At 38.5% G+C, this 144,179-nt stretch overlaps 1 long non-coding RNA gene across 1 annotated transcript; it reads left to right on the top strand.

The window, feature by feature from the left end:
* Positions 1-65,289: 65,289 nt before the first annotated feature.
* Positions 65,290-136,192, top strand: LOC134165146 (uncharacterized). Its single transcript, XR_009965397.1, has 3 exons — positions 65,290-65,388; positions 68,918-69,011; positions 135,421-136,192. It is a non-coding gene; the product is annotated as an uncharacterized LOC134165146 (long non-coding RNA).
* Positions 136,193-144,179: the final 7,987 nt, after the last annotated feature.

Raw genomic sequence — 144,179 nt, 5'->3', positions numbered from 1 at the left:
GATAATATGGTACAGTTTATTTTCTGTGAGAAGAGCTTCTTATCCCATGCAGTTTGGTATTGCTTGGCTGACCAAATTAGGTGCAGTTGTCCTTCAAATGCCCTTTGGATATGCTGATCTAAAGGTGGTCAGTGGACAGGGATCTAAATCTGTTCTGCAGTATGGAGACAAAAAAGAGAAGCGAATATTGCAAAGGAAGCAGGAAGTATGAGAAAGTCCTGATTTAATTTCCATGAATGTTTGTTCTAAAGATATAGCAACTTCCAATATGAAAAAGCTATTAAAATAATCCCATTTCTCCCCTTTTTCTGGAATTTTGCTGATTACAACTCCTTCTATAAGAGTTTGTTTTTTTCCTTCTTCTGTTTTTCCTTTGAGTGCTATTATTCTGTGTAGTTGTACGAGCCTGTATTTAAAATGAATGCAAAGGGGAAAAGAAAATCCTGTGCTCGGGAGCACATATCTAGAGGGCCACAGTTTCTGTTGAAATGAGGTTGTTAATGGAATTAGAATCACAGTGACATACTGTGAAAGGCTTCTCTTTATTACACCCCTAAGATTTATGAAGGAAACGTTCCAGACTCCTACAATTCTTGCAAATAGTGGGGAATATATACGTTAGTGTGCCAGATGACATATATTTGTTATATATGCCAGAGTAAAGCAAATGAAGTTTTAGTGTAGATTTCAGCTGAGGTGGCCTTCTGGAGAAGTTAGCTGTTTTTCTTACATTTTTAAAACCTGTATTATTGATCAGATGCTTGACAGCAAGAGATTGCACTAGTCTGAATTAGTTTTATCTGGATTCTCAACAGACTTTAAGAGTAATCATTGCCTAAAGCTAATTACAGACATGAATTTACTCAATCGTCTGAACTTCTCCTTTCTGTTGTTCATTTCAGATGCTTGTACTTAAGCTAGTATGATTTAGAAAAATTGTGAAATGTGATAGATATTTATCATTTCTGCTTTTTATCAGAACTTTGGCAAAATTATGAGGCCCAAAACTGTCAGGTACTGTCAGATTATTAGGGGCCATGTAGGTGTTAGTGTGGTAATGATTTGGCTGAACACCAGTTAAAAGGAACTTTCTCTATGGAATTTGCTTAAATTGACTGACTAACATATAGGAAAATAAGCTATTTTATTGCAGTTATTTCAGCATAGCTTCCTATGTAGGGATTCTGTTATGGTATAACATTTTTCAGTTTATGAACAGATGTGACTTTGCAATGCAGTCTTTGTGTGTTTTTTCAGGATACTGTGTTTGACAGGGAGGTATTCTGAAACAGAGATGATAAAATACGTTGTTCTGAATCTTCATGTGGTCAAGATGCTAAGGTTTAAAGGGATTAGTTCATCCCTGTTTTGCCTTTATACAGAGATTCCCTATTTAAGTGCCAGTACTGATGGAGTGTCAGTGACAGAGCCAAATGTCAATTAGGATGTGGAAGAGAATGATTCCTCACTGGCTGTAGCTGGGACTATACTTTTGGGAAAGGTATTTTTTTGTGTTTCTTTCTTTTTAGTAAAAAGAGAGAATAAACATAAGGAATCCAAGTGTTCAAAAATTCGGTCCTGAGCATAGATCATTATTTTGTGTTTCTGAGTTTTTCTGAAAATGAAGTTTGCATCAAATTTAAGCATTTTCATTTTCATATATGGCCATTAAAATTAGATTCCCAATTTAGGTATTGTATTGCTGATTGAAACTGACATTTTTCCATTGTTCAGGATAAAGTGTATTGAAGCGTCCTCTTTTTGTTCTAACTTGTAGCAAAAGCTGGTGTTTTTCCTGGGATAGGAATTCTGAGAAATTTCATTTTAAAACATCGAATCGTTATAACCTGATACTTAAGTGAGTTTGCTTTGTTAGTATTGAAGCAATCTAGATGTCAGTATTTTAGGACAAAGTCATAAAATAAATGAAGAGATAAAGTAGAAATTAAATGCAAATTAAAAAAATACACCAAAAATTCTTCATTAGAAACTACCACCTCTAAGATTTCATCAAAATCAATAAAATCTTTGGGCTTTGTTAAAACTTCTTTTTCCAGGAAAAAAAAAGTACCTGATCAAATTTTGTTTGATCTCAAATGTTCTTAGATCGGTATGGTAGGTATTTCCTACATGAAATGAACATGTTGTTGCCTTCTATTAAGTGCCTCATTTTGAAAAGTGGGCCTCCACTAATATCAATGAGGGTTAAAGGGGAAACAATACATAGCCATCATTAGTCATCATTATCTGATGATCCATGTAGCCTGAAGATCAAGCATTTGCTTTAAAAAGAAGTCACTTCTTCACATGAAGGAACACCAGCTGCAAACTGTATCAATTCCAGGTGTAATGTGTTTGATTAAAAAAAAATATTGCCTATACGGTTGTGCAAGTACGTAGCTGAATATTTGTATACAGTGTAAAGAATAGATATTGGCATATCTTTACAGTGGGGTTGGGGGATGGACGTTCTAGTTCATCCAATCCTGAAGAAATGCCTGTGAATATGAAAAAAGAACTCGGCCCACCAGATACAGGATTTAAATCTTGCTATTGCAATATATCACTACTTCTCTTCCTGAGATATGATATCTGAAACAGCCAGAGGACGGATATATCTGCAGTTAAAAGAAGAAAAAAAGGCTTTGGTGGGTTTACACATGATATTTTAAAAACAGTGAGAACAACTGTATGAGCAGTAGTAAATTGTGAAGAGGCTGTGGAGGAAGAGATCAAAACTGGAGGGAAGGGGAAGAAAGGAAGCTTCAGGGATTAGATAAGCCCATAATTCTCAGGGCATACTTAGTCCAAACCTCAGAAGACATTGTGGTTAATATATCACTAGATTTTGACCTGTGCTGGAAATTTCTTTTAGCAGAAATAATGTCATGAATTGGCAAAAACCATATACATTTTCTGTGAAACCTTTTGTCTTTGTGCCAATGTAAGCAAGAGAAATGCTTTTACCATAAGCCTTTCACTTTCCTATAACCCATGATCTTTATTTCACTCTTAACACATTTAAGCAGTGTGCTAAGATTTTTTTCTTGGCTTTCTTTTTATACAGTTTTAGGAGTTTGTCTTGTAATGGGTGGGGGGGTGGGGGGGGTGGGGGGGTGGGTGTGGTGGGATGGGGAGAATGTCCCACTGGCCAGTTACTTCCTGCACATCTTCAGGTCTCTCATATTCAATGGTCATAGCATATCAATGGGCAGCATTGAACATTAAAATGCATGATGTTGAATTAGACTCTTCAGCCCCCCAAATGGTCCCATAGGCAGAAAGTTCCTTGAAAGAACTGTCATTTAGCATGCAGCTAGCAAAGAATATGTATTTTAGGCTGAAAGCATGAAGGCATTTAAAGTTTGAATCATAATCATAAATGAACAAGTATCAAAAACAGTGGTGGAATGAAGCCAAGAATTTATCAGTTTTTCAAAATGCCATTTACAAGAGGCATTTTTGATTTTTCTTTGGTTACACATCCATAGATATTATGCAGGCTGATTACTGAATCATGACAGTAATATCTTTGGTGTATGAGGTGGTGTGTTTTGTTTCTGTGAGTTTTTCTTTTGCTACTGTTTAATCTGAAATTGGTCCCTATTCCTGTTTGAAAATGCATACAATTTTTCATTGGCATACTTCCATTTTATCCTTCCTTGCCATGCTGGAAGTGGGCTCCAGATCAGACACTGAAGTACATGCATTTACAATCATTCTTTGAAAATGGGCCTATCCCCAGAAGCACACATCTGCTTCTTGATGCTGCCTCACAACTCAGAGTGGTTGTCATAGGTGCAATCTTTCAGTGTCTAATAATAGTGGAAGAACTAGTACAGTCAAAAACTCTCTAGATGTTTTCAGGCTATTTGGGAAGGCCAAGGGATTGAAAACTTTGATTCTGGATCATGCAGAATCTTTGCCTGATTGCCTCCATCCAACATCAGGAGCATTTGAGTATTGCCAAAGAAAAACGGCTCTCTCTTTTTGAGACCTTTCTGGTTAATTGAAGTGTATGCCTTGTTTGTGTATTGACTAACATAATTTTTCTTCACAAATCAAGTACAGCACATCTGGAGAAACCTGCCAGACTTGCTGCAATGTGTTTTTCTTGCAGTGAATCAATGACGAGTTGCTTCACTTCAGAAGACTGTTCTTCCATTACACTTTCTTGATTTTGGTTGATCCCAGTAGCACAGAGGAATACCCTGCTTTGTGACACAGGGCTAGTGTTTTCCGTAACGCTTCTACAGGTGTGTGGCTGCTCTAGCATGATATATTCCAGTCTGTGCATTTCGTTATTCTGGGGGAGTAGTGACATAACATGACCTTTCCTATTTTGTGTTTTTAAAGTCATGGCAGCAATTATATTGTCTCTAATGCAAAGGGTCATTCTAAATTTTCATAGAGAAGACTGGTCTTCAGACTCCACGTCATATATTAGGAACAGAAAATACTCTAATGAAGGGTTTGAAAATGCATGCAATTTTTCATGTGTGATGTCCTGGCCTCACATTTACAATGTGATTATAAATAATCACCAACATTCAGAAATAAGGCAATAAACTATTTTCCTACCACTTTGGTATACCTCACAAGCATGACCTGATTCTATTAATGTACATCCTCCTGAATCCCATTGCACTTTTCTGCCTGAAAAGTGGCCCTCGAAGAGGCAGAAAATATATCTGCAAAGTCTCTCAATTCCTGCCGTGTGACCACATGAAAGTGAAACAGAATTCGGCTTGCTGTGAGAATTTTCCTAGTAATACTGTAGAGCACATTTAGAGGAAACCAAAATTTTCTACTTGAATAAATTTTGTTTTGCTGATGAAATCTGTGGTGCTTAAAGTGGAAACCCTCTTTGGTAACTGAACAAAGTCATCAGGTATGTTATCTGACTTGACAGTCTGGTGTTTGATTAATCAAACTGTTAATTTGATTTTAAATGACTGATGCTCTTTTAGTATGTCTGACTTAAGTGCCTGTTTATAATTACGGTACTGAATCAAAGGCTTTTCCCAGCCATTGTACAGATTAGTTTGGAACGATGTGTTTTGATTTCAGTAGTCGTAAAAAACCTAGCATTGGTGTTTACTTTAAAGCACAAATATGTTCAAAGAAACACATAGTTAAAGTGATAAAGCAGTGCCCTCACACTTTTTATCTGAAAAAGGAATGCAAGGGTGCAATTTTTAATAAGTTATATAAACAGCACACTTTATCTTCTAAAGAGATAACCAGTTTGGGGGCATTCATAGCAGTTTGATTGGTGCACACTTAGCTTTGTGTAATGAACATATATCACACAAAACTTTGGTAAAACTGCTGGAGGAAGGGATTTAATCTTGCATGCAGCTGTTTGTGTTTTGTAATTTGCTGTGAATTTGTAAATTCCTGTGAACTTGGAAACTAAGTAATGGTATCCTGTAGCATAGCTCTCTGTGATATGGTGTTTTTTCAAGTGGATTGTAGTAAATGTTCAGATATTAGGATATCTGATCTAGTGGAAGGTGTCCCTGCCCATGGCAGGGGGTTTGGAACTAGGTGATCTTTATGGTTCCTTCCAACCCAAAGCATTCTATGATTCTATAATACCTGAATGTTTGAATATAAATGAAGTTCATACAACATGGGTAAGGTCCTAATCCTATAAAAACAGCCAAGCACATGCTTCACTGAAGTCATCCTTGTTGTTCCATTTGGCCTGATGGTTACAAGAACTCTTAAATGCAAATCAGATGTTTCCACAGGCTTTATGTTGTTATTTCAAAGTGTGTACCTATAACTGCAGGAGAGTGTCTGTATTTGGAAAAAATATACCAAAACACTAACTTCTGCAAAAAAACTCTTCTGAAATAGTTTATATTATGGGTAATCACTAATGTGGTAAATTCAATGACTAGTAAATGTACCAAACACTTTAAAAGTATTGGTCTTGGTATAGCAAAGAAAAAATTCTGGAGGCATTATTTCTGCCTATTTTTAAATTCTACATGTCTCAGATAATACATTATCATCCCTAGTTTTCCTCATGAGCTGCTTGAATATCTCAGGGGTGTATATTGCAATACTGCAACTATATAGCAGATAATCCAATCCCTTAACAATGACATTATTTTTTCCAAGTGTATTTTTGGGCATTGTAGTTAAGTGGGTGTTTAAAAAAGTATTCTAAATTTAAAGAAAGTTTTCCATGCCTCTTCCCCCCCCCCCCCCCCCCCCAGCTATATACATTTTTAAAAGGCTTGATTTTCAGAGGAAAGATACTCGGCACTTTCTGGAAATGAATCCCTACAAAGGCAAAACCATTAGTCATTCTTGAAAATCTTGGCTGAAAGACACTAGACAACACAACCTCTATTTCTGTAGGGTTTTCTGCTTCTTTTTTCTCACATCTCAATTTCATAAATTTTTCAGTCACTGCAGCCTTTCCAGAGTACACATACATGAATTTTGACTGTAAAACCAAGCTAAACCACCTTCTTGATTCTTCTCTTTTAGTTTTTTATATATCATATAGATCAGTATGAAATAATAAGAAATCCTTGTTTTTTCCTTAGCAAGGCATCTTTCTATTTTGGGAAAAAAAAGAGTCTCTCAAGGAAAGCAGCATGAAGAAATATAGTTTTGTCTCTCCCCTACCCCTACGCAGCTGAATATTCTCATTTAGAATAACCCTTGCTTTGTTGGTACATCACTAGCCTGGATTTTTTTTTTTTTACCTGGTTTACTGAAAGAATACTGTGTCCCTTGTCTCTGGTGAAGTGTATCCTGAGAGGTAGTTATACAAATACATGGATCTGATAATAAACATCCTGTTTCATTCTCCCTGTGTCAAATTCACAGCAGGTTACTTACAGAGCAGTGTACATTTGTGAGAGCTGCGTGGCCTGGATATCCTCAGGACTCCAAGGGGGACTGATTCCTGGGTCGTGGATGCAGAGTTATTCTGGGCTGGTTTACTTTTTCCATCTGTGCTCAAAACCACTGCAGGTTTGCAGTGAGGAGCCACATCATTGTTCATTTTATTCTAATTTAGACTGTTGAAGATCCTTCCTGGGGGTTGCAGATTGCAGTGATTTAGAAATGGAACGAATTTCAAGTTCAAGCTAGCTAACTGTAAGTGTCTACCAGGAACACTGAGCACAGTCTAAGGCAGTGGCAATGATTATGACTCTACAAAGCCACTGCACCAGTGAGAATGGTATTTTTCATAGGTTACCAGAAGCCTGCAGGGCCAAGTGAAAGACAGCATCATCTGTCCTATGTGTTTCTCAGGTTTGTGAGTAGAAACGTTTTCTGAGAGTGAAGAGAAAAAAGGAAAACTCTTTTACTGAAAGGACCCTAGCAACTGGGGCCAGAATTAATTTCAACTAATTGTAATACCCAGCTGAGATTAGGAGCCCTGTTCTATAGCCCATGAGAAGAGGCAATTTTAGAGTGGCAACACTGAATTATCCTTTAAAGCTGTCTCTCAGCATTGACTTATATAGGCAACCTTTGTTGATGGGGCTCCTAATTAGGCACCCTGGAGAAAGTCCTGCAGTTAGTGAGATGAATTTGGATCTCAGTGAAATAAAACTCCCTCAATTTTTTCTTCTGTACATAGCAAAAAAATTATATAGAAGAACATAAGAGCATTTAAATTTAACAGAAATGTGTGTTTTTAATCTGAAGAGTTGATCACTAAAACTTACTTTAATAAGCACCTTGCCTTGCTTGGCTAAGGAGATGAGTCAAAGCACAGAATTATTTTTTTTCCCTTAGCTGATTTTCATTTGTACCACTTTTATTTTGTTTAAGCATATTTTTACAGTCTGAAGTTAGAAATTTCTAGTTATATATCATAGTTGATGAGTATATCGTAGTTGACGAGTATATCATATTTGATTATGCTCTACAGAAGTATTGTTTGATTTGGATGACTCTTCAGGAGAAATAGAAGTAATGGTACTATTTACCTGCAGTGTAGCTGTAAAGTCTATATATAGACTTTGTATTCAATTGACAATAATAATGCATGTGAATAAACATTCTTTAATAAAAAGAAAAGAATGGGCTCTTTTCAGCAGCCGAACATTTGACAGTAAGTTTTGGATATACTTCACTCACTCTCAATCTAGTTCTTTCTAAACTTAAAATTTAGACTGTGAAGAGCAATTATACTTTTTCAGTTTCATTTGCATGTTTTATATGGATCTCGCTAGGTCTGCACAAAGGCAAGAATTAGGTTATTTTCAAATCAGATAAACCACTGCAACGTGGCAGAAGAGCTCTGTATAGAGGATTTAATATCTTAAAAAAATGTTACTGCCATTCATTTAAAGTAGTCGTGCAAGTTATCCATATTAATTCTCGGAGCCTGGAATAGGCATTTGCTTGCAGATAGTGCTGTCCACTGTCTTCTGTAGCAGTGACCTCCCAAAGAAATTCCTTCATGAAGAAGACATTTCTGTGGGGAAAAGGAGGAATGTGAACTAGTATATCCTAATGGGTTGCTTCTACTAAATCATTAACTGGATCTCTAAGCCTCTGTTCTGGCAGTTCCAGCTCGTGTTCTCCCTCAGAGCAGCTTTGGCTTTAAGTGGAATAATTGTTAACTGCAGCAGGAAGACTGAAAGTGAAGGGAACTGGAGTTTATACTTAACAAAAAATTCTGCTGCAAACCTCACTTGTTCTGGTGTCCTGACTTCATTATAAATAAATGTCTATGTGTTATTATGGCTGTACTTAGCTCATTATTACCTTTTTTCTTCGGGTGAGGGGAAACAGATTTTTATATATGTAATTAGGAAATTGATCCTGTACTGCCTATGGATTGAAGTCAAAAGCTATTAACTTCAAGTATTCACAGCTTTAAATACACTGAGGCAGAGTATTTATAAGAAAAAATCCCAACCAGCTGTACGGATTTACTCTCATGTGCAGAGAGCGAGTTACTGGTGTTAAGTTGCACTACTGGAATTTGTGTGGATACGCACGGCATTTAGTAGTGAGGTTGAAGGAGTACCCGCTGCTGGGCGGGTTCCTAAACACAGTTTTATCCACACACCAGTTTTGGCTGGGAGTTCACACTGGTTTTAGTACAACGCATTGTTGGCTCCGATTTGCCACATCCTGGGCTTGCCAAAGTGCTGATGCTCAGCTCTGGACTGGTCACTGCAAAGAAGCTCGGCTGAACTGGAAGAAATATTTGCATTGGTATAGAAAGGGAAGGAGTTTTCTGAACAAATTATGGGAGGTCTTGGACAATATGTCCAAGCTACTCACATCAATTGCTGAGGTGAGCAGCTCGAGAGAGGACGCCTTCAACACCTGACCGGGCGGAAGCTCAGCGCCTCAACTCAGAGCGGCGAGAGACACCCAGGGAGCCTCAAGTCCTCGACAGGACCTGCCCGGGAGCCGGCAGCTCAGCTGACGAGAGCGAGCAGCTGACTCACAGGGGGCGGAGCCAGGAGCGGCGGCACCAGCCCTCACTGGGTAAAAGCCCGCAACAGGGAGCGCGGGCGGTCAGGAGGGAGGTGGGCATCGCGAGGGCGGGGTGGTGAGCGGGGTGGTGAGCGCTCGTCCTATGACCAGGGCCCGGTCCGGGAACTCTGCTCTGGCTGCCCCGGCGGTGGCAGCGTCGGCACCAGACAGAGCCGACGAGAGGGGAGGCTGCAGCGCAGAGCTTGGAGTGCAGGGAGTGCCTGCACTGGTCTGGTGAGGGGAGGGTGCACAATGGGCAGGGCTGCACTCGGTGCTCCCTGGTGGAGGTGCTCCTGCAGCAGGGGCTGAGCTGCGGGATGCTGTCAGTAGGCTGCAGGATGTCGGGGAAGCTGAGAGGAAGCAGGAATGCTTGCTCCCGGCCCAAACTGTGCAGGGGCCTCAAGCGTCCCCTGTGGCTCACAGAGGAAAGAAGGACGCCGTTAACCTGGGAAGCTGGGAAATAGTAACAAAAAACCAAAACAAAACAACCCCCCCAAAAGCCCGAACCAACAAAAAAAAGGAGGAAGAGGACAATTAAAAGCAAGGGGCTTTCTCCTAAATCTGTTGTCCCCACCCAGAACCGCTTTGCTGTCCTGCAGGGGGCTGATGAGGAAACACGCTCACGCCAGAAACAGCTGGCTGATGCACTGGTAAAGAAGATCTCTACTGGTGCTGCCAGGAAAAAGTGGCGTGTCGTAGTAGTAGGGGACTCTACTTTGAAAGGGGCAGAAGCACTCGTCTGTTGGCGTGACCCATTCTCAAGGGAGGTGTGTTGCCTACCAGGGACATGGATCAGGGATGTTGCAGAGAGGCTGCCTGCTCTAGTAAGTCCCACAGACTATTACCCACTTCTAGTGATCCATGTGGGTGCTAGGGATATAGATAGCAGCAGCCCAGAGAACATAAAGACTACAGAGCCCTGGGAGAGGTGGTTAGGGGCACTGCAGCTCAGATTGTCTTTTTGTCAGTTCTCCAGGATACAGGAGAGGACCCTAAAAAGGTTAGGAGGATTGGCCAGGTTAACAAATGGTTAAAAGGGTGGTGTCATAGTCAGGGGTTTGGGTATCTTGAACACAGGACCCAAGTTTGTAGGCCAGGTTTAGTGGGGGCTGGTGGAGCTGGTCTGATAAAGAAGGGATCGAGCAGTTTTGGTAGGAGGCTTGCCAGACTGGTCAAGGAGGCTTTAAACTAGATGTGTTGGGGGAGGGGGCATCATTCCATTCCAACACACCCAGTCATTTGCCAGAACCTATAATAAATGCTTGGAGCAATGTAGAGAGATTCCAGCCGCTCTAGCCAATCAGCCGGATTCATTTGGAGCTTGGCTCAGATGCCTCTATACAAATGCCCGTAACATGGGGAGCAAACAAGAGGAATTAGAGATGTGTGCACGTCTATGGGGGTATGATATAATAGGCATTACAGAAACATGGTGGGATGGCTCCTATGACTGGAGTGTTGGAATGGAAGGTTACTGGCTCTTTAGAATAAAGACAGGCCTGGCAGGTGGGGAGGGGGAGTTGCCCTTTATGTTAGGGATAGGCTGGAGAGTATGGAACTCTGTCTGGGGAGAGGTGATGAGTCAACAGAGAGTTTGTGGGTCAGGGTTAAAAGGAAAACAACTATGGGGGACATTATTGTGGGGAACTGTTACAGACCGCCTGATCAAGAGGACTCTGTGAATGAAGCACTCTACAGACAGATAGGAACAGCCTCACGCTCACACCCTTACTCTTATGGGGGACTTCAACCACCCTGACATCTGTTGGAGGGACGGTATGGCCTGGCACAAGCAATCCAGGAGGTTCCTTGATTGTGTGGAAGACAACTTCCTTCAAGTAATAGAGGAACCGACAGGGAGAGGTGCCATGCTTGACCTCATGCTCACCAACAGGGAAGGGCTCATTGGAAATGTGATGCCCCAGGGCAGCCTTTGTTGCAGGTAGAATTCAAGATCCTCAGGACAGTGAGAAGAGCATGCAGCAAGCTCACTGCCCTGGACTTCAAGAGAGCAGACTTTGGCCTCTTCAGGAACCTGCTTAGTAAGGTTCCATGGGATATAGCCCTAGAGGGCAGAGGGGCCCAAGACTGTTGGTTGATATTCAAGGATCACCTGCTACAAGCTCAGGAGTGTTGCATCCCAGCTAGAAGGAAGTGCAGCAGGAGGTCCAGGAGACCTCCTTGGAGGTGCTGCTGAGGAGCTGAGGTGCTGCTGGGCAGCTCCTAAGGAGTTGCTGAGGAAAATTCAAAGGAAAAATGAGGCTTATAAAAGGTGGAAGTAAGGACAGGCAGGCTGGGAAGAATACAGGGATGTTGTTTGGGAAGCTAGAGACCAGGTTAGGAAAGCTAAGGCCCAGTTAGAATAAAACTTGACTAAGGATGCTAAGGATTACAGGAAGGGACTCTATAGGTACGTAACAAATAAAAGACAGACTAGGGACAACATAGTCCCCCTCCAGAAGCTATGAGGAGAACTGACTACCCTGGATTTGGAGAAGGCTGAGGTTCTTAATGACTTCTTTGCCTTGGTCTTCACTGGCAAAGGCTCTGACCACACCACCCAAGTCTTGGAAGGCGGATGTAGGGACTGTGAGAAGGAAGACCCTAGGCCTACTGTAGGAGAGGATCTGGTTCAAGACCATCTTAAGAACCTGAACGTACACAAGTCCATGGGACCTGATGAAATCCATCCACGGGTCCTGAAGCAGCTGGTGAATGAAGTTGCTAAGCCACTGTCCATCATACTTGAAAAATCATGGCAGTCAGGTGAAGTTCCTGATGACTGGAAAAAGGGAAATATAACGCCCATTTTCAACAAGGGGATAATGGATGACCCAGGGAATTACAGAGCAGTCAGTCTCACCTCTGTGCCTGGCAAAATATTGGAGCAGATTCTCCCGGAAGGCATGCTAAGGCACATGAAAATCAACAAGGTGCTTGGTGACAGCCAGCATGGCTTCACTAAGGGGCGATCCTGCCTGACCGATTTGGTGGCCTTCTATGATGGGGCTGTAAGGGACACGGTAGAGCAGTTGATGTCATCTACCTGGACTTGTGCAATGCGTTTGACACTGTCGCACACGACATCCTTGTCTCTAAATTGGAGAGACATCAATTTGATGGATGGACCACTCGGTGGATAAAGAACAGGCTGGATGGCTGCACGCAAAGAGTTGTGGTTAGTGGCTCAGTGTCCAGCTGGAGACCAGTAACAAGTGGTGTCCCTCAGGGATCAGTGTTGGGACCGATCTTGTTCAGTGTCTTTGTCGCTGACATGGACAGTGGGATTGAGTGTGCCCTCAGCAAGTTTGCTTGACACCAAGCTGTGTGGTTTGGTTGATACGCTGGAGGGAAGGAATGCCATGCAGAGGGACCTTGACACTCTTGTAAGGTGGGCTGATGCCAACCTCATGAAGTTTAACCATACCAAGTGCAAGGTCCTACACTTGGGTCGGAGCAATCCCAGGCACAGCTACAGGTTGGGCAGAGAAGAGATTCAGAGCAGCCCTGTGGGGAAGGACTTGGGGGTGTTGGTTGATGAGAATATGAGCATGAGCCGGCTTCAGTGTGCGCTCGCAGCCCAGAAAGGCAACTGTACCCTGGGCCGCATCAAAAGGAGCATGATCAGCAGGTTGAAGGAGGTGATCCTGCCCCTCTGCTCTGCTTTGACTATCACTGCTTTGACATAAACATATTAACTCTGCTTGGGAAACCTCTCCATATTGTAACTATTCTGGACAGAACGCTTAGCTCCTCCTCTGCTGGGTGAAACTTTTAGGGTCTTCTTCACGGTAGATGGACTGTAGGAGAGTGTTGATGTATCTAAACTGGTTTTAATTGACCTAATTTCTATGCAAGGGTTAATCCATTTTAGAGCTTTGTGCAGTTTAATGTTCTCATCACCCAGGTTAGCCTGCTGAGTTCTGGGCTCTGGAGCCAGACTGTTCTTGGTACTCGTACTAGGTTTGTTAAAGCTGCTTTGTATATTTTCAGACTGCAGGTAGGTTAAACATACATTTGTGATCCTCCCATGTCCCCTTTATGTGTTTAAATCCTAAAGAGGATTTTTAAGGATGCCCAACAATATTGCTGCCTCATGTCTAACAATGAGAGGCATCTGGGTTTTTCACATCCTTGAGCCTGCCAGGAGTGGATTCCTCCCTTGTGCCTTTGTATCTAATAGTTACTTGCTGCAATGCTCTGGGTTAGGGCACAATCCCCCTTTTTTTTTAATGCCTTAATGAAGACTTTGGAAGGTGTCCTGTTGTCTTGGTGATTCTTTGAGAATCTGGGGAGTGGGGAGACCAAAAGAAAGTGATGTGTATGTTTCTCTCAGACCTTCATACATTTTCCCTGCAGATAATTCCAGTTCAGTTCATTTTGTGGATTTCCACATTTCCCTTGCAAAAATCCAATTGTTGCGTCTCCAGCTCCCTAGCCTGAATACAGTCAGTGCAAAGGATTCAGAGCTATCACATTCAGGTTATCTTGCACTTTACTGTGTTCTCCTCCTGTCTTCCAGTATGTCCTGATTTTTTCAACTATTACCTGAATTATACAAATACTTCTTTTACAAACATGCTTTAATCTGTGGCTTATTCACAAGTTATTTTGTATGTTTACTTGCTGTTAATTACTTGAGAACAAATTAATTCTTCTCCCTGACAGAATAACTGACTCATCTGTTAATCGAGGAATTAAATCCAAGTCCTTTCAAAATGGCTGTGTGGATGTGGTTTTGATTAGCATTCCCAAGACTCAGCCATGTTAACTTGCTTGCAAATGAAAATATATCAATAACTATAAAGGAATTGCAGTCCAGCCAGAGTGTACACAATTTTGCCAGGGAACCACCATGGTACTGCTGTGGTATTGTCATATACCATGCTAGTGGGAGCTTGAGGTGTTGAATGGGCTGGCATCCTGCAGAGCCAGTTGTATCGCACTGTCATTTCATTGTACTGTGATTCCTTCATATCTCTGACATCCTTTTGGCTCTCTGTAGTAAGAGAAATCTTTCATTTAGGATGCAGGTATCACTGAGCAAGCTATGTTCCTAATTGTAATTAGACAGAAGAAAATATGTGTGAAATTAGTGTTGAGTAATTACTTTACAGTTCAGACCAGGGCCTGTTTAGGTGAACTGGAATTTTTTTATTGTCCACTACATGAGTTGGGAATTGAATCCTCAAGGTAGGCTTTATGAATACTATTTTCAACCTAATGTTTTAAACCTTTTTTGTTGTCTGATAAAGTTTCTAAACTCTCTCAGTGTGGGAGGGAGGATACTGCGTTGAACACAGCTATATTTAATATGTTTTCTTAATAGATTTGTAAATGACTGTAAGGGATTCTTATAATTGTCTGGCCTGATGTGATTGAGATGACAAAATTTTACTTGATAATATTTTTAGGAAGTCTGTTAATTCTCTTTAAGCAGTGGTGTACAGCACAGGATGTATCCTATATATATATATATATATATATATATATACATACAGAAATATATGTACATTCAGCCTAAATTTGATGAATGAGAATTTGATTGTGGTCAAATTGAAGATGTGGATTTCCAGAGGGATCACAATTGCTAAAGTATAGCACTAGGTAGAAAAGACTGATGTAATTTAAACCAGACTATTGCAGATACATGGATAATACTTCTACTCCAAAATCAGTTAGCATGTTTTCATCTGTATCTTTTATTAAACCCCCTCCTTTTTGATTTGATTCTCTTGTGCTGTGCTTACAGCTCTTATTTGATGGGGAATTAAACATTCACGTTTGCTTCCTGAGTCTTTTCTTAAGCTTGTTTCAGACAAACAAAAGAAAAACAAAGATTGTCTGGAAATTCTGAGTAATTTAGTTTTATAAATCCTTTCAGGAGATCCTGTGTTTACTAAGTGAACTACATGGGGTTAATTTACTAAAGTATTCTGAAGGACTTAGCCAAATGAGAAAAGAAACAGTACCTAGAGCTGCTGTTCTTTGCCAGGAACAAAAGTAAAACAAATCAGTGGCAGGATGAGTGGATCCGGTTAAATAATAATGTCTCTCCAGCAGGAAGTCTGTCTATCACTGAAAGGTGAGACAGCAACATAATGACAATGCCCTATGCATCAACTCTGAGGGTAAAAAAAATCCATTCCACACCACAACCCACCCCCCAAAAACCCGTCAATGAAAATATAAGATGACAGAATTCACAACAGCAGGTTTTTTTGGTCTTTAAGCTCAAGTGTCTGGAAACACATTTCTTCTCTAGGTTATTCACATGCGGATTCCTTCTTGTGGTGGAATGCCCCAGGGTAACTGAGAGCAGAATTTGGCCCTTTCTGTTTGCTCAGTGAGGCTAAGTGCTGCTTTCTCAGTGAAATACCTGCCTTAAAGCTGTACAGCTGCGATATGCAAGAGTAGCTTTGGCATTTCCTTTTTTCGGTAGAGGAGGTGAGTCCTGCAAAAGCTGCAGACTTTTGCATGGAAATGAAGCATGCAGTGGTTAGTGTCACACAGGAGTTTTGGCTGGAGAACTTGGGGTGTGGGGATGCATTTGTGACAGCAAAGGTAGAAATAAGGCCTGCCAGAATTAATATCAATTTATTAAAGCATCTGCAAAAGGTTTTCAGTCTTTGGCTCTCAGTTACCTGCATTTCAGTTCCAGATGAGTGCAATGCTCCTAGGGCACGTGAAAATTCCCTGAAATTCGGCAGTGGTTGTAAATGCTCATTGTCTCCAAGAGCAAATCTAGTCTTAAATATGGATTTAACAGCTGACAGAAGTTTGAAAACTTTGGTCTCCACTTCTAGGACTTTCAGAATATAATTTTTCAAAATCAGTGTACTCATTCTTTTCTAATGTATGAAGTCTTCTCACACTGCTGTCAAGAAATCCCAAATTGCCATTTGTGTGCTTAAAACATCTGCAGGAAACAAAGGTGTTGGGTTGTTTTTCAATGATCAGTTCTCATTTCCATTTGGTAATTGCTGTGAAAGATTTACCTGCTGTAATGTAGTTTATTTTGTCTGGAAATGCCTTTGTTTCTGTGTATGGCTGCTAAGCAACAGGCCAGATATTTACTGTCAAACAAATAAAACAAAAGCCTCATCTGCCACTTGTAGGCCCAATGTCACTGTTACTGAACCACTCAACTGGGTCATCATATTTGAGAGTCAGCTCTAAACTTAGTTTTCCACCACACAGTAATTTAACTGTAGGAATCCTTTCAGCTCTCACATTATCTAGAGAGATTATAACTATATGGGAGTATTCTAATGCCTCATATATTATTTATTTTAAATGATTTTTTCACCCCCCATCAAAGAAGAAAAGGAAAACTTACTCATAGGACAGTTATTTTCAAAAGTAGAGTTACCTTCTCGGTTACCCTGGTGCAATAAGGGATTTCTTTAATAAGTTCCTGCTGTGATTAGAGCCGAGTCCTTGCCTTCTATTACCTCCCTTGCTCTGTCCAAAATCAAAATATATTTCTTGGAACCAGCTGGAAAAAAAATAAAGAAAGAAAAAGAGCAGAAAACCCAAGTCCCAGAAGGAGCAGCCAGGCAGAATTGTTACCGTCAAAGGGAAATTACCGTTGAGGCAAGTAGATAATCAATAGTAATCAAGCTGGTGCCTCTAAAATACATCAGTTTCCCTCAAAACTTGCATTATGTTAGTCTGCAACGGGTCAGAGGCCAAGTCAGACTGACTGCAATTGAGGAAAGCTTTACAGAAAAGTCCAGTTGAGATGACATATTTGCAGTTTTTAATTTCTGGAGCTTGACACCTTCTCCAAGGCTGCTTGAAAATTGCAGCCTCTCTCACTATGAATGCTAGCAAGTGAGTTTGCTCCTTCCTGTTTCAGCATGTCTGTGTTAGTGTTCTAGTTAGTTTGGGAACCTCAGATGACATCTGCCAGGTATCTGTACACACACAATTGTTAGGGGGCTAAACAGGAGAGTCTATGAATCATTCTGAAAAATGTACTGAGAAGTTTACTGGCGTTGCTAAAGCCTGTTGCCAAAAGTAGGCATCTAGTACCTCTAGCTCCCATGCACTGGACTCCTCATTGTACAATATGAATATGCAGATATTTACATGTAAGCTAGATGAATGAATTTTGTTTTTTTCACCAGGTGTGCAGTGGAAATTAGTGCTCCTGGCACTATGAAAGAAATAGTCAATGAAGCCGTGGCATCCAAATTCTGAGCTATTCCAGAATTACTTTTTGCTGTTGCAGGATTCAGCATTTGTAGAGAATATAATAAGCAAGGCCTGAAATATAAAATCCGCTAAAATGTCTTCATGGATTTTGAAGCAGTCAGTACCCATACAAAGTCCTGCTGCGTATGGGTTGGAATATTAATTTTACAAGATAATCCGTCTGGCCATCTGCTCATCTGAAATTCAAACAGGGCTGTGTATTGCAAGTTAATACCCTATAACAACCGATAGCTATAAATGATCAGCAGAAAATGTCATTCTGTCTTGCTCCTCCATCAGTGAATGAGTATGACATGTTATTTAATACTTCAGCTACTGATTATTCCTGATGGCTGGGGGGCGGGGAAAGGTGAGAAAGGAAATGATTGAGCCGGTAGTGATGTTTGGCATGCATCTTGTGGATCCACTTTTTTGTTGCTCTCTCCTATGGTCCAATTATTATGGGTTGTGCCAAAGGCTAGAGGAAAGACTGTGTTTAGATCTTCAGATTGGAAGTAGCGTGACAAATAATTTCCTCTGAGAATTACTTTTCTGTGGATACAATTGGTCTTGACTGGATAGTCAAGACCAATATTTCAAGCTCCTGACTAGTCTGTGGAAACCATGAATATATGCAGGTTGTTTTAAACCTAGTGAAAATTTGATTTGACATGGTTCCAACAACCAAACTGACGATTTCTATGCAGAATTCAGAAACACATACTGAGCTTTCTGATTTTTACCTGACTTTATTAAACATTGAGTAAATAGCTAATACTCTCTGAACCAATATCTTTAAATCACTAATATTTGTTTGATTTTTTTTAAAAACTCAAACTCAGGGATATCAGAACCAGTATTTTCCTTTTTTTTTTTTTAAACTTTGAACCCAAATTTTAATTGTTTTATTTGACAAGAAAATTGCCTTTGCAATCTGTGTGATTTGAGTAGCTGCTGAAGTCTTTGTTATGTCAGTGGTACACTCAAAATGCTTAAGCTTTTTGGATATTATGTTCATACTCTTTTATATATCTTCTTGATATGATTGTGGTATTAGTTATGTAATAAACATGAAAATCTAAGCAATAGTTAGTTATTCATCCTTTATATTCTTATGTGCAGTAAAAAAAACAAGGGGAGTATTTACAGAAATAAAATGTGAGGTAGGATGCAACTCTGAGGCTTTCGATAACAGTTATGTGGCTGACCACCTTTTGTGCCTTTGGAACTCTTCACCTCTGTGAGATATGTAGAGTTAAAGAAAGAAACCTTGTCTTTATACCATTTTGCTTAATGTCTGTTTTTCCAGTTCTGCAAAATGCATACAGTCAAAATTGTTTCATTGAATTGTTAGTGAAAAAATACTGAATCAGAATCCGAATTTTCCCAGAACCTAAATATAATTTACTTTGGGAGTAGTTCCATTTATTTCCCTAGTCTGTGTGAGGAATGGTGGCAGGATCTGAATCATAATGTTTGGAAAGAACTTTAAAGTCTTCGGAAAACTGTAAAATATTATTAAGTGTGTAATTAATTGCTCAAACTCGTAGTCTTCCTAATGGGTTTACTTTGTTGTTGTAGTAAAAGGGGAAGTTAGATTGCTCTAGGAAATACCATTTTGTAAATTTTGAAACCACAGCAATTTAAGTAACACATTTTAGCCTAGGTTATGGTTATGAGTTGCTGCATTACAAAGATTCCATGTAAAACCACTTCATACCATAAGAGGTAACGCCTTTATGTAGGTGAATAATAACCAGGGGAAATCAAGTGGAGACTCAGAAGAAAGTAAAAAAAAAAGAGGAAGATGAATGTATGTAAATCGTCACGTAAAGGAGATGATATTTTTATTTTCTCTGCTGTTAGTTAATACTGAGAGTCAAAAAAAAAGGCTTGTGTTCTCTTTATTTGGTACTGGGGAGGAGTTAGAGAAATCCTTTCCCTGAGAGCTCTGAATTACCTTAGTTTTGTTTGGCACTATTCAGGTGCTATAGACCAGGATAACAAAGAAAGCTTTCAGTTTGCCTTGTTGAGGTTCACTGAAAGCGGAGAGTGTGACTGAAGGAAGAGTTTAGTATAGCCTTGGGAGGCAATTAAGTGATTTAAATATTTCTGTTTGCTTTTCATTGGAAGGCACCACAAAGTTTGGAAAAGACACAGTCAAAAATATTGTGTATCATCTCCCAAGCAAGCTGATCTTTGCTATTTCCTACTCCGTCATCACCTGAAAGGAAGAAGCAAATTTGGATACAATTAAAGCCAATACTAAAAAAATACGTGCAATTAGGGATTTAATACTGATGAAGAAAGAATGATAAATGGAGGAACTTATGATAATATGGGTTAAAAAAAAGATTCCTGATAACTTCAACCTTTTCTGAAACTATTTTCACAAATAAATGACTTGAAAATATGCTAGTGGAGAATTTAGTGAGAAATTTGCTAATCTCGTAAACTGATTGTACTGAAGACACATTATTTTCTCTCAAAAAAATTACCTAACTTGGTTTCTCCTTCTGTGATTATTTTAATTGATTTTTTTCTACATGTTACTATGACCACAATAATTTTAAAATTATATATTAAATACTTTCTCGAATTGTTGAAGTCTAGGTTCAGGTTTGGGGCAAAGGAACAATTAATGTGTTATTTGCAATGCATTGATAGTGGGCATGTCCTTAAGTCTGTGTCCCAAAGAAAAATGTACGAACTCTTGTTACAGACTTATGTTCCATTTTTCTGCTGTTGCTCTGTCTAATGTTTTTTCTGACAACTCAAAATGTTGAACAAACAAAGTAAATAAGCGCTATGGAAACCACAGATCATAAAATATTCATATGCTTAGAAAAAATACATATTTAAGTTTCTTTTGGTCTCTTCAGGATGACTTTTGTTTCACTGTTTCAGTTTCAATAAAAGAGACAGCATGCACTAAAAAGATAAAATATCCATTTATGTTTGAGGGTATTGAGCCAAGTTTTGCTATCAGCTGTACTACTGTGTGTTGTAACTTTACTGGGGTTACTGTGGTATTATCTTGACAGAAGTAGACAGTGATTAATGAGGAATGTAGTTAATATATATTCTAGGAAATCTTGAATAGTGGTATCTAACCATAGGCCAGATTTCTCCATCTCCAAATAGGAAACTAAAATCAGACTCAGGTTCTAGGTGCATTCTGTAGATGTTCATGTATTGTTGTGTGATGCAGTGCAATGCCATACTAGAACACTTTGATCAAGCTTTAATTTAGTGGTTAGAGCACTTTCTTTGAAAACAGGCAATCATAGAATCACAGAACAGTTCGGGTTGGAAGGGACCTAAAAGATCATCTAGTTCCAGCCGTCCTGCTATGGACAGGGATACCTTCTACTATACCAGGTTGCTGAAAGCCCCATTTCAGGAGAACGTATTACCCAAGTTTTCCAGGATCTGATTATATGCTTTTGTTGCTCCACTATTATTCAAAGCAATGGCACTGACAATTTTTACCAGAGTCATTTACCCAGTTAATCTGTATGTGCTGGGTATGTGTGTGCAGGTATTATAGGCTGCAGGAAACAAGGAAACAAAAGACTAAAAAATTGAGTGGTTTTCTGAGGCTCCATAATATGGGCATCCCAATAATAAGAAAAAAGAAGAGAGCAAAGGCACTCTAGAGAGTGAGATTTCTTGGGCATAGACCTTGCTGTATTCCAACTGGAGAATACAGGGAATTTGTACGTGCAATATAGTCAAACACTGAGATGGGAGGATTTACATCAGAGGAGCTTATGCTGCTGAAAAGTCATCATATGTTCTACATAAGAGTCTGCATTATAAAAAGCAAATGGTCCTAGAACTTCATGATTTGGGATAACTAACCCAAATCATCTGATGAAACGTCAAAGCTGAAGCAGGGAAGATACGGAGAGGAAAGAGCAGCTGGTTGGTAATGTGCCAGCTCCTGGTGGACAGGAAAGTTGCATTTTTAGTGATGAGTTTGTGCAGTGTTTTGGCAAAGGATTTTTCACTTTAGTATTTACATGGGAGAAACACTGATCCATTAATTCCTGTTGATTTCGTACAACATGAATATCTGCTTTCTGATTTCTGATGAATAATCTGAATATTATTTGCAAATTCATCACCCATCATCTTTTTTTCCTAAGGAAGCAGAAATCCTTGTGGATTCTTGTGTTACTCTTCACCTTCTTTCTTCTTGAAGGACTGTAACAAGTGTATGGAGAAAGTCTATGAGAGCATGTGAAGTGAGAAGTTTCTTGGATGAATGGTGGGTTCTGGCAGTGGTCACACAGTAATGTTTAAAAGGATGTACACATTTGTAGCTGGCAGATTGGCCTCACCATATTTGAGAGGTGTCTTCACTGTTGTGTATGCTGTGTGTGCATGTGAAGAGAATAAATTTCACTTGGAGTGAACAAGCCTCAGGGATCATTTTTTCCCAACACTTTTGTGTAATCACCAGAGCGTGCCACCTCCTTTAGCTAATATTTGCAGTAACTTTATATGTTAAAACAAGGCTATGCAGTAGTTGTTTGTAGCTTAACCATGTGGCTGCAAAATTAACCTTTGACCTTTCTTAGCCTAATCAGGAAATTGACTTCAGGAGCTATTCCTTAACCCAGGATATGTGGTTAAAGTTAAACATCACTAATAGGAAGTCTAGTAACAGGAAATGTGTGAATGCTAATCCATACAAACATAAACAAACCTTTGGCTTACATACAGTTTTATTGGAATTTTCCTCTTGACTTTCCTTCCTTCAGTAAGTCAGAAAAAATTCCAAGCAGCTTGTAAAGTCTTTTCAGCTTTTTGTGGCTATAAGTTTATTAGATTTCTACTTAAGGAAGCTTTTGTCAAGAATCATCTTTGGGTAGGCACGTGCAATTCACTTTCACTGCAGTTCTGATTCAAGATGTTATTCACCAAAATAACCACAATTTTCAGGCAAAGGATTAACTAGGAGTTTTTGTGTAACTTAAAATTGAGTAATTTGGAGGAAAAAAAAAGATTTACAAACATATCTATTTCTATAAGCTCATTTTGAAATCTTTTTAGAAACAAAATTGTCAGAAAGCCACTGAAATGAATATAAATCCAGATTTTAAAACATTTTTATTGTTTTTTTTGGATTCCTGTTATATTGTATTATGAAAGTAGGCTAGCATAACTAGAAGCTAAACACTAACTAGTTAATCACTGTAGATATAAGTATAGACCTTACCTTGGAAAACCTTTGAATTTTGCTTTGCTCTTCATAGTAAGTCCACAAAACCTTCATATTGAGCTCCACTTAATTCAATGGGATATTGTGTATGTCCATTGACACAGATCAGCTTCGAGGATTAGAGCCAAAGTAATTTTTCTGGGAGGAGTTTCCTTGAAGCCAGGAGAAGGATCTTAGGGGACCAGAAAAAAAGTCTAGTCTGAAAAATTCTTTCTTTCTCAAAATAGGAAAGAATAAGGTAACTGTAAAAGAGTAGCCTGCAGTGTCTGTATTTCCTCTCTTGACCTCTCCAGAATGAGTAAATCAGTGATACTGGAAAAAAATACTCAGGCAAAGTATTTACTATGCATATTAAAGCAAGGGTTATGTATGGCATCAGAATAATGTCATAATGATATGTGTTCACTTAATTAATGTGTGTTTACAAAATTGCTTTAACTCAGGAGGCACACAACTTCTGGCGTTACTTTGTAGATAATTTTGTTCCTAAGGGAACATTTTCAACAAAGTTCTTAAGATGTACAATTATGTTAACTTCAATAAAAAATGTTATTGCATGTTAAACGAATATCAGATGATTATCTAAAATGTGTTTAATGATTAGCAGCTGTTAAAACCATAGAAAATTCATATCAGTTCAACCTTATAAAACTTTTGGATGAATTCAGTTTGCCTTGATAGGGTGTCTTCTCATAAAAACTTCTCTTTGGAGCCCTGTAAAGTTCCACCCCCTTTTGGGTATTTGGTTGTCTTCCTATTTTCAGAGCCATTTGCAGACTGATGTGTTATAGTCATTTACACCAGTGTAGTCCAAAAGGTCTTTGCCTACGATACCCAGGCAAACATGAAAAACTGATTTTGATCACAGCCTCATTAGACAAATGGTTTTAAAAGTAGCGGTTATGAGTGAGGAACATGCAGCCTGCAAGAGCCCTGCTGCTTACATGTAATAATGTTAAAAAAAGCCCAGAAAAAGTTGCTATGTAAAGGTGTGACAGTATTTATACAAGCGACTCTTAGGGCCTGATTCTCTCATTAGTCTGGTGCTATTGGAATCATTCCTGAAGTCAGTAAGTTTAAATATACTTCAGGATTTGATCATAAGTTAATGGAATTTAATGAAAACCTGTAAAGAAAGAGGTGGAATGAGCCTTAGTGTTAGGCCACTTTTTTTTTTTTTGGTTGCTAGCAAAATCTAAGCTTTCATTTTTTATATTACTGTTTGGCAAGAGTTTTTATCAGTTCCCTTAAATAACATTGTTTTTATAATGAATTTCAGGCGGACTATAAATTTAATATTTAAAAATATTTAAACCTGTGACACTCATCTTTTTCCACAGGAAAAGCTCCTTGCTTTTCGTATAAATTTACCTCTTTTTTTCCTGTTCAAATATTTTTTATTTTCTCTTAAAAACTGCTGGCACATTTGAGAAAGAATCTGTCTTTTTGAGGCTTGTTCTCATAGAACAGAAATTGTTGTCAAAGAGTTAGTTTTGAGGAAAAATCCTTTTTTTATTTTACTTCAGTGCCTTGAAGATGACATTCTAATGAGGAATGTAATTTGCCTAATTTAAAGGTTATCTGTAAAATGCAGCTACCCCTTGTGCTGTTGGAGTGAACATAGAACTGGGTGGGTGTACCTAGTGAACCTGTGTATCTCATACTTCCCCAGAGAAGGAGAGGGCTGGTAGTTTCGCCTGAAGACCAGTCCTGAGGCCTTGTATTTGTAGATCCTGGAAGAAATGATGAAGAAGCTGTCCCAAGTTTTATATTTCAGGCACAAGTTTATCTTCTGATACATCAAAGGGTGGTGCTGCCATCCAGAGGGACCTTGACAGGCTGGAGAAATGGTCAACAGGAACCTTATATTGTTCGAAAAGAAGTGCCAGACCCTGTATCTGCAGAGGAACAACCCAAGCACTAGTACACGCTGGGGGCTAACTGGCAGGAAGGACACTTTGCAGAAAAGAACCTGGGGCTCTGGTGGATGCCAAGTTGATCATGAACCAGCAATGTCTTAAAGTAAAACCAGAATATCTTAAAGTAAAAATATTTTAAACCCATAAATTCAGAGTGGAAGCTAAAATTCCCTATTAGTTTTCATTCTGCCTCAGTCTCTGGAATTGTTTTTTTATGAACTGACAGTAGTTTAAATTCTGGGGCATGGTATTTAGTCAAGCCAAAATATTTTGCCACAGCTCCCACCTTTGTGGCTGAACTCAGAATCTCTGTGTTTAGCTTACATGTTTTTTGTGGTTTAATGTTTTCTTCTCTTCCTGATATAGCTGAGGCATCTCTGTATTGAGCTGTCTCATCTGAAAAAGGCTGACAGCATATGAACGCAGAGGAGTATCCTTTGATGAGAAAATGCAGATCCCAAACAAAATATTTGCAAGAACCACTAATCACCATTTCCATCCAATTGAACAATGATGTGGCATTTATTATAGAATGACTCAAAGGTAAGGCTGACTCCTTGTAAGAAATGCAATAAATAACTTCATATACACCCTGTCCATTTATTTCTGCACCAGAAGCTAATTTTCACCTCATTGCGATTAGTGTCAGAACTCCCTCTGCATTCAGTGGAACCAAGGTTTAATCTTTTGGTCCAAGGACTGCTTTGTTAGTAGCCTGGGGAATTGTACAGTATACCTGGAAACTGCTTTGGCAAATATTGTCAAATTTGGAAGAAGTGGCATTCTGGATGTAACGTTCAGAGATGCTGGGTAACCCCAGCTGTTGTTAACTTTCATGGTCGTGAATTCAGCTCACTGAAGTAAGGGAACTGGCTTTTCACACCTGGCAATGCAGAAGTAGAGGTAGTCAAAATTTTGGATGGTTTGGAGAACATCAGTGGTGTTTTAAATGAATTCTTTTGACTTTAGTAATTAAGGCTACTTCCTTAATTACTGTTTACATTGGATTAAGAAAAGTGTATATATATCTGCGAGTTTGTTTGGTAATTTTAAATACTTCCCTTATTTAGTTCAACTTTTACCATGCCACCAACAGGGGAAAAAATAATTTAATTTAGCAGAAGCTGTTTTCATTTTGGGAAAACTTTGATTTAAAGCTGTGGGGATTGTCATTACATTTAATTGTAATGAGTTTGGGGTTTGGAAAAAAAACTTGTTAGTCACGTTTGGCTTTAAAAAACCCCACCCACATCAGTTCATGGTGGGTCTAAAGACTGATACTGTACTGCATTAGATCCCATTTTATTTCTACTAGTAGAGCTTGGCTAGGAAAATTAATTCAAAACAAGGTTCATAATTTGGCACTTTTTGGTATCAAGTAGAAACTGGGGCATCCAGATATTCAGCAGAGAATGCCTTAGACACAATCCCTTTTCTAATTTGGATTTACAAAGGTTGCGGAAAATCATAAAACAAAATACATTTTTACTCCTCTGCATTATGAAAACCCATATGGAAGCTAAGATGGAGAAATCTAATGGTCCTGTTTCTGTCTCATCTCCATTGTCAGCAGAAGGTTGCATTTTATGTTCAAAATATCTGAGCCAGTAGTTATGCTCCATTACCAGGTGAGACAGAGACTGAGTCATTCAACTTCATAAAATTTAAGGTGTGATCAATCTCATTGTAATGTAGATCAACTAAAATAGGTCAGATGAATCATCTTGAAACATTTTTTTTTTTTTTAATTTAACTGAAGGAACCCCTAAATTAACTAGCTCAGATACAGACATCTAGACTAAGTGATTAAATTAAAGTGAGATTAAGCCTACCCAAAATATTCACAGTTTAGAGCCAGTTGCTCCCAGGTTGATAAAATAGACCAGCATGTTTGGTATGGTTCAGCGTTAGTCTTGTAGGACATATTCTGGACTGAAAAGCTAGTTGTCATCTATGAAAGCTTAAGGTTTTAGGATACATTTCTGTCTAGGTGCATACGTGTAGGTAAACAGTGTGTTTGTTTGTAGTTGGGTTTACACATTGGCATATATCTACTCTAAGAACTTAGTCCAGTAGAAACACTATCATCTCCCTCCAGGTTTTGCTTCCCTTCTGACCATCACTGAGCAATGGGTTGACTTGCTCAAAGGCTTTGCAGGCAGCAAAAGCGGAAAGTGTTTGTTAGAGACTAAACCTGATGAAAGAAACATATGGGGTATTGAGCTGTCACAAGTTAAAACATCCCAAGAGAAGGCTGTTTGATTCAGGAAGCTTTGGGTTTACTTTTACAGTGTAGGCAAGTAACTCAGAAAGGGTTAGTATCATACTGGATGAGTGGCAGAAGGGGTACACTAATTGTCACTCCTGTTAAAGAAATGCTGCATCTGTTACCATGCCAGTTATATAAGGAGCTCTTTCTGTAGGTCAAGTAGCTCAATGTTATTAATCCCAGAGTGCATGTAACTGAAAAAAGCCAAATGCTGAGAACATTAACAAAGTTTAGGTGTACACATTTTACTAGGAACAGAAAAGGCTGAAGGAGTCTCTGAGTGTTCTGAAAGGATTATTTTCTTATGCTTTATATTAGATTGGTTCATTCCTTTTCATTTTGAATAATTTTTTATTTCTTCCCTTGAATTCTAGACCAATTCTTTAACTTATATCTATTATCTTGTACTGTCTGAGGGAAAAGAGCTGAAACTTCTTCAGTTTTCTAGCTTCTTCCTCTTTATAACTTTATTTTCAGAATTCAGCTCAGGATTTGCCAATAATTGACTGAGTTCAATATTTTTGATCAAACTCCCTTTTTTTAATCACTTTCTGCCTTTTCCTAAGCTTGTTATTGTTGCCTTGACTATGTATTATGCAAGGAATTGGATCTCTGGGAACTAAATTGATTCTGATTTCATCAACAGTGTCTAACAAGAGATTAAATGTATACAATCCCTGAGGTTATGAATGTTCTTTTAATTTGCTTCCAAAGTTGCCTACTGTTCCTTCAGTATTTTCAGTGAGACACTGCTGTCAAGGATCTGGCAGGGGAGATGGATCTCGCTTCTTAGAATTGCTGTAATCAAGCTGTAGCCATTTCTTACATCCCTTGTAGCTTGTTGGCTCACTACTTGGCTCTCCAGTGTCTGCTGCACTGTTAAAATCAGATGTTGGTGGGACTTCAGTCACCTCTGATATAAATTTTTTTTGTGGTTGTTTATCAGAAACTATTGCCTCTTTCTCTTCTGAAGATCCCCAGATTTCCCCATCCACACTTTAATGTGAGGGTACTTAACAAGGTGAATAGCACATTCTCCAGGCATTTGGGGATTTCTCACCCGAACACCCTCAGGTACTTCTCTGATCAGCTGTTCTCTGAATCCTTTGCTGAAGATGCTCTTCTGTGTTTCTTCTTGACTCCATATCACTGATCCATTTAGCCTTCCTGCCTTCAAGCACTCTGCTGTTCAGTAATACCTCATTCAGTTCTCTGGTTCTTCCTGTTAATATTTTGATTTGTAGGTGGGGGAGAGAGGAATTATAAAATTATTTATACTGGTATTTATAAGTCTTATCCCTCTTCTACTTGAATTTGTGTTATAACTGAATCAGGCAGCATGTTTTACATGAGGATGAAGCTAAAAGCAAGGTTCCATGACCTAACTGGGTTATCCATAGTTTGAAGTTGTCTAAGAGGAACCAGATTTCTTTTAATTCTTTCAGTGATGGAAGGAGCAATTTTATGACAAATGCTAATATACTTCAAAGGTGGAGGGAACAGGTGAAAGTCAAGCCAGTGCTTGTGCTAAAAATCGAGTCACCCTATCAGTGCTTTTTACTCTCAGAGTAAAACTGACATGTCTCCTGAAATATTTAGTTCAAGCGTGTTGTCATTCACTAGCAGGCATTTGTTTCCAAAGCTGGTAAAAGCAGTTTTCATTCTTCATGCCTTCTTAGTGATTGATTTGTTTCTTTTTGCTTTTCTTTCAGAGAACTTAATTGCACTATGTTTTTTCAAAAACAAGAACATCAAATGTCACAATATTAGCATAATCATAAAAATGTCAAGCATTCAGTGCATTTGCAATATGTCACAGCTTATTACAGAATGTATTTTTCATATGATTAATGTGAGCCTCTGGAACATACCTCTGAGTGGACAGCTCTTCAAAAGGTGACAAATGGTTGCTACAAATTATTCCCATTAGGGAGAAGAATAGTTTGTCCCTTCAGTAGAATAATGTTGGTCCTTAAAAGCCATAGATGCTAAAGGAATAGACAAATTTAAGAAGTCAAATAAGAAGAGGAAATGTTACTGATCATGTGGTTGTATTCTGTGCAAAATCTGGCTGTGTCTGGCTGACCTCAGTGATTTCTACCTTCAAGAACCCGGAAACCTGGATCATAAGTTTCAGTGCCTGCCGTAATCCAGATATTACCATTTGTGTCATGGGTACTGTTTTTTAAATATAGGTAGTTGACTAATGCTGAATATTTAAGATGACTCGGTAAGTTAAAAAGCATTGGGTACACATTAATAAATGTACTTTTTTTTTTTTTATTGTATCTAAACTCGTATAGACTTTGCTGCACTGATTGTACTAATTGCAATAGCATTATTTTCATCAGTAATTTCACGGAAGGATTTAGGTCTGTGAATCTCAATGGTAAGGATGCAAGTGTGCAAAACGGGAGTTTCTGATACACTCTGTAAAGCAACTATCATAAATTTCTATCCAGAGTTCCCTTCATCTTTCTTGCCTGTTGCAGAGGTAAATAGCCACAAATTCAATGCAGTTACTTTAAAATTTGGACATAGGAACCCAATTTATTGTCAGCACAGTAAGTTGCTTCCCAGCATCCATTTTTGGATTGTGTCCAGAGCAATTCCCTCGATTTGTGAAAGCTATCTTCATGGAGCTCATGACTGCAATGATAACTGAGGCTGGTACCCTAAAAGATTCCTTGGCATTGCTTTTTCCGTGCATGGAAAGACATCATCATAGACACAATTTGCAGTGTTCTGGTAGGACCGCAAGAGAGGAAAGCAAACATGGGTGTCCTCCTTACTGCCTCTGAACCTCCTACTATAGGTTTTGCTGTGGAGTATCCTGTGGTATATCATGGGACAGCTCTGTCTTTGGATGGACAGCAGTTTGCCTTTTGCACATTTGCACTTTTGGAAAACACAATGGAATATAAATAGGTCACGCAGCTGGTAAAATGTGCCAAACAGGTAACTTCCTCCCTCTAAATGTGTTTATGGAAAGCGATAGCCTTGTAAGCTTTTATGCTAAGGCGAGTCATTACAGGTAGTATTTCCTTTCTGTCCTCCTAATGTATCTTAGTCGTTTACCTTTAAGGAAGGGAAATTAAGTCTTCTTTCCAGCTGGTAATAGGGCACCACTGGATGCTCCCTGGGTATGTACTACAACACAGTTTACTTCAAATTAAGCTGTCAAAGGGCCCTTAGGTAGTAAATACTGCACTGGGTAAGAACTGACAATGGATGGCTGTATCTGAATCCCATGGCTACTCTTCTGACCTGTTCTGTCCCTATATGCTGCTTTTTCTTTTTTTTTTGCCTTTTTCTACAACTACCTGTCTGAGCCTCACAGCATGTCCATTGACAGAGGTCATGTGCAGCAGCATGTGTCTCTGCATGAGCAGAAAGGAGATAGTGGCTACAGTCTGAAAAGTAAACATGAGTGCAGGGGAGAGATGTACATGTGCAGACCCACTGAACTGAGTGAAGACATTTTGCTCTTTCCTTCTCCACCTCTCTCTACGTTCTTTTCTGGCTGAGGAAATTTGACTTCCTCTCCTGCAGTTTTTGAACACCTCTATCCTTTCTTAGTCTGTTTGGTATCAGTTTGCATTCCCAGAAGTGATGATGGGATTATATCAGAGATACCAAAGGAAATGTCTTTGGCAGCAGTAAGCAGTGATAATAAAATGGTTGCAAGTCAGATTTTGTAATCCATCTGCTGTACATCCAAGGGCCAAAGGATGGATTCAAACATACATATTTCAGAAAACATTTCACATAAACTGTGCTATAGAAATAACCTCCTTCAAAATCCTAAGTACTGAACTGTTTGCAATTGCCTATATAATGTGTACCTTTCTGATCATTAAATTCTGCTATGTGCTCTGAGACAACAGATCCATTTTCAACAAGTAAGAACAGGTCCGGCCCCAACCTTGAGGATGTGAGTATCTAGCAGCAGAGGAGCAGTGTGTTCTTGTAGAGCAGTGAAACTGGTGTAAATAATCAGGATTGAAGTATTGAAAAACATAAGCAGAAAACAATTTCTATGTATTAAAAAACAGGGAGCTTTCTACATTATTTGCAGGTGACTTTTTCTTTTTTTTTTTTTTTAATCCAGCTGTAAAGGTGAAAACAATGTCAGATTTTTCCAAAGTCTCTCTTTAGAGTGAGTTTTGAAGGCAGTTTCCAGGTAATGTGTATTTTCCATTGAGCGACTCATTTGATGTGGTGCAAAATCCCTGCCCTGCCTCTGCTAAAGGCAGTGTAAAAGTTGACATTGATGTCATGAAGACAGTAGCCAAATATTTCAGTCATTGCACACTCAGCCCTCAGTATGAGGGTTCCATCCCTGTCACATGGATCTGTGTACAGCTGCAGGAGCATGAAGTGTTTTTAGGTCTCTACTGCCAGAGTGCCTTCTGGCCTGATGTGGAGATGCCCCATGGGAAGTGCTGCCTCTGCAGTTGACAGAAAGGGATTTGGGTTGTACTGGCATGTAACCAGGGGACAGCCACTGCTGTGCAGGTTGAGGCAGCGAAGCTCAAGAGTTGCTCTTTCATACTCCTTCTCTCCTGTGAACCAGAGTTGCAAAGGGTGTGTGTCATGATGCACTGCCAGCAACATAGTCACATTCTCCAGCTGAATTTGTAGACTTACTTCAAATTTATTTGCAACCTAAATATCCCCAATCTACTCCCTGATCTGTTAGCCAAAATGGATTTTTTCACACCAATGTCTGCAGATGATTCATGCTGCCCTTCTTTTCTTCCCTGTAGGAGACCACTGGATTTTATTCCTCGGTTCACAGTATGTACCCTCAGAAAGCACAGATGTCTTTGCATTATGGCATCATAGGAAGTCAGTCACTTTTGCATGTCAAAAATAAAAAGGAAACATGTAAACAAAATGGGAAGCAGGGTAAGACGTCAAGGAAAGGAGAACAAGAGTGTGATCCAGAACGTTACATCTGTTTGTGGGTGACTTCTCTGAGATACAGATTGAAGGGAGAGACTTTTTTACTATTACTCCTCAGAACTGAAAGATAAAAAACTGCTTTGCTGGAGGCCCCTTCTTCCTGTCTGCATTCTTATACAAGTGATTTGTTTCGGTTCATAGAGACATATCCTGGCAGTCAATAGGAATTTTGCTGCTAAATACAAGGAAAAAGCATTTTACCTATATCTCTTATGAATGGTGTCACCAAGGCTTCGGAGAGGTTTCACTGTTCTCATCTTGCGTTTTGTTCCTGGTGCCTAATACCTGCATCATAAGTGGCATTTCACTGTGCCTCTTACCCAGGATGCTGTCCCTCGTGAATTCAGGGTGAAGACTGTACACTGGAAAGGCATATGAAGCCAGTGCTTACAGGGAAATAAGTAATTAAGACAGCTGAATAGAGTAGGATACATCAAAAAATAACAATTTTAAAAATCTGAGAACAAGAAATAGAATCTGGGGAGGTGAGGTTTGAGGTGAACTCATAGCACAGAACAGTCATAGTTATACCGGATCCTTGTCTTTTTGCACTCTCAGCTGCTCCTTCCTCTCTGGAGTCTTTCCAGGGCAGATGGTGCAGCTGAGGCTGCATGGCCTGAGGCAGAGTATTGAAGCAGCATGCTGTTAGCTGGCTTAGCAAAAGTGATTTCTCTCTTTTTTTTTCTCTTCCATATAGTATAAGCTAAAATCTAACTCTGGATTTATTGTTTTCCTGTGGTTGAATCCATAGAGATTTGGACTATAATAATGGTAACAGATATTAACTTTTTGGATATTTGGATGGTCTGACAACATGTAGTGTTAGCAGTGGTTCTCAGAGCAGTAAGGATTACCTGTCTGTCATAGTTTCTTTTTCCCCTTTATGCTCCTCCCAAAAGTGAATTATGCACCCAGCCAGCCTGAACAGAGAAATCCAAGAAAAACTTTATTATTTTTTTAAAAAACAGTCAGGATTTCTTGTGTTAGTTAACTTGCTGGAGCCTGTGTGAACCTGGATTCTTGTTGATCCAGTGGAGTACTGTAAAGGCCATGGACAGCCACAGTTTTGTAGTGGTGTTAGCATTTTCTGTCCCAAAATCTGACTCCAAGCAGGCTGAATCTGTATTTTGGGAAGACCAATATTTCCCCTAGATATATTTCTGCACACCATCAGTTAATGGATCATTTGAAGACCATCTCACTCAATAACTCTCATTCAATAGGCAGTGGTTGCAAGTTCCTGAAGTGGGGAAGAGTGTTCTGGGAACTTTATCCAAGAGCTGGACTTTTCTCTCGATTTTTTTTTTTTTCATAGTTCTGTTATAGTTACATGTCAGTCTGAGGCCTTCACATCTTTTACAGGTGTTTTTGTTTAGGTCTTCTGTAGAGGGTCTAATTTTAGACATGTAATTATGCTCTTTTCTCTCAAGAACCTACTAAATAGAAAATAAATTTCTCCAGGATTGTTTTATAATTTGGATTAACCCCCCCCTTTTTTTTTAATTATTTTAAGAGTGTTAAAACGATGTCACTGAATTTGAACAGTAGCAAAGCTGAGCCCCAAACAGAGAAATATGCAGTCTTTCTCAAAACACGTTGAGACATACCCCTGCAGCTGTGATGGGCTATCAGCACATCTCCACCCTTTCACCAGAGGCAACTTCTTAGAGGCAACTTTGTCTTCAGACTTCAGCTGTATATCGTCTGTTCTCAGCTAGTGTCAAAAGACCCAGGAGCTTTCTGCCTGTCTTCTGGGAACATTGATCTACTCACCACAACTACGTACAAGATGTGAAGTCTTCCCTTCACTTGCACTCTCTCTCTTTTTCTCTTAAAAAAAAAAAAAAAAAAAGAAAAAAGCTGTCAGTATTTCAGAAAGTGTGAGCAGCAGATCTTTGTGTACTTTAATCCATAAATAAACATCTCTTCTTTTGAACTTCATTAAAATTGGATGTGTTTTCACAGTAAAACACTCCAGCATCCCTATCATTTAGACATATATGGTGATGAATATTGCAATTAAGTTTTGTCTGTAGAAATACTTGTGGTCTTGAAATAATTTATACCAAAAAGGTAAATAAGAGTCAGACAAGAAAATATGTTGCTTATAACAGCAATTTTAGAGCAAGATATTAAGCTCTGCTCCTGCTGTTTTAACAGGCTGGGCCCAATGCATCTTTGCTGTTATGACCTAGCATGCAGGGAAGTGGTAGAGGGGTGCATTTGGTTTGCCTTCTGCACAATAATATCAGACTTTCTTTGGTAATACTTGTTGATGTATCATATTCAAATCTTCAGCTTTTCCTTTTATGTCTTTGACCTGAAGAAAGGAATTCCTGTTTTTAAATGCTCATCAATCAGTGCTGTGTAGCTAATCTGGTAAAAAAGGTAAAGCTAAGCCAGTGTTAATTTAGTCAACTGTGACATTACTGACAATATTCGTCAGCAGATGATTTTAATTAGACCAGCATAATGCAATCAGTAGCTTAAGACTAAGCAAATGACTTAAACTAAAGAGGGATTCTGATGACAAACAAGTCCCAGTGAGAGTAAGGATGAATTTTTTGCCACGAGTGTTTGAGCAGCATGTGGAACAGAGAGACAGTCCTAATCACATGAGAAATCACTTAAAAATGATACCAGTGTGCTGGAACGCTGTGTTGGTGTTGGGAATGCTTGCAGAGTGTAAGCAAGTGCTGTGCAAACTTGCTGCACAGCCTTGTGTGTCGGTGACACTCTCCCTCCGCACAGGCAGCTCTTACAGGTCTTCCTGTAAGTACCTTACAGTACTTGCCTTATGTGCCATGCATGAAACCAGGACCAGGAAGGCTGGTGAAAAGTTAAACTGAAGAGGCAGCAGGTACTTGTGCTTGGAGGAGGCACAGTGGAAGGGCAGGTGGAATAGGACCTATTGAAGTTTGTCGCAGTAATTAAGAACATACGGGAACATTAAGAAACAAATGGGAAGAGGTGGCAGGGGATATGGCAGTATTTTTTAAAGAAAGAATAAGACTAGAGAGAGGCAAAATGAAAATTGTCATTTGGTGTTTGAAGATGGAAATGTCTGGGCTGAAAAATCTGCTGCTGTATTTGTCTCTCTTTCTCTCCCTACATAGCTTCTTTGTTCTGATTTCTTGTGAAGCATTCTGGCCTCTGTTTCATTTCTCCCTGCCTGCCCATGGTCTTCCTGAGACCTGCTGGCAGAGGGAAGCTTTCACAGCCTGCAGTGTTGATTCTGAGAAGTGTGAAGGAAACAAAACCATGCTGAATGATGTGACTCATCTTGGAGAAATTGGTGTTTTCCAGCTGAGTGGAAGTGGAAAGTTTCAGCCTTGCAAGTTAGATGTTTTAATGGACATGCTGCAGTAGAGAAACCCCTGTTTGCACATCTTACTCAGCCCAGAATAGAATAACAAATCACATACTAACATAAATGTTTAATGATTTATGATAAAAAAAATAAAAATAGATGGTGAGCAAAATACTAGGTTGACTATGGAGTCCTAAATTCCACAAAATGTAGCATTTCAGCCAAATATGGCTGAAATATCAGCTGTCATATGATGAATATTTTAAAGAAGAGTCTATTATACACCTAGGGGTTCATTCGCTTCAGTAATGAGGACAGTTACCTCTAGGGAAAGGAAGCTATATTATGCTTTCCACTTAACCAGAGGCTGGTTTGACAGGCATCAGCTCAGAATATATGTGTATGTATAGGGAATCGTAGCAGCTTGTCTCTAGCTTACAGAGCAGGAAATGTTGTGCTGTACAATACTTCGGGTTTCTATCTATGGATTTGTGCATGGCACTGAGTGGGATTCAGACTATTTTTATTCCTGAGTCTGATTGTTGAGGTGGAATCCATCACCTACTAAATATTAAATCAGCAGTTTTTTTAAAGAGCAACACTGTCTCTGCTGACTTGAACATCTTTATGTGGCCCAGAAGAAAAGAGAAACAAAGACAAGATGAGAAAACTATCATCTTTTGCATTCTTCTTAATATTAATGATTTCTCTAAAGTTTTCAAACTGTTGAAGGCAAAAAGTAAGATAGAACTTTCACATGGGTAAAAAATGACCCAGGTGAAAAAAAAAAAAGCATCCATTACAAAAATAGCAATGAAACTTCTGGAGTTAAATGCTTGGTTGGAAGAAATGGAGCAAATGCATCAACAGATTATTTTTTTGTACCAGTTTTGTTTAATTATTTCCAAACAAACATGGCTAGGAATTGTTAGGAATGTGTCAGCTCAAAATTATTTGAGCACTTTCCTGAAATGTAATTTAAGTCAGATTTTACACTGAGTATTACTTCTGAAACCTGATACTTGCAATTGGTGAAATTTTGAGATATCTGACAACTTAAGTGGTATTGTCTATCTTTTCAGACTGTCTGGAATTAGGTTTTTTTGTTTGATTATTTGTTTATTTGGGATTTTTTTTTTTTGAGTTAATGGTTGCCCTTTATAGTGCAACCTATGTGTGATTTCTGAATGGATATTTCTAATATACCTTAGTTTCCCATATGAATACTCATCATGCACCACTGCACAAATAAAAACCTGTCTGCACAAAAATCCCTTTTATGATAATGAACAGATAAGTGAAATAACAAAGGTATGAGAAATGATGGCATTTTTTTTTTTTTTTACATTCTACAAATTAGTCACATTATCCCTTCAATTCCAGAAATCAAAATTGATATTGTTATTTCAATCTATCAAATATCAAATAACTGATATTGTTATTGTTACAAAAATCTTCTAAAGGCAGTGAACATTCTTAGAAAGTTTCTGGTTGCTGACTGCTAAGGTGGAAGCTCCCTTCTCCTGTCACATCTTTTAGACCTCTGATGGCATACCAAAATGTCCTGGATACCACGATGTTTTAAGCAAAACATCCAATCCTGTTCTACTGTAGGAGAATTTCAGTCACTTGATCAATTTCAAGTAACTCACCTTATTTAGCTAGATGAATTAGCTAGGTTTCAGAATCCAAGTGATTTATAGTGTTGCTCTTTGTTAGATAAACTGACCTCTCAATGCAATAAAAGGACAAAATGAATGTATTCATTAAGTTGATGCCTTTGCATAATTCACATGCATTTTTTAAGATCATGTTACATATTCATCAGTTTGTCTTAGTCATTGCTGTTTATGCTGCCATGAATGCTGTGTAAATATGTGGATATCTGACCTGCTTTGTAGAGGCAAGGAAAGGCAAGGGAAAAGGAAAAAATCTAATATGAGAAATGAAGAGAGTGAAACTAGGAGTTGGGAGGGAGTCTTAGCTATATAGTTCCCTGTCTATACATCTTAATCTTTAGAGGTTCTAGGATTTCATTTCTCAATATAACTCTTGATGTGTACTGAGAGTTTTGATCAAATTTTGAGTTTATTAAAACTCCAGCAGTGAAAAAGAGCATATTTAAATAAAACCATGTTTTCTGTTTTGATGAAAAGTTGTATATCTGGAGTTTGTTTTAGATTTGTGTCCTGCTTGATGTGATGTACTGTTATGCTAAGAATGTAAGGCAGCAGCATAAAGCTTTATCAAGACTTGGAAAGTTTTAGAAAGTTAAATGATGGTGGTTGTGCAGTTATTTCTTTTTTTTTTTTTCCATTTTCAGTAAAGTATGGGCTTATTTCTTCAGATTGTGAACCAAGATAGACAGATTAATATTTCCAGCATCATGTAGCTTAGGAAATTTTTTTTTCACAGTGGTAGCATTGAATGAGGAGAATGGGTATTTGGAATCATAAGCAAATGTCTGCTCAAAGCAAGTGATTTCATCCCACAAATCTGTAAAAATTATGCTGCATGATACTTCACTTTAAACAAAAGCTAAATACACTGTGTCGGTGCACTGAAAATCCCAGTCCAAAGAACTACTCCCTTCATTTCTGTTATCCATACTTCCTATTCTGTCAGATTTCTTAGCCCTTTGGCATGTCTTAGATTTGGTTGGCTTTAGAGAGGTAAGGGAATACTTTTACTTGGCATATAGCAGTCAGGCACAAGTTCTACAACTTCCAGGAGGCCTGAAGGTCATGTGCTGTCTCTAGGTAGGGTTCAGCTGTCACAGCTGCCTGCAGTGTCTGAGATGGAAATGTGGAATTTCTACAGCAGACATGACCCAGCCCTGCTGTTGGTTAATGCCATTCTAAAAGCTGTTATATATGAACTTTATGTGGGCATAATTAAGCATGCTACCAAACTTCAAGTGAGTTGTTTTGACTTATGGTGCTGTGGGTAAGAATAGGTGATCATTAATAATCTTATCTAATCTCTAAGAGATCCTGTGAAAGGAAGCAAGCAAATGTTTCGAACATGCTTCTACAAGTCATAACGAAGGTTTCTTGAAACAATGGGAGGTTTGGGGAAATAAGTTGTTGACATGGCAATCTGTACTTGACAAAGCTCTGAGGTCAAAAGAAAGATGGCTGGGCATATAAATTCATAAGTTTTCCTTCCCCAAAGGCCTCAGCATGAACCTTGCACTGCCAGGGTTTTTTTTTAGGAGCTGTATGGCTATTTATCTACCTCCTCTGCCCGAGATATGTAGAAGGCTGATTTAATTGCCACATGTACCTATCCCCCTTTTGCTCTTTACAGTCTGCTCATTCGTCTTTCCAACTCACTGTTATAACCAGTAATTTTAGCCAGGAGCAGCTAAAATGACAAAAATCTATAAAAGGGGTTCATGGTTGGAAGTAGAGCACTACATGCTGAGTGTTGCCTGCCAGCATTTTACTTGGTGAGGGGAAAGGAAAGTAAGAATCCTCATCTTTGTTTTTAATTAATGCAGACACCTTTATTATTCTAAAGTGTCACACACTGAAAATCAAAGGAGCTGTGCGTAAAAATAATAATAATAATAATAATAATAATAATAATAATATTGAAAACCCCAACTGATTCTCCCCATTAGTAATGGAAAACATTTTCAAACAATATCTACAGAATTATGATAGGGCTGGCACTTCCTCAAGGTGAAAGTCTCTCAAAACCATAACATAAATTATTGATTTGTCCAAGTCTCTTCTCCACAGGAGATTTACAATCTCATTTTCATAGTTTTCTTAAGGAGGGAGGGGAAAGAGATTCTTATCTAGGTCAGAATGAAAGCATCTTATTTTTACAAGTTAAGAATAAAGCCCTATTTTAGCTAAAGTGAGTTGCTATGCAATGAAATTATGGGGCTTACTGCTCTGACATTTGTGTAATGTCAGGACTAAACTTAAGCAAATAAATTTACAGCTGTGAAAGTGTAATCAGAGCCATATTATATCACATATTAGATACAAAGAAAGATGATTTTTGTGAACAGCAAGCAAGATATGTAAGGAAGATGCCTGGCCTAGCTGTGTCTAGCAGATAAGAGCAATAAGGGGAATTAAATGAAAGGGTAAGTAAGGTAGTGTGGCATATCAGAGAAGGTTAAGCGTTCTTGGAAAGCTTACTATGAGTGGCAGCACTTCTCCAGATCTATGAAGAAGGGATCTGGCTGCTGAGGAACCAAAGAAAGTGAAAACCACGATGAAAGTGGTCTGCTATTAATCACCCCAGGCAGGAGAAGCAGGAGATCATACACATCAGGAGACAGAAGGTGATGTACTGAACAAGCAGGAGGGAGGGTTTGTGCAATGTGTTCCACCTTCTGTGGTGAGAAGTAGCAGACTTCAGATGTTTTCTATCTCATTATACACATGAGATGGAAATAAGCATGATGGATAGGGTTAAAATTTATTATTAAAACCTAAGTGACCTTAGGAGCTTGCTGATCAGGGTCTTACAAGAGAAAAACATGACAACTAATTTAAATTGTCATCTACTGTGGTAGCAACAAAAAAACAAAGTAGTGTCCCTAATGAGGACTTTTTTAATATAATAAAGGAAAATATTGTGTTGTCCTGGCAGAATTTACTGTGAGCAATGTGTTGGTGTTTTTTACAATATAAAAGTGCTAAACCTGGATTTTAAAATAAAGTTTTAATTAACACTTCAAAATCAAATATATATTGTACCCACAATAGAGAAATGTTATATTAGACCTTATTCTAAAAATTGAACAGGGAATGATAACATCTCAAAATCAGTGGTTTTGTTTTTTTTTAAGTTGATGTGTTTGAGACAGCTACACTTATTGTACGAGAAAAGAATAAAATTTTATTACTGTATTTAGATAAGTATGTTAAATAAGTGGAAATGTACACATTGTGACATGCACTTATGCATACTCAATGTGTAAAAGGGGCCACTAATCAGCTAATGAAGAGACTGTCACTGCTCATGAGAGGGGGGTTGGACTGGATTGATCTTTGAAGGTCCTTTCCAGTCCAAACCATTCTATGAGCCTATGAGAACTGAGGGATTTAAAATATTTCTACAGCTTAGAAAGGTGATAGTATCTTAAAAACAAATGAAAATCCCACATGGCGTAAAGAAGAGAGTGAAAGTAGCTATACTGCTTTAAAAAGAATAATGTTTACTAAGGAAGGAACTGGTATGAATGAATACAGTTAATATCAAGTTATAGAAAACTGAAAAGGGAGGCAAAATTCAGAAAATGAATCAGTGGCTGGTACATTTAAGGACTGTGAGAAAATTGTCCACTTATATAACAAAAAAATCCTGAAAAATATTGCCAGTCTATTACTAGGTGGGATGGTACAGTTACCAATGACAGAAAAGTGGCACAGGAGAGAAAAGATATAATTGTCCATATTGGTGAAAAAGAGGGTTAGTGAATTCATATGTCACAATAAGAAACACTTCCAATTTTCTCAGTATTCTGGAAGATGGTGAAGGAGAGTAGTTACTGAGTTTGTTTTTTATGAACTCTTGTTATATGTCGGAGATTTGTAAAAGATGAGGCTGAGGAGGTTTTACAGTCCTTCACAGTGATGTGTTTTAGTCTACAGGGAAAGTTTCAAAGGACTTCAAGATTTGAAATATTTTAAAATGATATTTAAGTACCATTTCTTGGTGTTTAGAAATCTGGGTTACTTAGTGCCTGTATTCAATACCACATGAATTTGTTAGAGTGCATCAGTTAACAAATAAGCTGGGGCAATAATGCAATTAATGCAGCCAGCATGGATTGGTGGCCTGGAAATCCTCTCAAAATAATTTTTCTTTTTAATAGGATTACAGTTTGGGTTGATAGATTTCTGAAATGAGTGTTGCTTAGTATATGATGATATTTTGTTGAAGAAAGGGGAAAGGTGCAAAATTATTAGTCTTAAATACTGTGTTTCAAATTATGAGAAATCCTTACTAGACAGAGATGCTTGTATTGGTCTCCTGCGGGGATTAATTAGTGCCCCATTCTGTTTATGTGTTTTGTTATATTCTGAAAGAATAAATTATATTATCACAAATAAAGTTTGCAGATAACTCAAAGACTGGGAAAATGCCAAGTATGGAACAGAAACAATACAAAGAGATCTTGGAGTTGGAAACAGGCAACTTTATCTTGGAAGAAAGAATAGAGGCCAAAGGTACTAGAGGAGAGAATGTCCCAGAAACAGGCCCTTATGATAACTAAGGGAGATTCTGCTGATGATAAGCTAGATATTAACTCCCAGGATGATTCCTTGGCACACAGGACTAACATGGCCTTTATCTAAGCAGGAGAATAATTCTTATATCTGGTATTTGTATTTTCAACTCAAGAATATTATATTCAGTTGTATTCACAGTTCAGCGAGGCCAATGACAAACTGGGGAATTTTTATGAAAAATTAAACAAAAATATCCAAATGCTGAAAGAATTGGAAACCTTAATTTGTAACCCAAGGGAAATAATCTGGAGATCCTGTCTGTAGATACTCAGTTTTGGGGCTGCTTGTTGATAGTTCCATCTCTGTTTCAGTGGTTTTTAGGTGTCTAATGCACCACATTTTAAACTACTGCATTAGAAAATTTAAAAAAAAAAAAGATAAGGGAAAATTTTCTTTTGACACAGAGGAAATAAAACTATGCCAAGTGGGGGATCCTACCTTGGTCTTAGTCTGGTCACTTGGTCTTTGGTCCTGGCACTCCCTTGTTCAAGAATTCCTCCTGGCTGGTAACTGCTGGCAGAGTAATCAGTGTTGCAGGTGCAATGAGCAGAATTAGTAAATACTTTTCTCTGCCACGTAGAGATATAGAGGGAACAAATGTATTGCAGAGAGCGTATTATATCTCGTACAACAAGCCTCATTTTTTTGGCAATCTTTGAAGGAGAATAATGGCCCTGTAAGATAGATACTTGAGCAGATCTCTGCAGAACCGACTTTAATACTTGGCTTTTCCCCAGACTTCTAGTGCACTTTTTGGACAAGTCATTGTGGATATGTTTCTAGTATGTAATGTTGTCTCAGCCCTAAAATGGAAATCTGGAGTATAAGGCAAGCGTAACTGAACATGGCCTCAGTCTTTATTCAGTGTTGTAATATGAAGCAGGAAGTTGCTACAGGTGATAAGAAATAAGTGAATACTCACTTGAAGATTGCAGATTAAATGCTGAGATCTGTGAGAACCAGCTGGACCTGTGTGGGCTGTAAGCATGCATTCTCTATTTGGGCTTGCTCTTCTCCACAGCTCCTCAACAGCTTCTGTCCTGCATGACACTGAATATACTTTGCAGTAACCCTAGAAACTATGTTGCTGGCATACGTGTCTACATCTGAGTGATAGTTCCATTACGCATGTGCTGAGTGAGTTCTTATGCAAGAGCTGCAAATGCACCTTAAAGAGCAATCATGATCTTAACATCCAGCTATGCTGTAATTCCATCACAACTCCTGCAGCTGCTGTGTGGGCTGCAAGTGAAGCCCCAGCAAGAGCTTTTCTGGGGATGTAAGAAAAGATTCACCTTGCACTTCAGATTTGGCTCAAGAAAACAACCAGCTTGCAAGTAACTAATGAAAGCAGCCTCTTTTGTGAGTAAAATGAGTAGAATTGTTTCAGGCATACAGGAAAAGTATCTGATGAGGAAGGAGGAATTGTTTTATCAGGTAATTTTTTTTGACCACAACTAGTCATTGCCCCTCCTGAAATACTTGACTTTGTATATCCTCTGTGGAAAAAAAATGTTCATCTTCATGACTGCAAAAAATCGTACATACTAACAAACAGTTTTGCCAGAGGACTGGCAATTGTCAAATAGCAACTAGCTCAAACTAGGAATCCCCCTGGGCTGGTGGGTTTGTCTACTGCAGAGCTCTTTCCTTTTCTTCTTGTTCTTAAGCATACCCCTAGGGCTCTTGCATGGCTTGATTCTGGTCTTGTTTATGTTGGTGTAAATCAGGAGTAACTCGGCTCCCATTAGTGCAGTTCAGGTAAATGAGATCAGGCTTCAGCACATGGTATTCAGTCACTCTAATTCTGTTAAAGGAGCTACAGATGGGTGTTCATCTAGCTAAGATTTGCATAGATCCTCTGTTTTGTAGTTTTCCTATACATCATTTCATCAGATGTTCTTCCAAGTTCTACTCCTAATAACTATTTCTTACTTAAACTGAAGCAGCTTTCATTTAAGATTCTGAAAAGCTTTTACAAACTTCAATTAACTAAGTTTCATAATATCTCTGTAACAGTGAGCACCAGTTATGATTGCGCAACTGCTGCATCCTATCAAGTATATCTTCCAGACCAAAAGAAAACAAATACGCCAAAAAACATGTGAAGACAAGACTAAGTATGCAGTATTAATTTACAATGCCTTCAAGAACAAGATGCAATATGTCATTTACAGGAAGCTTTTGAGAGAAAAGAAAAACAAACAAACAAGCAAGCAAGTGTATTTCTTTCATATGGAACATACAGAAGAAATTTCAGATGGAAGGCAGACTTTGTGGAGATTGGATTGAGATTCAAAACTCGGTCTGTCTCATTACAGTCCACTTGTAGAGTTCCTGCATTTTACAGTTCTCTCTGAGGCAGTTTCTAAGATATTTAGGAATCTATCAGGAAATCACAGGACTTAGCTCCCTTATTAGTATTGTGAAACTGTGTTTAAAGCATACAACAATTCAGTTGCAAAGTGTGTAACATCTCTGAATCTTCTGCTTTCTCCTCTGCCACCTTCTCTTCTGACAAGTAGTGACCCTTAGCATGCTAAATACTTTGTGTGCAATGTGTGGGCTGTTGTGAGGTGCTCATTCTCTATGGAAATACCTGTGTCTTCCATGAGACAATTCCCACATTCAGGCAGAGACTCTTGCTTGCAGCATGTTAGTCCCTAGGCATAAAGTATAGTGCAGGTAACTCTGTCTAGAGATTATGGCCCAGCAAAGCAAATGAGATCATGACATGACCACAAGATAGTGCTCAAGTGCATTGAAATGAAAATAACTTAATTTTTCAGATACAAAAGTTGAGCTTTCAGACAAGTAGCTCGTGATGAAATCTGTTTTTTCTTCTTTTTTTTCTGATGGGAAGCTGACTCTGTTTATCATATCAATATATTATTTTTCCACTGTTAACTAAATTTTATGTTGCAAAAGCTAAAAGGGAAACATTTTCAGGAATCTCATTGCAAGTCAATATGTACCATTAATACATTCTCTACTGCAGCAATAAGGAGACCTTGGGACCAATTATTGATTCTTGTGAGTTCAAGTGGTGCTCCTTTTCTTTTTTTTGGACTCATACCTGTCAGCTATAGCTTAACTGTGTACCTTCTGTCACTACTTGTCAATTCTTAATAAAATTTGGTGAACAATAAGGTTCAAGGTTGGCTCATCCCTAAGATTAAGTCTTTTCAGCTTTTAGCACAGTCAGTCATGTCACACTTAGCTTGATTTGCTTTGCTTAAGGCATTCTGAACAATTGGTTTGCATGGTGCTGTTGCTAACCTCAGTTCTAACCGTGTGATGACCTTTCTCCAGCCCTGATTATTTATGTGCATCCTGAAGTTCACTGGGGAAGTGTGTGTTGGCTTCCAAACAAAGATTGCTGTCTATTATATATAATCTAAAAATACAACTGTGAACATGTGTAGGACTTAGGAGCATGATTTTTTTCCTGGAGTTTATTAACATCCTGTTGTGTTTATTTCAAACTGTAAAAGATGGATATTTCTAGAGGTTTATTGCTCAAAGTTGCTGTAATTGTAACAACTGACAGATTGATAGGTGCAAATTAGAGTTGACTACATTCATGGGCTGTATAAAGCAGTTTAAATTATTGCGTTTATATGCCATGTTCACTGGAAACCTGGAGTTAAAATGGGAAATGCCTGAGCTTTGGTAGCTGCCTACATATGCTGTAGAGAAGTAGAAAAACATGAGTAAAGGTATGTATGTCAAAAATAACCTGCTGCCAAAAACAGGTAGAATGAAATGTACTAAATCTATTTGTTCATTAAAAAAAAACCCAACCCAGACACCAGGTTTGGCTCCTAAAATACCTCTCTGCTCTATCTCTTTGTTTTCATTTGTTTATCCAGACTTCCTAACAAGATGAGGCTTAAGTATTCATCCACAGTGTGTGTATATATGTATGCATGTATATATGTATGTATGTGTGTGCACCACGTGCATTTATGTCTGGGTGGGCTACAGTGGTGGCTGAATTTCACCTGAGTTTGGCCAGAGAATAATATTGTCAAAACCAAATAAATTTCTACCAGTTTTCTGAAACGAAGTGGATCTGGAGAGGGAAGGGACAGATTGTAGCTGTGCCTTGGCATATCACAAGAAAACCACACTCCTCATGGAACACCAGGAAAATCAAAAAAGAAAATTTTTTAATGTCTCTGTCATACAGAAAGCTGCAGCTGCAACTCATGCTTAGCTCAGCACACAATGTCAGTCACAGCTGTGGTGCTTGAGTCATAGAATCATAGGGTGGTTTCGGTTGGAAAGGACAGTAAGCTCATCTAGTTCCAACAGCTCTGCCACAGGCAGGGACACCTTCCACTAGACCAGGTTACTCCAGCCTGGCCTTGAACACTGCCAGGGATGAAACATTCACAACTTTTTTGGGCAATCCATTCCAGCCTCACCACCCTCACAGTAAAGGACTTCCTTACATCTAATCTGAACTTCCCCTGTTTAAGTTTGAACCTGTTACCCCTTGTCCTATCACTACAGCCCCTAATGAAGAATCCCTCCCCAGCATCCTTATAGGCGCCCTTCAGATACTGGAAGGCTGCTATGAGGTCTCCACGCAGCCTTCTCTTTTCCAGGTTGAGTAGCCCCAGTTTTCTCTGTCTTCGTATGGGAAGTGCTTGAGCCCCCTTATCATACTTGTGGCCCTCCTCTGGACTTGTTCCAACAGTTCCAACAATCCACCAGCCTGAATTAATCTGGAAACTCACAGAACTGCTTGATTCATCTTTTGGCTAATAAAGAGGCAATTCCACAAATTTGGTGTTAAGTAACCAGTTACATTTTTTTTTCTTTTTCCTTAAAAAACACAACAAAGTCCTCAAATATGGTAATGCTTGACTGCATATTAGAGGAGCTTACAATATGGGGAAGATGAGAAAACCCTTATGTGTCAGTGCCTGTCCTGCTGCAGCTTGCAGAAGGTAGAGCTTCATTTCTCTGTGAGCCACTGCTATTTGGTGCTGCCCAACTGCAGGGAGTCAGACTCAGGGAAAGTATAGCTTGTTTGTAAACACAAGTATATCTATCTCCCTACTTTTACTTCTTCATGGATTGTTGCCTGGTGCTGTGAATTCCTGCTGAGCTTGTACTCATTTAACCCCAGATATTCAAAGTGCTGTTACGAAGTTCCCATTACCATAAGCTATACATTTTATTCACCACACCCATTCCCATGACTATCCAAGCACCTGACACAACATCCAAACAGACAAAGCAAAACAACGCAGAAAAAGGTAGCAGGAATGACAGGAATGACGGGCAATGTGAAATCCATGAAAACAGAGAGTGTTCTCCCAGGCTGGCCACCCTGAGAAGGGAGTGGATAAAGTAGCAGCTGAATGGAAAAGTGAACTGAGATTAGAGTCTAATGCCAGTTGCACAGGAAGGATGGAGAGAGGTGAGGGGGAGTTCAAAGGGCAGTCAGGCAATGTGAAGGAAAGAACAGCTTCCAGCTGTAGAAAATTGCAGGGAGGAGACCAAAAGGAAGCAATTCTCACAGACAGTAAACACTTATGCTATTATAGTAACTCAGATTAATAAACATTTATCTTATAAAGCTGTCCAAAGGACTTGGACCTCAGTGGGCTGTGCTCTGAGTAAATGTGAAGATTGTCTCATTTTGGCTTCCTAGAGAGATTCAGTGAGTTTATTGAAAGAAGCTTGTGACAGCTGGGCAGGATACAAGAGTACAGGTCTCCTGGGCAAACTACTTTGCTATCCTGTCTCTCTTCTCCTCCGTGCATAGTAGATTCTTTGGGACTCTACACAAACTCCAACAATGTTCAGTGCTTTTCAGATACTGCCTCTGGGAGTGAATGTATGGAAGTGGACTAGCCCAGCTGATCCTCCAAGTGTTGCTGCATGCTGCCACTGTACCCTGTCTCCTGAAGGCAAGCAGGTCTTGAGCTTTAATTCGACATGACAGAGGGACCACAGTCCAGCTCTATCCTTTTGGTATGGTTGCACCCATAAGTATAAGTTTGGTCAAAGAGACAAGTTGAAAGAAGCCTCCAGAGGTGATCCAGTCCAACCCAAAGTGAGAATAAGTTCAGACGTAAATCCAGTTAGTCAGGACCTTGTCCAGTCACATTTTGAAAACCTCCCAGGACAGAGATTTCACCATGTCCCTGGTGAACCCTTTTCAGTGCTTAATCACTCTCAGACTGATTTTTTTTCCTATTATGTCCAGTTAGAGCTTGTCTTGCTGCAACTTGTTGTGACTGTTGCCTCTTGCTGAGCACCTCAGGGAAGGGTTTGACTCCACCCTCATGAGAACTTCTCTTTTATTGAAGCAGGCTGCAAATAGGTTCCCCCATACTCTTCTCCAGGCTGAATAAACATGTTCACCAACCTCTCCATGGATTTCAAATGCTCCAGCCCCCATCTAAATGGCCTTTCTCTGGACTCTTTCCACTTTGCAAATACACCTCATCTATCAGTAGGCCCCAAACTGGACACAGATGCAGCCTCACAAGGGCTGAGTAGGAGCAATATTCCCCTTGCCTTCCTGGCTATGACCTTTTGTTAATGAAGCACTGTATGCTGTTGTCCTGCACCCCTTGCCCAAGTCCATCTTGCAGAGCTACAAGCCAGACAGTCCATCCCCAACTGTACGACCTCAAGTGGCATTTCCATCTTCAGGGCATTTGCCTTTGCTGAACTTGGTGTGTTTCCTGCCTGTCCATCCCTCCAGCTTGTTGAAGTTCCTCTGCATGGCAGAGCTGCTCCCCAAGGTACTCTTCCATTTAGCTTCGCATCAGCCATGAGTCCTTCCATTCCTTCATCCCTGCTCACTGATGAAGATATTAGGTAGAGTCATACCCTGTACTGGCTCCTCAGGAACACCACCCCTAACTAGCCCCACTTAGACTTTCAGCTGTTGGCCAGTACCCTTTTAGTCTAGCCAAATTTTTGTCTACCATGTTGTAGGTCACCCGCTTGCTAATCCTTTGAGGAAGCTCTACAGTCAGCTAGAAGAAAAAAGGGCTGAATTTGAGATTATTTTAACCAAAGTTTTTCCTTTATCATTGTGGAAAATTCCTGGAGAGTTGATTATGGATCAGGTGAATATTGTCTCACCAAAATCAGTCTGATTAGAATAATAATAATGAAAAGTTTAGAATAAAAATTTCCCTTAAAAATAGTATTTTAGGAAAACATGTGTATCCTTAGTGCTTGAATGAACAGGAACCTTTCACGTGTCTATATTTCTGTCTTTCAATTCATAAAATGCTTCAGGATAACTAGAGGTCAGTATACAGTTAATAAGACATTTCCTAGACTTTGTCATAAGCAATAACTTCTTTATGTGTATATATTTTTTTCTAAATGGAGGAAAATTAGCAAAGCACAAGTCAGTTTTCACTGTTTTTGCCCTTCACCCCCTGAAATCTCAAACCTGTTGTCTTTATGCAGCCCCTGGGGTACAGAGGGCATCAAACAGTTCATACTCTGAAAGTTTACCAAATGTGTTTCAAAATTCAGCCCAGTGTTTTCCCTACTGGGCAAATGAGCAGTTGAATACAGTGGTCAGCATGTAATTCAGGTCCTTTCTATCTGTGGAAAATGAATATTTCATAGTCCCAACAGAGGCTGAGGGCTTGGAGGGCCCTTGTCCAAGTGCAGCACAGGAGAAGGAAGTGCATCCTGATTCTGCCCACTGTGAAATATACCTCAGACTTCCATTTCCAGCATTTGTCTCTCATGTGCATGTGGAAGTAAATGAGATAAGACTGATACTTATTTATGGAGGTGCAGTGCTCTCTGTGTAGCTGCAGGAATGTTTGGTTTATCAAAACCGGACGATGTATTAAGATTCTCTTTGAAAAATTTCCATTGACAACAACTAAGTTCTTGGTTGACTCTTTTTTTTTTTTTTAATAGAAATAAAATAAATGCATGAATTTCAGTAGCCGCATAACAGGGAAATTTTTAACAGAAAAGTTCTGGAAGGGCTCAAGGAAAATCAACTTACATAACCAGCTAAAGGTTTGAGGAATGGGCTGATGGAATGCAGTGCAGAAATGGTCAGCATTACCAGCCTGGGTTATCAACTGAAGTTTTGTACCACAGCTGACGTGGTCTTCTGGTCTTGTAAACTCTCTCACACAAACAGCTTTGCTAATCTGAAGACTTGCAGAACCTTCTGGAAAATGTGGGAAAATGAAGACTACATGCTAGGATTTGCAGTTAGCAGCAAGTAAAGCAGACCCATAAATTTTATGTTGAACCAAGTTCCGTTTTCAAATATACTTTGCAGGCTGATGAAGCAGATGACATTCTTATCTTGTTATTGTTCATTAACCCAAGGATGTGAAATCATTCTGCATATCTGGTCTCCTTTCTCTAGCCAGACATCCCCCTCATTCCTGTGTGAATAGTGCAAGTTTATCCATCACCAGGTAATCAGAAGACTGTCAGGATGTACATGCTGCAAAATTTGGGAGTTTATATAATTTAATTTTAAATATGGAAAGACACATTTGAGAAACATTTGAAAGAGAAATTTAAAGAGATATATTTCATCGGATAATTAGTTCTTGTTTTGCACTAGATTTCCCATTAATTTTTTCTTAATGATATGGACTGTTTCTTGTCTGTGTTGTTGTTCACATTTGGCCTGCTTTCAGTGAAGCTTATGGACAGTGTGATTGCTGTAAATGAAGTCTGGAAAATATATACAAATACATACAGGAAGAAAAAATAATCTTGCTACTATTAATCTCATGAAAAGTGGTATAACAGAAGTGGGCCTTAAGTCACAGAGATTTCAAACGCAGGGGATTTATTTAATTCAGTTTCCAAGACGAGTTTTGATAACTTTAGGTAATAAACATTTTGTTTAAAAGACATCCCAAGAAAGCCCTCTGTCCATTTGAATGTGTTAACATTCCTGGACTTGAGACCTCCCCGAACTCTCTCATTCTGTGACTTTTATGCTGTTGACTTTGCCTTTTTGGCTGGTAATGTCAGGTTTACTTGTCCAATCTCAGCTGTGTGACTGAGGCACTCATCATTATCCATTGTTTGAATAAGGTCTTGTTGTGTGCTCCGACTGATTGATTACTTATTCTCAATAAACAAAGGCTTGCACTCAAGGTCTTTGAAACATTTTTTGATCCACTAGTCAACTTACATGCACAGAAGACCAACTGTCTTTCTCCTATATTCATTTATCCAATTTTTTTTTTTTTTCCTCAGGCAGAATCACTATCTTAGAAAGGAAGAAAGAGCAGTCAGAGGATGTCTAATTTTTTCTAGTCCTACTTTCTGTTTAAGCTATAACATTTTTCTGGGTGCTCATTTAATCTGAAGTCACAGCACAAGTTATTACATTAATGAACTCCATTTATTCTGAAAAAGGGTAAAGTGAGATCCCAGTGATGTTAGAATAGGATGAGCCCTGAAAACCATTGTTTCCCTATGAAAAGAGAGGGAGCCCAGAGTTATGTTGTGAATATCAGTAAGGGGTGATGCTCAGCTCAAAAATTCAGTTGGGAACAATGTATCCTGTGAATATAAACCCTTCACAGGTGAGTTTGCTTAATAGTCCTTTGCATGTTTTTCCTCCTTCATTGACGTGTCTGATTAACATAAGCAGCTTTTAAAATATCCTAGTACTGCAATGTCATAATGACAGTTCAGTCTGCCCTACTGTCATTAAGAAAGTCCTATGGCGTTAACCTTTTTCCTGTCAGCCTTGCCATTTAATATCTTTCCTGCATTAAAGACAATAACTGAGTAAAACTTTTAATGCCTTGGCCAGTGGAAAGATGTAATCTGGTGGTGCAAATCTATCATTTTACTGTGAGGGGGAAAGAGAAATCTCTTTTACCTTGCTGACATTTTGCAAAGTGGTAATGACTCCAGTGTGCTGTGCAGACAGAAAATAACACAAGCATTTCTGTCTTCTCCTGTATGCGCCATGCACTTCTACCTATTCCTATGCAAGAAGGAAAATTTTCATACAAAGGTGAGGTCAGCAAAATTCTTCCAAATAAATAGAATGATGTCACTATAAATGGGAAAATTTTGTAGCTAGTGTACATGGAGCTGACATGTTTTATGGCAATTTTATAGTAAGAGTTAACAATATTAAAAGTGAGTATGTATTCTAACCTATTTGAATAAGGTTCTTTACCCATCCCCTCTTACTCTCTTTGCTGGGATTGGATTGGGCTGGGGAGGGAGGAAAAATATTTTGTTGACCTTTTTTTTTTCTTTCTTTTCTGTGTTCAAAAGAAAAGTTTTATTATTTACAGTAATGCTATATACATAAAAATCATAGAATCATAGAATAGTTAGTGTTGGAAAGTACCTTAAGATCATCTAGTTCCAACTCCCCTGCATGGGCAGGGACACCTCACACTTAACCATGTCACCTAAGGCTCTGTCCAACCTGGCCTTGAACACTGCCAGGGATGGAGCATTCACAACTTCCCTGGGCAACCCATTCCAGTGCCTCACCACCCTTACAGTAAAGAACTTCTTCCTTATATCCAATCTAAACTTCCCCTGTTTAAGTTTTAACCTGTTACCCCTTGTCCTATCACTACAGTCTCTAATGAAGAGTCCCTCCCCAGCATCCTTATAGGCCCGCTTCAGATACTAGAAGGCTGCTATGAGGTCTCCAAGCAGCCTTCTCTTCTCCAGGCTGAACAGCCCCAACTTCCTCAGCCTATCTTCATAAGGGAAGTGCTTCAGTCCCCTGATCATCCTCATGGCCCTTCTCTGCACTTGTTCCAGCAGTTCCATGTCCTTTTTATGTTGAGGACACCAGAACTGTACACAATACTCCAGGTGAGGTCTCACAAGAGCAGAGTAGAGGAAAGTTTCTTCATACTCCTGCATTATGTTAAATAGGCAAATTTTATTCTTATGCTTACATTAGTTAAATCATTCATTCTTTTGAAATATGGCATTGTAAATTACACTTAGTAGTTTTTTTTTGCTCTGCATATCACTAATATTTGGAGGAAAAGATGTACCCTGAATAGTTAATTGAAACAGCAGATTGGAGTCTTCTCCCACTTGCAAAGGTAGATCACATGTAGATGCAGTGAGGTTCAAGACTTACATCAATTCACAATCGGTGTAAACATGGGAGAAGAGTTAAGCTCCATTTTTCCTGTATGAAAAGAGTGACTAATACACAAGAGGCTAATTCAGTAAGAACATTTAGTAATGGTTCCTGTAACTGGGCCACTTTGTGAAACATGTAATTGCACACCCATAGTTGTAGATAACAGTGTACTGGAAAACTTGCGACAGGAATGGAGCCCCAACTTTCTAATTTTAAGAAACAAACATCAATTCTTATGTAATCGCCTTTCATTTTAAAGGCTCTAGCCCCAGTCCCTAGTTGTTAACCCTCAATTTAAGAAGGGGCTCTGATCAATGCTGTACCATTCATGCTGCCTATAAGTCTGGAAACAGCAGTTACAGCTCCATCCCTGTCATCATTTTCCTGAGTTTCCTGCATGTGACTGTCTTCCTGACTTCTTGTGCCCTATTCATTCCTAGCAGATTTTCACCGTGGTAATTTTCAGCATCTAGTAAATAGGTAATTTCAGTTGCTGTGACTCATACCTTAGGGTCTACCACATTCCGTGCTGCTTGTTGTGCAAACTGTCTCCAAATGACCCTCATTTTATCTTTTTCCCCTTGTCAGAGACTGTTCTTTCTGAATAATCATTTTGACTGAATAATCACTTTGTCTCTAGAGACAGACTCTGCTAATCTCATTTCCATTTAGTCTTTGCATCCTGTGGTTTCTTATACCACACAGCATCCTGCCTTGCAGAGCTACATTAACCAACATAGCTGGTTTCCTGAACTGGATTCATTTTTTTTTCCAAAGTGGGGTAAGCTTATGTGATAAGGTGCTTTGTAATTCTTTTTTTGGGAGTATATGGGCATCCCTACACATAAACACATACATCGCTACCTGTGTGAAAAGACAAGGTAGCAGGAGGAAGTCAGGCTTGTGAGAATTCTTTCTTGTGTTAGCCCTCAAAATTTGCCCTTATGGTGGAAGTCCCAGTGTGCCAGATGAGTGATAATTTTGGCCATCATCTTTATCAAGAAGTTTTAATCAGTCTTCTAGATACAGAATCATAGGATAGAATCACAGAATAGTTAGGGTTGGAAAGGACCTTAAGATCACAAAGTTCCAACCCCCCTGCCATGGGCAGGGACACCTCACACTAAACCATCTCACCCAAGGCTTTGTCCAGCCTATCCTTAAACACTGCCAGGAATGGAACATTCACAACTTCCCTGGGCAACCCATTCCTGTGCCTCACCACCCTTACAGTAAAGAACTTCTTCCTTATATCCAATCTAAACTTCCCCTGTTTAAGTTTTAACTTGTTACTCCATGTCCTGTCACTACAGTCCCTAATGAAGAGTCCCTCCCCAGCATCCTTATAGGCCCCCTTCAGATACTAGAAGGCTGCTATGAGGTCTTCACACAGTCTTCTCTTCTCCAGGCTGAATGGCCCCAACTTTCTCAACCTATCTTCATACGGGAGGTGCTCCAGTCCCCTGATCATCCTCGTGGCCCTCCTCTGCACTTGTTCCAACAGTTCCATGTCCTTTTTATGTTGAGGACACCAGAACTGCACACAATACTCCAGGTGAGGTCTCACAAGAGCAGAGTAGAGGGGCAGGATCACCTCCTTCGACCTGCTGGTCACAATCCTTTTGATGCGGCCCAGGGTACAGTTGCCTTTCTGGGCTGCAAGCGCACACTGCCAGGTCATGTTCATTTTCTCATCAAACACCATACCTCCAAGTCCTTCTCTGCAGGGCTGCTCTTAATCTCTTCTCTGCCCAACCTGTAGCTGTGCCTGGGATTGCTCCCACCCAGGTGTAGGACCTTGCACTTGGCATGGTTAAACTTCATTAGGTTGGCATCAACCCACCTCACAAGGGGTCCTTCTGGATGGCATTCCTTCCCTCCAGCGTATCAACCAAATCACACAGCTTGGTGTCATCGGCAAACTTGCTGAGGGTGCACTCAATCCCACTGTCCATGTCAGTGACAAAGATGTTAAACAAGACCGGTCCCAACACTGATCCCTGAGGGACGCCACTCGTTACTGGTCTCCAGCTGGACACTGAGCCACTGACTACAACTCTTTGTGTGTGGCCATCCAGCCTGTTCTTCATCCACCGAGTGGTCCATCCATCAAATTGATGTCTCTCCAATTTAGAGACAAGGATGTCGTGTGGGACAGTGTCAAACGCGTTACACAAGTCCAGGTAGATGACATCAACTGCTCTACCCTTGTCCCCTATAGCTCCCTCATAGAAGGCCACCAGATTGGTCAGGCAGGATTTCCCCTTAGTGAAACCATGCTGGCTGTCCCCAGGCACCTTGTTGTTTTTCATGTGCCTTAGCATGTCTTCCAGGAGAACCTGCTCCAAGATTTTGCCAGGCACAGAGGTGAGACTGACTGCTTTGTAATTCCCTGGGTCATCCATTTTCCCCTTCTTGAAAATGGGGGTTATATTTCCCTTTTTCTAGTCGTCAGGAACTTCACCTGACTGCCATGATTTTTCAAATATGATGGACAGTGGCTTAGCAACTTCAGTTGTCAGCTCCTTCTGGACCCATGGATGGATTTCAGCAGGTCCCATGGACTTGTGCACATTCAGGTTCTTAAGATGGTCTTGAACCAGATCCTTTCCTGCAGTGGGCCCATCATCTTCATTCTCACAGTCCCTGCATCTGCCTTCCAAGACTTGGGTGGTGTGGTCAGAGCCTTTGCCAGTGAAGACTGAGGCAAAGAAGTCATTCAGAACCTCAGCCTTCTCCAAATCCTGTGTAGCCAGTTCTCCTGAGAGCTTCCAGAGGCGACCTACGTTGTCCCTAGTCTGTTTTTTATTTGCTACGTACCTATAGTATCCCTTCCTGTTATCCTTAACATCCCTAGCCAAGTTTAATTCTAACTGGGCCTTAGCTTTCTTAACCTGGTCCCTAGCTTCCCGGACAACATCCCTGTACTCTTCCCATGCCACCTGTCCTTGCTTCCACTTTTTGTAAGCCTCTTTTTCCATTTGAATTTTCCTCAGCAGCTCCTTATCCATCCAAGGAGGTCTCCTGGCCTATCAGCCATAACTTACCTCAAACATAGCATTTTATATTTTCACTTGTATTCAGTATTCCCTGGCATGCTAGTGTAGAATCTGGCTAAGAAATCTGGTAGATGTGTAGCATTTCTTGTTACACATTGCAAAATATAGTGCAAGATTTTTAGATTCTGTGGATATTTCTGATGCTGCAAGACAATACTGATACTTGAGCTTGTACACAACTTGCAGCTGATCAGGTTTAAGTAGTTATATTGAAGATGAGAGTTAAATGAGAAGCTGGATGTTAAATGAGAGTTTATTGACACTAATGAATTCAGGACATAGTAATTCAGCAGAAGTATAGGTCCTAAGAAGAATGCACTAGGGCTAAAAGTGCTTCAGGGTGTATTGCTTCTTCTTGGCACCAGAACTTCATCTGGTTGGTCTTTAAATACAAGTTATTGAGAGTGAGATAACTCAGGTAAGAAGGAACCAGCCACTGACTGGGAAAGAAATGGGTCAGTCTATATCAGATTTTAGGGAGTATAAATCAAAGTGATTAAGAATCAACTTTCATATCAAATCCTTCTTAATTTTATAATTTCAGTTACAAGCAGTGAAGTTAATTAAGAGAGGTATCATTCTGCAAGATTTTTAACCTTGAGGATCAGTGAGTCTGAACAGGTGTGAGAGATTAGATATAGCTGAGAATAGCAAGCTGGTGGAAGAAAATACCAATGTTTATTACATTCAGTGTTTGCTTGAGGGATGAGGAAAGAGAAGAAATCACCTTGCCCAGGAGAGAAGTAAAAAATTATAGGTTGTTTTTTTTTTCAGTATAATCTATTCTTTTCCTAATTAGCAGTTCTTGGGTGATTACCTGAGGAGGCTGATAGTGCTAGATGATTAAATGAAGATCCGTGTATCATATGACTAACTTGGGCATCCTCTGCTCTTTCTAGTGTCAGAGAAGGTTAAGAACCAGTCTTTTTGATCTATGGTAAAAGCTAATTGACATCATATTTTACTGGAAGGGCTTGTCCCCAGTCAAAACAGAAAATTACATGTTTGTAATCAGCAGCTGTGGCTGTCCTTACTTGGCAGCTCATAGCTGTGTCCAGGCAAGCTTCTCTCTGTCCTGTAAATTTTTGTTGTCTTTTGTTTTTTATTTATTCAGGGGATATTAAAATGGCTGTAGTATTTTGTCAGTGGCTAGAAGTGGTGCATTTCCTTAACCTGTGGAAAATATATGCCTGGTAATTTGAGTAGTGAAAATCAATTCCAACCCAGTCTGGAACTGTTCAGGTGTTCTGAACTGGCAGACCAGCATGATCAAGGATAAAAATAGATATGAATTCAAGTGAATAATTATTTAACATGAGAAAAAAAAACTTGAAAGAGGACATCTTTCTAGACTGCAGAGCATTTAAAATACAAGTTTTCTGTGTTACATCTTTGTAGATTTGCTGGGAAAAGAGAAATGTGATAAAAATCAAAATTTCTCTCAAATTGATAAGAATTTTGTTTACACTGACAAGGTTGTTCAAGTCTCAGTTGAATGGTCTCTCTTTGACCTCACAAAGCCCTTGATATGTGCACAAATAACTTTGCCAACTGGTACCAGAGTGACCAGGCCCAGCCCAGGTGTAAGTGAGTACATAGTTTTGCAAGTAAGCACATAGAATTACAATCATATCTCTCAACGTTAATTACCTCATAGAAAATAAACACTCCCAGTTATGTGATCTCCCCTATTGCTAGGACAATACAAATCATGGAGGTCTGTGATAAGACCCTGCTTTTAATGAAAGGAGATTGTATTTCTCCTCAAATCCCTCTAAATCTTTGACTTGAGAAAGAAGGACAACAAAATTAAATTGAGTTTGAGAAGTATGAAAGTTAAAAAGTCTCCTAGGCCCTCTGTTAGGATCAGGGTTTGAAAAGCTTTGAGAGCACCATGTGAAAAATCTTCACTCAGACTGTCAGGGTGGGCTGGGATTGCTAAATTTTGCTCATACTCTGGGATACTGAGCACCCGCTAATGCTCTGCATTTTAGGGTTGCTAAGGCTGAGCCTCCTCCAGTTTCATCTGGGAAGGCAGACTTGGGCACAGTATCAAGACAGTATACTTCTGTCCTGCTAGCAGGATGTTATATTTAGTGTTACTGTATACATTTCTGCAGTACTCCTCTGAAGAACCACTTGTTATTATCACAGACAGGTAAAGCACAGGAAAAGTTGCAGTAATGAAGTGGCACAGTGAAGAAAACTGTAATCCGTGCCTAAGTATTGTGAAAGAATCTCTTATTCAACCACAGCAAGGTGCTAACACTTACTGTGGTTTTATACGCTTCATGCTGGTTGCCATTTGCAAATGTTCAAAACTGGTTAGACCTCTTTTCATCCCTATGAAAGATGAGGTTATTTTAAAAATATGAAGGCTTAAAATAAATGTATTGGTTTTGGGGTGACCGTTTGCTTTTAGCAAGTAGTGAGGAGAGAGTTCCCTGCTCCCAGTCATGATGGGGCTGTCTACTGATGGATGTTTTGCTATAAAGGCTGCAATCACCCACTCCACCACATGGAGAAGACACCTGCTGTGTGGCTTCCTGGCTGTTCCTTCCTTTGGCTGATCATTGGGATGGGTAGAAAGGCCTGACAGGATTTCTGATACTTTTATCATGGGCACTCAGTGAGATGAGAAAACTTTTAACTTCCCTGTTGCCTGAGTGAGCAGCCTCAGAGAGAAGGAGAAGAGTGATGGCGACCTGCCCTCTCTGGGATGGGTCTCGTGGTGGGTGGAGGATTGTTGAGGTGTGGGGAGCTTTTGTGCAAAGAATCTGTCCTCATTTAGTGTAAGAAAGTGAAGCACAATTAAAGATTAAGAACAAAAGGAACAAAATAACCTGGTCTTTGCCTGCATACCTTCTCATGGGGTGCTACAACAGGATGCTGAGAGTTGCTGAGAGGTGTTCTGATGAGATCCCTGATAAGCAGGATCTAATTTAGAAAATTGCTTTTCTAAATCCACTTTTATTAATTGGTGATATATGGGCTTGTTATGGCTGTGGTCTTTGAGAGAACTTCCACCTGCTAATAATGTGTCTGCAATTCAAATAAGGCCATTGATGTGGAATTCTTAAGTGATGGTTAAAATACTTTGCAGAGGGCCTGAACTTCAAACATAAAAGTAGGTATCTGCTGTGTTTGCAAAAATGAACATTGAAATGCGCTGTCCGGTAGGTATTTCCTTTCTTTGAGAGTTATTTTCAAAGACTAATTTCAAGTTACAGATTAATTTACATCTTCATAACCATTAAATGCACATATCCATGTACAGGAGTATTCAAGCCTAACTTCCAGAGCTTGATATAATTTAAAAGATACATTCTGAAGTAAACCATATTTAGAATATGGCAAAAAAAAAAAAAAAGACCTTGCCTCCTGGAGATGCTACAGCCAGCTTTTCCTTATAAATAATATATGTATATAACTGTACAATCAGACACCTCTTTCAATATGTGCTTTCTAGTCATTTCTCTGTACCTTTTTGTTTGTTTCTTGAAAACTCCGTGAACCTTCTGATGGGGCAACACTGCTTTCCCTGCGGGTGCCTGGGAGATGTACAATGTTTCTTGCTGCTGCCTTTCAGTGGCTGTCAGCAGGCCGCTGACCAGAGAACCTTTATTTAGCAAATGTACACAACTGGAAAATTTTTGTTTGCAAAACTGATGGGACCTGCCTCAATTTGCTGAGAACAACAGCAATGTTTCTCCCCCACTGAATAGATCTAGCCTGAAGCTCCCTGATGTTAATAAATGACTAGATCAACCTTTCTCACCTCCTTATCTTTTTCCAGATACAAGTGTGAATTACAGAAACTGAGACATGAGTAATATTTGTTGTAATCTGATTTAAAAGTTGGAGAAGAGTGGGGGAAAAGAGAAATTCTTCTATAAAAGCTAAGGGTTAAAATGTAGTGAAAGACTTACTCATTAGCCAGATATCACTAGATTGTGCTGTCTGCTCTGGAGGGAAACCATTAGCAATCCAGCTGTTCATTTGCATTCAAGATGTTTGTAAGATAAAAATGTAATGAAATATTTGATCTGAAAACAACATTGAGTAAAACTTTTTTTCAGTGTGAGAATGGAGATTAGGAGCAAAAGTAGCTGGAAAGAACTTTCCAAAATAGGTGGAGTCAATTTTATTTCAGCAAATTTACTAATAATTTGTGACAATCTCAGAGCAGAAATAGGATTCTAGCTGAGGCAGTGCTGATCTAAGCTCAGACTGCCAGCTGTTTGAGGAAGTCTTTATCTCAATCAGTTTAGGACATTTCTCTTTCTTCATTTTAGCTATTTGGTATTAAATATCAGTGCTGGAAAAAAGAGTTACTGCATTTTTGTAGTTTATTTATAATGACTTTAGCATTTTGTTATTCATTTGGGAATGGTTGGGTTCTTGCTAGTCTACTGGCTGATGAATCATACTTTCCTTCTTTGCTCCTTCTAGTTCTGCTGGGGTTAGATGCACAGTCTCAGTGCAAGGCATAGGTATACCCAACAGCTGTGAGATGTTTTTGGGTTTTTGGTTCAGAGGTTCACAAACCTCTGAATGGTTTAATCTAATTTCTTGAGAAACTGCATCTTTTCCTGCCATAGTAACGGAGCTGCACAGACTGGGGGCTGCAACCAGGTACCTTTGGGATTCCTGGTAGGAAGGATGTTATCCTTGAGCAAATCACCTTCTTGGTTTTGATACCAACCACCCTTGGGCTGACATTCAGAAAGCTGATTTTTGGACCAAATGGCAGTCTCCATCTACCTGGTGGGTTGTGGGGAATCCCTGACAGACTGACATGTGTGAGGAAATAAAAGTGCTGTTTAAATGTAATTTCATTTGATTTGTAAGTAAGTCTGTGAGTGCAGAGTTCCTGAATTCAGCTCTTATTGACATGCTTTTTTTTTAAGGTTTAGCACAAGAATGATCAAGTTTGAAATAGGACAGATGCAAAGAACCTGTACTAAAAATGGATTACTAAAATATTTCAGAATTGTGAAAGAATTTAACCTCAGTCTTTGAAGAAAGGGAAATCTAGTTGTCCTCTTGTAAATGTAGGAAACTTTAAGTTCAGCTTTTTCAGAGGTGGTTGTTGGTTACCTTAGTATTTAATAGAGATATTTCAAATGTTTCAAACTGTTTCAACAACTAAGCATGTCCTTGATTAGGTAATTACAAACTGGTGTACGGCCTTAGTTACTTCTGAAACATTTGTATAGCCATGAAGCAATTTTGAGACAGATTTGGAATGCAAATATGGATTTCAGAGGTCCCAGATACCGCCTTGAACAAGGTTATTGCTGTTAAATCTTAATTGCTTGTATATATACAGTACAAGAATGGATTATCATCTGAGATTTTTCATTTGTATGTGATGTTCATATACAGATTGTTGAAATTTTCTGTTAACTAGACCTGATGGGGAGGAAGAGGTCCAGCTGTAATTGTTTTCCAAATTTTACTATGCATGATTAGTCTATTAAGTTTCTAAACTGCATGTGTTTTGGTTGTGTTTTTGAGCTGCATTCAGTGTGAGCAGAAGCAAAGTTTTCATTTATATGTTGATTTTCACTCTGTGATACTTTTGCTTCAAATAGTGCCTTCATTATTTACAAATATAAACATTCTTTTTCTCTAGTGAGTGAGTATGTCACTTCCTGGTTATATACATTCTAAACCAGGCTTGCTGGCATTTTCACTTCATATGAAGAGGGTTAATTATGAACTAGACTACGGGTCTCAAATACATCAGCAAGCTAAGTAGCTGGTGACTGCTGCAAGGAAATGAAACAGGACTTATTTACATTTAGAGTGATGCCTGAGTTCTTAATCACCTCAAAGCATTTAAAAATTAACTTTACTACCAACAGCTCAAGAGGCATAATGAACCCCAGGAGGGAGTTTTCTTCTCTTTCATTTTCATTGAAGCTGTCTATTCATTTACATCAGACTACTCTCACTCCAGTCTGTTTTCCTGCTAAACCCTCAAAACTTTCCTTATTTCATTTTCTTAAATAACTTGTGGTTTATTTGGTATGCTTCATCATAAATTAGTATTAAAACTGTGCAAGAACTGTTGGCAACTACTGAAGTACACGCACCCACAAATTCTTTACGGAATAGAGGCAAACAGCTTGGTATTTCTGTGTTTTGTTGTAGATGTATCTATGTATTAAAAAAGGCAACAAACTATCTTTAATTATCGCCTTCATGCTTTCCTGAGCTTCTGCACCTGCACAAGCACATTTTGTGATTTTACACATGGACATGCTCACGCTCCAGAAAGGGGATGCACTGTAATCAAATAAGCAGCTAACAGCCTGACCAGTAATGACATTTGACGATTGGCAATTTAGAAGATGGAAGCAAAGATATTGAAACTAGTGCAAATTCTCTAAGCTTTACACCATAACTTTGTTTTATCTTGACTCTTATTTGCCCTGAATCCCCTAATAGGAGCAATCCTTTCATAATATACTCTGCCAACCCATTATTTCTATATACTTTTTTTCCCATTGCTACAAACATGAAGCACTAACACCTCCAAAAGTCACCTGTTCCCTTGGGAAAGGTCTCAGCTATGAGGGGAAAAAAAACACTTTTCTTTGGAAGTTTTCCTTTAAGGTTTGAACTATTTTCCCTGCCTATTTACAGCTGAAGTGAAGGTGATATTTTGAGAGACAACAGTAATGAAGAGTACAGAAATCCGTCAAAACTTAATAGGGGTAAAGTTTAATAGCAGAAGCTTTTTTTCTTTTTGATCAGTGATTTAATGGACAAATTGAACTTAGGTGTTTATACATCTATTAAGATAAGAAAAAGTGCTAGAAATGCAGAATATATAAATATATTTTATATTAAAAGACAACGTAATAATACCATGGCAGTTTTAGTGAACAGCAGATACATAGTTACAGTAGATACATACATATTTATTTAGCAAAGCTATAGACATACTTCTTTCAACACTTTTCCCATTATCTGCTCTTTCACCGAAATTTTAGTCATAAATTGAATAAACTTAGAAATGAATTGTTGTGACAGCTTTTGTTACCTGTATTTTTGCAAGGCAATTAGTGTATGCAACTGTGAATCTCAGGGCTCTGAGTATTTAAGCCTCTTACAGGATAGTGTCATAAAACTGATCTGAGGTGTTATGGTGAACAGCCATAGTTTGTGAGGCATTAGAAGCATCGTGGCTGACAAAGAGAGTAAACCTGCCCTGACTACCTCCTGCTCCCTCTTGCCAGCCCCATTAGCTCCGCACCCTCTGACTTTCTGCAGCTACTTGGTAAATTGGATTGAAGAGCTGATACTTTGGGAAAATGAGTCGTGGCAGCATTTGTACAGCCTGGGGTAGTATAGAGCCTGGAATAAGGAGCAAGAAAGGGAAGAAGAAAACAGGGTCTCTTTTTTCTGATGACCATGTCACCTCAATACTGTCAGTCTGCATCCTCAGCAGAGAAAAAAAAATGGACTGGTTGTTGATAAGGGGAAATATGATGGGGGTAACAGTGTTGGTGGATAAAGAAAGAGCAACTGACATCATCTACCTGGATCTGTGTGAAGCCTTTGACTCTGTCCTACATGACATCCTTGTCTGTAAATTGAAGAGACATGGATTTGATGGATGGATCGCTCAGTGTTCATGGAATTGGCTGGATGGTCACACTCAGAGTTGCAGTCAATGGCTCAATGTCCAAGTGGAGATCAGTGATGAGTGGTGTTTCTCAGGGGTCACACTGGGACCAGCGCTTTTCAACATCTTTGTTGGTGACATGGATAGTGGGATTGAGTGTGCCCTCACAGCAAGCTTGCTGATGACACCAAGCTGTGTGTTGCAGTTGACACGCTGGAGGGAAGGGATGCCATGTAGAGGGACCTAGAGATGCTTGAGACGTGGGCCAGTGCAAACCTCATGTAGTTCAACGAGGCCAAGTGCAAGGTCCTGCATCTGGGTTGGGGTAATCCCAAACACAAACACAGGCTGGGCGTAGAGTGAATTGAGAGCATCCCTGAGAAGGACTTGGGGTGCTGGCTGGAGAGAAGCTCAACATGAGCTGGCAATGTGCACTTGGAAGCTCAGAAAGTCAACTGTATCCTGGGCTGCATCAAAAGAAGCATGACCAGCAAGTCGAGGGAAGTGATTCTCCTCTACTTCACCCTCTTGAGACCCTACCAGGAGTACTGCGTTCAGCTTTGGGGCCCTGAACATAAGAAGCACGTGGAACTGCTGGAGCAAGTCCAGAGGAAGGCTGGAACACCTCTCCTATGAAAACAGGCTGAGAGCTGGGCTTGTTCATCCTGGAGAAGGCTCTGGGTAGACCTCATAGCAATCTTCCATTACCTAAAGATGGCCTACAAGAAATCTGGGGAGGGACTTTTTGCAAGGGCATGTAGTGACAGGACAAGGGCAATGGCTTTAAACTAAAAGTGGATATATTTAGATTAGATATTAGGTAGAAATTCTTTACTATGTGTGCAGTGAGACACTGGGACAGGTTGCCCAGAGAAACTGTGGCTGCCCCTGGCAGTGTTCAAAGCCAGGTTGAATGGGGTTTGAGCAACCTGGTCTAGCGGAAGGTGTTCCTGACTATGGAAGAGGGTATGAACTAAATGATCTTGGAGTTCTATTCCAACACAAAGAATTGCATGATTCTTTGAAGAGTTTTCATTTAAGTGAGCACAACACTGGTACTACAATTATAAGGAATGTGTGTCTATATGGAACAACTACAGTTCAGTCTTCTAAAATCTTGGAAGGGTAACAATTCTGCTAACAACATATCTTCATCATTTTACTGAAGTGGTAAATACTCTGATTGGGAGACAGACGGATTTTTCTGTGTGCTGTCCTGGGGAAAGATGTGACTGCTGATAGCTGTCACTTTGGGTGAGGCTGGTATGGTATCTACTCACCTGCTGTTGAAGCTTGAGGGATTGTTTCCTTTCTGAGCCTAAAGTTGCATAGTTAATATTGCTGTTTATCTCTGTAGCAAATGGAATATGACATGTGGCGAGGCCAGGGGCTAGTACCGCTTCAGCTATCTGTTTGTAGAAGCACCAGGGAAGTTTCTAACAATTATTTAAAACAAAAGGGTGCTGTTGTGCATATCAGTGTTCAACATTTCAAATCTGTAAAATGATTCTTATGTAACTTTTTCATGATGGACCATGTTGCCTGTTGGATCTTGTGTTTTCTTTCAAAACTAATAGTTCATTTCCTGTTTATGTCCGTTTTTTCTGAACTCTAGGGTTTCTGTAAATAACTTATTTAGACTTGAAAGAGTCAGTTTGTAATTAAAAATAAAAAAAATGCTTACAGTTGAGAGATTTAAGCCATTTTCCTTCTTCCCTGTTTTTCTATTCTACTTCTTTCATACCCCTTTAGATTTATATTTATTTTTAGTATTTTCCTTGTAATGAGACCTGACTAATTGTAGAAAAGTCTAAAAGTATGCCATGTTTTCTTATCCTATATTTCAGTGCTATGCAGCAGATCTGGCAGGGCTGAAGGATTGAGAAGGACCTGATCCTGAATTTAATAATATGTGAGCAGCTCACTTTCCATTTTCTTTGTAGTGAGTACCACTCACCTCTGCTATTAGTTTTACATAAAAGCTTTGAGCAGAGTTTCTCACCTTTTATATTCTCCAGCTCTTTGTTTTCTTAACTTTTTTTCTTCGAAGTTAGATATCTTTGTTTCCTTACTACAAACCATAGCTGCCTCTGGAGTTTACCTCACTTCTCCCCTATAAAACCATCTAAAGTTTCATCTCAATTTATATTTGCTGAGTGAAAGGAACAGATTTGTCTGTCACATCTGTCAAACTCTTTCCAGACATTTATTCTGGGAAAGGTTTTGATGCAAACCAGTACATTTTAAAAGTTTTTTTTAAGTATCATTTCATAAAGGTTACTTTTCTGGCTGGTATTACTTGTAGTCAATTGTGCCTGAATCCCTTTTGATTTAGTTTTAAATGACTCCTGATATAAATTTCTCTAGGTCTCCTGCCAAGAACTATGCTACTATTTCTTTGTCCTTTATTTTAGCCAAAACTTTGTAATGCAGTTTTATTGTTTTGACTGGCTATGACATTGATTTTGAAGGATTTGTAATATACAGTAAAACATTATACTCATTCAAAACATGACAAACTGCTCCAGTAAATGTTTATTTGTGAACATATCCTTTCATTGGTATGCAGATATTATTTGACTATGTCTAACTATGGAGATGATAGTCTATGTGACTTGTATTTAATGTGATATATAGCATTGTCTTTTGGTTGAATTCACTGGTAGTTTGTTACAGACTTTATGCACTTTTTATTTTCTTAGCTCCATTTTTTTTTCTTCTTTCCTCGTACTTTCAAAATGTGAGACAGAATTTAATACAGATTTCCAGCTGGGAGAATTAATATCTCCATTGCCTAATACAAAAGCAGCTAAAACTGCTCTGGGAGTAGCAGAAGTTTGGGATGCGAAAATACTGAAAACATAACTATGGAACTTTTACTTAGGCATTCATTTCCTATTAACCCCTGACCTTCCTGAAAAAAAGATTTCATATGGAGCACATTCAGATATTAAGGCTATGTAGGAAATTAATGTCAGGTAACAAATTGCTGGGAATGAATTATCCAGTATGCTAACAGAATTGTTCAGATCCAGGTACTCCTCAGGCACTGTCAGCAGAAACTGAGCTGAAACTCTAATTCCTGCGTGTTGCCTGCTATTGCAGATTTAGTGTCCTGCTTTACATGGTTTGTACTGAAGGACCTAGAAAAATGCTGCCTGGCAGCTGACTCCTTTGGGAATCCATGCTAAAATGAAATGTATATTTCATAAGGCCATCGCAGGGAGCAAAATTTTAAGTAAACATACATTTTAAATGAGTAAGCAATTGTCTACTGGGAAACTATGTATGGAGCTTTATTTTTAGATATATATAAACTGATCTTTGAGTTTGGGGAATTACATACATAGTTCACAAATACAGAACATGCTAGTTAATTCTTAACTGCCTTCCTCTAAAAGCAGCCATGCAATCTAAATTAGTCAACACTATAGTAGAATATTCTCTGCGTAAGGCCCAGTTTCACTAAAGTCAAAGCCCTGTTGCCATAGGAGAGTATTTTACTGACATATAAACTCTTCAATGGATCTGGTTTGGTATTCCTGGAGAGCAGATTTTAGCTGGATTTCCCTGCAGTGACTTGAAGATAACAGTATATTTGGAATATTTTTATATATTGATATGAATTGTGTGACACAGTTCCTGTGGTCATAATTCAGCTTGCATAGGCTGGTTTGTTTAAGGTTTGTCAGACAGTGGACACAATGAATGTTTAATGTCTCATGACTTTCAACATCCGGGGTAGATGTCTATACCTGAGCTAGTTATTCTGGGCTCCCCTTATTAACAGTGGGAGAAGAGGATATTTCTGTAACTAATTCAGATGGTTTATTTTAGATCTCTGCTGAGGATGAGATGTCTTAATCCCTGGCCTCTGTCATCTACACTGACTGTGCACAGAGATGAGGATGGCTGCTCCAGATCTAGATGCCTGTCTGCAGCTGAAGTCATAGAAACCCTACCAGTGCTTCAGTGCTGACTAGGAAGACTTTTTTTACTTTTTTTTTTTTGGAAATGGATATAATCCAGCAGTTGTATCTGTAATATCTGTAATTTGATAGAATCCAGTTTGGGTTTATGTTTATGTGGGCGAATTGGACCTGAGTGATAAAGGAAGAAAATTTTATGAGTTATTCAATGCTTTTCCCTTTTTTCACTTCTATAGTTTAACAGAACTATAAATAGACATTTATGTATGTGTGTATATATACATACACACACACATATATACGAGTACATATAGACACACACATACATATCTATCTTGAAAAAAATCTTTAAAACAAGATGAACAGAGTGATTTCTTTGTTGCTTTTTACACTGAAATTCAAGCTTGCTGCTATGATACCTATTCTGAACTGACTACATCAGTCTAAAGAATAGATTGTTGAATATTCCAAAGAACAGAAATAAAAATAATATCCTTTTAAATCTCCTTGAAACTTCAGAAAGCAGTCAGCTCTTACCTGCTGCCTGCAAAAAATAGCCACATTAAAATTAGCAGCACTCAAAGGCAAGTTAGAGGATCATTGCAAAGATTTCAAGGTACACAGCACATCCTGTACCCACAGGTACATAACCGATTAGCAAGTCACAGGGTGGGGTAGTCTGATTCTTTGTTAATAAGACTTAGCAGTTGTACATCTTCTTTATATATAAGTGGGCTCTTATTAATGAGAAGCATATATATACATTTCAAATGTATGAATTTGCCTTTGTCCTTGCCTTGCACTAGGAAAGGAAAACAGGTGAGTAGGGAAACAGGTCACTTAGAAAATTAGATGCAGTCAACAGCATGCTCTGACAGGGCTGTGTTTAGTCCATCTTCAACCTCGGAAGAGTCACTTCTAAGGGGTTTCTTTTCTATGTGCTGTGTGCATGTTTCATGCCCACACCGCTGCCTTCTCTGCAAGTTCAGTTTGGTGAGGGACTGGAACTGAAGGGGAGAACTACAAGAAAAACACACAGAAAAGGTAAAGGCTTCAAGGTGCCTTGGTCTTACAAGCTTTTCTTCCCATGTCCCCTGTACTTTCTACATTGCTTATATCAATACCCAAGATTACATCAATATCCAGGAAAGGATTAATCCCAAATTTAACAACTCAGTATGAAACTAGAATGTTCAGTATCATTGATATTGTATTACAAATGATAGACTACATTGTAACTTAACAAAGGCATGTCTCCTCACTTCCAGCTGATAGTGTCAAAAATAACTCAGTGGTAGCATTTTGAATTGTTAATTGTAATGTTGTTCTGTGCTGAAATCCTTGATCTAAATATTTATGAGGGAATCGGTTCTACAGTACACTACATTAGCACCTTTCAGTATGGCCATGTAAGCAAGAGTAACCTTGATTATTCACCTGCTCCCAGATAGAGTGGCAGTGCTGGGGAGTGGGAAGTCTGAGCCCTGGAATCCTGGGGGTATATCTCTTAGTCATTTTCTGAGTCTCATTCTCTTTCTGCAGATCAAACATTCCCTGAAGTGTAGTAGAAGGCAGGAAGAAAGACACTTGCTAATTTGAATTTCAGAAAGCACCTAAACCACATTCTGATCTCCAGGTAAGTGTCTGTGAGCCACTTGCCTTTGACATTTGTTAAAACTTAATCACTTATCTTTTTGGTGCCAAGCTACTGTACACAGACCAAAGAGAGGAGTATGTGTGTGCTTGTGCTTGTGTTTGTTGGGGAGGGAATATTTTATTTGTTTGTACAGATGATGTGAGGTGAAAACAACATCACTCTGGATGAGATCAGCTTATGAAAAAGGAATAAAGATTTAGTGACAACTGAAAAGCTCAGACTACAGCTGTACTGGTGCAGTTGCTCTATACGAGATCTCAAGAAGCAAACATCTGGGAACATGTAACTTACTAATTTAGATCAGGCTTTATTTTCATGTATTCATTCTCTTCCTTTTCACCCAACCTGCTTTTTAAAAAATACCCTCAGGCATATCATGGGCTATATCAAAGTCCTTTCTTAAGCAGTAACTGTCAAATGTAAGGAGAAAGGAAACAAATAGCATATTCTAAATGTCAGTGGTAACTAAACAGGTTCTGTCTCTGAAGTTCTGGATATCTCCAAAGAAGTTTGGAATATGCTATCTATACTGTGAAACTCAGTATTAACTGTGTAAAGGGTGTATATGCTGACCATTGACTCAAAATGAAGTCTTTTGCTTTAGATGCCTCATCATAACTATTAGACTGAAGACCACAAAATAGTTCCTGTATTTTCACTTACATTTTAGTCAGGACTGGGCTGCTTATTTTGGAAGTATTTGAGCTATTGAGATTTGCTAGCCTGAACGCTTATGGAAGGTTGGTTGTGCATGATCTTGTTCAAACATTGGATACACTAAAAGTGCTATGCTGAGATAAGCACCTATGTTGGTGCTGTTGCAAGAGTGACTCACTGCCTACTTTAGATATCAGAGGTACAATCAGATGAACCAAAATTGAGGACCCTGTGTTCCTTATAGAGTTGATGGAAAGTGCTGGGCATCTCTGAAGGGTGACTTGTGCAAACTCTCAAGGGGGATGGTATGAATATGCCCCAGTGTGTTTGCTTGCAGCAAAGAATGTTTCTATCAACTTCATGATATATTTAGTAAAAGCAAAGTCAGCTGGCATACCTTATGCTCATGCAAATATGGCTTACTGAATGAAATGCAAAGAATTCCCAGGCTCCCTGGCAGGGATACTTAATGGGACTTCTGGCACGGCTGCAGTTAGCACTGTGCATGTGATTGGTGAAGAGGGAAAATAGACCATTAAATGCTGTGTGATTCAGGTACTGGAGATGCTGTGTGACACAGCTGAACAGAGAAGAGGTTTGTGATCCCTTATGTGTACTTTCCATCTGGTGACTAAAGGCAGCAGTACTGCTTCATCCCATTCACTTTCTGGAACAGGATGATATACAAACACTTAACAGTCTTTATATATGAAAAAATATTGTTAGCAGTTATAGTAACCTTGTCTAGGATGTTCAGAAGTAATCCAAGAAGTATGCAAAAGGGGATAGTTTGTTCTCCATGTTCTTGGTGAACAGCAAAACCCATGCTTAAGCTGTAGCACAGAAGACTCAGTCAGATATTCGAAAAACCCATCTAAGGAGTGCTGAAAGAGGCTGCATGGAGGCTGTGAAATTCTCATCCACAGGAATCTTTGACCTGGCAAAACACGTCTGTTGTGTCTGCCTTGTGGGGCTGAGGCACCTCCGAGCCTGTGGTGAGAGCTGGCAGGGAGACTGTGGTATCAACAGCTGAGATGGGAGCCGAGACCTGAGCCATACCCAGGAGATGGTTTGCTAAAGAGTGCTGTTTTGTCTGGATTTTTCTAATGCTGGCATCAGACTCCTCAGTTTCCATATTAGTGGTCTCGGCCTTCCCTTCCTTGACACACAGCATTGCTTTAGCAGCAGGGAGGAGTGAGGCAGTTTTTGTCAGCAGAGCGATCCAGGAGTTGTGCTCACTGCCAATTATTCAGAGAGCAGTCAGGAAGGGCTTGTTTACCAGAACAGCTTTCTTCAGCGATTTCCCACCTCAGAATGGAGCGTGATCCTTTTCACATGTGTTGTGAGCACTGTTTATAGCTGAGAAGCAAGAAATGGGCTTGCAGGAGAACTGTCACAATCATTCAATGCAATGTATGATTTCTCCACAACCCCAAATGTAATAAACACAATCTGTGATATCTGTTTTATCTATAAACACAATTAACAACAGTAGTTAATTCTCATGATCTCTTGGCCTGTTAAAGTGAAGAAATATTGCTTAAGAGGCATTGTAATGGGTTGAGGAAGGACATTTCTGAATCACTGTTTTCCCTACTCTGGACTTTGTGTCTTTGTGCTCACTGAAGTCCCCAGAGACTACTCCATCTTCATGAAAGTACTGAATAAAGATAGATTCAGGTCAGGATGTTCTGGACATAAGAATGTCATCTGTGTTGTGTGATATTAGTGTCTTTTCATAATGGTTCCTAATATGCATTTTAAATATTTTTAGGAAGGCAATTTGTTACTATTTTTTCAATCTGTCAATGCATGCTTAGTATTTTCTGCCATACCTAAAAAGGCAAAGGCAGTTTTGTTCTTAGTGCAAAAACTGGGCCTTAAGGAGCTGATGAGATAAACGTTTCTTGTCACTGGAGAAAGCCTGCGCTTGTGAAATACAAGCTGGCAATGGGTAGTGTGGAGCTACTGGAGTGGAGCTTGGAAAAGCAGTAGTATCTCCCCTTTGATCCTCTTGATGTGTGTACAAATAAAGGAGAATGCGGGCTGGTTCTTCCATGGATCAACAATCACATCACGTTGTGATCCACGGATCAAAACTGAGGCCAAAAGGGTAGGAAGCTGTGTTAGATCTCCTTCCTCCTTCCCGCCTACCTGAGGGCTCTTTCTCGCCTTTGTTACAGAGCATCTGTATTCCCAGTGGGGCACCAATGTCCATTTTGAGAAAGCACTACGCAAGGACAGCAAGAGAGGAAGGCCCAGAACCTTGCTTTGCAGCACACTATGCAAGGCTAGCTGCAGCTTTGCCCTAAAGGATCTAATTTTTTGCTGACAAGCCCTTAATTGTGCAGGATGTTGTAATGCTGGTTTACAAATGGGGTGATTGAGATAGTTGTTACGATAGCTGGACTTCAAAGCCCAGTGCTTTGTAGCCATGTTGAAGGTGTCATCAAGGCTAACTGCCCTGACTGTCCACCTTCCCACATCTCAAAACACCCTCTGAAGGGTGCTGAAACCCCCTGTGAGGGGGGGTTACATCCCTGACTGTGTCTCCAAGGCATGCTCTGTATCTGCAAGGGATGTATCACTGCTGTTCTGGGAACGCTCATGCTGCACTCAGGGCTGGCTCACCATCAGGCCTGTGGACATTCTGTGGCTGGGCTGGTAGTGATGGCATCTCCACAGCTGGCCTAGTTGGTCCCTGCATCAATGAGCATCTCTGTGCTGCCTTGTCCTTCCTCCATGCAAAAGTGCAGCCTCTATTTGCAAATTCAGACAGCATCAGCATTTGGGAACCTGTGGGGAGGGCTGACAACCGTGGGGCCTGCACCTGGCTGTGACCCTGTTTTTTCTGCTCCTCCTCTGCCATTTTCTATGGGACCCTCTGTCTGATGTAGGGTTGCATGGTGTGATCATAACATCTGCAGAGTGTGAAAAAAAAAAAGGGAGGCTAAGTAGTAGATGGCTTAGTGCATACCACAAAACCTGTAGCCCAGGTTTTAATTTGTGCATACCCACAGGAGGTGTGCTAGGAATGACCCAAACACCTTTGGTGTAGAGACACACAGAATATTCTGGACACCCTCAGGAGCTTTCTGTCAGAGCAGTGTAGACACAGGCACCCCCTAAAATATCACAGTTCCATTTTTATCTCAGTGGCAGAATACAAAATTTAAACTGAATCCAACTCTGGGTATCCTTAAGTTGCTTCCAGACAGCAGACTAAACTTTCCTGAGTTGAACAGGGTGTGTGAAATCTGAAGCCAAGTCTGAGTTTTCCAGATTGGGCGAGGATCTAGTTAGAGAAAAAAGGAATGTGTTCATTAAAATAGGAAATGGGTACTTCACTAACAGGGTGTGGTATGTATTTGTGAAGACATAAGACTGAAACCCGAGCATGCTCTTTGTGTGCAGAATCCATTCCAGCAGAAAGGCTCCAGGTACGCATTTCTGTGGCCAGCAGGCATGAGCTTCTTAAATCCATCTGCCCAGCTGAGCAAAACCTGCACTCACAGTTTGGAGGTCTGCTATATGCACCTTATGTATAGCAGAATGTATACAGGGTTTGGTGAATGTTATTTGTGAATGGGTAAAATAGAGACAAATTATAGGAAAAAACTTTGAAAGGCAAGGAAATGGCATTCGGTAGGATGAGGAAGACAAGCAGCACATGGACAGTCTAACAATGTGGCAGACCCAGAGGCAGCTCTAAAGCTCCAGCACAATTATTCCCGGACCCTGTCATCTTAGCTGTTTTGGCATGTAGTCCAGTAACTGAGGGCAGGGAATAATGATCAGAGCATCAGTAGGTTGTGGTTTTGTACATCTCAGCACAAGCTTTCTCTTTCCTGTCAGAAAGTATGTGTATTTGTTTTTTAAAATAACTTTAAAACCTCTCTCAAATATTACTTTTGATGTCACTGATTTTAGAGAAAACCTGTCAATGAAGTAAAGAAATTTTATCAAAATCTCCTTTTCTCATAGTGCTACATTTTATGAAGAGAAAGTAAGTCCCTAGTAGCTCAAGGTGTATATACATAAATTTGTTCTAAGAACAGGATTCCGTACTAACAAGTGTGATTTTGTGAATGCTTTTCTTTTTAGTACACATCTACCAATATAATTAAAGTTGTGTTAATGACTTGTGAGTTTTGTGAGTTTACAGCAACAGGGACAGGTAAAACGTCGGCTGCTTTCACCGGCAGTTATGTTTTGCTATTTCCCATTATTTTCAAGAATAGGAAAAGTGTTTTAAGAAAGAAAAGGACTTTCAGATGTACTTCTGAGTAGTGAGGGTAAACTCAGCACATTGCCTTGTCACTGTTATTGGACTTGGTCCTCCCCAGCTTTATGTGCAGAATTTCAATTGTCCTTGAGTGTACTTCTCCACCTAGATGGAGAGGACTGTTTGACAATGCACGTGTGCTACTAAGGCACTATAAAGAGTTGTAAGGTGGAGGACATCACAAACTTAATTAAACATCCTTGTTATTCCTCTCACAAACATTAAGGTATGAAGCGATAAAGACTTGGAGTCTACAGCAAAGAAGAGAATGTTTGGATCCAGCTGTGTCAGTGAGTCTTGGGACCACATTGCCTCTAAATGGCCCAAGATGCAACTTTCATTATTTCAGCTCTCTGAGAAACTTAGTGGAGTATCATCTAGAATGCTTAAAGGATTTGCCTCCAGATGGTATGCTGATACATATATTAGGACTACATGTTTATCCATAGTCATGCTGGTATGATATAACCATCACTATTACATAAATAATGACCTACTGAAAAATTCAGAGTGCAAAAGAAAGTGATAAGAATTGATATTTCTGAAATAATGGGCATTTCAGAAATAAACTCTGCAGGATACAGGAATTGATTTTATATTATTTACTTTTTAATGTGGAGAAACAGAAAAGCATTCAGTAACCTTAGAAGCCAATGCAATATGGACTGTTCACAAAGGCATTCACATTTTCTGGGCATAATTAATAATTAAACTCTGATCTTTTTAGAACAATGAAATATTTGGACACAAAGTAGAGGTCTACTGTGAAAAGTCTGTGAAAAGTATATATATATATATATAAAAGTATATATATATAATAAATATATATATATCCAGTTTCCATTCTCCTGCTGTAGTCACAAGCATGCTGCCTAATTAAAAGAATTTTAAACCCTTGTTTATGGCAATAATTTTATTTTCAGTTTTCATATTCAACTTAAATTATAATGCCCTTAATAGAGAGATATGTTTAGCATCACAGTCTGTGCAATAGAGCAAGGATAGAAAGTTACATACTGTTTGATAATGATACTTTCTGTGCAATATTTATGAGATCCACTAATTCAAAAGTGCGCTCCAAAGTAGGATCGATACAGAAAACCAATTGTCGCTGTAGTTTGTCTTTCCTACTTCTTAACATTTCTAACCAGCAGCAAAAATCTTCATAGGTCTGTTACTCATTGCTTAGTTGGCCTTTCACATGGAAATGTTTCTCTTATCTCTAAGCTAATTCTCCCTTATTGCAATCTTTTGTCTTTTTCAGAGGTTATGGAAAACAATTCATTATCTTCTTTCACAAAGAATCTTTCTGAAAAGTTGAACACTGTTATCAGATCCCAGTAGTCTTCCCCCTCCTGGATTAAGCAAGCCCAGTTCTGGCAAAGTCTTAGGCTAGATCCCTTTATTTAGAAGTTTACTCTTATTTCTGTTTTTGGGACTTTCTCCAGCTGGTTGATGTATTCCTTAACGTGTGATAACCTGCAGTGGTCATAGAAATCCAGGTAAAGAATTACCAACTCTGAGTGGAAGAAATCTTTTGTGTGTTTAAGATAAAACTGTACTCACTTTCCCTAACTCAGCATGGTTGCTTCTTATGCAATGGTATGAGTTTATTGCTTCCTTACATCCATTCTATTAGTTAAATTCTTTTCTATACTGCTTGCCTTGCTGCTCATTCTCCAGCTTATATTTATGCAGATAATTTTGCTTGTGCACATGCATAGGAATTCATTTAATTGTTTAGTCGAATTCAGGTTTCTGCTGTTCACCAAGATAATTTAAAATGTACATACTGCACTGTGAAGGGTTTGAAGCCTTTTAAGCTTAGTGCAATTTTCAAATGCAAAAAATATCTTAATCTACCAGTTCACTAATGACTATGTCATACAGACAGATTCTTGCAGAACCTGACCTGATACATCTTGCTCATTTGAAAATGAATCATTGGTAACTATTCGTTGAATGGGATTTCCCAAGGAGCTAACTACATTAAATACATTTGTCTGTGGGAATGTCCTATGGGATGTCAAAAGCAAAAATCCAAATGCAAGACAATATTTATTCTCTCTATCCTTAAAGCTTGTTATCTGCTGTAGAGAGAAAGAAATTTGTCCTGAAATGATGTATTAATTAAAAATTTGTCTCTGCTTTTGCTTACATCCTGGTTGTATTCCAGATACTTACAAATAAACCTTTTCATTATTTGTTCTGATATTTTTCTGGTGATTGAAGTTAGGTTCTCTTCTCCTTTTTGATGTTTTAAAAGTAAGTAAACTTTTGCTCTTCCTAGTTTCTGGAGTCTGTATTTCTCAAGTTTCTAAAGATAATTGCTGTTGGCTCTGAAAACTGTTTTCTGTGTGCTCAGTGCATCAGGCCTAGCCAACTACATTATCTGTGTAGACTTTACCATTATTTACTTTTTCTAGCCTGATTTCACCCTTCTATTTATGATTTAAATGGGGCTGCTATGACATTAAACCTGATCTTTTAAGCAAAGGCTCAAGCAAAAAGATCATTGAATGAAATTAGGGATCGTGGCAAAGAAAAAAGTGTGTTATAGCAATGGATGATTTGGTAGCTATGTGTCATAAAATTCTTCTCTGTGTACAAATTAAAAAACTTTTGGCTAAAAGCTCCATAAGGGCAATGTTACTGAGGGTATCATAACCAAGTAAAGAGAATAACGTGTAGAGTCATAATATGCTTCTGAGCAGTTGTCATGCTTCATTGCTGCAGTGGCAGTTTTTCATTTGTGTGTAAGAGATACAGAGCTGTATTTCAAAGATGACATTTTATTACACACTTGTTTTCCCAAGGGTAACTGGACACTTAAATACATCAGGCTAGTTTTGAACACCCCTTTCATTTTTATCAGGGCTAACTGCAATGATTTTCTAAATAACTCATGTATACTGCTGTAGCCTCCACAATCCAAAAAATAGTTTGTAAAAAAGATGTCCCTGCATATCTGTACATATGAATGTGAAATTTTACATGTATATATAAATGAGGAATCCTCAGAAATTTTCTTAAAGGTAGCAAAATATTTCACAAAGGAGCCAAAGCGTAAAGTATGTGTCAACAGTTATGAGACTTAGAGACTTGCTACCCTTGATCTCTGTTCATTGTGTTGGTTATCTCCTGCTACTGCTCCAAGCCTGGCCATCTCTCCTTACTTTTATAGGTGAATGAAGAAAAAGAAAGGGGGTTGTATTTTCATTGATTTATGTGTCTGGTTCTTCTTTTCCTCTTCTACTTTCCAAATTTAACTTCAAATTTTCATCTTGTGCTGAGTGATGATTTCTCGGTGAAGCACTGGGGATCAAGATTGCACATTATGCATGTAAGGGATTATATAACGTGTAATGTATTTGAATGTTTATTGTAACACATTAAAACACTGTATTCCTTGTGCTGGGGCTCAGAGTAGAATCAGCTGTAACACCCTGGAAAACGTTAACATGCTCACTGGGCTTTACAAAGTTATGCCTGATGAAATTGGCTCTAAAGAAGCATCATACTTTGCCCAGAACTTAAACTTATTCATCTTTGACTTCACACTTGATAAACAGGGTATAAAATATATATTAGGAACAAGAGCACATTTCAATCCACTGCAAACATAGATCACTAGAGAGAATAAATCATAACCCAGCCAACTATGTTTTTCTCCTACTGCTTCCTCTCCAAGCTCAATTAAGACTCAACATGTTTTTCCTTCTCCCTAGTTCCTTTTTATCTGCTCTCCTTCTCATGTTTCCATGTCTTTCCCCCCATCCTCTATCTGATGAGGCTAGTGCTGTAGGATAATGAGGTAATTCCTGGTAGTGTTGGAAGTCTCAGGCACCTGGATGATGTATTTTTTTTTCTCTCCCAGCCTGGGTCAGATAAGACCTGATTACCCTTGGGCATTTCAGTGGTATATGTTCAGGTTAAGTTAGCTCTTCTGGGACCCAATAAGGTTTCTGTGCACTGCAAAAAATGCAAATGTCCATCTTTATATAGCGGTTTTGGTCTGGAAATTCAGGTCTAGATAAATGGCTAGGAAATAGCCTAGATGTGTAGTGAACAGAAGTGTTTTAGATTTGTCTTCTATTCCATCCAATACTTTACAGATGTCTAACCCCCGGCTCTCTTTCCTGGCATGAATCCAGTTCTGATTTGGCACTGACTCACTCTCCATGTGCAGTGGATACTCTCAATCTAGTGAATTTTTAAATACAACTGCTTTGCATATGCTGTGTAAATAAAATATTACCCTCCCTTCCCCCCAGCTTCCAAACTCAACCCTCATGCAACAAAATTCTGCAAAAAAATACCATTCCCAAGACTAATTGTTTCAGCAGTCTAATCTAAATTAGGTCTCAAACAAAGTAGCTTCCATATTTCTTTTATTTTATGTAGCCATTAGAATGGAATGATTATTTCTTAAAACACTGGCTTAATTTAGATTCAATAAACCAATTATAACCAGAAAAGGGATTAACAGTTTGAGACCTCCAAAAAGGCTAATTACAGGGCCAGCAATTTAGCTGACTGTGTGATGACTCAACTCAGATTCCCATTTCTTAAGCTTTTGTAGACTGTCTGTACTCCCTGGTGCTTTAATAGCAAGCTTGCATGCAAATACTTGCTTCTTGGTGATTGAGGCCTATGCTGCTTTGGGCCAGAATTGATTGCTGAAGTTACATGACTGAAATGCCTCAGGTAAGAAAAAAAATCACTAAAAGAAAAACATTCAGTAGAAGCTATGTAAAATGTGCTGCCTGACAGTCACTAATGCTCCCATGATGGAAGAGATTCTGCAAATAGGGTCAATAGAATTAACACTCAATTACCCTTAAATATCAAAGAGGGTGCCAGGCATAGCTCTGACAACATTTAGGGTAATCATAATTGCAAGCCACCTGCTACATGAACATATGTAGCTAGATGCTTTTTCTTCCTCAGATTAACTGCTCATCAGTTAATATTATAAGCTCAGTCATATTTCATACTGTTTGAGAGCATGGATGGCCATATACTGTGTAAAGTCCCTTATTCTTTATGGTCCAGATTTCCCTGCTGACATAAACTGTCACTGTCCCACTGGAATTGGTGGAGTCCTAAGGTTTTACACCAGCTGAGGTCACATTTGTTTATGGAGTCAGTCCATAAACATGAAGACAATGTAAATCTACTGATTAAATAGGTAGTTTAAATTTGTGTAATATATGTCAAGACAGGTACTGCTAATCTCATTTCTGTAAAATGCTGTGGTTTAGGTTCTGACATGAAGCCTCTTGAAATCAAGGAGGTTTTCACTTAAGCTCAGAGGGCTTTCTCTCAGAACCATAGTCCAACTGTTGTAAAATACACAATTTATTTCTAGCCTTTTATAAAATCTATTCCAGAGGTATTTTCCCTTATTTAGCCCCTAAATGTGTTTGGTATCTCATATTTTCTCTTTGAACAAAAAAAAAATCAAACAAGCAGGATCGCAGAGTGTCTCTAAAGGAGATGTCACACAGTCAGTCCATTCTACTTCATTCACATTCATCCATTTACTAGCTCAGCAGTACAAAACCTGACTCATATGTTTCCCTTTTTCAATTTTCATTGTCCTTTCCCCACCCTCAGACCTTGCTATCAGCCCCAGCAAGTAACTGGTATTAAAGACCTCCTCTTGCCTTTCAAAAGGGAAAGAAAAAATTAGCTTTTTTTTTTTTTTCTTTGTGATTGTCCCAGTTTAGTCCCTAAGTCTCAATGGGGTTGTGCAATCTGAAATCTGACCTTTTCAAATTGGGTTTGAAGAAAGAAATCATAGCAGAAAACCCTTTCTTCACATTTTGGTTTGTATGCTTTGTGGCTTGCAATCCTACAGTGTCTGAGAGTTCAATTAGACAGCATGTGATTGACAGGTTCCTGAGTTAAATAGCTGGGATGGGATCATACACTTAAAATAGCTTTAAAAGAAAACCTGTAGACAGACAATCAGTCAGACAATCTTTTCAGGCGCTTGGAAAGTCCCTATTTTCCTAAGCACTTGCCCTGTAAATGATCTGGAAGTCTTGTACGTAAAGTAGTTTAATATAAAAGATTGCTTGGAGGCAGTTAACATGCAAACATACTCCTTGATTTAATATCTAGAAGGCATTTTTGAAGTGAGGGTTTTTTTTTTGTTTTGTTTTTTTTTAGAAGCATTGTTGTTACTCATTATGAGTGTGACATCACTTCCCCTCACCTAGTGATGTGTACTCTCTGTGCTCTGATTTTTACCTCCTTTAAGATCAAAGCCTCATGTCTTTCTCTGCTCATTTCCATCTAGAGGAAAAATTTACCAACATATCAAAGGAAAAAAAAAAAATTCCTGTCTTTCCCTGTTGCTAGACTTTACAATTTGTCAGATTGGACAAAACTCCCCTATTTTCTTTCTTCTGTACTGTGATAAAAATCTCAGTTCTGAAGCCCATGTATGCCAGGAAAAATAAGAAAGAATGTCTTACTTTTCTTTTCTTGAAGGTGTCACTGCATAGTGTACACTTGCCCATTTTTTATTCCCACATTTACAAAAATTAAGTTTTTAATTTTCAAATTTCAGGAGTGAAGAATAACTTTTAAGTACTGCAACATTTCAGTTTAAGATGTTGTATAGAGACCCGATTATCACAAATAGCCTAATAGAACAAGTGCTGTAAAAACAGAGCAACTGTTTTTACTTTGGCTTTTTCCCCCCCCACTTTTAGCAAAGCTGGAAAATATGAGCACTCTTTTCCCTTTATATAGCATCTCACTAGTTTGAGGTTTTGACCAGCATGTGGAAAAACATGGATTTAAATCCATGTTTCTTAACTTTGAAAAAAGCCCTCTTAGTGCTTTAGTCTGAAGAGAAGACACTCTCTAACCCTTCTTTTAATGCTGTTCTACTTACAAAAACCCCTCCAGGACCCACTGAACCAGAGGAGGGTTGGATGCTTCCCCCAGCAGTCAAGGTCTCAACTGGGAGAAGACCTACCTGTAAGTTCATCTTTAGGAGTGCTCCTCTGGAGCTGAGAAGGGTGACTTTGAGTCATCCCCAGCAGAACGGTGTAAATTGGATCAGAGGTCTCCCAGATCTAGCGAGTGTTCTGTACACAATGCAATATACTGTTTATGATGCCAGGGAGTGCTCCTCATGAGAAGGTTTTGTGGATTTTAAACCTGAACTAGAGCTTGTAAAATCCCAGAGAAGGGTGGGATTTGGTCATAACTCTCCTTGCTCTGAGCATTTCCTATCAGCTAGCTCTGAGCAGATCCTCCTCAGTGTGATGATTTCACACTGTCAGGGAAGTAGCAGAGATCAGAAGATCAGAACATAGCCGTATGTGGTGTTTTTTTTGTAAATCACTGGTGAACCCGCATCTTAAAAACTGCTAATGGTTTTGATATCCACTCTGAAAAAGCATATGCAACAGCAAGAATGTTTAGGCAGAAGAGCAAGAGGTATGGCAGTAAATATGAAACAGATCTCTGTGAAGATATGCTAAATAGACTAAGAGCTTTTATTTCGGAGAAGAAACATTCAATAGAGGCAGTAGGGATACAAGAGAGGACTAGAAAGTTATGAACAGAGAAGGTGATAGGAAATTATCTTCCACCATTTTTTACAATACAAGAACAAATAAAAGTGCTGAAATTATCATGTAACAAGAAGCAGGCAAAACAATACATGGAACTCTTTGGCACAAAGTGTTACAGAGACCAAAAATATATTTATGTGTGTGTGTGTATATATATATGTGCACACATACTCATCCACATATATCTATAGCTATTAGGTGTGATTGTTCTGATTCAATGTTCAATAGAGGGAGTTTCTAAACCTCTAGTTGCCAGATGCTGAGAGGACATATCAAAGGATTACTCTTGATCTGTTTCTTATACTCTTTCCCTAAGCAGCTCATTTGCTCTTTGCGACCCTCCGTTCTTCCCTACATGCTGTGAAGAAAACCGAGTCATGTAACAGCAGGTTCCAGGTGCAGACAGTGGGACACCATGAGAAGAAGCTAGCACAGACAGCACCTACCAATATTGTGAAGAACTATCTTTAGAAAAGACACAGGAAATCTACAAATTCAGCAGACATTAAGGAGAACTGAGTTTGCAGGGATTGGGGCTGATCTGAAGAGCCATTCAAGCAGTTAAGTTCTAATAGCTGAAGAGAAATGCTGCTTTCAGCGAAACAACCATGGGTAGCTTTTTCTAGGGCAAAGGACTAGGTTTCTAGCCCTCTGTGGTAACTGACCCAACATACAAGCCATGAAGGATGCTTAATGTTACTTTTTGCTCTATTTTTCCAATATTGTAAGGATTTGCTTTAATATTTTATCTTGATATTATGAGTAAGAGTAATTCTTTTTTTTTTTTTTTTCTGTCTTATCCAGTAGTCAGGGCAGTCTTCGAATGAGCTGATAGCTGCAGGGAGTTACGTTCCTTGGGAGAAATGAGCAGACAACTTGATCAGTGTGACTTACCCCTGAGCTGCCTGCTCTCAGGCATTGTTGCAGAGTCCTGAGGGCTGGTGTGAATGCTTTCCTCCCAGTTGTCAGAGATGACTTGGGGATAAATCACATCTAGTGCCAAGTATGGACAGCATGGCCTCTTTTGACACTTCGACCATTTACTACTCTGGAGTATTCCTACGTGTTAAAAGATTTTGGAAACACAGCTTCTTTTAGAGCCACAGAGGTACTGTCCTACTTGCAAGCTGATCGTATTCTCCAAACAACTGGTGGGTTAATGAAGTAACATTTGTCTCTAACATGTTTGGCTAAAGAGCTGGTTAGGTGTAAGTCTGACTTGCCTAATCAACATGGCAAAGCGCATGCTTGAGACTTTTTCTGAAGTAAGATTTTTGAAACTGATACTTTTGAGACAAGAGGAGGAGGAATATAGAGTATCTATATCTCCTTGTATATCTATATCTCCTTGTATTTCTCTCTTTGCAGCTTAATATGATAGTATGATAGCAGTTTAAAGTGATACTGTGATAGCATCAGACTTATGACAGCTTTCTGTGTAGTACAGAGTTAGGAAGATCCTAGTATTACATTACAAGATCTACTAAGAATTAAAACTATATGAGGCAAAACTTCCAAGAAATTCAATACAAATGTTCCTCTACTCTTCCTTATTCATTAAATCCACCTATGAGATAGATGATATTAATTTCCAACAGACTTGCAGGAAAATACACATGTGGCTTCTTCTGTAACATGAGGACTGGCATAATCTTGGTGAGAAATTATTCCATTTTCTGTAGAGGATTACTTACATTAAGCTGCAGAGCCCTTAGTGAGTAGGAAATTCCCAGCTGTCCAACACAATGGCTTGCAGTTTCAGGAAGACTGAAGAAAAAGAGCTGGGTAGGCAATTTTTAGTTGGCTTTATTTGGATTTTTTGCTTGTTCTGATTAGATGATAAGATTATCCTAATGAAGAAAAACATGAGGCATATAAAGATTATGAGTAGTTTGCTTCCCATAACTGGCAGGGTGTAAACTATGCCCTAAAATGTTTTTCTCATTCTCTTAATGTGTTTCCTTGTGCATTCTTCACTTAATGATGGTATTTTTCATCACATGGTGTTTCTTTAGGGCACAATCCTGCCATGATCAAGAGGAGGAACTAAACCCCCAACTTTTTAAGTCTTCCAGAAATGAATGTCTGCCATTTATTTTCCAATTTTGATCCACTTATGCCTGGCTTGCTTTGGAAAAAAAGTCAATGTAGTGCTCCCAAACAACCTTCCAATTCCCCAAAACCTCAGTCCCCGAAAGGTAAGATTGTACTCATCTCAGCCTAAAACAAGTATGTAAAATTTGTTAAATGAATTTTACCCTAAGATGCCTGTTTCTTTCTAGCTGATTATTAAGAAAACCTCATGGTATCCATTTCACACCACTGCACTGCAGACATCTAACAGTTCATAGACGAAAGTCAGAAGTGGGAATCCTGATGAAAGAAAAAGATTATCTTGTTTCATACCAGGGACTCTCACACAGCCACTTGATTTGTTTGTTCCAGTTTGTTGGGCACATCCTATGTACTGTAATAGTAAAAAGGAAAGCTACGTCATCTTATCCTTCATGTAGCTGGAGCATTTGGGAAGAAAACAAAAATTATACTTTCCCCTAACAGAAAGGGATTAAACACAAATAATAAACAAGCAGGGAGTTGGGGCATTAGTGCAGGGATCTGATCTGCAGCAGGGAGCAGACCTGAAAAGAGCATTCATAGATGATGTAGATAAGAATAATTGTCTGGGAATGAAGTGATATAACGTCAATATGATGGAAAAAGTCACTGAAACTTGCTGGCTTGCGAATCAGGATTCTCAAAAAAACCCCACTCTAAGTAAAGCACAACACTGTACGAAAGCATCCCCTTCAAACTCTCCCTGTAAAGGAGTGAAATAGTTTTCAAAGCTTTTGTTTAACCTATCTCACCCAGCAAACCTGAGTAGTCTCCATTTAAAGATCATTGTTATATTTCTTTTGTTGTGGGGGGTAAATCAATCTTAGGATTAGAGGCCAGAGTCCTGCTGGTATCTTCTAGGAAGTTCCTTTGCAAGGGAAAGGAGGAAGAGTCCCATAACACATTACAACACCTCTACTAATAACCTATTCGTCAGCATTACCACAAAGTCTGCCTATGTCACTTTTCTACTGAGAGGTTTGCTCCATTACCATTCACCAGATTTTCACATTTCTCATGGCCCTACTGTGAGGCAAAATTCTAGTTGTTTATTGCTCCCGTATGTGCTGAAGGTTAAATACATTTCAGCTGTATATTCTGCAGATAGGCTGTGAAGTTTTGTGACATGTCATATTATGAACAGATACTGTATAAAATAGCTGCTGAAATTTCATGCTGGTTTTGAAAGCCTGAATGAATTCTATAAAATATAAGGTCATTTCTGAACTCCCTAGAAACCTAAGGAGTGCTATAGCAAAAGCCAGCCATAGACCAGGTGATCTGAAATGGAAGAGACCTCTAGATGAAAAGAATGCTCAGAGCTGGCAGTGAGGGGGGAAGAAGAAAAGCTCTCACGAGGCAGGTCAGAGGACTGGTTCACTGAGAAAGGAGTGAGATCACTGGATGACTTGGTGCAAATCTCATTTTTCTTTTCAGGTACATGTTTATACTCATCTTTACTTCAGTTACCTTCCTTCAATAAGTGAGTGGTGTTTAAAACTCAGGAGCATAACCAGCCCCTGAGAAATATGATTGCTGAAACTCAGTTCACAGTCTACGTGTCTGTCTTTTGCTCATGCTTGTCTCTTTAGAGCCATTTGAGTCCCCACTAGCCTGAATGAAACAGGAACAGGAGAATAGGATATTTTAGGGGCAAAACTATTGCTCAGTAGACTATACAACTGCACTTCCATACTTTCACACAAGTCTGTCCCCTGCTCTCCTGATTTCCCCAAGTTCCTCTCACAAATGATGTGAAAAAAAGTTTTGAGAGAAGAAAAGACCGTTTAACTGGAGACCTACCTTGCAGTGAGATTTGGCCAGTGGTTTAGTGGAGGGAATTTTATTGCTCCTCGACTGGTTATGGACTGACTGATGAAAGACCCCTTTTGTGCTCTCCTTTGGCTGCTGACCTCATCAGTGAGGGACTACTGCTTCAGCATGGCAGCATGGAGCTGCTGTCTGGATTTAGTGACATTCAACACAAATGAAGAGTTGGCATGCAGGACTGCTGTGGAAAGGAGTGACTTTGCCTTAATTCTTTTCTTTGAGAGAAGTAACATTGCCAGACCCTTCCATTGTACATGCTAGAGCACAGAGCAACTGTTCAGGCTATTGATCAAATGAAGAAATGTTGTCAGCCCCCTTGAAGTCTGAACCATTGAAAGGCATACATATGGTAGGAGAATACAAGCCCAGGCATGCACATCTCTAGAAGTTGGAGGGAGGCTTTTCTAACTGCACAGACCTTTTGAATTAATTTAACTTTTAGACATCAAAAGGTAGACAAAATATATAAACAGCCAAAATATATGAAAAAGTAATTGAATTATAAGAATGCATCATGTTATAGTATTTCAGTCACATTCTTGCTACATAGGGAGTCAGTCAGAAAATTCCCCATGTTTTACAACCCATTATATATATTTTGCATTTCAAACTATTCTGTGAAACAACTGATACCCTGAAAAACATTTAAAAAATGAGATAAGGAAATGAGCTTATGTGGTGGGCTTTGTAGCTCAGCAGTGTGAAGAGGTTTGTGTGGGATTGCCCTACCTGAAATAAAATTTTTAGGAGTTTTGGAAACGGTTCCTGGAACTGGATGGGTGTGATTTGTCTAGATCTTGTATGTGATTTTTCTACCCATCTTTGTAGTACCATTCCCTCTCTCTTTCATCCTACAGTCTCCGTGGACATACTTCCAGTGGGTTTTTGATCACTTCACACAAGTCAGATCTTTGTCCGTTGATCATGCTGTTATTTTTTGGTTCCACTGTAGCTTGCTGTTCTCTGTTGGGCTCTTTTACTTCCCTTGTCTATCATCTCCCAGGTCTCACTGCATCTCTGCTGGAATGTGCGGACACCTGGCTTGCTGCCATTCTACCTATACTAGGAATGAGCTCATGTCACAACTTTTCCTCAGCCATCAGGTATTTTGGAGACTATTCTATTTTGAAATTCTATATAATCTTTTGCTGGGCCTTATATGCCAGTACCATCCCATAATTCCTTCCTGTCAATTTAATATAAACATGTTTTAATTTGGCATGAGAATCCTGTGCCTTGTAGCTCCCATTATCAAAAAAGAAAAGCATTTTCAGCTGATTGCCACACCTGAGAACTTGTTTTCTTTTCTATCTGTAATGTCTTTGCTATCATCCGATTAAGTAACTGTACTATTCAAGTCAGTGCATCATTCACAGATATATTTTACATAAAAAGCACAAAGCAGAATTCATTTACAAAGTCCAATATGGTATTCTCATCTTGAGGTTGGACTCTTTCAGAGACAGTAACATACACCGAAGTGTCTCATGTTATCTTGTTACTATGGAAACAGTGATGCAGGACTGTTATGGGTGGAGATCTGTGCCATTTGAGAGCACAATATAAAACTGATACACTCCATAGCTTGCATTTTTATTCATCCTCACTGTGGCATAATAGCATAGCATCATAGTTGTGATAGTTATCTTGCTCATGTATATGAGTAAGTAATATGTGGAAGAGGAAATAATGAAAGAAAGCAAAGTTTGAGACCAAACGGAATAAGGGATCATACCTTCTGCCACTGATTTATTGTGTGTCTTTGGAAAATACTGTTGAAGAAATCACCTAGTGTCTCAGTTGCCCACTGTAACATGCCTTCTTTTTCATTCTTTCTTTGTTTTTATTTAGGCAACAAAGCATTTAATGCAAGAATGCTTTTTACTGTGATTTTAGAGTGCATGGCACAATTCTGGGGAGTATTTCATTAGGAAAGAGCAGTATAAAAAAGACATGCCTATTGTAACAGAGCTATAAAGAGACTTCAGTGCTGTTAGAAGCAAAACATATTCCATAAACAAAATGTTTTACATGGTAGATGGTATTCTTTCTCAGGGAGATGGAATGGTCAATGGGATATTTATGCTCCGTGGAATTAGAAAAGGAGACGATAATGCAATATGATTTATAGCCACAAAGAATAGGACTGCATTCTGAAAGAACTTGATGAAAAGTTTGTGTGCAGGAAAACTCATCTGTTTTTTTTTTCTAATTATTAAGATTGATCTAATGGAAAAACATGATTTCCCCCTACACAACTTGACATGTTTGCATATGTAGATAGACCATCCTAACTTCACCACCACAACTCCTCTAACTGCTTTTTAACATGGAAAAAGAAACTTCTATTTTTTTTTTGTGTTGCAGGTACAGATTTTATAGGTGTAAACTTCTATTTGGAGCTGGTTATTAACTGCTCTTTTTACCAAGTAGGATTTTAACAGAGGTATTTGTTGATTTAGTCTTCCTCATAGATTTTGTATTTTTAATGAAATCCCTAGCTAACAGATACAGGAAAGTTTATTGCAAAAAAAAGACCTATTCTGTAAGAAAACATTTATGGAAAGATTACCCCCTTAATGAATAATTGTATTTACTATTTACTCATTTGTATTGTAATGCCTAGAAGTGTAACATCAATCCACGCTGTCCTTTTGCTAGATGCCAGACAAATGCTGACTCAAGTCAAGGACCAAACTTCTATGTTCCAGTGATTCAAACTTAGGAACTGCGCAAGCAAAGCAGGGTGTAATAGGACAAAAAAAAAGGCAAAAAAAAAAAAAAGCACTTGAACTTCAGCCTCTCACTTTCCTTGCTACTGTTTGTTTACAGTAGGTTTGTTACAGATTTGTGTTTTCTGTGCTGATAATGCAAAGCCTTAATCTCCAATTTCTGGCAGAAATTCTGAAATCACATTATTTGAAATGCTTCAGTTGCTTTCTGCTATGGCAGCTATGAATGAACTGAGGACTGATGGTTAAAAGGATTGTTAGTACCCTACATAAAGGTGTTTTGTTACCTTGAACTCAGGGGAGACCTTACAATTTATGTTTGTTTGTTTTTTTTTTGTTTTTTTTTTATTTATTTAGGCTTCTTGTTAGTCCAACTCGGGCTTTTTAATAGCAAAAGTTTATAGATTTTTGATTTAACACACATGACTGAATTCTAACCACCAAAATGAGGGATACTGAGGTCTGTATGGTGAGGCTTGCGTGAACTTGTGATACGCAAAGGAGATTTTGATGAAGAAAAGTTCTCATGTTTGGTGTATGGGATAAGTCTTTTACTGAAAGTCTACTACTGCCCTGCATACCAACAAATTGCCCTTTGCACTGTGCTTTAGATGTAAGAGATCCCCATTTCTAAATTTCTTACAGTAGCTTGTTTGTCACAGATGATGAATCAGTGCACCAGAGTGTTACACAAGATCTCTCAAATTGATTGCTTCATTAAGTGTACAACAATATATTCTTCTGTTACAATTACCTTTTGTCACCTGTGATTGGAGAACTTCATTCTCCATGAATTACTGGAAGAATAATATCTCCTCTGAAATTTGTAACAAACATTGGTGCATACAGGTGGTTTCAGTGCTCCCACATTGGCCTAAATCCTTTTGGAAATCCTGTGCTGCCTTGTTCTGCCACACGTCACTACAGTGGGTCTTTGTCTTCTTAATTTCAGTCACCTTAATATTAGACATTTAGACCTAGCCGTCTCAGCTTCATTACACTTGTCTTAGATACCTGTGACAAGGATGATGTGTGCTGTATTTTGGACTACTTTAATTTCAGACTCTGCTTTTAAATGGATGAGTTGAATCCCCACAGTATGCTTTATAACAAAAATAGTCAAGTTTTATAATTTTTCTGTATGTATATTTACAGGTATCTGGAATGTGAAGGAAACCAAATAAAATATATTCCTTGCTTACTCGGCTAAAATTTGTTAAATGATATCTTGTAATCATGCAGAGACATGGTTCTGATATTGCTATAAAATTATTTTAAACTAAGAAACCTACAATGGGTGTGTTTTGCTTAATGGGTCATATTATGGTCCTGAAAAAGGCCATGGACTCTAGAGAATTCTATTTTGTCAAGAGAAACAGGAGAATGTCTTGATATAAGAAAAGATGAGGGGAAAAAATTGTCTTTCTTTGTGGTTATATACAATATGTGTTCAGCACGACAGGCTTGGTGAAGCTTTAACGGGAGACCTGATCATAAGCTCTTCATTTTCTCCCCTTCTTTATTGCTAGAAGATAAATCTTCAATAGAAGTTCAGGGGATGCATTTTTGCTGTTGAGGTCCCAAGCGCTGTGTGCGGACAACACAATCTACTTGGCAGTGATTATGCTTTCAGATGCAGTAATTGAAAATCAAAGAAAATTAGAGTAACTTCAGTGTATTGAGAGCAACATTGTCATGACTGAGGTCCTGCGGCAACTCTCTGGGCCTGCTCTGCAAGCACCTGAGCCCTGGCTCGGTCTCAAGATACCCATTCTGCAAGAACCAAGTCAGTGTATTTGGTGGTGGATAGTTTCTTGTGCTTGATTCATCTCCATGAGTAAGAGCTTGGAGGGGCTGCTGACTTTCTGTCTCCAAAGTACTGTGGAGCTGGAAGAGAGGAGGTCTGTCAGAGTAGCATTAAGAGACTGATTGTTATAACAGGCTTGGATTTAGCCTTAAGTGTTAGAGGAAACATATGCTGAATGTTTCTGCGGGGCGTTTCAGTAGGACTCAGGAAATGCCATATTTATGCATTTGTAGTACTTTCCCATCACTCTTACAGCTTAGCCAACGACATCTGTCTGTCCTGTTGCCTGAAGATGCTGTCTTGTCTTATTTTACAGAACTGTTACCAGTGGCAAAATGCAAAAATGTTTTCTGATAAAGTGGAACATAATTAACTTATCCACTTGAATAATAAAGATCACAATAGTTCCTTCAGAACATATTAAAAGTTATTATAGGTTTGGAAAGAGGAAGGATGAAGACAGGCAAATGAGTAATTTATATTTGAATCTAAGCCTCTGTGAATACTAACAAATGTTAGGTTGATGCCAGTCTTTGAGAGCTGTTTGCTTCATCAACCCTTTCGAAAACAACAACAACCCAAAATCCATGAGGCTCTGGTGCAAAATGTACTTACTCTTTGGATTTCAAGTACAACTGTAGAGATGACAATTTGGTCCAGGTCAGAAATGAACCATCAGAGATTGGGGACTTTGCTAACCTCTCTAGGAACTGCTCCAGAGGAAGACTGGCCTCTGACAGTGCTGCTGTGCTGATTTTCCTCTACTGAGCACTCACCTCATTTTTCTTTCAGGTAGTGGATGCAATGCCTTTTGAGCTTTTGTAAACCCATAGCACTTCATTACTGGACCAGGGCTTTGGTGATTAATTTGTTGCAGCAATGAGGTGCTGCCTGAAGAAGGGCTTCTGAGGACCAAAGCAGACAAAGTAAATGGTGCTTGGCTGTAGAAGTTATCTTTTGTCTCTGTGGTATTCTATGCATATAGCTGGTCTGGCAGGAAATCCAGTGATAGACATGAAAGACTAACAGACTTAAAAAATAAATAAGAGACTGCTGTTTATAGAATCTCAAAAAATTTGTACTTACATTTTTATGGACACAATCAGATTGTTAGGACTTGAAATTTTAGCACACTGAACTGGGGAAGGTGATGGTCTTATCTAGTGGTACTTCTGTTGTCTCTCCAAAGAGCATGTGCTTTATCTTGATATTGTCTTTGTGATTCCTGCCCACAAAATTATGTCAATTCTGAAGCATTTAATTTTGAAATAACACTTTGCAAGGCACTATCAGAAAGGATATTCGGATCAACATACAGTAGCTATAGCCCAGCAAGGTATAGAGAAAATGAATGAAAAGCTGAGGTACTTCCCCAGCACTGACTTGTACAAGCCAATTGTTGTAAGCTCTTCTGTTGAAGTAGGAAATAATGTGGATCAATGGGAGTTTTGGCTACTAAAGAGACTACCAGTATTTCTGAATCTATGTAAAATACAGTCTGTTTCTTTAGGATACAGAAAATTTCAGATGTTTCACAGTGTCAGTCTGATAGCAGCAACAAATTAAAGCAGACACCTATCTATGTAATAAAGACAGAATTTATGTTATATTTCAATAGAGTTGTAAAACAAATTGCACTGACCTTACACAAGAACCGTCTTTGAAGGGCAGACTTTGTTCTCCTCCCTCCCTGTGTTAACCTCTTGAAGCAGTCATTAAATATTCATTCCAGCAGTTATTCTGTCTCCGGGTTGGACTGTTTTGCCTTCTTGTGGGTAAGAATTTCTAGTGCCAGGAGTAAACTTTTTGTTGTTTTTGCGTACGGCACTTCCACTGAATAGTAATGAATGCAGAAGACTTTGAGTGTCAGGCTAAAATTTATTCTGGACCACAGGTTCCTGGGTCTTCAATTATTCTTTGCTATAATCATGTCCTGCAGTCCTTTTCATGCTGTGGCTTCATTTGTGTGCCATGTGCCATCAGTGTGGCACAGAAGCTGTGCCTCAAAAGACCCCTGTTACTACCAAGGAAAATGATAAGCAGAGAATAACTAGAAAAAGGTGTTGCAGAGCTGATTTAAAATATAGATTTTCACGTATGGCTGCATGCCTTGGTTTCTGCTGGATCTGGAAATAGAATTACCAACACAGGGTGAGAAGAATCAGGTGTAAACTAGAATCAGATAGAAATAAAATCAAAAACTTCTTATAAGATTCTCAGTCAGCTTTTTAAATTCAGCATGTCTGTATATGTAAGTTAATACCTAAATGATTTGCTGGACCAAACCCTGATGATTGTTTCTTAATTACTGTCGATAGATCATCTAGCAAACTGGACCAAAGCTGTAGCCTTTACATGACCTTGCTTATTTACTGATTATAGTCCTTATCAGATAGCACAATTTTCCTCCCCATGATGATGGTAAATGGGCTTTGGAAAGTATTTTACATTATAAATGAAAAACATTCAGTATTCATTATATCACTCCTCAGGAAAAGTATACTGGAAAACAGGGTCTGCTCTTCAGAAAGGTGGCTTTATGTCTTTATTTTAGACTTATAGAACAAAAGAAAAAAAGAAGTGTCACACCCATTTAAGAGAGAGTTCAGATTTTGTGCTATTAAAGCCAGCCCATATCTCTATTGAAAGCTTCTACAAGTGCTTGGCAAATCAGGCCAGGCAAGCTCCCTCTTCATGACAGAGACCAGCAGAAGATGACCCCAAACCCAAAACAAGAAAGAAAAAGTAAGTATCATAGCCTCTTTTGGACACTGGTGGAAGTCAAAGACTGCTTGTGCTTCAGTGTTTGTAAGAGTGAATGTAACAGCAAAGACTGAACTGTCCTAACAACTTTTTTTTTTTTCTTTTTTTTCAAGGAAAAGTGATGGCAAAATGCCACAAATACTTTCAAGGACCATCTCAAAATCACATACTGAATGTGTGAACTGAAAAAATATGCCTTATAATTGATACACTCTTGAGCGTTACGGTGAATACTGTATGTGACCCAAGTCTTTCACAATGTGAGCTTTATCTCAGTACAGATCATGCCCCCCTCTCATTCATGGACACAGAGCCTTCTTCCTTCCCTCCCAGAGATCAAATAGTATCTGTATAACAAGCTCAGCAGTTCTTGGCATGGAAAAGTACTATGTAATAAATAAGTAATAAATTAATATTTAACTAAAGCTTCTTTTAATGAAAGTTAGCACCTGAAAGGAGGTGGAGAGACAGATCTATGTGACCAGTTAGCTCTCTGCAGAATAGCAGTGACCACTTTGCAGAGGCTTATGTAAAAAGCAGCAGCTTACATTATAAAAAAAGACCCATTGCTTTCCTTAACTGATTTACATGGTCAATGCAGGACTAATACTGCTTGGAATGTAGTTATGTGTCCTGAAATCTTTGTGTGAGAGTGCATTCTGCAGTCCTGTGGTCCACTGGCCAAAGGTGCAACTCTGAAATGACTGTTTGACTTCACTCATTTCAGTACTAGTGTGTAGCTTTTGTTAAATACAGGTCAGGAGATCATTCTGCGAATGACTGCCTGTTGGGACTTGCCTTTTCTTTAGGCAGAAATTTTTTTGTTGCAGTCGGTTTCTGTCTATTTATGTTTCCATACCATAAAGGCAGTTGTGCTAAGGTAAGGGCAGCTGCAAACTGTTCAGCTTTGTGGACTACCCTCTGGTTTCTGAAAAGTTGCTGGAACAAAATTGGCTATATGAAGGTTGTATGTTCCTTGCTTATTATTATTTAGTTTTGTTCAGGCTCTTCAGTAGACAGAAGGAATATGTAGATTTTTGATAGTGGTTCAGATGGTATAAGTGGTTCAGTTAATTCAGGGACTTCCTTTCTGCTGGTTTGACTTGCTCTGTGCAGAGAGTGGGTTTAGTGTATTCATAATGGCTATACTTTTGCATGGGTATATGTCTGAGTGACTGGAAAAAGAATCACCTTTTCACATTCAACCCAGTCCAGCTCATGTATTAATATTCCTTGCATTTTCTTGTGCATCTCCTCAGAGAGCAGATTAAAATTAAAATTCTGCCAAGGTTAGGTAGCAGAAAGGATTACTGAGCTGGGTCTTCACCTCTAGAGAGAAAGGTGATATGCAAATGACTGGACACATCCTTATTCTAGCAACTATTTGTATGGATAAAAAAATCTCCATGCAACTGACAGTTTGTGCAGAAGAGATATCCAGGACCGAAACAACAAAAAAGCTGAAGGTCAGGTTTGAAGTACAGTACATTGAGAGGGTTATACAGACTTTGTCTGTTTATCTCAAGCTATTAGCATTTCATTTTCAAGATCAGCTCTTTACTGCCAAAACTTTAAAAATCATTGCACCCAGTCCTCCTCCACAAACATTCTCTCAAAAGCTCTGAACCAGATGAAAAAAATTAAGAAAAATTGACCAATGAAATAAAAAACCCTGTCTCACAACTGCTTTGTAACTTAAAGGCCAAATGTAATATCTCATTTTTGAGGAAAAACTTCAATGTGATTTTCTCTTGGATGAACAGAGAACTGTTTGAGCAATAAAAAATGAGCACTGCGCTACCCAATTTCATGCCTGTGTCAGGTTTATGAATTGAACACTTGGTCTATATTGTAAGGATGAAGATAAGCATTGTAAGTACAGAAAGGGGACCAGTAAATGTAATTGAAGGAATACCCTTGCCTGCATAACTCACCTTGCAAATCTTTCACAAAAATGGCAGGAAATATGCTTTTAGAACGTGCCCTTGTTTTTTGTTACCATATTGTTAATGTATGGAAAAACTCGGACATACACACATATCATATACACAGTCCACTGCATATGTGTGTGTATAAATATATAGAAATAATACACAAACATATTCCCAAACCAGCATCACCCTGAAATACAGTATCTCCACTGTTTGATTGTTATTAGTAGGAAAACCCCACCAATAGTGCAGTCATCTGTACATCTGAAAAACGTAAATGTCAATTTTGGTCTTTAAAAATTATTAAGCCTAGTAAAAGATAGCAATTTCCAGTGTTTGCTTGGTTGGTAAGATGCAGGAGAGTGTGCATTACTCCTGAGAGCTGCCATTGGTTAGCTGGAGGGAAAATGGATATCAATTATACATAATCTAAGAAGCCTCTGCATAATAATCAGGCCCAGTAGGGGCTTTGGGGCAGCTTCGTTATTCTCTTGTAAACACAAGAGCCCAGATAGACATGTCAGTCAGGAGTAGTGGCTGCAATTCTTCCTTTTTAACACCTTCACATTCTATAGCTTCAATATGCAAACAAGGCTGTTTAGCTGAGGGTTGAGGCTGTGCTAATGAGCTCCCTGCACTAACCCTGAAGTAAAAAGGTTCTGTTTCACAGCTGCTCCTCTGGGCATGCTCAGGTATTGGAAAATAATTCCTTTTAAACAGAGAAATGCCAATCAGGATTTCTTGCATACTCTTTTCTCAGCATGCTAATGCAATTACCTCATAACTTGTGAACTCTTCATGGTGGTGGAAAAATGTTTTGTCTTTGAATTATGGTTTTTTTTTCAGCAAAAAATAGGAAAGGACTTGGAAAATTTAGCAGATGGAAAAATTATGCCCTCCCTTAATTTCTGGAGGATCTTAACTCAAGGTTAATTTTCACTTTTCCTTTTTAAAAGTGGATGGTCCTTTTATCCCTCCCTTCCATGTGTTTCCCCACTTGTAGCATCATTTCCATTTCCTTTTAGCTGGTCTGTGTCATAAGTGACAGAGGAGGTTTCTACCACAGTTCTGCCATCTTTTTTTCCCACTCAGCACTGAACAGGCCAACTTCTGTTGGTTTAGGACCTTGACTCTGTCCTAAAGCTAGGTTTCAGGGCATTGCTGAACTTAACCAACTGCATAATTGCCTTGGTAATTCACACAGACCCCATGATAATCCTTTATGGATGAGCCAACATTTACAACTCATGACATGAAACATGACAATCTCTCAAATATCAAATTACTTTTATGAATAAAGAAGTTTTCTGCCTGGAACAGCCAGAAATCCCCACTGGGTTAATTTAGTGTCTGATAGGAATCATTTGGGTTTTCTGTTTAAAATAGGACAGCATCTGTTTTCTTATACAAGTCTATGAGATGCTCCCTGTCTTCATCCATCCATTCATGCATTTATTCATTTGTTCATTCATTCAGTCTTCCCCAGGACTGTTGCCTTCTAGCAATGTGACACAGGATGGCAGACCTATAGGCAGAGCCACAAAAATGTCTGTCAAGTGCAAGTTACAACTATCTCAAACTGTAATGCATTCCTATGAAGAGAGACAGCACATTTGTAACTATTTAGCAGTCAAATATTGTGACTGCTCTTTTTCACTTTGCTAGTGGTTGGATTTCTAATGGCTGTCTCCACGCGTGACAATCCACATTACCGAGTCAGTAGGAAAGTCTTAGCTTTGTAATATTTCAGCACTTAAATTATTTATTATGTTAGCTTTGTGGCATATTAAAATCTTGCTTAGACAGGTACAGGTAACTCCCTTCTGCCTAGCTGAAGCTCATTAAATGGCCATCATAACTGGACAGACTTAATTGTGTTACATCCAAATAATTCTGTCATTTGGATTCAAATCCAAGGCAAATGGCTTATCCAGAAATCTTCATTTATTTGACTATGACTGGCAAAAGTATCCTGTAAGCAGTTTACTCTATGGCATGTTGGTGACAATTTACAAGTAAAATTAAGAAACTGAAATAAGATGTGACTTTCCTTGTTTCAGAGTGTTTTTAAATTAGGCCAGCCTATTTCAGTACTGGTATCCCCAGCCAGCAGAAAATTCATTTATTCATCTTTTTTTAAGTATTTTAAAAATAATTGTTGCCAGTGGTTACATTTATCTGTAGCTTGGAATTTAAATTTTCCTGCTCAGAGAATAAGTGACTGAAAAATCTGTTTTCCATTCGGGTCAGCTTTCCATATGTCAGTTTACAATTCTTCAGTTCACTTTGGATGGTCCAAATGATAATTTTTAAAAACACAGTTATTATGAAATTTTTCTATTGCCTTATAACTTTTGATAAGGAAGAATGTTGAGGTAATTAAAACATTTTTTCCTGGCACTTAGAGGGCCCCCTCTTCTGAAAAGTGTCTGTGTCATTTTAGACAAGTTACTTGACAGTAAGGTTTCACAAAACACCATTAGGAATTTAGGTGTTTTTGCAAAAACTCACAGCGTTCTTCCTCTTTTTGCAGTCATTATCCCTCATCGCTGGATTACAGGTGTTGCAAGGGTCTGTGACCAGAGGACTGTCAACTCCAGCATACATGGAAAGTTTTGACACTGAAACCAACATTTTTCTTTCCTTCAGTATGTATTTTTGCTTTGTCTATTTTTACTTCAAGCAATTAGAGCAAAAATGCCTTATGTTGTGGTAAAAAAAACCTCAAGAGTAAAAATTCCATTCTGACTATTAATTTTATAATAGTCATCTATTAAGTAAGGACTTCTATATACAGTCATTAGCATCCAGCAGAGGTGAGATTAACCTCATATAGATACGAAAAAAGTGATGAAATCTTTTCATTACATTCATACACAATTTGCCATTGACATTTAGGGTTCTACAAGAGGTAACAACAGCATTATGACATCAAAATAGAGAAAATACCATAAAATTAGTAAGTAAGACGTGAACTGTACTGTATGATTGGGGGAATTGTGCAGTGATTTTATATTTGGCTTTGATACTTAAAACAAAAAAAAGGATTGAGCCATGCAAAGGTGAACCTGTAATATTGTTTTTTTTTCATCAAGGGTCACCAAAACACCAATAGCTATTATTTCATTCTATTTAAGGATACCTTCCTTTGTAATTCGAAATAGTGATGTTTAACCAATGGACTTACAGAGTCACTAAGCCCAAACAAATCTATCATTTTGCAGAATAATTTGCTAGTTCTCTAGGATTTTGCAGAAAGCTTGAAAGATCTCATGCAAACTGCTTCTTTGAAAGGCTGAACATGAAAAATAAAAGATACAATTAATCCCTTCTTTCTGATCACATAAAGCCCCCTCTTTACATATTTATTCCTTTGACTTTATGCATGTACCCCAAATACATCATGGGCAATATTGGCTCGCTGGATACTGATTTTGATATTTAATTTATTGCTGTATGATAAAACAATAAAAATCCAAAATGTACACAAATATTACTACAGAAAATACCCTACTTCCAATGCAATTGGAGGCAAGAAATTCAAGCTAGGTGGACTAGTAGCCTATTGCGAAATGTCAGTGTCTGTTGTACAATTCTGGGCTGCAGTATAGATACTTAATTTGATATAACTTTGACTTAGAGGGCACAGATTGTCACAGTTCTGGGCTACTAGCTAGATCTGGGAGGTGGGTGTACGTGAAATGAGGATTTTGTTCTCTTGCCTTGAATGTACCTGAAACAGTCGATGCTGTTCAGCTCTGCTTGAGAAGCACCCAAGGCTTGTCCACCCTGGCTTAGGAAACAGCATAGACCTGTGTTTTGCGTGTGAAAACAAAATATTTTGATAGTAGGATCATTCAGCTTCCCTAGCAAAATAAGCTGAATCCCTGCCAGTAAGATAGCAACAAGTGAAACAGTACAGACACCGACTCCAGGGCAAATGCAGTTGCTACCTGAAGTTGGGATGTGGATGGAGAAAGACTTGTCTATGACATACCAGTGTGAATCAACCATTTTGTAGGTGGGAGGGAGACAGTGCCATGCTGTAGCCTCTATCTGGGATCCTGATGACTTTAACACTGGCTGTGTCATTATATATACTTTAAGATTACTTATTTAGTAATATAGTTTTCCTTCCTTTGAAAGGAAAGCATTTTGGTTTCTAGTTAGTTTCATTAAATATTTTCAGTGTGCGAATATTTTGAATTAAACACTGACTCCATTAAATCATCCCAGGTACTGTCTTTGCTTCAGGTCATTAATTCTATTTTTTAAAGTATTAATACAGACGAAGGAACTTTGTTCTTTGTCTCTGTCTACAAAAGTGCCTGAAGTGAACTTTTTTCCCTCTACTCCTGCTAAATTCCTAATTAGCTCAGTGCACCTCAGAGATGAGAGCCTTTGAGATTAGCAAAACTTGTGTTTTCAACAAAAGTTTATTAAGACAGTAGTTGGTGCTCCTAAGGAGAAAATGCCTTCTTTTTTTTTTTTTTCTTTCCCTTGAGCAATATCAAAGCATGAAACAGTTGATTAAAATAGACACAGTGTAATCAAAACTCTGCAATAGCCTAACTTTAATGCAATAACAGAGACCTCCCCCCCACAACCCCAAAGAAAAACATTATGTGTCTTCTTATGGGAAAGTGTTATTGACGTGCAGTTTCAAAGCCTGTTGGAAAGTCTTAGGTTCAGGCTGGAGATGTTGTAGCTGTTGATGCCAAATCCATGACAGGTAAAATTGTATAGGAGGGATGCTCCCCCACCACTTTGGCTCCTAGAGGACACAGCCACAGGGAGGAGAAACAGGAAAGCCAGGACTGACGCGGTTGCCTTGGACTGTTAATAGTGTCCTTGGAGTGCTTGAGCTCAGCCTGTCTATCCTGGAGTAGATTGCTGAGGAATTAAAGCAGTGATTCACAGCACACATCTCAAAAGTAGAAATGCTTTTTCATGCATTTGAAAAGGGGGAAGGTGGGAATACTAGAAAAATACCTTTCCACTTCTCTCATGCTCCCCTTCAAACGCTTTGTGGAGATTGAGGTGATATCTAGAGTATTTGAACGTGTAGTGACCTTAACAGAACAGTTGTAAGGTAAAACACTGGCTAGCATATAGCAATTTCTGCATATTCAGCCATGGAGAAGGTGGCAGAGAGGCAATTAGGGGTAATATATTCCTTTCAAAAACTTCAGGTCCTGAATATTTAGTAATATGATAGAGTGACACCAAAAGCCCCTATGACCTAAAAAGCCAGACAAACTTATCAATCCTGTATTAATGTACACAGTATCTTTTTAATCATGTGCTTTTTTTTGGGCTGAAAACATTAAAAAGAGATCTCATTTCATACCCAAACCTGGGAATATCAAATAGCTGTTGTAACACAGCAACAAAAAAAGCACGTTGTTGGCTTTTATTAAGATAAATATTATAGTATGTTGGGCTAAATTTTTTTTTTTTCTTCCTGAATTTTTTTTTTCATGGGTAGTAATTTCCAACAACGTCAAAGAAAAAACACTTAACTAAAGTTCAGACTGTAATCTACTGGGTGTAACAATGACTAAATATTTATAGATGTTGATACATCTGCACTCTGTACATTGGGTGACTGCAGTGACAGAGTGGAAAAACATCCCCCAGACTACTGACAGATACAGGGCTCTGTGATAGTAGCTTTTTATCTCTGATGTTCCCCAGAATTTGCTATACTTACCAGGATGATGTTTTCCACCTGCAGTGAGTGAGTCAGCCTCCTTGCCTATAGGGAATATTTAGCATGAGCTTTGCAGGGAATTTCTACTTTCCTTTGGCTCTTATACTGAGCTCCTGGAAAGAAGGATGAAGTAGGGTGACTTGGAGGTGAAAGGTAGTCAGGTAAGCAGAAGTCATGCAGAAATCAAATTTATCCATTCTTGCTCTAAGCTGTCTTTATGATGGATCTCTGTGTTTGGCAATTTACTTTATCTCCATGGCTATACCAACAAGTAAGAGCTGCAAGGATGTGAGCTAAACTACACCCTCTGGCCTCAGGGCCGCCGAGCTCTCCCTGGGCTGTTTCATTTGCTAGTGTTAATGTCAAATTTTTCACTTGACTCACCTGTGTAGCTGTCTTTCTATCTATTGGAGGCGATGTGAGGGTCTTTGTTCAGGTGTGGATTTAATACTGTTTTAGCACTGATGCAATTTCTGATATGATGTTGTGTGGTTTTAGCCACATAGTTTAGAGCCATGTTTGAAATCCTTGATTGACACCTTAGGAAGTTTGTTCATGCATGTTACAGCATTTCTGCATGGAAAAGCTAATGAGCTGAAGCCTTTATCTGCTTAAGATCTTCAGCATGTAATGCCTGCTCCTATTGGTCAGTCACTTAATCATAAATGCTGAGATGGCTTCCTGAAGACCTTCCAGTGCAGCAAGATGAAGGATCATTAATTGCTACAATCCTTGAATTAATTGCCTGGTTGTCTAAACTCAGATGGCCTTGAAAAAAAACCACACATACTTTATCCAAATTGAAATGTTTCCTTAAAACAGCAGTGGACTTTGAGAACATGAATCTGTCTGAGATTGTAGGAGGGCTAGGTAAGTTAAGAATAAGTGTAAGATCACCCTGTTTGTGGCTGAACTGATTTGAAAATTAAAATCTATCTATGAACTGTACTGTTCCTTGTATTGTTAAAGTAGACATAATTATAAATTTTGGAAGCACAGCTTTTTCAACATTGAACAAAGTGTTTAGAGTTTCCATGTGTAAAATGTCAGTCACTTAATAAATCCTTTTCAGAGTCACTTAACTCACTGGCCACTCACTTCTGCAGCCTTTGAGAAAAAACTCTGTTTCCTGGACATAGGGGAACAATTCTGGGAGGGTGAAGGTAACTTTGTTTCTACTGATATTTCTGTAGAGGACAGCCTGTGTCTGGCAGGACCCTTCCCCCACTCTCTGTTTCCTATAAAAAGGTCAAGTGCAGTCATAGAGCACAGTGAAAGGATTAAGAAGCTCAAAAGGCTTAGAAGTTATGAGTGCTGACTGGGTTACTGAATCCAGATGGAAGAGACCTGTTTTAAGCAAAGAGTAGGTCCAAATGAAGTAATTTTTCCTCTGAAAGGGTGACTTTGTTGTTTCTGACAATCGCTACAGCAGAAACTGCTGAACAGTTTGCAGTGTGCTTAAATGACCCCTGAAACAGAACCAGGAGAGGAGCTGCACTACAGTGAGGTGATGAAGATGTTCATCTGTGCCTCCGAGTACTTGAAGTACTTCACAGAAGTACTCTGGAGTACTCTACAGCACTCTGGTGAAAGCATGATCTACTGAGGACAGTCAGAAAAGTTTGATCTCAAATTCCAGAAGCAGAGGCAAGAACTGTAGTTTGGACATTACAGGATGTGCTCCAGTGACTGAGCTAGTGGATGAGCTAGTAGATAACCTAGTGAAGTTTATCTTGCAAAGGAGTTATGAACCTAGTCCTTCATTTCCTTGGTCTTTCCTGACAAGTGTATTTAGATGTCCCATTTTGTCTCCTAGGGAACATCTAGTACAAATGGGAAAAGATACCTTATTTTTGTTGTTTTGGTATGGAAAATAATTCAAAGTAGTTTCAATTCAGCCATTTTTTTTCCTGTTTTGTTGTTGTTTCATATGGATTTGTTTGGAAAGGGGGAAGAACAGGTCCAGCAGTCAAATGTAGGATTTAGCTGTGTACAGAGCCTTACTCTCAAGTCACATAAGCCCTTTTGAAATACCATGCTTTGTCCTCACTAAAGGAAAAGCTGTTCCTTCATGTGTTAGTTAACAAAGGTTAAGTAAAGCATATTACAGTCTGAATTATACAGGGCTGTTGCAGCTTGCTTAAGTGTTAGCAGGTCAAAGAGAACACTGCATCCTTGATAATGTTTTAGTTTGACCTGCTAACAAATGTTAATACATCTGTCTTGTTCAATGCGTTTTTGTATGTGAATGTGCATGTATTTAAGGACTAGAAAAGAAATGGTATATGTCAGACGAAAGTTCTTCAGAATTCAGCGAGTGTCACTTAAATGAGCAGCAATAAATCACTAAGTATCAGAGTACACTACACGTCCCCCATAGAGGACAAAATGTTATGCAAATAAAGACTTTATGGACAATATTTCTGCAAATATTCTTCATTTTTTTAAACATTTCTGTACATAAACCCATTCAAAGCTAAAGCATTCAACCCTATAAATTAACAGTTGGCTGGCTTCGCCAAACCATTAGTAAACAGGCAGTATTTTTTGATTCAGGGGAATGTTAGCAAATAAATGATAGCCATATCAGTTTTTAAAATTCTATTAACAAGTATTCAAAGCGAGTCTAGTTGTCTCAAGTACTTTCCTTATTTTTACAGAAAAAGATAAGCAATAAATATGCATTTATTGGCTTCTTTGTGAGGAAATATTTGTCTATTACCCCTTTGTTGTGTGTTATTATTGCACTACCAGTGGTCCCTGACCAAACTGTACTACACGCTCTGTAAAGACCCAGAAGGAAGTAAATCCTTCACCATACAACTCACAACTTTTAATCACAAGACAGACACAACTGATCGGTCCATTGTAAGCGGAGGAAGCTCAAAGAAACAACAAGGCAATACAGAGCTGCATGTGCAGCAGTGATCTTTGGGTGATGGCTGCCTAGCCAGACACTGTCAGGGACTTGAAATATGAAAATGCTTGTTGGTGAATTTAAGATGTGGGCAACATTTTTGCTAGTCCTTGAGAGCTAGCAGGAGCAGGCTCTTGAAGGCAAAGGTGAGGAGTTCATGGTTGATGAGATAAAAAGTGAGAGTGCTGGAGGTACACACAGAAAACAGCAAGGTGTTAAAAGCAAATAGTCCAGGAAATGGTTGCAAGGCTAGGTTTATATGAAGTATCTTAAGTAGTTATAATGAGATGACAATAATGTGTGTTCTTAGCAGTATCCCAATATCATGATTTTGCTTCGTGATGTTTTTCCATGCCAAATTCATCACCTCTCAGTGCCCTTTTCTCCAGAGGGGTCTTCTTTACAATGCAGAAGGTAACAAAGGCCCTCAGAAAGAGGGAAATACATTGGTGTAGCCATTATAAAAGATAATCACTGCACACCACCAGAACATATAGTAAAATGTAGGAGGGAAAAGGAAAATAAAAGGATTACAGCTGTAAAATGAAAAAAAAAAAAACTTTTTCTGAAGCACCCTGCAGTTTTTTGCTGTTTTGTTTTGTTTCGGATATTTTTTTCTTTGCTTTCTTATTTTACAGATTACAAAGCTTTTCAACTTGTTATTAGCAGGCAGAATATCTGTGTTGTCTGCAAATTCTTACTTGCATGGATTTATAAGCAAAGTTGGCTAAAGCATGTGCTATTCTCCACTTAACTGAGATGAAAAGTCACAACTGTGCTATGATGTTTTATTAAAATATAAAAAATAGCAAGCTATCAGCACAAGCCAATTAAATAATACTTTTTGTCTCCAGATTAGCCTATGCACAGATTTATATTTACATTTGTATTTTAATTGCAAAAAAAATCAGCCTTTACCCAATATAATCAGGCTTGGTATTCCAGGAAGATTATCCATCCACTGTTGCTAGAAGCACAACAGCAAAATATTAAAACAAAACCTTAATGGTTCCACACATTAGACATTTAGAAGGAAAAACAATAAGTCCATGCTTAGGTTCTGCTTTCTAAAATCACACTGGGTTAACAAAACACTACTAATAGATATCAAATTCTATCACACGGTGTCATAAGCCTTCACATTCTTAGGTTTCTGCCATCAGTTCTGTATTATAATTGTATCTGAGACGATCAGGGGAGGATGTTAAAGCCTGTGGAGATCTACATACCTTGTCCTAATAAACTTCAATGTAGGTTTAGGCAACAGTGCATCAAAATACACTCATAGCTGTGAAGAGAGGTTTTGAGTAGGAAGATTCTTTAGGAAGGTTTTAAAATTTTCGTTGTGAAGGATTTGTACCCAGAACAATAGAGATTTTTGTGGTTGTAGGTTGTACTATATTTTTAATATACACGTATTTGTAGTTCTTCTTGAAATGTGCCTAGAGAGTACCATGGAAGGATTAGTTCAGTACTTCTCACCACAGCTCAGATCTAAAAGCCAATCACAAAGCTCTCCTGCAGTTTTCTCCTTTGTTCAGAAATCTTGTTACCATGTTTGGTGTCAGAAGAGTTTATAAAAATCATCTTGCCTTGTGTCCTGGAAAAAACTGCTTGTCTCCTAGTAGTTCACTCTTGGGGCATCATGTAATTTAAGAAATGGTCCTGGCATGAAGGTGTTTGTTGTTGGTTTGTTTGTTTTTTGTTTTGTTTTTCTTTTTTAATGTTTTAAATTTACTTCTTTTTTCAAGGCATGGTATTTAAGGATAAAATAGGAAAAAAGATGATAGAAGTGTGTGGGTTTTTTAAAATCTTGTTTATATTCCTATTTAGGTTTGATTCACAATAGCTTTGCTTGGGCAGTTGAAATCATCTTTTCTGACAGAAAGTTACTGTGAATAATAGAGCATAGATTTGTTAATAGCTTGCATCATCTAATGAATTAATATCTATGTATTATGTTTATAGAGTAATATATGTTATCCGGGTAGTTAATCAACCTAAGCCATTAGTGGCGAAATACTTTGAAATGTATACCAACTAATTATGTTGAGAACTATGTATCTTAAGAAATACCTTATGCTGTGGTACATTTATGCATACAGAAGCATGCATTAAAAAAATCTCTTTTCCTGTATCAAGATTTTTTTTGTTTTTATTTTGATGTCTTTCTTTTGTATTATAGTGTACTTTATAATGTATCAAATAGAAAGTAAATAATAATTTAACATTTTTACAGTATTGGCACAATTTGATACTTCTGAAACATATTTGCTTGGATATTTTGCTGAAACAAAGTGCTACAAAAGTGCTAACACATTTCTGAGGGAAGTTTGGTTTTCAGCAGTAGTATTTTCTGAGGATGTCAGTATTCTCAGAATTATTTAAAATGAGTTAACTTGCAAATTGCTTATCTCGAGCCTTTATTTATGAAACTTCTTTCATTCTGAAAGGGAGTTAAACATTTTAGTGGTCATGAATTGTGAAACTAGTTAGAAAGTCTGTAGCTCAGGGTTTGTATCTTGAAAGAAAGGCTGTAGGTCAAGGTTTTTAATCAGTATCTCCTCACCAAAGAGAGTACTTTGAACTTTTCCAACACGGTATCATTTTGATTCAGAAATTGATTCCATTTTTGGGAGGTCTGCACCCTGATTATTAGCAAAAATAAATCAATATTGTCCAACTAACTTCTGTGAAATTGCATCAATGCAAGCCAAGTACAAATCTCGTCCATCTCATCCATTAAAATTAATGGAAGAAAGATGTGTCCAAATGACCTCACATACTTAAAATCTATATTTTCTTGAATTGTGTCAAAACAGTGCTTTTAGTAGTATATATCTTTTTATAGGCTTTGTGTGCGAGTGAGTATTATATGTGCTGAATTGCCTAAATGTAAACTGTGATTGATTATCCCCATATGAGCCCAGTCAACTGCCAGTCCACTGGTTAGGATATAATAAAGGACTGTTTTCATCAAGGATTTGGCATGCTCTTGAAAACGGGATTTGGATACAACAGCAAGAATGAACATAGTAGAAATAGAGAAGTTAATCAACCTAAGCCAAAAGTTGCAGTTTGTATGTGCCTAGGTCTCTGCACTCTTAATAAAATAAAAGCAGTAACATCTCCTGGTGTTAACTAACAATGTGAAACAAACAAACACAGAGGTCCACAAAAACTTTTCTTTTATTATTCACCGTTTTTACATTTCTTGAAGTGCAAATAAAATGATCAAATTTTCCATTAACTTTATGAAGGTAGAAGCTACAAATTATACTTGTGTTAAGTAGTCCTTTACTCCATGGGTGGCCTATGAGTAAGGCTGCCAGATCTTGCCTTGTATCTCCGGGCATTTCTGGGGAATTTTCTGTTTTCTTAGTCCTCTTCAGAGAAATTAGAAGGCAACATGATGTACTTTCAAAAAGTAGGTCTCTAAAAATACGTATTTTCCCTCTTCCAGATTCCATTCAGGTACTACAGAAAATTGAGTATAGCTTTCTTAGATATTGTAATAATACATGGACTGAAGTGACTTTATCAGGGGGCAATCCAATAGGTGTTGAATGAGATAAGACCCTTTTTAACCCTTTTGCTGTGGATAATATTGCCTTACATGACAAAAATAAGGGTATTGGGATGTTACGAAAGTTTGTGGCTTTCACAGTTTGGAACTTTTCATAATAAATGTGGTCTAAACTCTTGCATATGTCTTTTCTTCCTATCCTTAGTTGTCAGACTTCTGGCACAATATATTGTGGTTTATGTCCATGCAGATATTCCTGTTATTTCTCAAGAATGATTTTTGTGTGTTGTTTTGGATGACTTTTAGACTAAGTTCATTAATTTTGCATTTTTTTTTTTTTTTGCCCCCCAGAGAGTTAACCTAAATATTGATCTTTTTGTTTCAGACTTATCACCCCCACATTTTGATATACCTGTAGTTATAAAACTCCCTTAATTTTACTGGGAGCCAGATGGAAGGTCAGAGTTTACCCCATGTGGGGCAATTTCTGGACTTATGCTTTTTATGAAATCCATAATGTTTTCTGTGCAGATTTCATGAACTGAGAACCAAAAGAAGCATGAGTTTATGTTCTAAATTATGGCTTTGAATAGTCAGCAAGACTTCAATTAAAAATACTGATGAAAATGTGCATGTTTTCCACCAAAAGCTTCTTTATTTTATATCCATGCTTCAATGAGCATAACTCTCACTATGGAGTACTTGCATGTGAATGCAAAATATGAATGCTGAAACATTTTACCACTATCATGAGAAGTTAGTCTGAGTCTGTCCATCTGGTGGACATGTGAGTGATTTCTTAGAGCGCCCATTGGGTCTGTACATTTTATGTTTTGCATTACATTTTCTATGATTAGCCATAGCTTTACAGTATTTGCTAATCCTGAAGACTTCAAGAAGGTTGTGTGATGCTGAGGTTTGAACCCAAGTAAAATCTACTGACACACGTGGGTCTTGTAGGTAGTTGCATGGAGCTTAGTGAGAGGAGCACAAGCTACAGAAGGGTTTGGAGGTAACATGAAGACATCAGTCTGTGTATGATAAATCTAAAACATGCCTGGACTTTAACCTCTTAAAGTAAATCCTGCATGTTTAGAAGTGGGATATTCAGAATGGATAATTTAACCTTAGGGTTTTTTTGTCCGAAGTTGTCCCTGTGCTTGGTAGCAAAGGATACTCCAGCAGAGGGTATTTCAAAGCAGTATCCAGGACGGACTGCATAAGGAGGTTAGCCCCTGAAGCCAAAGATGGCCTTTGTAAATACCCTCCACTATAGCTTTCATATTTTTACTCAAACCTGTGGTATATGAAACTGCATTCATCTGCTTTGGGAGCTGACTAGACATGATGGCCAAACCAGAAGTGTGTACTCAATTAACATGTTTGTTTCTGAGGGGTGGTATGTTATAGTGAAAGAATAAGGGACTGCCATGTATTGCATAATTAAAGAACCACAAAAATGAGCAAATAAAAAGCCAGTCTAAAAGAATGTCATAATATTTCAATGCTGTTATTTTTAAGTTAAAAATATAGAAAAATTTAATTCAAAGGAAGACAATTTGTTGAACTAAGTAAGTCAACTCTCATCTTGATAATGGCAATGTAATTTTTACTTTTGACTGTAGTTTTATCTGAGAAAATCTGGGAAGTTAAAGCATTTTCTCTAGCACTGATGTGTCTGAATTTGCCAGGAATGACCTGGCACTTATCACTTCTCCATCTTTCTAGGCAATTTGGAGCTTTCTCATTTGTGATTTGCATGCAACACATGCAGTTATATCCCAGCATTTTAAGGAATTTCCAGGACCCTATGGCCCTGCATTGAACTGAGGTTTGCATGCAATGGCTACTTACCTCTGTTAGAAGCTCAGGCCACCACTTCCTTGGAAAGAAGAAATTCTAACTTTTGGTCTTGTTCCAAATACTGTGGGTTACTTTATCTTTTCCTTTGTGACTAGAAAACAATCTTTTGTCAGAACATTTCAAGTCACGTAGCGGGAACCAGTGGACAGCTGTAGGCTTGGGAAGCAGGATGACTTTTTCCGTCCTAGCTGCCACTCTGTAGAAGCAGCATCAGAAGACTTCTGTTAACAGAGGTACCTCTGAGTGGGGCAGTCTGGGGGTGTGAAACCACAGCATAGCACAAGCTCCTAGCAAGAAATATAAAATAAAAGGTCAAGTTAAAGTTGCTTTTATACATTAGATGATTCTAAAACTTCATAACAATAGTGTTGATTATGGCTATTGTTTTACTGATGAGCAACCTTCTTAACTCTTATAAAGTTCATTTGATTAATGATATGCATTTTTATCCTTCAGTATAGTTTTTAATTTTAAGCACCAATGAATACTGGCCACAGCTGTAATATGTATGCTCTTTTTGATCTCCCTGTATTGCCATTAGGTAGTTTTCTTTCTACATGTGCTTTTTGACATCTCTCTGCTAAATCAGAGATTCTTGTATAAAATGTAGCACTCAGGAGCATTCTTTGGATTTGTGGCGCTTTCTTGGAACAACTTGGATCTGCAAAGCATCAGAGTCTTCATTCCTGACTTTTTTCTTCAGTTGCAGAGCATATATGAAGTTTCCAGTGAAATAAGCCCTATTTCACAGATATATTGGGGAGTTTTCTACCAGTTCTTTTCATGCAAAACAGAGTTTAGCAAGTTATATTTGTATGTGACAGCCTTGCAAATGATCTTCACTTTTATTTAGCCACATGTTGACAATTCTAAGATGAGAAAATCTCTCTGAGCACAAACTGAATATGAAATCTGACATTTCTAAAACTGCATACCTCAAGGCTGAGAAATATCAGTGTTTGGGGTTTCTTTTTTTTTTTTCATTTATTTTATAGAATTTTTAATTCTGTTTTCACACTAGAATGGAAATGTCTTCTGAAAAGGAAAGTGGATCATCTATAACTAGATACATCATATACTTGATGAAGAAGGTTGTCATATGCATATTTTGGCTACCTTAGTATATAACACAATATCAAAGTTTAGCCGCATTTCAAAAGACAGTTATATGGCATATTTTTAACACCTGTGAAACCACACCCTGTAGTAAATGCATCCATGTAGTAATACTGCAATACAACTCTATAAAGCTGTGAGTACATATGAAAGGTAATATGCAGTCTTTAAATATAGCAAGTGTATTCTGCATTTTCGAAAAGTAGGAGTCTACACTAAGAAGTCCACAGGTATATTTTACCTCTTAGAAGAGGTGAAAAGAAATATGTGGAGGTATATGAAATATTTAACAAGAAACATGAAAACAAATATAAAAATTCTAGGAAAAATTGTAATATAAGTAAATTGTGCCTACAGCTTTTCAGCAATGCCAATATGTTTCAGGTTACCTTCTGTAAGTAAACACCAAAGAATTTGCAATTTTAGGAGAGTATCTTTTAGCAGTTCAGACACTGACTTGTTTAGCTAGAGTTAACCTATTTAAATAGAGTTGATCAGCTTTTTTAACTAAGAAGCCAGGTTATAGGAAAAGTAAAAGGTATTTTCCAAATAGATAAACCCACAATTTACATAATATTTAAAATGTATTTTAAATTAAAGAAAATATCTAAAACCTTTAAGCTTTCCCCACTCAACCTTTGCAATAGTAGGGGAAAATGTAACAGAACAGAATGGTAGGAACTAAAATGCAACTGAAAAGGTACCTTCATGTCTTATTTCCTGAAAACAGATCAATGGAAGTGACCAATATAAAAATTTTCAATTTTTTCAGGAAAATTATGTGTACTTTTTCCCAATGACTGTGTAATGTAGCAATCACTGCTAGCATAATGCAAGTGCCAGGTGACATCCTGATGGCAGGGAATTCAGTGGGATAATTGTCCAAATTTCCTTTATGCATTCAAACTTCAGTTCTAATCCTATTTAAGTCAGTCTTGGCTCTCTAAAAGTCCTTTCAAGTTAACACTTTCCATGATCGGTGGGTCTGTTTTGAATTTTCATAAACCATTATAGGGCTACTTACTTTACGACAGTGTGAGAAGGGTATGCTCCTTTTGATATCATTTAAGAATAAATGTTTGAACTAATAAAAAAAGTGGCAGATGCCAACTTCAGTCTTCGCTTATTTCATTGTCTTTGCAGAAGGAAATAATGTAGCTCAAGCTGAAAATAAGTTATTCTGAGTTAAATATACTAACATAGGAACGAATGAATATTACATGGAGATTTAGGTGATTTGCCAAAAGTTGCATGGGAATCTGTAGGAGAGATAGAAAATCAACATAACTGGTGAGCTGTCAAGTGTTTCAATGGTCTTTGGACCATTTATTTTGCGTACCTCATGCAAACGTTATACACCCGGATTGGATTTAGCTCAGTTTTATCATGATGTTAACTTGTCCAGATAGAATGTCCTACTAGTCTCAACCACAAATTAAGTAACACAAACATTAATAAATTAAAATGAATGGAAATGCGTCATAAATTTTATGTAATAAAATATAGGAAGTTCTGGGAATGCGAAATAGCATCAATGGAGTTATAGAAGACCATGGGCCATTAACGTTTGGAATTTCCTGATCTGAGTGGTTGATTGAGCAACCTCAATGCTGCATTTGATGCTAGACTTTTCATTTGACTATGTATACATTTTATACACTTCACATATTTTAGTATAAGCTGTATAGGGTATTTTTGTTTCTAAAATAATTGGAAGGCATGACCTTGTTCGGGGGGGAAAGTTCAGCATACATATAGTATGTGTATCTTGTTTGTGAGAGTATAGACAACTCTGAAATTTTCAGTAACATTGTATCTTAAAGGATTTACTTCTGGGATTCAATATGCACGTGAGGCATGTCTGGTTTTCCATCGTGGAAGAAGAAAAATGTCTTGGTTGGCCATGAGTTTCAGACTTTTGATCTGATACTACTTCATGTCTGTGGGTGGTCTCCCAGGGAAGTGCAGAGTCAATCCCATTCTGGCTGTTCCGGGTGTTTAAATTGATAATTGTCTCTACCTCATAACCTTGCCAGTTCTTCTAACTGTATAGATGCATGCCTGATGTTCTGGTGGCCTCAGGTTATATTTAAGATAAAGAGCTGTGATATTTGTGAGTGCACGGGCACATTCAGCTGTGTTGGCCTGAGATCAAACCTTTGAAATCATGTGTTGGAGGTGGAATTAGGTAAAAATAACTCTTAGAAGGTTCACAGCTCACAAGGAAGACACTGAAATAACTGAAACACATCCTCTAAAGGCTGTGAGAACAGTGCCCAAGCAGAAAACATAACTTGGCTTTCAACTCTCTTCTAGCAGTTCAAATCCTTGTACACCAGCACTGACCACTTTTCTGACAACCAGGAATCAGTGTTAGCTTTGGAGCTGGCCCTTGACTCTTCTTTTAGCCATACTTTCTTTGTTTATTCATTTGATGAAATGCATTAGCATGTGCTATTTTTCAGTGACCACTTGGGGAAAAAAGAATTGATTTTTATTTTTATTTTTTTTTTCCTAGATGCAGCAGGATTATCCTCTTGGCTCTGCTGAGAAGACCTATTTTTATGCTTTATTTTCCTCTCCTGTAGTGAGCTTTTTAAGTCTGTGTACTGAGGACTGCGTAGAAAAGCATCTTTGTATTACAACAGATTAAGCCACTGATTTATAAGGTCAGGCCTTCATGACAACTATCACTTTCTGCTCTCTCTGCATCTGTAGAGTGCTTTATACACCGAAAAGTTACATATTGGTAAGCACTTTAGATCCCAAGCATGAGAAGTGATTGAATTTAATTTTTGTAATCTAAACAAAGAAAGCAAAGAAAACAAACCTATCAGTTTATCAGATCAGGGAGCAAAAAAACTCCTCCTCATTGGCATGGAATGAAAGAACTTTAGAGGAAAAATCTAGCTACTGGACATATATGATTTTACCAGCTTCACACAAAAAATAAATCATCAGTGCCTTGTTGGATCTGCATGCAGTCAGGGTAGAGCAGAAAGGAAAAAGAGCTTTTAAGGAATGCTAAGGGTGTAGCCTATAAATTAAGACATTCCTTACCAGCTTTAAGCAACCTAGCCCTAAGCCCAGAAGCACTTTGGTCATAGCAGCTACAAGATCTGTGTTTGGGCTAATTATGGAATACTTACCTTATTTCTTAACCTTCCATTTCATGGGCTTTTGTTGCCCATACTGAGCTCTGAGTTACCATGCCTAGGCTACTTGGACTACCTGAACTAGCTAACTTGAAGATAACTACATGATCTGTGGTATAGACATACCTCAGTAACATGGAGGAAGATCTTTTCTCATGTTGTTCACATAGGAGTGGAAAAAGCATCTGCTCCTTATTTTATATAAGGAACGTCAAGTAACTGGCCTGCTCCAGAAGGTGCCTTTTTGCAGTGGATTAGCACTTAGGAGACAGACGGGTTTTTTTCTCTTTTCCCAGATAATTGAGCTAGTCTCAGGGTTGCTAAAGAATAGCATAGTAGCTCAGACTACGCAATGCTAATCCATATCTTCTACTTGAGAAAGATGGTCTGAGAATTTTTACATCTCACCAAAAAGAATTACGATTTGTTCACTCATTTCCAGTCCAAAAGAAGAGCCTCCTGGCATCCTCGGGTGAATGTCTCTGAGCAACATGGCTAACATGCGCTCCAGCAGGCTGAGGAAGTGCGAAGGGAAGAAACCTTTAAGGAAGAATTTAGAACTGCTACTTTCGCACTACCTGTCTCTGATTTCTATAGATGCTGGAATAATTAGGTGGTTAGGAGAGGATATTTCATTGTAATGTACTCCACAAAACTGTTTTAAAATAAGAAAAAAAAAAAAGTTATAGCTTTTTTTCTTTTTTTTTCCAAAGCAAAATTCTTCAAGGAAGAACCATATTTTACCTTGGGAAACTTACTTAGGGAAGGATGCAGCAAAAATGTGTTTTGCTTACATCAAAATTTGTAAACCTGGGGTGGATGAGAATAACATACTTCCGTGCTGTTTGAAATTGGCAAAAAGCCAGATTTTTTCTGCCTCACTTAATTTTACCATTTTTGCAGTTGTATAGAATACTGTTACATTTATCTTGGGAGAGGTACACCACTGGCATGAAGTTTCATTAAAGTGTGTAAGATTACAGAATGAAGGACATCGTTGACCTGTTTTTTCTTGCACTAATTTATTTCATTGAGCTAAGCTAAGAACCACGTATTTACTTCAGGTTCAGAGAACAGAGATTAAAGCAGGAGGCTTTAGCATGGCTGGAATGTGATATCATGAGAGACTTTTTGACTTTATTAATTGCTTTGAAGGTGCTAAAAAACTTAATGCTATAAGGATTCCAAACAAAGGCAAAATATGTAGTTACATATAACCTTGCCTGAAGTTCTTTTTCAGGAGGAAAGTTCTCAAATAAAATTAATTAGGAAACTCCCATATCTTAAAAATCAAAGTTAGATTCCTTTGCTGAAGAATTAAGGAATTAATGCAATTAATTTCTCCTTGCCAGCATTAAAGCAACAATGAAAACAAAGATTGGAAGTGTTCCATGGAAAATGGGGATGGAATGTATGAGTATTTAACTTTTTCTCTTTGGTGTTCTGAAAAAAACATAATGTAAATAATTCTCTGGTATTTATTTTTAAATGGTTAAGCTTAAAGGAAGTCAGTGTGTTGAATACTCATTAACATGTATTGTTACTTTTCTGAATTTGCTACATAACTGTGTTTCAGGAACTTGGATTTCACTGAAGGGGAAGTGGAGTTGAGTGGAATCTTTTCTAACCTTGGCGCTCCAAAGCAATTTGGAAAAAACATGCAGTTGTGCAGTGCCACCTGTTTGAGCTACTAGGTGATCCAATTACTGTGTATTTAATATTGAAGAGATATGAAATGTAAAGCCTTGTAAAATTACTCTTAAATTTTGACACTAAGCTAAATCTGTAAGCCTAGGTATGCTGTAATGCGTCTGTTGCTGTGCTGTATGAATTCTAGCTTCCAATTAAGTACCTCCATCCCCCATATATATACACCATGCCTGCCCACTTGTGATTCAGTGTGGAACTTAAAGGAGCTGTGAGGTTGGCGATGGTAGTGCTTAGAAAACGCTGAAGACAGGCACGCAGGCATAGGGTATGTATTTCAGCTAGCTTCTACCTAGGGGACTATTGGCTAAGGGGCTGGTGCAGTGTGGTCTGCTGTGTTGATGGCGCTGGAAGGGAGCAGGAACAGCAGCTGCTGCTGATGGAGCCCAGGAGCTTGTGGCTAGTGCAGGCTTCACTGGACATTAACCATTGAGATGTCTGGCTGTCGTGCAATGTGACCTAAATGCAACAGATCAGCAGTTCACTATCGCATGGAGAAGCTTGGCACATGAATGGTGGGTTTGGTGTATGTTTGGTACATAAAGTCCGTGCATGTTTCTGAAGTAACTGCGGTATATTGCAAGGGCTGTCTGTTCATGCGCTGCTCACTGATTTTTGTTACTGAAGCTTTCTCTCATATACTTAAGCACAGTGAACAGTAACACAAATGTCTGCAAAACTTTTGTCAAAACTTCCAGCAACCCAGAATTTTGACAGCTGGAACTTATAGTATATAAACATAGCAATTTCAGAGCACATTATCATTTGGAGTAAGAACATTTCTGACTGTTATTTGTATACCATACACTCAGATAAGTTTATAATGCTGATAAAAAATTAGGAGCCTCAGCAACTAACTTAAATAAATTTATTTAATTAATATTTTGAGAAAAGTAAAATTTGGGTGCAAAAACTGTTTTGTTTTTTTTTTCATTACTCAGAACAGGTCCAGAAATGATATAGGTTTTGCTGTCCCATCCTTTCTTCTTTTCACACAGGTGGGGTTGGACCGGAACAATATTTGGTGTCATGTGTCTGTCTCTGAGATCACGGATGTAGAATTAGGTGATCTAGATTTTTATTATTTTTAATTTTTGCAGTCAGGTAAAATGATAAAGCTAAACAGTAAGAACAATATTCTTAACTCTATATTTGGAATTTATTTATCAGTTCCCTAATTTTTCAGTACCTAATAAGGAATAATCTGGACAGATCTTCATTCAGCTTGGATTCTGAGTGTTTGCCTGAATTCCTTGAAGACTTTTGTTCTGTGATTTTTGAATATGGGGCAACCAATTGCCCAAGAGCTTCAACCTGGCTTCTGGGCCTAAGGACTCATTGACGAACTGTACAGTTGTTGCCTTGCTTACTAGTGAAATCTTTGCCTAGGAAACCAAGAGTTGTAGAAATATCTCCTAGGTAACAATAAAAGAAATTGTTACAATATATTAATTAGCTACTTGTCTTTCAAAACCCCTGGAGACTTCATGTAAGATTACAATTTTAGCTATCCCCACTTGTCTGGTGAATTTAAGGAGTTTGAGCAGACCAGCTCCTTCTGAAGAAAAAAAAAAGGATAGTTTCTTCTCTTGCCCATCCATGCCTAAGCCCTGCCACCATTCCCACCATTCTTCACCTGTGAAGGAGCAGAGGTTTTTGAATTTTTATCTATTTTAGAGCAAGGATCAGATTGACATCACAGATTTCCACTGCGTGCTCAAACAACACATGTGGAATCAAGAATCATAACTACCTGTGTGCTTGCTGTACAGAGTCTGGATCTGATAGGTGTGATCCTAGACTGAGGATCTGGGTTAGAGGTGTTAGCTGAGCAAAACTCATGCCCTAGTTGCAAACTGTGCATGCTCAGACCTTTATGTTGCAAGGACTGATGTAGTTTTCAGTATGCCTATGGATTGAGAAGTGCTGAATTATCTGCCTTGCTGACACTTTAGTAAAAAAGTGCTTGATTCCTACTTTGAATGCTCAGACTTTATAAATTCAGCAGTAACTTATTTTAGTAGATTTCTCAACTTAATGCATTGTCATAGGTGTGAGATGTAGCACATATGGGTGCTTCTCTTCTAAATTTAAAGCCAGTCAGAGAGCTGCCCCTATGTCTGCCAAAAAGCTTCATTTGTTTTTTTAGTTGCCAAAAGTAATCATATACTCCTTAAATCAAGAGCTCCTGCTGCTTCATATCTCTGTTGACTTTCTGAAACATATAGCTTTGCCTAGACAATTTCTGCATACAAACACACTTTTCAATGCGAGATTATCTAGTAAGCTGAAAATGTTAAATGATAGAGTAAGAATTTTAATGGGACTCACTGACATGCAGTTCTAAATAATAATTTATTTTCCTGTGCTGGTTGCAAGGTCATCCATGTGCATGAATTCAGTTTTGAAATGCTAACACATTGAAGTGACGATTAAGCATCAGCTCACTAGTTATAGCGCAGTCCGTATTGTTTGGTCTACAAATGAAAGAGCCAAGGAGGACTGTAGGTAGTGCCTCTGCTCAGTAGTCTGAATAATAATATCCTCTTTATTTTTTACACTTGAGTTTTGTGTCCCCTTCAAGAAGTGCCAAACGGCATCTTTTAATTTGGCAGATGCCTTATTATGAGTGTCCAGAGGCTGTTCAGTAAAAAAGGGAGGATTTATAGTACTTTGCAGACTGATCAGGCAGCAGGATGAAACAGGCCGGTCATGCTCAAACCGAAGTAACTTTCACCCTCCAGCTGCTTTCAAACACAAAACAACTGCACAGGTATTTCTTGAATCAAATGGCTGGAGTCATTTTGCAATGTGAAAAGGGTATAAATAGCAGCTGCTAGCTTATGAACATTAATTGTAGCTTACAAAACTGACATCCCTGGGTTTTGATCCCCTAATTAGGCAGAATTTGAAAAAGTTGTGTTTAATTTGTAATTGACTTTAAAATCACAGGGTGTGCATTTCAGAATGACATTAAAAAGCTTTTAAATACCCTTCAGAACTTAGTGCTCCTAAATTGGTCCCCAGTGGTACTTTGGAAGTGAGATAGATCATAGAATTTCACAGGACACAGCCTAGACTCTGCTTTATCCTAAGTAAATCTTCAGGTGGAGGTATGTGTGCAACCTGGGATCCTGCTCACTGAGGACTAGAAGAGGGCAGGAGACCAATCACATGAAAGGGATAGCTATGCAAAATGACTTGGAGAAAATACCTGAAAATCATACATTAACAGAAGATGTTTAACTATAGAACAGTGAAAACAGTAGTAGCAAATTGTCATAGCCATTCACCCAGAACCTCTAAAGGAGCTCAGATAAGGAATGCAAACATGGCAGCAGTTATGAGTCATTAAATCTGTTTTCCATACCAGGAAAACTGGTGTAAATGGTAATAAAACTGGGAATGAGTACACACACAGTGAGAAAGAGCCACCACAGCTTTTCAAAAATAGTGTCCCCACAGATACATTTGAGTTCTTTGAAAGAATGAAGGATCGTGTGGCTAGGGTTGCCCTGTTTAATGCTGTGTATGAAGGTTAAAAAAAAAAGCTTTACCAGGAGTCCTTACTGAATCTCCTTAAAGAAATAAAGCTATTGTGGGTTGAAAATTATCAAGAAAGTTAAGAATAAGCATAAATGGTCATTTTTTAGAATGGCATGGTATTATTGGTTGAGTCTCACAGGGATTTGTTCCAGAACTTGTACCACTTAAGGTATTACTAAATAATGTGGAAAAGGGGTGAAGTGTGATTTGACAAAGACTGATGATGTTACAAAACTGTTCAGAGTCATAAAAAAATAATAAAAAAAGGAGTCTAGAGAACTGCAGACTGATCTGCTGATACTGAATGGCTGGGCAGACAAAATTCATGTTGATAGATGCAAAGTAATGCACTTGGGGAATGCACCATCTAATTATATATATAGAATGGTGGGCTTTAAATTAGATGCAGGAAGTGCATAAACTGCTGACTGTCAGGAGCTGGGAAGTTTACAGGGGAATATTAGTGTGTGTATGCCCTGTATTTTTATGTTCTCCCTAAACATCTGCTACTGGCCTCTGTCAGAAAGGCAGGAAACTGTGCTAGATGGACCTTTAGCATGACTTAGTGCAGCTGTTCTTATATTCTGGGGAATGCAAGGGAAGGAAAGGAAATGTGATACTTTTTTTCTTTTCTTTTTTTTTTTTTTTAACAGTTGAGACTGCAGCTAAAATCAGATGGAATTTTATAAGACAAAGGGGAAAGCACTTTTTTAGCTCAAGGGCTTTTTCTGCTGAATTTCAAAGGTCTGCAGCAGAGGCCTTCATTGCAAAGGTATCACAGGAAAAGGACATAATCTTTCATAATTGAAGAGCAACCTAAACATTAGGGTTGCTTCTATTATTTAATGCTCGTTATCATGCTTCAGACATTACTTCTCATAATAGCTAAGATTGATTTTCTCTCTTTATTTTTATTTTATTTTTTTGTAAGAAGGGCAAACCTGTATTGGCTGACCAGATGAAACAATCTGCTGTGTAGAACTGGGTTGGTTGACATTACGTTGGCACACAGAAGGAAGCAGGGATCTGCATCTCTGCTCTGAAATGAGGAACAATTGCTGTTAATGTCTTGGAAGTTGAGAGAAACACAGCATCAGAAAGTTGTATAATGTGGACCAGAAAAGACATGCTTGGAAAGAAAAGTTTTGTAATATTTTAACATGAGTTCAGTGTACATAAGTTTCATCCTCCTTGTTTCCAGATGTTTGATGCATTTCCAAGCACAAGATGCCTAGAGTCTTGTTAGGGTAGAAAACAGGTACCTGTACAAGATGAAGTCAGCTGACATAAGGTTGAAATTACTTTCTTGCTTTTCCTTGCTTAGTAAAAGTTGGGGGTAACTGAATTTTTAATTTAGATGTGTAGTTTAGGAGTTTGAAATTAAGTGGGGTAGTCTATGCCTACGTGTACTTCAATTTCTTCTCAATAGAGTACTTTAAGAGATGAGATCTGGTTCTCAGACCCTGCACTGCAAGATGAGCAATCCACTTCATTTGCTTCAAGCAAATATCCTGTAGGAAGATTGGTTTGATAGTTTGATTGGTTTGATCAAAACCTTTAGTTTGATGACAGCAGCTTATTTCAGTGTCATACCCCTCTCATGTTGTTTTGAGTTGTATATAAGTGAATTAAAAATGTGGTGTTTTTCATAACCTTAAACAGGTGAGTGCATTTTTGCTATCTTGAAAATTACCTTTTATTGCAGCACGCTGATTGAGGAATTAAGTAACTGCTGGAGGAAAAATGTAATCATCATGAAATTAATAAACATATCCCTGATATATTTTTCTACTTCAGCATTTTTCCAAACTCATGCATGATGAAAAGTCATCTGAAAACCAGTTGCTTGGTCATGACTCCCTACTGGGGATGGAACTGGGAAGATGCTAATGTACAGAAGTGGGCTTACCTGCCATTTCAGCCATTCCTATGTACAGTACTGCCCGGAAACCTTTCTGGCCCCTTTCTCTATATACTTTGGTCTTTAAATATCACAAACCTCTGGTTCTTATCACAAGCCTCAATGGCTTCTTTGCATTTCTAGAATAGAAAAGGCTTCTTTGCATTTCTAGAATAGAAAAGGCTTCTTTGCATTTCTAGACTCTTGAGCAGGCTGCTCTATATGATGTGTGGATAAAGGCTGGGTAATACATGGTCAGCCTTTGAGGTTCTCAGACACATCTGTTTACTAGGCTTCATTTACTTGGATAGAATGATAAAACTTTAAGGTTGTAATTGCCTGAAAATCTGTTGTGAAATCCATCCTCTTCCAATTGGTGATTGCATCTCCATTTAATGAAGGGGAGTAGCCATCTTTCAAATCAGTCTAAACTGTAAAAAATGTTTATACAAGTGCCTGTATTTCAGAAAATGGCTTTTTTTTCCTTCTCTAAGTCCTGTAAAATATGCAACTGGAGTGGTTTTGTTCTTTACATTTGCAATGAGATTCAAGAGGCTGAAGCATTGATTCTGTCAATTGCATAAAGCTTTCTTTTTTTTTCCTCTTTTTTTTTTTTTTTCCTCCTACAAGCCTATTGTTTTGCAAGGAAACTCAATTAGAAGAGTATGTGTAATTGTGGGCATGGCATGAATTTCTTCCTTGGTGGGTCTCACTGATTGCAGCACCAGATAAAAGGATTAGCAGGAACTGTGCCATAGCAATGCAGATCTCATTTACCTGGAGAATGCCTTCTGCTGTCTTGACAGCTGTGTAAGACTGTCAGCCAGGGGCTAAGAATCCTAACTTGCACTCTAATTTGGTTGAAACTTGAACGCATGGGAGAGTACAGCTATTACCTCTAGCCACACAGAAATGAGTCAACATGTTGATAGCCTGAATGAATAAGCAAATTTTAAAGAAAGAGTGTTAAGACTCAAATTACCATTTGCACTGCTGTCTTTTGCAAACCCAAAACTCTCGTTCTCACAGGAGCATTGTCTTCTCTGGGTCTGCGTGGAGCTGTGTGTACTTGCAAGTGAACTTTATAATCTACATACCTTCTCCTTATACTCTTACATTCTATATATTCTGAAATCCTTTTAAATCTATGCAGCATGAACAGCAATTACAAAGGCAAGGTCTCTCACTGGGCTGGGAATGAGACATTGGCTAGCATTCTGTGCATATGCTCAGCCCTAAATTTCTCTCTGCTCGAGTGCCATTTTAAAAGTTCACTACACTGGTTTCTGTGACATTTGTCTCCTGCTTTCTGGGAAAGAACCAACAACTTCATTTGTGCAGCGTTAGTAACTTGGGCTGTATTTGAATCAGCTGTCACAAGAAAGTGGAGTTTAGCTGCATAAATATATGTGTGCATAGGGGGAACGGATTCTTTATCTGCTGTAAGAAAATTATAAAAAAATAAATGAATCTTTGGAGGTATCTTGACTGCGCTGGTGGCACATGCTTGGCATGTGAAATGCTGGACACTTATGCCAGTGCATGTTCCTAATTACAATCTCCTTATCATAAACAATTACCATTAAATGCAGTGCATGGTGGAAGGGGGAGGATGAAGAAACCCAGGTAGGATTGTTTGGAGCTGCATGAGTCTGTGTTTGCCTCAGGCTTAGTTAGCTGTCAAGAAAACCCCTGGAGCACCCAGAATTCACAGGCTTTATAGCTGATCATAATCAATAAAGGCAAAAGCCCAAGCTGGGGAAAGTGGGCAAACGTGTTGTCCTCTTGACCATTACAGGATAAAACTGTGTGCTGATGAGTAATTGTGAAAAGAAATGAGGGTCAGAAACACACACTGGCTTTAGGCGTCTGTAAGTGGTGCATGAAGCTCTGATCAAAGTGAGGTGATCACCGTGTGAGGTTGATGTCTCCTCTTCCGTGGTCAATAAGGATGTTTTGTTATTTGTGTCCTTTAGGCTCCCGTATTTCTTTGCATGGGGGCACAAGATGCTCCCTGGGGGAGGGAAAGGAACAAAAAGTCAGGCTGCTGTTTGATGAGAATCAGCTAACAGCGTGGATTGGCAGTGCTCTCGAGAACTCCTAGTGAGAGAGTATCACAGAAAGACCTGCGGCTTATGTTCATGAGTTGTCGTTTAAACCCTAGCCAGACAGCTTGTTCACTCACTCCCAGTGAGTGTTGCCAGGCTGAGAGCAATCGAGGGCCCCCCCACCCTGGGGCTCTCCCCTTCCCTGCTCCTGGAGGAATGAGGAGGAGGATCGAAAGAGTGCAACTCCCAAGGGTTGAGACAAGAACAGTCCAGCAACCAATGTACAACACAAATCACCACCGCTACTACCAATGACAACAATGATAAGTGAAAATAACAAGGGAAGAGAATACGATACCACCGGCCAAGAAATGAGTTCCACCCGGAAGCCCGTGTCCTTCTGGGTAACTCCCAGTTACCCCCCACCCCGGGCATGACGTGCTGTGGTATGGAATACCTCCTTGGCTAGCCTGGGTCAGGTGCCCCATCTCTGCTTCCTCACAGCTTCCCCTCCTCACTGGCAGAGCATGAGCCTCACAAAGTCCTTGGTCAGGGTAAACATCACTTAGCAACAGCCGAAAACATCGGTATCACCAGCACTGTTCCCAGGCTGGAAGTCAAAACACAGCACTGCACCAGCTACCACGAAGGAGAAACATGACTGCTACTGCTGAACCCAGGACATGAGTGTAAAAGCTATCATCTGCCAGATGTCAGCAAATCCAGCCCTGTTAAGATGGCTTTGGAGCAGACTTACAATGATGTTACTTTTGGTCAGTTTATCTAATGAGCTAGATTCTGCTATACTTTGCTATCTATAGTATCTTGTTCTGTGTTTTGTGCTAATGAATTTTGGGGACTAATCACAAAACAAAAATCTGTTTGCTAATGTTAAATGTGTTATTGCTATGCCTTTATAAGTAAAGTGTTAAATATTGTAAGATAGCAGTTTTCTTCACAACATGGACTGTAACCAAGGTTTTAAGGATCATGATGAAGTAAACATGGCTTAACTAACACATCAGGTGAGGATGCTGTAGCCTAAACAGCCTGTAAAATCAAAACCTCCAGCATATGTCAGGTGATTTAGTTGAGCATAATATGCTGGGACCTATGGTAACTTCATTATTTCTTCTGTTTTAAGAATATGCTTAGGGCCAATCACCACAGAGCATGCAACTACAACTTTGTTGTGTATCCAAGACTTACACATTAGAATCACTATATAAATATGTTAATACTAGTGTCATTTATGTTTTTTGGATACTCTCAGCACGTCCATGCTATTGATAGAAGAGAATTATAAGGAGCCACAGTACTGCAAGCTTGAGATAAAAAGTAGAGGGTGCAACCTCAGGCAACTGATGCTTTGTAACGCCAGAGGGTGGGTGGACCAGTACCGCTTACTGTGGATCTCCAACAGTTACTGGAAGTATTATTTAAAATGGCTCTTTCTGTATATATGAAAAGGTGGTAGACCCCTTAGGAAAGATTTGTATCTCTTGGCAGGTAGTTATGGTAGTTCTGTTTCAATAAATGTCTCTATGCCTATGAGAAATTTTGTGGTTTTGTGTTCTTACACAGATAGATCACTTTCTGGTGCTCTATATTAGTCTGTTCTCAGTGAATACATTTGAACAAGGACAGGATTCTGACCCTAGCTGAACAAATCCTGCAACCCCAAGTGTCTGCATACTTGACTGGCTGAGCTTATCTTTGTATCATGTATTCCTGTTCATCACACTGCAGGGTGTATGTTTGCTTAGCAGTTCTGCCTCTCACCACCCAGACAGGGTGGGCTTGCAGACAAGTTGTTATCTACCCTTGTGTCACAGTGTCTGTCCTCATAAACACTGGCAGTATTAAAATCTTGCTGCTGTGGAAAGTTTGCTTAAAATCAGTTCCTTAAAAAAGATAAGCATGCAAAAATATGAATTTGGGTGGGGCTTCATTCTCATGGATTTTTATATAGAATGAAAAGGGTGACAGTGGAAATTGAGAGGAAAGGCAAGGAAAGGCCAATAAAATATGGAGATCCTAGCCAGATCTCTCATTTAATATTCAGTGGCTGTGATTTTGACTGGTTTAATTGAATGGCAATTTACTGAGTCATAGTTCTTGGTTCCCTGGGAAAGGAACTTGCAGAAAACCAGTGTTGCATCATTTCATACTATGTAGATAATAACTATAGACCTGTAGGTGGTTTTGAACAGTCATTATTCCTCATGAAGGTAATAGGCTTATCTTAAGCCAAATATTTGCTTCTGTCTGAATAGCCACTAGCCAATCTTTTTTTCTGGGGGAAGTTTGGGAAGGAAGAGATTTCTTGTTTTATCTTGTTTCCTGGAATAGCTATGACCAGTCAAAACCAGCTGGAGTGGTGGTCACCTGCCTTCCAGTTGCTCCTGGAGGGATGTCTAATGTATGTATCCCACAGAGGCATCAATTACTTCCTTAACCTTTGGCTAGTGCCTCTAGTGCTATGGTAAAAAGCATTTGCCATGGAGCTCAGGTATGTTGCATGAGCTGTGATACACTTTTATTTTTTCTCATGATAAATATGTGTTTTGAATTAAGGAAAACAATGAGAAGAGAATAAAATAAAGCTTCAGTGAACATCTGTCATTTTCCTCAGGATTTATAAGAAGAAAATGGCTGCTGCAAAAATATTTTTGGTAAATAAACTGGAATGTAAGGCAAATAAAAGTGCAAACCAAGTATGTGGAAAAAGCCCACACCTCTTATGTGCTAGCCAGTTCTGCAGTCTCTCACTCTTCAATGAAATTTCCTTCTGGACTCAACAGTCCTCACTGATAGATAGTTAATTGCAACCAATGTGCTCGTTATAAAAGTTTCTCTTTAAAAGGTCTCTTATTCAGTTAAAAGAGAAAACATTTGGGAAAAAACCACATCCAGCAACCCCAAATCAACCATTTCTGCAAGCAGCTGTAAATGTGGATGTGGAAATCAGAGACTTCACAGGCTCTCCAATACGCTCAATTTTTTTAAAAGTGGGGGGAATTTAAAATTTTTCTAGTGTAATCTCTAAGCATATTAAAGACTATTAATGACATATACTGTGAGCTTGTTCTGAACTTAATTCTACTTAATATCAATGTCCTACTGAGTCTTTTGCCTAGAGAAGTTGATTTAAATTGCAAGAAAATTTAAACTTTAGCTTAAATATTGTTTTATTTTAGTTTATCCAGGGCTTTTTCTTTTGCATAATCCACCTTACCTACCTTTATTTTGCCTCAATATTACTATCTTTCTCATATCCTGAGATGGAATTAATGGTAACACAAGCTGCAAGAAATAATTTTCTAGCCCTTTGTAAGCTCTTGGTAATTGTTAGAGGACCAGACAGCATTAACCTGAGCCCACAAGTAATCACTCAGAGTCTGGGAGTCTGAGAGTGCTGTCTTTTCGTTCAAAATTGTGTAAAATAAGCCACTGCATAGTGTTACAGCCTGTGCCAACTGGCTGCTGTTAGAGGCGGTTATAGGAACTGTTTCCTGTGAAGGACATTGTTAGATTTGAAATGTGACTTTGTGGCTTTTAAGTTTTTGTTTTGGCAGAGGCTGTTGTCTGCTTATAACCTGCTGAGATATAAGGGTTTAATAAAGAGTGAATATGTCACTGAAATTGTTTGCTTAAACTTTTCAATATTTCTGCATAATTGACAAAAATGTTGTCTTCAACCTTATAATTTGAGAATAAATCCATAAATCTACACTATAGCTGTCTTGAAGAATCAGAATCAAGTTAATTAAAATACAATTAATTTTCCTTGGATTTCTTTTGATTTTTTTTAAACAAATGAAAATAAGCTTTGAAAACTATTGACTAACTGAAAATGAACTTAAAATTTGGTAGCTCCAAGATTATCTTCTCTCTCAGATATAAATGTGCTGGTGATTTCTTCATTTGAGAGACCAGGAGCACCACCAAAAGATTTAAACTTCAAGAAATGCAAAGCCCATTGTCTAGCTGGAATTTTTCCCTAATTGAAGACTTTTCAAAATATACATTTTATAATAGTTCTGGAGCAGTAAAACCAGCTGGGATTGTTTGGAATGAGTAGCTACTTCAAAAGCTAGCCAAGTTCAAGGGTATTCTTATCTGCTTTACTGTTCCAGCCACAATTTCACATACTTCTGTTACTTCATAGAGCTGATGTCTCAAAACATATTTCTGACCACTGTCAGGCAGCTTTTCAAGTTCACACATGAAACCCCCTCAAGTGCAATGCACGCTAAAATAGTTTTCAGCTGATTTAGTTTTAATGTGGAAGGAATGTAGGTAGCCTTTCCACTATAGAGTGATTTACCTTATTAGTAGTTTAGTTTGACCTTTTTTTTTTTATTTTTTTTAATTTTTTTTTATTTTTGTTTTTTACTGCTGGGACCTACTCTTTTCTTAGGCAGAACTCCTACAGGGAGCAGAACTCCTATAGGGAGTAGAACTGAACATTTGCTTAAGTCAGGAGTGCTAAATTAGGCAAATATGGAATGGAAGAATTACTGCAACATACCCAGGAGAGTCATAAATTAGCAATTGCAAAACATGACAGGTTGCAGTGAAAGAAATCTTTCTCTCTCTTACAAAGATGTAACCCTGGCAAGGAGGTTAGTCTTTCTAGAGACGAGTTTAAAACTTCTGTACTGAGGTAGCTGAAGGAAGGTAACTTTGCAGACCAGTACACTGCATGACACAGATGGCTTTCTTTGTCCATAAATGAACATTGTTTTTTTGAAGCTGGCAGAATCTGTGTTAGAAAAATTTCCAAGCTCAGTAGCAGCACTTCTGTGTACATCTGTGGCTTGCATCTCTCAAAGCTTGTCTCAAAGCAGTGGAAGCATCTCCAAAGTTCCATCAATAGCACAGGACATAAATACTTGGCTACCAATACACTACACCTCATAGCTTTTGGCCAACTTATATGCTAAAGACAGCATACATGGCAGTGAATATTTATAGGAATCTGTCAACATGCTCAGTGCATTATTATATATCATTTTGTTACTGTGGATGTCAGTCAAGGAAGATTCTTTTTGGTTTATTTTCCTACCATACTCTCATTATTTTTTCTGGACAGAAATGCGTGAAGAGAACAGTGATCTGAGATGTTAGTGCTGGAAAATTCAGCCTCATTCTAATAATAAAAGTTCTCCTGTTTCAAGCAGCTAGGTTGTCTTTTTCCTTGCTTTGGATACTCAGCCCGTCATTTGAGAAATCCAAACACTTGTACAAAGCTATAATGGATTGTAACCTACAAGATTGTTCTCTGTGTTATAACTTCCTGAAGTTAAGTAATAAATTACTTTGTTAGGCAGTCAAAAATGGTGTGAAAAGGCTCTTAATGTTATCACATTAATGCTAGCCAAAATGTCTCCACCTGAAGCTGTATATAGAAATGAAAATCAAAGGCTCAGTAAAATCTAGCAGACATCCCTGAATGATAGATTTACAATGACTGCCTTGGATAGCTTTCTCTGAGCTTTAAAGCCAATGAATGTTTTTTATCTGATTGTAACTTTTCCAGGAAAATAAAAGCTATGCATACAGTATGTGCTCCTTCAGACTTTACAGTATCAACTCTTTTTGGCATCATTACTAACACAAATGAGTTCTTTTTTTTCCTACCTGATGAATACCACAGTAATTTCTGTGACCAGAACACTAGGCATTTTGATTGTCTGCTATCAGCTAACAGTTATTTCCTGCTACTGAAAGATGCTTGCCAAATAAGTTTTTAAAAGGTAGATACAGAAATCTTTGATTTGGCGCTTTCATGATGTTACTGAAAGCCTCCAGGAACTGAAGAGAAAGAGATTTTCTAAGTCCTTGGTAAGGGATCAGCATAGCTGTAATAAAAGGTTAGGTAAATCCATGGTGGAAGATCTAAATCTATTGACAATACTGACCACTTGTTTTTATTCTTAATTCCTGTTCTTATCTGAAATTTATAGATTAGTGAATATAATTTTACTTGAATTTCTAGTTAACAAGTCTCTGTGTCTCAACACAGTTGCCACACACGGTGTTCTGTACTTTATGGTAGTATTACTAGGGAAAATATAAAATACTTTCACAGTTTAATAACAGACTAGACTCTTCACTTCTGAAAGCAGATGTGTCCTGTGAAGAATGAAATAAATTTAAGAGATAAATAGTTCAAGGATGGGTTTATGTCATACTATATTTTTTTTTTTGTGCCTGGCTGTAGAAATCAGTCCTGCTTTCCCAAATTACATTTAAAAAATATATGTAATTTCTAGGTGCCAACAGCTTTGACTGAGAAACAAGCCTTTGGTCTGCAGATCTAGGAGCAGTGGTGTTTGGGAAGGTATCTCAGTGTATCTTTATTGCTAATCCCAACCAGTAAGTTAACTATATATTCACTTTATATCTCTATGTGTCAGAAGACTTTTATAGAACTATATTCAAAGCCAGGTGTCAAGTGGCTGGGCTATCTGCTGCTGATACATGGTAAGGTCCCCAGCATCTTTCTGCTGCAGTAAGGTTGCCAATCCATATGTCCTCAGGAGCTCAAGCTCTCATCCATGCTTTAGTTCAGCTCCTGCTGGAAACTTCTGTGCTTGTTTTTTTTTGGAAACTACTCAATTCCTTGTGACAATAGACAGTGGGGAGGGGAGGGAATGGGGAAGGAAGCAGCAAATAAAGAGGAAGAAGCTTGTAGGGAGCCAGTTTATCTTGTATCTGATGCTGATCATGTGGTGAAAAAGTATTCTTTAACTGTAACTCAGCTCCGTGGGCAAGCAGTGCAAGTGATTCCCCACAAGGAACAAAACATCAGTCTGATGGTATAGTTAAATTATTTTCGTTTGTGTTATTCTTCTGTGGCCAGATTTAGGTGGGCATATTTTTTTTCACAGGAAGTAAGCTGTGACAAAGAAAAGAGGGGACATTTGAAATTAATGTAGATTTTGTTCATCAGTTAGACAGCTGAGTGCAGCTGAAATTCAGGAGTCCTTTTGCTTGCCAGTTTTAACACAAGATGTTCTGGACTAATGTCGCTTCCATAGAGTTTTGTATATACTCTGCAGCCCCAGGTGTTTAGATGTCAGAGGCCAAGTTCTCAAGAGATCATAGCATTGCTGAAGAATGAGTCGTTCAAGGTAACAAGCTAACTGTTTAAGTATTGCAACTAATCACAGTGTTTCAAAGACTACTTTCAACTAAGTAGGTGATTTTCATATTTATGTTTTTCAACCTCTTGAAAACTTATTTTCAGGTTTTCCTGCTAATTGTTCTTTGCATAAGGACTAGAAACACACAGGAAAAATAAAGAAATAAAGAAGAATGTCTTTTGTAACTGCATGAATCTAGGAATGGGTGCTCTAGATAAAAAGCAGATCATAATGAAGCTTGCCATTAAAACTAATACACCTCTCTATATATTTTGGGTCAGATGAAGGACTGGAAAAGGGCTTGCGGACTGTGGCAATCAGCTTGATTTTATAGAAAACCTTGGGAGCAACTAAATATTCACAATATTGCACTGTAAATTTCAGAATGAAAAGTGACACTGAAGTCCGGTGGATATACATGCGCATAAATGTACATGTGTGTGCATGTGCTTTCACACACCCCACACTCCCTAGTTCGTCAGCAGAAGCGACCACAGGGGTTTATACTGGTCATTCCAGTATGAGCTGGATTGTTTTCACTGGGGAAGGAAGATGCTTGGGAAAAGGGGAGTATTCTTTCAACAGGAGTAGTACTTTGATGGATGAATTGTTTTTGTTTCTATATATTTTTCTCAGTGATGCTATCCTAATAAAAATACACTGTTAGTATTTTTGGAAAAAAAAGCAACACCAAAACCAAAACCAACCCAAACCAAAACCAAACCAGGAAGTCTGGGATAGGTTTGCTTTTAGTATCTGAATCAGAGTGAGCAGTCTTGAACTGCTAACCCCTCAGAATGACACAGACATGAAAGGGATGCATGTATCCTTTCACTGTGCTATCGGGATAATTATCCAACATACAGTTCCTTCTCAGTGCTTTTCAGTGCATTTTGAATGAAGAGCCTGTGAGGACAGCTGATTTTAATCTGAGAATCCACTTTAAAGGGACTCAGGAGATTCAGTGCTAATAGAGGAGTTAAGTGATACAGAAATATTACTTACTCCTCAAATGGGAAGATGAAATGAGAATCCTTAGATAATACAGGGTGGAAATAGATACCTGCTGATCTTCCCCCAGGCTCCAAGAAGGACTGAATGAAGAGCATGGATGGAAGCTGATGCCATATAAGACTGTTCTTTATCAGCTTTTTCTCATTCATTCCAGTGGACCTGAACTCCATATTCTAACTCTGAGAATATTGAAGGACTACAAAATCTCTTGTAAGAGAAAATTGGGGCTTCCTCTTGAAAAAAGTTATTGGGCTGGACTGTAGAGTGTAAAATATGCAACAGGCTAGTAATGATGCATGCTTAGATGTAGCTTGTATGTGTCTGAATATCTGTAGCTTTTTACATCTGTATGTTTTGTTACACAGTTCTAGACACTTCTTTTGTTTTTTTTTTTTTGCTTTACCTGTCTTAATGTTGCACCCAAGAGATGACCCAGATTCTTACTGGGATTCTTGGAAGCTGGTATAATATAAACAGCAACATACTGATAACTTACCGGAATGTTCTCATAGGCATCTGCTGGTTTATACCAAGGGTATTGGAAAGTACCCAACACAGTTCACAAGTATTCAGCAAGGCACTATATAGAATGAGAATTATGGCGGTGATTTATGTTGCATAAGTAGCTGAAAAAAATTCTACTGAAAGAAAGAAAAAAAAATTAAAAAAGCCCTCTCTGAAGGTTTCTTTGGGTAATTTTGACCTTAAACATTCTGCATTTGGGAAGTAGTGAAATTGAAACTGCTCTCTTAAAATAAATAATGTGAAATATTGGATTCATTCCTGTTGGTTATTTACAGTACTGCCTCTCCAAAACCAATACTATCTCCAAGTTGACTTTTATCAGATTACCTATTGAGGAGCAGTGTCATTGGCAGCAACAACATTTACACTTAGAGCAGAGGAGCACATGTGGTTCACTTTGTGTAAAACATTAGTCCTTGATATGAATCAGACAAATTGTATGCTAAAAGATGGGGAGGTGTCATCAATTTCATATCCTTCCTTCTTCCCTCGAAGAATATTTGCATACCACAAACTATGCAACAATTGTTTTCTTTTTCATATTCAGTGTGTTTTTTTTTTTTTGTTTTTCCTCCTTTTATACTTTTTTTTTTAGTTCTTAATCACTGTTTTATCTTGTGACAAGAAGAATGAGTTTAAAGCAGAAGCAGGTTAGGCTGACTGAAAGGCTGTGATATGCATTGTGGAATGGTCAGAGATACACATGAAAATGATGAATATCCACCTCACTCAGACATCTTTCCTTCATATTCCTTCTATTTCACAGCAAAGACAGAGATACTGGAGACAGAAAATGGAGATCCAGATTTCCTCAAAGAAAGTAGGTGCTGATTTGATTTTTGTCCAAAGTGCCTGGGTACTGCCTAGCAATGAATTAAAGAGTACATATGGAAATAAAATTGCATATATTTGAAAATATAATTTCACAAGTCTTAAAATAAGTTTCAAATAATGAAACAAAATCTACTTCTTTTACTGTAATTTCAGTGAAAAAAAAAAAGCATTTTCATGCTCTCTGAGTTAATTCTGTCTGCTTGACCCCTCAGTCTTCAAGTTCACTCTTTTTTGAAGTGAAGGCTTTTAAAAGCCTTTTGTGCTGTAGTTAGTTAGAACCAAGATTTTTCTAGAAGGATGTTTTGGAACAGAAAGTTGTTATGGTCAGGTTGACAATGATATTTGGGTGGATTTTGCACAGTGATTTGGCATGAACTGTGAGTCAAATACAGGGCTCATGGGAAGATTTGCAGGACAGCAAGCATTAGTGAATCTATGCAAATTTATACTAGGTCAGGCTTTGACTTTCAACTTCTACATTCTTCTAAAGAGAAATTTTGGACCAGGGACTATCTTGGCATATGACTCATACTGAACTGAATGGCTGCTATGGTCACTTCCAGCTCATAAATCCAAAGCCACAATCTTAATTTGAACTTTGGTTTTACACAGATGGATATACATATACTACTGTGACATTACAAGCATATACATATCTGACTAGACCCACCATGCCAATTCGTCTTTCACATGCTTTAAGTCTCTTGTGCCTCTCCAACAGCCAAACCTGGAAAATCCAGCTACTGTTGAACACTTGAAAAACATAAAGCCAGAGGAATGAAACAGCTGTGTGATTGCTTTTACCTGTGCTGTTACAGGAGGTGAAGGAAAAGACAAGGAGGGATATGGTTTTGCTTTCATAGAACAGAAAACTAAAGCCAGCTCTGAAAATCTAAAATTAACTGCTCAGTAAGGAGGGACATAATTTTTATTTCTAGCATGACTTCTAACATTTTTTCCAGAATTTTCCATTGACTGCCTTTATCCCCCCTCAACTCCTGAATGAGTAGCACCTACATGCTAATGTTCTGCTGTCCCACATACATATTATAAATACATATTATTTAACTTTTGTGCTCTGATTTGGGAAATACACAATGTAAATGAGATCTGTACTCTTTTATTCAGACAGGAATACATCTGTTCAAGCTAGTATGCAAAGGTAATAAAATGTAGCTTTAGCTACCTAATAATGAAGCCTTTAGATAACTAATAATGAAAGAGTGAGAAAAGTTTTATGAGAGCAAAAGGAAGCAAAAGAAGAAACCTTTTTTTGCAGAAAACAAATAAAAATCCATGTGATCAAATAAAAAATAGTTTTTCAGGAGGAGCAATATCAAAGAGGATACTGGAATCAATTTTTTTTTTTCATTTCTCAGCACATTTCAGTACAGGAACTATGGAATTACTCTTATCTGCTGCTTCAGTTCCTATGTGGTACCAGTAGATCAGTTTTTTTTAGGCTCAGCGTGTCAGGAATCCGACAGTATCAGGGATCATTAATAGAGTTTTGTTCTCCCTAAAAGGCATTTCTGCAACTGTAGTCCCCTGTGGAATAAGAGTTCTGAGCTTGTGTCTTTATTTCCTGTCCTCCTGTGATGTAGGGAATAAAATGTTTGTTTGAATGTTTGTTGAGTGCAGCATGGAGACATTTGAGAATCAACAGTCCCTTGTGTTTACAGAAGCAGTCACTTTCCTACTACATGCTGTCCAGGAATTACCACGCTAGTCAATTTAGGGTAAATTTGCAAAATGTTGCACAGGGAGTCACACAGTTAAATCCTATTGATGTTAATGGGAGCCATGCAGCTAAATCCCTGCACATTGCTTTGTAATTTACCCCTTTGTGTTTCTCAAACCTGCTGGCTCATGACTAATTTGTGTCTGCAATAGAAAAGCTCTAACGTGTTTTGCTAGTATATGGAATGGGCATAGTCTATTATTCACACTATATCTGCCATATAAGTACTAAAATGCGAAGTACAGGCGCTCTTTCTAGTGCTTATTGTCTTTGCCCATATGGTTTTCTTATAGAGTAGTGATAGTTAAAGCACCAATCGCCACATCCTCAGAACCTCAACTTCTTTCAGAAAGAAAATGATATCACTAAAATTTTTGAAAGCAAAATTAATCTTACTTACAATAAGGAAATAAAAGGAAAAGATTTGTTTTTGTGAAAGCATCATGTCTTAAAAATTTGCTTTAGCATTTCTGAAGATGATCTTAACTTACTCTTTAGTCTGCAGAATGACTTGGGCTAGACTTTCTAAATTAGGTTTTTGGGTTGGTTTTTTTTTTTTTTTCAGAAAAGAAGTGCTTTAAGGTTCATTTGTGGGAAGGAGCAACTGTAAAGAATTAGCTATTGCTTCTATTAATTAGGTTAAAAGAATGGTGAAGTGGCAAGATGCAGGCTTGAAAGTGCTTTGCCCCTGTGCCTGTGCATATCTTATTTAGTGTTGTGGTGACGAGTATCATTGAGCATATTTAGACCACAATAGAGTATGGTGCAAAGCTGCTCCAGGTAGCCAAGAGTTTGCTAAATAGTCAGACTGTGGATAGCCATGCAGGTATCAAAAGCACCCTGCTGATGTGGCAACACAGCTTCTGGTTCAAGAGCTGGCCCAAGCAGCAGTTTCCAGGAGTCTGAACACCACCCTTCATTGTATGGTGTAGGCATGCCCATAACAATGCTCGTAAGATGAGTGACTCTATCTTCCATACAAGGTTTGGATGATTCCCAGTAAATGGGGCTTAAAACTGTGCCATGAATGCTGAGGAGAAAAAGAAAATATTGCCTCATTTATACTTCTGATTCATCCACCGAATGGAAAATGTTATGAAATCATATCACTCAAGACTCTGTCATTGGACATATATATATATGTAAAGCAGCTAATTGAGGGCAAAGAGGCAACCTGAACTATAAATTCTGTAACTGCTCAGTTGGTCACTGGAAGTTCTGAGACATACAGGTGGGCAACACAGGTCAAGCTGATAAACCTACCATTACTAATAGGTCTACCAGGAGTTTGTTATCATTTGGACCAGACATCAAATTATAAAACCATAGAATAGCTTGGTTTGGAAGGGACCTTCAAAGATAATCTAGTCTAACCCCACTGTGGACAGCAACATCTTTCACTAATGGGACTGCTCAAAGCGCTGTCCAGTCTGATCTTGAATATTTACAATGATGGGGCATCCACAGTTTCTCTGGCCAAGCTGCCTCAGTGTCTCACCACCCTTATCATAAAAGAAATTCTTCATTATATCCAATCTACATCTACCTTCTTTCAGTTTAAAACCATTTTCCCTTGTCCTAACACTACAGGCCCTGATAAAAAGACTCCATTTTTTTTTATAAGACCACTTTATATAGGGGCTGCAATGAGGTCTTCCTGGAAGTAGTGGAAGTAAGATGCACCTACATCATAGAATCATGGTATAGTTAGGGTTGGAAAGGATCTTAAGATCATCTAGTTCCAGCCCCCGTGAACATTTCCATGTGATTACTACCAAACCCAATATTTTTTGTTTAGTTTTGGGTTTAAAATCATGGTGGGCAGCAACATTTATAGTTTCTCTTTTTTGATAAATCTCCATCCAACCCTGACTAACAACCCTCTTGTCTACTCCTATCACTCCATTGCAGGTTAATAAACAAGCCTTTCATCTTCAGCTCCAGGTTGCCTGAGTTTCAGTGCAAGCGTGAGGGTTGAAACGCAGGAGTCTAATGCAGACTACTTCCCCACAGAGGCTCACATGATCATCAGAAGGTTATGTCATTCTTAGTATATTTTAAACTTAATAAATCCATGATGGTTAGAAAAGAATTGAGCTTTTTTTTTTTTTTAAAAACCAGCAGAATGAAAAGCATCCTAATTCTCTTCTGTAATGCAGCTACCCTGTATTCCTTGCTGTCACTTTGTTTCTCTGAATATGAAAATTTCAAAATTAAAAAAAAAAGATTTTTACACAGGAGAAAGAGTGTTAGAAGGACAAGTAACTCTGCAGGTAGGGGTTAGAAGCTGTTTATAAATTAGTCCCATAAAAATATATGTACATTTTCATTTGTCATTGGAATATGCAAGTCAGATTCTCATGTAGTCGTACAGAGTAAAATGAATGGCATACTCCTTTGTACTTGAATTAGAAAATGGGCTGCAGGTCTGTGTATTCTTGGCATTTTCTGGCTTTGTAAAGGTTGCAGGCATATGGGCCTAGCGTTTCTCGTAGTTTTTGATTTTTCTGTTTTGACAATGTGATACTCTGAGGTATGGAAGAGTCTGACATATCTGGGGCCCTGCAAACTTCTGGATGGAGTAGCCAGAGCTAATATGGTTCACCAAAACCTGGCTTCCATATGTTATATCCTTCCACCTGGGTTTCAGGATTTCATCATGGGGTCTGGATTTGTTGGTCTCTGCAGGCATCAAATCTGTTCATAACAAGTGGTTTTGATTGTCATATGATCAGCTGTGATAAACTGAAAGGAAAAACTGAATAAACTGCTTGTTATAACAGCAAAACCTGCTTTAAAAAAATAAACATTCGGAGCTTTGCAAACTTCTGATTTGGTGTTCCGAATAGAAACCAGTGTTCTATTTTGTTGCAGCCATGGCCAAAAGTAAAACAAAAACAAACAAAAAAAAATACTGGTTGAAAAGTCAAATAACATTTTTGTAATATACAGGTGTGCAAGAAAGAGGTGCTGTAAAGCAGCAAGAGGAAACTAAGGGAGGCTCAACAGTAAGACTTATATTTTTGGGCTACTTATATTTTATGGTTGCAATTGAAGTTCAACTGTACTTATGCAACAAATATGTATGTGCTATAAATCCAGAGAGACAATCCTAGCCACAAGGTTTTATATCAAAAGAAAACAGGGACCCTCACCAACTGAGGTACTACAGAAAATTGCAGAGTAGCTGAGTTACAAGGTAGGTCCCTTTGTCTCTTCTGTGTTTTGACTATTTTTCAGCTGTTACATCTGTATTTACCAGGGGTTCCCTACATTACCATTTTTGTGCTCATGCAAAAAGATATTTAGGTTCCATGGCTCAAAATATTCTTGGTTTTAGACAGGATAAGAAAAGATTTTTAAGCTGTTTTATTAATAAATGTAAATAAATATCACTGAAAAAGCAGACAAATAATCAGAGAAACTCAGAAAAGGATTTCTTAAATGTGTCAGGAACAAACAATAGTTCAGCAAGAGTATCAGTTTGACACTAGATAAGGGTAGTAAGAACAACAAGAAAAGGAAGTGTTCAACAAATATTTTTTTATCTGCTCCTGAAGAAAAGCAGGATGATGTATTCCTATGATAAAGTATTAAGGAAATACTTTCTACTGAGCCAGCAGATAGGGAGGACCATAAACATAAACAATGGAAGTTAAATACTTTACTGAAATCAGCAGGACTGGAACCCTTGAGTGCCAAAGGAGTCAGAGTGAAGAGACTGAATTCATTTCACGGATTAGCAAATCTTGCAACACTGAGGAACTTCAAGAATCTTTCAGAAATCAGTAAAATGTGCTGGTATTGATTGGTAATGAGAGAGAGGTCACTGCTCTTTGGCAGAACTGGTGTTCAATCCCTAGCAGTGTTCAAGGCCAGGTTAGACAGAGCTTTGGGTGACATGGTTTAGTGTGAGGTGTGCCTGCTCATGGCTTGACGGGGATGGTACTAGATGATCTTGAGGTCTTTTCCAACCCTAACTATTCTATGATTCTATGATTCTATGGATAATAATAAGTGATAGTAAAGGAATGCAATTAGCAGGATTTAATGAAAAACAGGATGTGTAAAACTTGAAATCTATTTCATCACAGTGCAGCGATACCTGATAAAAGTAAGTTTCTTGTCTAATGTGGGTGTCTCATTTGTGCAGGTATATGTAGTGAAATACTTGGTGAAGACTGAGCACCTATCTGTTTTCTCTATGTAATAGCAGAAAGAGGTAGGATTCTTTGTAAGGCACTGGCAGGAGTTGTCACCCATCAAAGTTTAAGCACCTACACATGTATTCATCTCAACTTTGATAAAAAATTAGTTATTTAATAAAAGCTAATCATCTAGGCTTTTACCACTCTATTTTTAGGCTCAGAGCTTTCAAACAGAAGTTATTTATAGGTTTGTCTGGCCACAAAAGAGGGTGAAAGTGACGTAGACAGTACACAGAAGTATGGAAAGTGTCAAGAAGGAAAGAATGATTAGAATAATATAGTACCCGGTAAACAAAATAAAAAACTGGTTTACTGATAGATCTCCAAGTGTTATGTATGGGAATTCATCATCCTGTGACACATTTCTAGGCCACATATTATTTAATGCTTCTGTTGGTAATATGAAAGTATAAAGTAAATGCTGGTAAGACAGACATCACAAAGACTAGTAGAGCAGGCTCTACTATATTTCTTTTTTAATAATAAATTTAGAGTAAGGGATTTTAAAGAAGGATTTATGCAGTAAAAGAAGCTGTAAGTGGCATAGGAAATATACAGGAACACAGATGCTACCAATAAGAAATTATAAAAATGTTATAAAAAGTTTTTCTGCTGAAAGATATTTAATTAATGAATCTGCACAAACTTAGCCTTCTGAGACCAAGGTGAAATAGTTTCTTTAAGACTGGTCCCCAAAAGAAAAACAATGTGACTGAAAATATGATTAAATATAGCTCTTAGTAAGCATACAACAAAATTAATATCAAATGCTCTAGCAGAAGAAGCTTTAAGAGTGATGACCCAGACCACTGGATCATAGATGGTAAATAAAATTACTGTAATTTGCAGAATGTTTGGAAGGACTTCTCTGTCTGCGTGTAATGTCTTTTTAGACGGATCTTTAACAGAGACCAATCTTTTTGCCTCCTCTTTTTACACTAAGCAAAGAAGTATTTTCTCTGATCATTGGCACAAGTATCTCCAACACAACATGGTGATCAGATTGTCTACCCTGTCTTCTGCTCTGCTGTCTTTACATCCTCTGCAACTCTGAGGTTTAGTGCTGATAAATACTGTAGTTGTCCACCTGTTATATAGATTACCAAATGATCAAATTAAAAAAAAGCTTCTACCAAAGATAATGGGTCACAAGCTTAATTTGCTTAGGGTAAATTAAAGCAGAAAAGTAGGAGTTTAATTTTATCTGTCTGGCTATCTATGAAGCTCTATGCACTAATGTCACCTGGTATAGCATAGCCTGTGCCATGAAAGAGGGAATGGTTCTGTGGATGGGTCTTCACCTTCGCAGCACAGACTGGCAATCAGTTTGTCACCCTAGGTTTCCTCTACAACTATTAAATGATTAAAATTAGGTAATTATCATCAAAGAGATTTTCTGTGTTACTCTATGGAGTGTCTAAAATAGCAGTTGAAATTAAGCTGTCTACATTACTCCTTGCTAGTTATATTGAATCATAGAATGCTTTGGGTTGGAAGGGACCTTAAGATCATCTAGTTTCAATCCCCCTGCCACCTAGACCAGGTTGCTCAAAACCCTTTCCAACCTTGCCTTTAACAATTCCATGGATGGAGCATCCACAGCTTCTAAGGGCAGCCTGTTCCAGTGACTCACCACCCTCACAGAAGAGAGCTTCTTTCTAGTATGTAATCTAAATCTACACTCTCAGTTTAAAGCCATTTACCCTTGTCCTATCATTACTTGACTTTGTAAAATGTCCCTCTCTATCTTTCTTGTAGGTCCTTTTATGTACTGGAAGGCTGCTTTAAGGTCTTCCTAGAGCCTTCTCTTCTCCAGGCTGAACAAGCCCAGCTTTCTCAGCCTGTCCCTGTAGGAGAGGTGCTCCAGACCTCTGACCATCTTTGTTGGACTATGGATTGCTCCAAAATGTCCATGTCCATCTTATGCTGGGGCCCCAGAGCTGAACACAGTACTCCTTGTGGAAGAGTGGAGGAGAAGAATCACCTCCCTTGACCTGCTGATCATGCTCATTTTGATGTGCCCCAGGATACAGTTGGCTTTCCAGGCTGCAAGCATGCGTTACCAAGTCTCTTAGCTTCTTGTCAACCAACACCTCCAAGTCCTCCTCAGCGTTGCTCTCAATCCAATCTCTGCCCAGCCTGTATATGTGCTTGAAATTGCCTCAACTCAGGTGTGGAACCTTGCACTTGGCCTTGTTGAACTTCATGAAGTTCACATGGGTCCACTTCTCAAGCCTGTCACGGTCCCTCTGGATGGCATCCTTTCCCTCCAGTGTGTTGAATGCACCATACAGCTTAGTGTCATAGGCAAAGTTGCTGTATCCCACTGGTCATGTCACCAACAAAGATGTTGAACAATGCTGGTCCCAGTACTAACCCCTGAGGAATGCCACTCATCACTTTTCTCCACCTGGATATTGAGCTATTGACTACAACTCTTCCTTTGAGTGCAGCCATCCAGCCAGTTCATTATCCACTGAGTGGTCCATCCATCCAGTTTAGAGACAAGAATGTTGTGCAGGACAGTCTGAAATGCTTTGTGCAAGTTCAGGTAGATGATGTTGGTTGCTCTTCCCTTATCCACCAACACCACAGCCCCCTTGTAGAAAGCCATCAAATTTGTTAGGAATGATTCGCCATTAGTGAAGCCACTTAGGTGTCATCAATCACCTCTTTATTTTCCATATGCCTGAACATAGTTTCCAGGAGAATCTGCCTCACGGTCCTGCTGGGAGGAGGTGTGTTGAAAGTGTTTTTACATCACCTAGCACAAACTATACTGCTTCAGGACTGTGATTTTTAAGTACCATGGTGCTCTAAATCTCATTGGTCCTGATCAGTGGCATGTCCTGAAAGAAAAACAAGCTATCTCCCATTAAAGAACTCTGTAACAGTTTGAAAAGAATGTAAAATGTGAGACTAGAGATATATTTTTTCATTATTTTTTTTTTTGAGATACAAAAAATTAATCCTTCCTTCTCCCTAAACATGTCATTTTTCCATTTTCTCATACATCTCTGTTTTTCTGGGTGGCAGCCAAGAATGAAAGCAGGAAATACAAGTATATTTACAAGAAAGACTTACTTGTAATTTATGATTCAAGTGTGCAACCACAGCAACACGAGTCAATTTACCTCACCTTAACATTTTGGAGAGTGCTGGTACTAAGCCTCTACACGTCATGAGGGTTGCAAACTACCAGGAAGAAGTGGTAACAGGAGGCAAAAATGTGCATGATACAAGTAGTAATGACAATTCAAAGCAGATGTAAAAGAAGAAAGGAGTGAATTGTCTTTCTCTTTCTTTTGTTTAAGTAAAATACCTGTACTCTTCTGGAATACCTGTACTGACTTCTGGAAGTGGAGTTGGACTCAGAAGAAGGACTCTTTTCAACGACCTGTTTGCATGTTACACAATAAAATATGTATATGCTGTTACATGATGCAGAGGAATTGTGGAAGAAGAGTAGACTTAGGACTCTACCCCAGACTCCATTAGGCAAGACCTTAATGTAGGAAACTCCCACACAATACCTTTGTCTGTCTCTGCAGTACCTTTGGGGTCCTCAGACAGTGTGGTGCATGGATACTGGGCAGCATGGAGATGTGATGGATCACTGGTGACCTCTCAGCTTCAGGGGACTCTGGGGAAGCCACTGGAGCCACTGAGCAAGCTCTTTCCTCCAGTCTCAGGGAGGGGTAAGGACCTCTGCATGGAATAGCACTGCTGTTCAGGAAACCAGGCAAAAGGGTCCAAGTGGATTAGTGTCATAAAATCAGAACCCAGTGTCATGATTGTGAAGGCCAGGATGAGTTTGTGTGACAGTGGTTAAGAGAAAGAAACTAAAACAAGCCTCAGACACCAGTCATCTGCAGTGCTGAAATATTACTAAGTTTTGTGTCATTCAAACAGTTGTGTAAGCACAAGGGTATGGAGAACTCCGTCTTACCACAGCTAGAGCTGTGTGAGATGTATAGGCACTACAAAACACATGAGTTTTACCTTTATGTCATTGTTTGTGTAAAGGAGGAAGATACCTATACTTGGCTTCTGTTCATCTTCTGTGTGAAATATATTTCTGCAGGCAGCATTTGAAATAAATGAGACTCCATTAGGTAGGATTTGGTTTGGGGGAAAATGAAGAAGGGGGATGAGGGAAGCGAACAGAATTCAGAGAAAGGCACTAAGAAAAGCCATCTGTGGACACTTTTATTTTTAATGCTAAAAGGTATTGTGATCCAAAGCATTGAGGCACAGTAAAGAATTTGATATGTCAGGAGAAAAAGAGCAAATGGGATAAGAAAAAAGACAAATGGGATATTCAGTCAAATGTAAATGGAAGCATATTTTTGAGAGCCATAGTGTTTGTGCACTTCAGTCTTCCTAAGTGGCTGCCTCTTCACAGCGCCAGCCCATTACCTGTGAAAATACATTCTTTCTTTCTCACAGGTACTGGGAGACTTGAAAGGTATCTGTCCACAAAAATGAAAGCTATTTCTAACATTTCTGGGGGTATATGTCCCCTTATGAAAAAGAAATTGAAAACAAGAAAAACCTGATCAAATAATGTATGGAACATTTAAGCATATTGTTTAAATGAATGCACTGAATATTTAAGATTAGTTCAATTTTGGAAAATGGCTTGAGAATTAGAAGTTTGGCTCCATTCTGAATTAAAAAGAAAATGTTGACTTTTTAACTGAGTAGATTTTCTGATTAAAACATTTCTGCTTGAAAAAGTTCCCTTTAATGCTGTTATACAGTCTAAAGGAGATCAGATAGCTGCTATGGAGTCGTACCTGTTTTACTTCATGGGCTGTGGAGTGTAGGATGAGAATGACCTTGCAGATTCAGGCACCGAAATTTAGATGCATGTGTGTATTCACCTGTAAGATCAGTTTATAAACTTTGGTTACAGACAATGAAATTTTAATCTGAAGCGTATGGAGCTTTGGGATTGGTTGGTCTCATCACAAGGCAGAATCCTACACACTGGCAGATGAACCACCCTCAAGTCTCTATTGACTGCATAGGCTTGAATTAGGATTCAGACATGCAGAAATAGCATCTCATGGCATGTACAAGCAAAAAAGAATGCTTTACCCGACTTCCAGGTGCTTCTCCGAAACTTAGGCTATTCTGCCAGATGTCTTCCTCAAATCTGCCATGCATGCAGGGAAATCCTGGGGTATACTATATCCTCTCAGACAGTATTAGGTACCTATCTTTAAGCATCAGATCTTACCTGAAAGCATCCACCTCTCCCCAGACTGTCATGGCTTAGATGCACAACCCACCCACCTACCCCTAAATGTGGGTGTCTGAATCTGCAAGTTAGATCTGACCATAGGAGTGCAGTTTAGTTTACTAAACATAAATATTAGGTGCTGTTTCAGGTGCTGTAGGGTATTTGGAACATCCACATGAAACTGGCTGATATTGCAGAGTATTTCTGGAAGAACTGTACTTTTCTGGACTGACCATATCAGGCTGAGTGGGACACTCTGCAAGCTAGATATATAAAGTATAGACATTGAAAGTCATGTGGCATGAATTTCAGCCTGATGAAAATCTAGATAACTTTCATCTAGTAGAAAACATTATCCACACCTCAGTAGCCAATGTGAGAACTTGAATTCTGTCTAACTGTCCTAGATGCCATTTCTGTTTTCCTCACTTTTATCCTACAATATTTTCCTCCCATACAGTATTTTTTCATTGTCTTTAGCTTTCAGGCATCCCTGTATGCACAAACGCATTCGTTATCTTTCCTCCTTGCTCTTTTTGCCAAATGCTTGGTGGATGTAACTTGGTATTGCCTAGATGTCAGTGTAACTGTGCTGGTTCACACGGGCTGGGGCTTTCCCTCAGCTTGGCAGGTTTATTTTAATGTCCCATTTCTGTGATCATTATCGGATTATAGCTTTCTCTAAACTTTTCTGTGTCATAATTTGGAAACACTGAAAAACAACACAACTTTTAAAGAATGATAATCAGCACTTCTAGCTGCTTCTTTTTTTCCTGTTTAAGCACTGGTCCATAAATATCTCATTAGCAAGAATCTGTTGCAAGTATTTTCATTGTTTTCTCCTTGCTTTGTGGTGAGCTAAGTGTTTCTGAATTTCCTGGGTGGATGCATTAGATGGTGACATGCTGAATCTAGTTTTATCAGTTTTATTCTGTTTAAGCTATTGTAAATGCAGCTTGAGGTATGTAGCTATATCATTGTTATTAGAATTGTAATTATTATTATTTCTATTGTTATTACTGTCACTCTTTTTGCTGCATTTGGGTACTACTGATTGTCAGTTGTGTATTGAGAATAGTTCAGCCAGGAGGAGGCTCATTTTTAGCTTGGTTTTGTTTTGTAGGGCTAGTGGTGACAGGAGTACTGTGGGATTCCAGCTGTTGCAATGTTTGGAGTGCAAGGGCTGTTTGACCAGGCATGGGATAGAGATTTCA

This window comes from Pezoporus occidentalis, unplaced genomic scaffold (assembly GCF_034315485.1).
Source record: "Pezoporus occidentalis ecotype Australia unplaced genomic scaffold, CSIRO_AGI_Poc_V1 ctg23, whole genome shotgun sequence".
NCBI lineage: Eukaryota > Metazoa > Chordata > Aves > Psittaciformes > Psittacidae > Pezoporus > Pezoporus occidentalis.
The sequence above is the reverse complement of the archived record's forward strand: the minus strand, read 5'-3'. Positions and strand labels throughout refer to the sequence as shown.